At 40.5% G+C, this 135,659-nt stretch overlaps 8 protein-coding genes across 8 annotated transcripts; 3 read left to right on the forward strand and 5 right to left on the reverse strand.

Annotated features, from left to right (window-relative positions):
• Positions 1–3,492: 3,492 nt before the first annotated feature.
• Positions 3,493–16,052, forward strand: pnp5b (purine nucleoside phosphorylase 5b; the record flags this gene model as incomplete). Its single annotated transcript, XM_083888919.1, has 6 exons — positions 3,493–3,509; positions 11,768–11,937; positions 12,064–12,167; positions 13,555–13,730; positions 14,869–15,059; positions 15,838–16,052. The coding sequence occupies 6 exons, from the start codon at positions 3,493–3,495 to the stop codon at positions 16,050–16,052; spliced, it is 873 nt and encodes a 290-aa protein (XP_083745045.1).
• A 23,972-nt stretch (positions 16,053–40,024) lies between these two features.
• LOC310926733 (uncharacterized protein) lies at positions 40,025–42,138 on the reverse strand (the record flags this gene model as incomplete). The annotated part of the gene is made up of 2 exons (XM_083888920.1): positions 40,025–41,007; positions 41,865–42,138. 2 exons carry the CDS (start codon positions 42,136–42,138, stop codon positions 40,025–40,027), a joined length of 1,257 nt encoding a protein of 418 aa, XP_083745046.1.
• A 1,298-nt stretch (positions 42,139–43,436) lies between these two features.
• Positions 43,437–51,542, reverse strand: LOC310926734 (uncharacterized protein; the record flags this gene model as incomplete). Its single annotated transcript, XM_083888921.1, is given in 14 exon segments — positions 43,437–43,478; positions 43,481–44,636; positions 45,817–46,373; positions 46,469–46,644; positions 47,277–47,972; positions 48,544–48,615; positions 48,727–48,827; positions 48,974–49,145; positions 49,245–49,363; positions 49,464–49,571; positions 49,927–50,009; positions 50,169–50,313; positions 50,431–50,542; positions 51,455–51,542. Coding segments are annotated over 14 exon segments (3,627 nt in total).
• A 3,185-nt stretch (positions 51,543–54,727) lies between these two features.
• LOC310926735 (uncharacterized protein) lies at positions 54,728–57,780 on the forward strand (the record flags this gene model as incomplete). The annotated part of the gene is made up of 4 exons (XM_083888922.1): positions 54,728–54,947; positions 56,009–56,130; positions 56,486–56,594; positions 56,840–57,780. The coding sequence occupies 4 exons, from the start codon at positions 54,728–54,730 to the stop codon at positions 57,778–57,780; spliced, it is 1,392 nt and encodes a 463-aa protein (XP_083745048.1).
• Positions 57,781–59,283: 1,503 nt separating this feature from the next.
• Positions 59,284–87,882, reverse strand: tesk2 (testis associated actin remodelling kinase 2). The gene is made up of 13 exons (XM_083890266.1): positions 87,515–87,882; positions 84,645–84,980; positions 83,732–83,851; positions 78,581–78,702; positions 76,403–76,451; positions 71,857–72,003; positions 70,790–70,872; positions 69,217–69,301; positions 68,575–68,658; positions 67,841–67,927; positions 65,037–65,175; positions 63,066–63,620; positions 59,284–62,134 (listed from the first exon to the last, which is right to left on the reverse strand). Exons 2-13 carry the CDS (start codon positions 84,765–84,767, stop codon positions 61,821–61,823), a joined length of 1,908 nt encoding a protein of 635 aa, XP_083746392.1. The 5' UTR covers positions 84,768–84,980; positions 87,515–87,882; the 3' UTR covers positions 59,284–61,820.
• A 1,233-nt stretch (positions 87,883–89,115) lies between these two features.
• Positions 89,116–90,958, forward strand: LOC310926736 (uncharacterized protein; the record flags this gene model as incomplete). Its single annotated transcript, XM_083888923.1, has 2 exons — positions 89,116–89,419; positions 89,754–90,958. 2 exons carry the CDS (start codon positions 89,116–89,118, stop codon positions 90,686–90,688), a joined length of 1,239 nt encoding a protein of 412 aa, XP_083745049.1. The 3' UTR covers positions 90,689–90,958.
• Positions 90,959–93,134: 2,176 nt separating this feature from the next.
• Positions 93,135–105,358, reverse strand: nectin4b (nectin cell adhesion molecule 4b; the record flags this gene model as incomplete). Its single annotated transcript, XM_083888924.1, has 11 exons — positions 93,135–93,419; positions 93,513–93,713; positions 94,574–94,633; positions 94,926–95,001; positions 95,109–95,274; positions 95,454–95,605; positions 99,097–99,214; positions 102,151–102,429; positions 104,261–104,428; positions 104,805–105,005; positions 105,355–105,358. 11 exons carry the CDS (start codon positions 105,356–105,358, stop codon positions 93,135–93,137), a joined length of 1,710 nt encoding a protein of 569 aa, XP_083745050.1.
• A 14,431-nt stretch (positions 105,359–119,789) lies between these two features.
• LOC310927796 (vang-like protein 2) lies at positions 119,790–124,723 on the reverse strand (the record flags this gene model as incomplete). The annotated part of the gene is made up of 7 exons (XM_083890192.1): positions 124,479–124,723; positions 123,301–123,418; positions 121,928–122,535; positions 121,110–121,243; positions 120,859–120,994; positions 120,501–120,744; positions 119,790–120,050 (listed from the first exon to the last, which is right to left on the reverse strand). Exons 1-7 carry the CDS (start codon positions 124,547–124,549, stop codon positions 119,790–119,792), a joined length of 1,572 nt encoding a protein of 523 aa, XP_083746318.1. The 5' UTR covers positions 124,550–124,723.
• Positions 124,724–135,659: the final 10,936 nt, after the last annotated feature.

Below are 135,659 nucleotides of genomic sequence, written 5' to 3' on the forward strand. Positions count from 1 at the left end.
AAGTGAGGACCGGCCAAAATGTCCTCACTTCGTTAAAATGACCTCACTTTGTTGGTTAAAAACTCTCACTGGTCCTCAGTATGCCGCAAGTACAAGAACACACGCTCTATAGTGTTTGTGTCCTTCGTCTTTAAAACTTTTCTTTTCTCCTGGTGCCACATGTAAAAACGTCACTATGACACACCACTGTACCTACACTGTGAACTTGCATCATACAAACACAAAACTAGGAACTACTGAAGCAGGTTATGACTTAAATGACTGAGAACCAAGTAGGAAAAAGGGCTTAATTAACACTTTTTTGGTGCATAAATTATTTAACGTCAACACTAAAGCACATCCCAGTTATTTTATTATTGTCTTCCATTTTCACAGACATCATGGGGATGAAAATGTGATCACTTTTGAATTATTCGTGGTTACTTTTTCTGCGTCTACTGCTTTCGACCCCTGCAAAGATTTACACACGACGCTGTGCGAGAGAATCGGCCGCTCTGAAAATGAAATCGTGTGAACAGTGACCGCACATTTTTATTTTTACTAACAACCGCCTCGGCTTCAGTGCGTCTTTAACCGTTTAAGGTACTACTCAACCATTTGGTCGACCACACTTTAAGTCACTATATCTCATTGAAAAATGCATCAAGCTGAACTCACTAACACTTAATGTGGCTTTATGAATTATGCAAACCAGGTTTATTATGAACAGACGTCTCAACCGTTTGGTAGAGGCCTGTATCTGAAATACTGTAGGGTCCAATTAAAAATTATATATATATTGATTGTCTTTATTGTTATCATAAGTAAATAAAATAAAATAATAAAAAATGCTTTTTTCTTAGTGCGTACCTTAAAGGGTTAAGCGGCCTGACGTCGCCACGTGAGGAAGTGAATCCTGTGAAGCTCTACAGGTGTATGGCTTTACATTTAGTACATTTATAATACAACATATTCATATAAATGTGATCTTTTATGAGTTACTGTTAGGTGTGCGGTGTTTTTAATCAGTGAAATATAGTCATTGCCAGTAAATGATCAGCTGAAATACAGATCATACTGCAGACTCAGTCCTACAATAAGCACATTTCCTTTCCCATTATGCACAAACTTACCTGAGCAAGACACGCCACGCTCTTTCAGTTCCTACTCGACACAAAATGCTGTTCATGCAATTAATTTTCTGTCTTTTTTTTATTATTATTATTTGCACGTGCGTCTGTGGAGTTTCGTTAATTGCTTACCTTTTTTGTGCAAACTAATTGACGGTTTGAGAGAGAGGAGCCTCAGCGTCTCGTCCACACGTTCGCCTTGTTGTCGTGCACATGCTCACGGGAACCAGGTGTGTGGTTGTGATTCTGCAGCAGGAAGAAGGTCAACAGCCGGCGCTCCCTGGACATTAAGGAGAATTATTAGTACAGTCATTGGCTCGCCGGGTCTCTGATTCTGACCCAGAGCTTGGCCTCGCTGCTCGCAAATTCTCCCCTTAGAGACAGGACTTGGCTTTATAAGAGGCATCCCTCTCTCTCTCTCACTTTTACTCTTTCCCTCCATGTCCCTCTCTCTCTCTCTCTCTCTCGCTCTCTCTCCCTTTCTTTCTTTCTTCCTTTCTTTCCCTCGCTCCTGAATTCCTGTCGTGTCCTGCTCACGACTGTGTAATTGCTGTAATAACTGATTGCGACTCCCTCCTCTCTCTCAATTCACTATCAGGAACAAATACAAACGATCAAAAAACTTATTTTTATATATATAAATATATATATATATATATATATATATATATATATATATATATATATATAAAAATTGAAGTCTTTAACGGAGCCCATTCTCATTCATGTTGATGTTTACGAGCCACATTTTGTTGTTGTGTGACCAGAAAAAGTGATTAACTCAAGCACACACACACATGCATGGGGGGCCCCTCACATGCACATTTCTCAACAAGTGCACCAACAAACCACCCCCTGCAGCACACACACACACACACACACACACACACACACACATACTCTTTTCGGGGGGACCACAGAGATCTCTATTCATAGCGCCTGTGCACACCATTTGCTGTGTCCAAGAGCGTCTGTACAGAGCGTCCTGTTAAGCTCAAACACATGAAGGGGCACATCCGTGAGGTGAATGGCTCCCCTTCTTCTGCCTCAGGAAAGGGTGACAAAGCATTATTTAATTGAGAAAAAGGGCAAGGTGGTTGGAGCCGCTCTGAGGACCAATGTGCAGAAGAGTCCCTGGTGGAAAAGATCAGAAAAGTACAAATTCAGGATATTTGGAGGGTACACACTGTTATACTTTTGATTCCTTATATTTCGTAGAGCTTCATCTAGTGTCTATTTTCTTAATCGAGTAGTCGTTTGGTCCGTAAAATGTCAGAAAACGTTAAAAAATGTTGATCAGTGTTGGAAATGACCTGGAAATGACGATGTTCTCGAATGTCCTCGAGCAAAGAAACAAAGAAAATATTCACATTTAAGAAGCTAAAACAATCAGAAATATTATTTTAATCATAAAAAAAGCTTCAAGCTAAATAGCTGACAATTAATTTCGTAAGCGATTAATAATCGAGCAATTGTTTCAGTTTCTCTATATTTCTGTTATTTGTTTCCGTAAGCAGAGGTGCAAAGTAATTAAATACATTTACTCGTGTTACTGTAATTGAGCAGGGTTTTTTGTTTTTGTTTTGTTTTCTGTGTATTTGTACTTTTTAAAAGTAATTTTTAAAATGTGTAATAAGTATTGGGTAAAAAATAAGGTGAGCTTGCGCTAGTTAAGGTCCCAGAGTGAGTGACATTTGTGACCTTTGACCCATTTTCACTGATTGACTGACTCATTTTAGACAAGCTACTTTTTTACTTTAACTTGAGCACATTCTTTAGAACAGTACTTTTACTTGTACTTAAGTAAAAATGTTATCGGAATAGAGGTACTTTTACTTGAGTAGAATATTTCAGTCACTCTGTCCACCTCTGTCCGTGTGACGCATTACCACCAGATTTGTGTCAGAGTGCAAGTCAGATTAATCATTGCTTACATTCATTGATTTGAGTATTTTGTGTGTGTGATGAAGGGGCCGTTCCTGTTTATTCAGGCAGTTACAAATGTGTTTGTACTACTTGATAATGCAAATTGGCTAGTTAGAGTACTTTCATCCTCCAGTTGAGAAGGTGGCCGTAATGCTCCCACAAGCCATTTGCAAATACACTCTTAGAAATAAGGGTTCCAAAAGGGTTCTTCTACAAGGGCTGAGGTTCTACCTGGAACCATTTGCTTCTGAAAAACCCTTTCCCGAAGAAATGTTTTTTCAAGGGTTCTTGTTAACACTGATGGTACCAGTAAGAACCATTTTGATCCAGAGAACCCTTTAAAACTCCATTCCTGAATAAGGGTTTTTTCTGAAGCAAATGGTTCCAGGTAGAACCGCAGCCCTTGTAGAAGAACACTTTTGGAACCCTTATTTCTAAGAGTGTAGTGATTACCGACATGTCGCCAAAGAGCAGGTGAGACACAGGAAATAGCGGGAATATCAAATCACTGATGCCAACGTCACCTCCTCCACGAGCCACGTTTGTCGCCCACGTTTGTTTACCCTTCGCACCGTCGCTCTTATCGACTCTCTCGCGAGAGTTTGATGCGTTGGCTCGTCTGACGCAGTCGAGCTTTAGATGTCACTCGTTCTCTCACACTGGGCCTTTAATTTGTCCCCTTCTGTAGTTCTCGCGCGGTGGGGATTGTAACTAAATTCGGTAAAGTGCTGTTCCTGCATGCACACTTTTAGGATAAGTGTTTGAGTCAAAACACCGGACTGTAGCGTGTGACTTACGAATGATGCCTCACCACACGACATCTGAACACTTTGGAGTGACTTGCATAAAGCTGTTTACCACTTCCTCCTCTCTGCTCAAGTGTGTGCGTGTGTGCGTGTGTGCGTGTGTGCATGCGTGCGTGCGTGTGTGTGGTGGGGTTCACTCAGTGCTCTTGGCTCATGGTAATGGTGGTCTTACCTCCGTTGCATTCATCCCTCCCTTTCTTAGCAGCCTTTTTTATTTCGCTCTCCATGCTCCATGTCCTGCATATTTATTTGTGTGTTTTTTCACTTCCTGCGCTGCACACACACACACACACACACAAAGAGAGAGAGAGAGAACAGGTCACAGAGAGTTTAGGTTTCTGCGGTGATTTTTAAATCACTAGAAATTAGGTTCTATAATCTCTCCCTCTGCATTCATTGTTTTCTGCATTGGGCATCTAATGAACTGGGCCGCTCACCAGTCTCTCACAACACACTACAATGACATCATTACATAATCTGAGCGATTATGTGATGACACAGTTAATTCTGGAGTGTGTGTTGTACTTTGAGTCAGAGCAACTGAAGAAGAAAAAAAAGACACAAATGACATAAATGTCACTATTTCAACAAGTTTATAAACTGAGTTAAATCTACAACCAAATAAAAAAGTGAGATATTTCACTTTGATTTTTGATTATATTTTTGATCTTCGCAACATCAGATGTGCTTGAACCCCAGTGAAAACCTATGAATAATAGTCCTAAAAATGAGAAAAACTAGATAATCACACGGATCAGTCCAAGTCGGGTCTCAAATCCTGAAAATCTGGACTTAACTCTGGTGTAAATGTAAATACACGAGGAACCAACCAGATGCCAATGTTCTCCTGAATGCCAAGGAACGAGGAGAAACAGCCAATTTAGCCATTTAGCCAGCAGGTGGCAGCAGACAACAGATGATAAAGGTGTGTGTGTGTGTGTCCCAGAAACTCTCAGGACTCTCAGCTCTTCTTTGTGACGGTGACTGACCTGAAAAGAAAACACATGGATTTGATTTAGATCAGTGATCAAAGATCATGTTTTTATTACTCTGCAGGTGTGAGATGTTGTCCATAAACAGAAGCACTCTGTTGACTTGCCAGCAGCTGACTCATCACTGCATTAAGGTCACTTAAAAAATCAGGAAATTCCAACTCAGCGACATCTCACTTCATCTGCAAACCTGCTGGTGGCAGCACATGGAAAAGACATGAAAAGTTCACTAAGTGCAATGATGTTCCAGTGTGGACCTAAAAAAAACAGAAACAACAAAACATAGACGTACAGTACAGTCAGGAGATCAGGTGGTGCAACAAACAAAGAGATGACCCACTTTGTTTCCTCCATTAGGTTTGGATTACCGTTAGCGGATACTGTATTTAATACAGTTCAAACACGACGTACACTCGCCTACAAGAACACAAAGAAAACAGATACACACAAACACATAGGGGAAAATATTCAATGTGTAATTTGTGAGAAAACTAAAACATCCTAATCAATAAAGCTCCACTCAAATAAACAATATACAGTGGTAGTATTGTTTGATTTCACATGCAGACATTTATGAAGTTGATGATGTTTTGTGAAAGAGGAGCAGATTTCCTTATATTATATATTTCACTTTATTAACCCTTTAAGGTACACACCAAGAAAAATGTATTTATTTATGATAACAATAACGACAATCAATATTTCTTTTATTATTAGACCCTACAGTATTTCAGATACAGGCCTCTACCAAACGGTTGAGACGTCTGTTCATAATAAACCTGGTTTGCATAATTCATAAAGTACAACATTCAGAACAAGTCACATTTAGTGTTAGTGAGTTCAGCTTGATGCATTTTTCAATGACATATAGTGACTTAAAGTGTGGTCGACCAAATGGTTGAGTAGTACCTTAAAGGGTTAAGGAGAGAAATGTACAATATGTCGGATTAAATGGGGATAAAAAATGTTTTTTATGATATTTTTATTGGATCTTGCAGGCTTTTGCATGCTTTAAGAGCTGCAATTACTAGTTTGCAGAAGGTGTACGCTAATCTCCTTTGTCTATATGCATTAGTAAAGTCCTGCCTCGAGTGAGAGCGGCAGGTTTTTTTGGCCCGTGGCGACTGTGACGACTGTGAGAATTCAAATTGGCTGTTATCTAACACTGAGTAACCAGAACACTGACTGCACTGTGCTACTGACACTGCAGGTATTAAACACACACACACACACGCTCATATACAGTATCTCCATGCACACAGGAATCCGTACATGTCTGTGCATTCACCTCTCCATGAATGTTTCTCTCTACGTCTTGATCTGTTATAGTGTGAATGAACCCTGTGACCTCTCATCAAGTACGATGTTCATGAATTCCAGTAAAAGATTCAGATTTCACTGTAATTCACTGTGAACATAAACGCACTACAAGTCCAGATATTCACCACTGTTCCATGAGCACTTTCTTAAATTCACCATCAAACCCATTGTGACTTTTCCACAAGTACAGAATACCCTAACCCAGGTGAGCGTTGTGTTTCGACGTCAACATTTCTGGAATTATTTAGTTAAACTAGGCAAACCTGTCGCCAGGAGGATGAGGTGGAGGAGCATTGTGTGAACTCATATGACAGTGGTTTGAATGGAGCTGATTTTTTTTTATACTTAAAATGGATGCACAACAGCTTTGGGATTTTCATTCACAACCGTCTGTAATGTTTATAGAGAGGAAAGAGAAACCATCCAGTGAGCAGCAGATCTCTGAGTCAAAATGTCTTGTTGATGACAGAGATCAGAGGAGAATGGTTCGAAATGACGAGAAATAATAACCACTTCTATCTATCTATCTATCTATCTATCTATCTATCTATCTATCTATCTATCTATCTATCTATCTATCTATCTATCTATCTATCTATCTATCTATCTATCTATCTACTAACAACCGACCTTCCACTCTTCAGACCTACCCACCTTCTGATCTAACTACCTACCTACCTACCACCAACTGACTTAACTACCTACTTATCTAACTACCTATCTACTAGTGACTGACCTACCTACCTATCTACTACCAGCCTAGCTACCAATCTACTACTGACCGACCAAGCTACCTACCTACCTATCTACCAGCCTACCTACCAACCAACCAACCAACCTACTACCTACCTACCTACTGACCAACCGACTGACCAACATACCTATCTACCAACCAACCTACCAACCTACCACCAGCCTAGTTACCAACCAACCAACCTACCTACCTACCTGCCTATCTATTACTGGCATAGCTACCGACTACCGTCCAACCTACCAACTTATCCAATTACCAACCAGCTGTCTGTCCATTTATCTAAACAAATGTAGCCAATATATATATATACATACATACATATACACATAGATATACATATACATATACATATATATACATTCATGTATATATATATATATATATATATATATATATATATATATATATATATATATATATATATATATACATATATATATATATATATATATATATATATATATATATATATATATATGTATATATATATATATATATATATATATATGTGTGTGTGTATGTATATACATATATATATGTGTGTGATTTCAAAACAAAACACAAAACACAGTTCCTCGTGGACTAACATATGATGCCACTGGTCTTGTGTCGGAAGATTGCATCAGCACCCGGCTCAGCACAACCACGGTGAGGACGTGATGGTGTGTGTGTGTGTGCTGATGCCTTCAGGTGCTGTCGGAAATTCTACCACTGACACTCGCATGCGGTCGCTTATAATATAATTTAGTGCACCATGGAAATAAAAAATAAATATTTCATATATATATATATATATATATATATATATATATACACACACACACACAAACCTAACTACTGTAGCTGCTGTCAACCTACCCACTACCGACCAACTTGTTTATTTGTTTTGTTTTTATACTTTCTACAATTATACTATTGTTTTATTGTATTGTTTGTTTTTAGGTATATCCGGTCTTATGTTTCTACAATGTATTGTGTAATGTAATGTTTTATCTCTGATGTACAGTTTTATAAATAATTTTGGATTTGACTCATTGAATTCAATTGGATTTAATTAAATGTATATTCATAAATGATTAATAATCAATAAATTGGATTTCAAATCGTAAAAAATCCATATATATACATTTATTTATTCATTTATTTGAATGTCCCTTAATTTGTCATAAATTCTGTGCACACGTTCATTCAGGTCTTATTTTGGTGGAAGCTCGTGAACACATCATGGGTTCAACGTAATCCAACACGCCTACGCTTCAACCAATCAGCGCCTGGAAAGGCGTGTGACGCACACGAAGAGGCGGGGCCAGTGTTTTTATAGGCGGGGCGTGGCTGTGGGGTTTTTAAAGTGGTTTCTCCACCGGGGGGAAAAATCCGCATTACCGCTCTCACACTCATTTTTCCACGGGACATCCTGCGAACTGTGACAGTCTCATCATGCTCTACTCACCCGAGGTCGTGTCTGGGTGAGTTTCAAGTACAATTCTTCTTTTTTTTCATGATGTTATTGTGACAATGGAGGTATAAAACCCCCACATATGATCTGTAATTTCAATATAAAAGAACAGATGCGTTATTCATTCACTCGCCGGTTTACAGCCATCGCTGAGGAAGTTGCGCGTTAATGTGACTACACGTTTAAAAAATAAAGAAGTATATACGCGTTTATAACACGTTTTTTTTGTTGACATGTTTAAAGCCGCGTTGACGTGTGGATGCTGCGTGTTCGAGACGATGCGGCGGATGTGTTTAAAACAAAAAAAAACACGTCAATAATGTTTAGCAGTTAATGTCGATTATAAGGCGGTAAAAGCCGCGAAACATCAAGCCGCTCGTGGGATGGAAAAAACCCGCTTGGCAGCATGTGCGCCCCGCTGTCTCGTCACGTCCACACGTCCACACGTCAGCCCCCACCCACCGTCAAGTTCTCCGCACAAGAGGAAAAAGGCGCATATTGACGGTCACCGTGAACGCAACATCCTGGAGTGATGTTATTATGAGTCAGCGCGAGACTCACCGTCAGAGGTGGGAATAAATAAATGAATGAATGAATGAATGGATGATTATGTTGGAGCAAGTTACTGAGTGACAAATAAACAAGTTTGCAAACATTGAATCAAGGTGTTTCTTCGTCCAGTGAAGCCAAACACAAATAAAAATATGATAAATAGGCAAAAGCAGAGTCAAAGCAGCAGGTCAGATATGGCTGATATCACCAAATGATTTTTGTTTTTGAGTTTATGTGGGACAGGAAAAAAAAGTTAAAAACCACTATAAATGCAGCCAGTGATGGCCCAAGACTTTATTACTTATAGTTGATATTTGCACCAAACCAGTGTCAGTCTTGTTTGTTTTTAACCTTAGAGAGCAGTGAAATATTTCGTATTAAAAGTGAACCACTAAGTGTGAGGCCGGCTCACTTACTGTATGTCAGGCATAAATACTGACAGACCAAAACAGTTGATATAACACAATATTATCAAGGGATGTGAATCTTTGGGTGGCTCACGATTCAATTTAAAATTTATTCTCGATTCAAAAATTGATACAACGCATAGTGTGTTGAGGCAAATTATGGCATCAAAACAATACTGTTTGTATAAGATAAAGTGATGTGATCACACAAAAGCAAACTTAAGACAAAAGTTAACATTTATTAATTCAAAACAAATAAAAACTTACTTACTGAACAAGAAAATAACTTGCATAAATAAAAGCTTAGGCTTAGCTGCCTTTTTCTCCCAGAAGTTACAACAATAAACTGTACACAAATAACACAAACTGGTGTTTTGTGTGGTTTTTCAAAATAGAAACTTTAATTTTTTTGTTATTTTTTTTTTCATAAATCGATTTTTGAAGTTTATGAATCGACTCAGAATCGTGGATGATTAGAATCGCGATTCCTATGTGAATCAATTTTTTTTCCCCCACCCCTAATATTATCTCTCTTTGTGATTGTTATTATTATTATTATTATTATTATTATTATTATTATTATTATTATTATTATTATTATTAATATATATATATATGTTCATAGCCATTTCTCGGAGGTAAAGCAATGATGTAGAGGAGGATTCATGCATATTTTATTTAGCTTAATTCAGTATTTCTTAGGGCTGGGCAATATATCAATATATAAAATATATGTCGATATATTTTCAAATGGGATATGGAATTAGATCATATCACATATATCGATATAGTTCCTTACGGAGCTTTGATTTCAAAAAAGGTACTCGGGTTGTTTTACAGTGTACATTTTATTATCATGAACCAGGTGAAGAAACCTGTTTTTTATTTACTCACTTGATTTTCCTGTTCAACCGTTCACTGAAATAGCCTTTAGCCTTCATATTTGGCTTAGACTTTGACTGATCATCGTATATTGATATTCAGCCTAAATTTATCGGGATATGACTTTTGGTCCATATCACCCATATAGCCCTAGTATTTCTATTTAAAATACAATTCCCACCCTAAGCCATGGACTAATACCGTGTTCCCACTGCTCAAAACAACAATAATCCCAAGTTTAAGTGGGTTTTTCTACAATTGGGAATGTATTTAATCAGCTTTCACTCCAAAGTCAAACGCACGTGTCGGCATCCGTGGGAATGTAAGACACGTGACTCATTTCTTCTTCAACGCAGTGCTCAATATCATTGATTTTTTATTTAGATTTGTATTAGGTGAACGGTCATTAATCAGCCACTATCATTTTAAATTATTTGTATCTGAGGCTAAAGGGAAACGGAGGGTGAGACGACATTAAAGTGTGAAGTTTAGTGAGCGAGTCGGTACACGTAGAGAAATGCTTGTTGTTTGTTGTTTGTGGTGAAATAGCACATCAAGGTCTCACGCTTCATGTCATAAAGCCAACAAAAACTCCCCCATGTGACACACACTCGCACATTATACACACTGCACACTACTAGTATTACTATTATTATTACAGACAGGAAATTCCCACCGCGCGTCATTCTTTTCGATCGACCAGATATTTGTGGTTACTCGCTGCTTGTTCTTGGATACAAGGAGGGGAAATGAAGAAGTTGTGTTTTTAAAATTGTCAGTCTTGCTTGGAAAAGTTCTAAAATTTAAAATCAATTGAAATAAACCCTTAGAGCCGTCATACAAGCGAGAGTGTGCAAACTTGTGCGAGGTAAGAATCTGTAAGATGAGTTAATTATCGCATATCAACTGATTGAAAACTTTATTATACACTACCGTTCAAAAGTTTGGGCTCACCTATACAATTTGTGCGTGTTTCCCAATAAAAGTCACACTTTTATTCATCAAAAGAGTTGCAAAATGAATAGAAAATATAGTCAAGACATTGATGAGATTAGAAATAATGATTTTTATTCAAAATAATAATTTTGCGCTTTCTTCATAGAACCAGCAAAAGTATTTTCAGCTGTGCTAACATCATTGCACAAGGGTTTTCTAATCATCCAATAGCCTTCTTAGCGATTAGCAAACACAATGTGCCATTAGAACACTGGTAATGGGCCTCTTTACACCTATGTACATATTCCATTACAAACCAGAAGTTTGCAGCTAGAATAGTCGTTTACCACATTAACAATGTATAGTGTATTTCTGATTTATTTAATGTTATATTCATTGAAAAAAAAGTGCTTTTCCTTCAAAAGTATGGACATTTCTAAGTGACCCCAAACTTTTGAAGGGTAGAATATAGCGATAATGTTTTAGTCATATCGCCCAGCCCAAATTTCAAAAAGTATATCCTGCAGTTGAATAATAAATTAAGTAACAGTAAGTAAGATGAACTGACTCCCAGCCTCCGATCCAGGCCTTGTTTTTAAAAATTCTTTGTTTTTCTGACTCTCTCAGTGACAGTTATGACGAGTGTCGCGGCGCAGCCGATTGGCTGCTCTCCAACACGCAAGTCCGGCCGACTGTGGGAATTGTGTGCGGATCAGGTCTGGGAGGATTGGCTGAGATACTCAAGGACCCAGAGATCTTCAAGTACAGTCAAATTCCCAACTTCCCACAAAGCACAGGTACGTGCAGCCCTGAGTTCTCACAGTTGTTAATCCGTGTGTGTGTGTGTGTGTGCATGCTTTTGAGTTGTAGTTAACTGCACTGAGTGTCTATTAACAATGAGTGTGTGTGTGTGTGGGTTACAGTGCATGGTCATGCCGGCCAGCTGGTGTTTGGAACACTGAAAGGGAAGCCGTGTGTTTGCATGCAGGGCAGGTTCCACCTGTACGAGGGCTACCCCATCCAGAAGGTAAGTGTTTGAGAGCTGCATCAGTGGGTAACACCGAGGCCATAGCCACGTGCACAGTTATGTTGACTGTCTGTTAGCAACATAAACTCGAAAAGTCGCGGATGGCTTTGGATGACATTTTCAGGAAATGTCCACACTGGGACCAGGAACAAGTGATTAAATTTTGGGCATGATCCGTAGACGCTATCACTGCTTTTATCGCTATTTTGTGCGGGGCTGAGCTGCCTTAGCGGTCTGTGCTCTCCGAGTGCTTTTCTAGTTCTGGAATGCACCTGTAGGCATATAAAAAGTCATACATTCTGCTTCAGATAAGCCCGTCTTTCACACAATTTTCACGCATTTTAAAGGTGCATTATGTAATAAATCTAAAGCAACTAAAATCCTCCGAATATGTCACAGAGACTCAGGAATAATGTTCATATAACAAACTGAACTCGCCAACAACAACAGTACAGAACAAAAACAAAATGGAGACCACTTGAAACACCACAACTCGACTATCAGCCGTGCACAGAACGCTCACTCGATCGCTTCCTTCAGATTCACCTCGTCAACAGGCTCAAATCACAAATACTTGTTCTTAATTATCTCTAGTATTACTTGTTGAAACAGCAGCAGACAGCTGCAGGGTAGACAGTCAACTTCCTGCCTATACCTGCATGTGCATGGCCAGCTAATGGCACTTTTCCACTGTACAGTTCTAGCACGATTAGGCTCGTCTGGTACCTGGCGTGGTTCTAAAGCGAGCTGAGGCGATTACTAAAATGTGACGTCAACAGACTAACGGCCACTGATTGGTCAGAGAGTGTCGTCACTGGAAGAGTCACGAGTGCGACGTCCGACACGGGAATCAAACCAAACAATGGCGAAACTGTAGATTGACATTTAGCAACACATTCAGCCGATGTGTGTTCGAATAAATTGATGTTTTAAATTGACTGATTCTAATGATTCAGTACAGCAAAAAGAACCAGTTTGTAGAGCTGCAACTAACGATTAATCGATTAATCGTTTGGTCCATAAATGATTCAGTTGTAATGATTTCTTTGTTATGTGGAGCAAAGAAACGAAGACAATATTAAAGACACATTTAAGAAGCTAAAACAATCAGAAATCTTGTTTTAATCATGAAAAAAGCTTCAAACCGATTAATCGATTATCAAAATAGTTGACGATTAATTTAGTAATCGATTAATCCATTGATCGACTAATTGTTTCAGCACTACTAGTTTGTGTGTTTGTGTTGCGTATAAAAATCACGTCACGTCAGCCATGGTGCGACAACCCCACACACGTTGAAATGGTCTTATAGTGATTTTTGGTATTTGGTAAAATTTGGTATTCTTAAATGAAAATGCTAAATTGAACGCACCTGGCTCTCTCACAGATCACGCTGCCCATGCGCGTCTTCAAGCTGTTGGGCGTGGAGACGATGATCATGACCAACGCGGCCGGAGGCCTCAACCAGGACTACAAGGTGGGAGACGTCATGATCATCAAAGACCACATCAACATGCCGGGCTTCGCTGGATCCAACCCACTGGTCGGACCGAACGATGAGAGGTGGGTGGCAAGAGACGCATGATGGGCCGATATTTAAAATAAAACATTGACAGATTTTTCTTTTTACAAAGCAACACTATGTAACTTTGACGGAAAAGCACTTGTTTTTTCAAATGAGTATAAATTAAATTAATCAGAAATACACTCTATATATTGTTAATGTGGTAAACGACTATTCTAGCTGCAAACGTCTGGGTTTTAATGGAATACGTACTTAGGTGTATAGAGGCCTATTTCCAGTGTTCTAATGGTGCATTGTGTTTGCTAAACGCGTTAGAAGGCTATTGGATGATTAGAAAACCCTTGTGCGATGATGTTAGCACAGCTGAAAACAGTTTTGCTGGCTCAAAAAATCATTATTTCTAATCTTGTCAATGTCTTGACTATGTTTTCTATTATTTTGCAACTCTTTTGATGAATAAAAGTGTGACCTTTAATGGAAAACACAAAAAAATTGTATAGGTGACCCCAAACTTTTGAACGGTAGTGTACATCGGAGTCACGACTGGGTTGAACCAACTAGGAAGCAGACGACTGCATTAGCGTTTCCAAATGTCTGTTTTTCGGCCTGTTCTTCTCCCTCTCTAGGGGAGAATCATATTTGATTTGGAAGAGATTTTTTACATATTTTAGTGTCCAATTAACAATGAGCAGTCTGGATAGGTCAAGTACCCTTTCCGCTTAGCTTCGAGCTGCCAAAACCAGTGTGAACGACTGCGTAAAAGTAGCAGATGAGACGCATATTAAGACTTGGTAGTAGCTTAAGCTTCTCAGCGTTCCCTACCCAACTCACCAAACTTTAATACTACAATGACAGAGGTTCAAGTCGGCTTCAGTTGGCTTCACTGTGCATTGGCTCTGTGGTGCAAATCTGTGCCTCCCCCACCGTGCAGCAGTGAAATATGTGCATTTTTTTTTTTGCCGTCTCCTGCACCAAATTCTGGCCTTGAATCATCTGATGCTGGTGCCCCCGTTGTTCCTTGAGGAGAGAAACTTGTGCCTCATCCCAGAGAAAAGTAATGTTTATATAGCATAAAATGTTGGGTGGGGGGGGGGGCTCAGTCTTAAGTTCCTTTGTGGATTCTTACCGCTGTCTGAAGTTAAATCCTCAATATCCTCCTCCTCTTCCTCCCTTCAGGTTTGGCCTTCGCTTCCCCTGCATGTCCGACGCCTATGACCGCGAGCTGCGGCAGATGGCGCACGACGTGGCGGAGGAGCTGCACTTTGGCGACTTCGTGCGCGAGGGCGTGTACGTCGTCCTCGGAGGCCCCTCCTTCGAAACCATCGCCGAGTGCCGCATGCTGAACACGCTGGGCGCCGACGCTGTTGGTGAGTTTTTTTTAAATGAACACAGTGATTGCGAGAGAGCGGATGGTGATGTAACTCTTAGGTGTCGTCATCCTTGGGCTGCACCTTTCCCGCTAAAATATTACATTAACACAGTGTTGCATAACACCGGGTAAAAAGACATAATAACGTAACTTTGGACTTTTTTTTTTTTTTTACATTGAAATACTGTTAACTCTTGACTCTTCATTGAAATACTTGAGTAATACTGGAGGACATAACGAGAACTTATTTTGGAATTTGATATATGTATGTGTGAATATGTATATATGTGTGTGTGTATATATGTATACACATATATTTATATATACATATATAAATATGTGTGTATACGTGTGTAAATGTGTGTATATATATACACACATGTATATGTGTATATATATATATACATATGTGTATATATACACATATATAAACATACACATATGTATGTATATATACAAATATGTATGTATATATATACATATATATGTATATATATACATATATATGTGTATATATATATACACATATATATGTATATATATACACATATACATATGTTTATATATGTATATACATATACATATGTATATATGCATATATAAACATATACATATCTATACATATATACACATATGTCTATATCTTCACACATATATATATATATATATATATATACATCTACACACATATATACATATATACACATATACATATACATATATATAAAAAACTCCTTGAATCTCGTGAGACTCACCGTCTCTCTCTCCGTCCTCAGGGATGAGCACGGTCCACGAGGTGATCGTCGCCCGCCACGCCGGCATGCGCTGCTTTGCCCTGTCGCTCATCAGCAACCGAGCCGTGATGGACTACGACAGCCAGGAGAGGGCCAACCACGAGGAGGTGCTGGAGACGGGCAGGCTGAGAGCCAAGCAGCTGGAGAAGCTGGTGTCCACCATGGTGGCTCGGCTGGAGCACGACAACAACAACTGAGACCTAGAAGACTTGTTTTAAAGTGTTTGTTTTGAAAGCAAAAAAGAAAAAAAGTTACTGTAGTAAACTGCTAGTTTCTTAGCAAAAACGTATATATTTTTTAGTGTTGTAGTGACACTAACTAAGACCAGGGCGGACACCAGTGCACTATATTTATATATATTTAATATTGGCCGGGCGGTGTTTTTACACATCAGCAACAAAATCGACTTTTATTTATTGCACTGTGATATCAACGTATAAGTCACCACAAAGAGTTCACTCAAGAAGTAGAACACTGCAATAGGATTTCAATTTCAACAAATCCAACTAACACGTCTTTAAATACTACAACTGGTCCACTTTTTTTTCCCAAACATTCCTTCTTTTTTTTTTGATTTACAGGCGGATGACTCACTCAAGCGCTTAAATATGACCAAATTCCTGCTGTGACATTGGGTTTACGGTGCTATTATTGTCAGAGTAATGCCTAACTTGACTCACGTTTGTCTTAATAATGTCAGATATTTATTCTTGCGTTTCTCTTACACTCCCTGGACCTGTTAACACGAGCGGTGTTTTCAATATTTTTGACCCAACGTGAGATTGTGAGCAAAGAAAAAAAGGTGTAAAATATTATTGAATATTTAACTAAATCTATTTAAATTTTTGTTTTTGTGATATTATGTCAAGTGTTTGATGGACATAGATGGAAAAAGGGATGATTGTGCTGTGTGGGATATATATATATATTTACCAAAAGTGGAGATTTGATTCAAATCTGACACACAAGGGTTTTTTGGGGGGGGCTTCTTGTGCTTATTAGAGGTATAAAAAAAAACTACTTTTACAATAAAGAAGACTCAAAATTGAAAACAGTGTTGTCTTTGTGTGTCCTGTAGCGATGTAGCGAGGTCTGATGGGGGCTTAAAACAAAAGTGGAAGATAAAATTACCCATGATGCTTTGCGAATTCACCGAGCCGGCCGATTTTTTTCCAACAAAGATGGCGGCCACATCTGCAGAGGAAAAATATTTGTTTTAAGTATATTTTTTCGCAAATAAGCATGTGACAATGTCTAAATGTGCTGGAATATGTTGGATTGAAATACATCAAAAGGACCGTTGTGCTTTGAGCACTATTGTCAGAAAATGACTGACGATTTATGAAAACAGCTAGCTAACTAGCTAACTAGCTTGCTCCACCGGTAGAATTGTCAACATGTAACGTAGTAGGTTAGCACATTCGTTACGCTTGCTACGCTAACTTGCATAAAGTGGTGTCCCAATTCCATAGGGAAGCCACTTCCCTCAACAAGGGGAATTTTATGGTGGAGGGCACTCCAAACCAAGTGGAAATTTTAACTTTAGGTTTTTCGCTAATGGCCATGGGGTCTGTAAAGTCGCTAACGGAAACGACACACAATGGTTTCTGTCATATCTGTCATGTAAACACTACCGGGTCACTAAGAAATGTCCTTATTTTGGAAGGAAAAGCACTTTTTTTCAATGAATATAACATTAAATGAGTCAGAAATACACTCTATAAATTGTTAATGTGGTAAACGACTATTCTAGCTGCAAATGTCTGGGTTTTAATGGAATATGTACAAAGGTGTATAGAGGCCTATTTCCAGTGTTCTAATGGTACATTGTGTTTGCTAAACGCGTTAGAAGGCTATTGGATGATTAGAAAACCCTTGTGCAATGATGTTAGCACAGCTGAGAACTGTTTTGCTGGTTCTAAAAATCATTATTTCTAATCTTGTCAATGTCTTGACTATATTTTCTATTCATTTTGCAACTCTTGCAAAAAATGAAGAATAAAAGTGTGACCTTTAATGGAAAACACAAAAAAATTGTATAGGTGACCCCAAACTTTTGAACGGTAGTGTACATCGAAGTCACGACTGGGTTGAACCAACTAGGAAGCAGACGACTGCATTAGCGTTTCCAAATGTCTGTTTTTCGGCCTGTTCTTCTCCCTCTCTAGGGGAGAATCATATTTGATTTGGAAGAGATTTTTTACATATTTTAGTGTCCAATTAACAATGAGCAGTCTGGATAGGTCAAGTACCCTTTCCGCTTAGCTTCGAGCTGCCAAAACCAGTGTGAACGACTGCGTAAAAGTAGCAGATGAGACGCATATTAAGACTTGGTAGTAGCTTAAGCTTCTCAGCGTTCCCTACCCAACTCACCAAACTTTAATACTACAGTGACAGAGGTTCAAGTCTGCTTCATTTGGCTTCACTGTGCATTGGCTCTGTGGTGCAAATCTGTGCCTCCCCCACCGTGCAGCAGTGAAATATGTGCGACTTTTCATGGAAAACACACAAAAAAGTGTATAGGTGACCCCAAACTTTCATGAAACGATGACATCTTTTTATGGCCTAAGTGTTAAATACAGCGATGGTCACACATATGCAAGTCTGAATTGATTCTTGCAAGAATCTTTTGCATTAAATTGACATTCTGATTGATCTTGGGTTACATTTTGCTTCCAACTCTTGTGCTGCTGTATCTCATTTTGGATGAGATAAGTGTTTTGAAAGTATTTTAGTTCAAGTACAGACAAAAGCGTGGCCAGAAACACGCCCTTCCTCAGCTACGCCAATAGAAACATGGTGTGTATGAAAATATCCCACAGTCATAGTGACGACATGACCCGGAGTTATTAGTCTACACGTTTGCTCTCGTGAGGTACATGCAAATGTTATTTGTCAACAAATTTGTCAGATGACAGTGAGAGCTGCAGGTTTTGCCTGCGGCAGCGACAGCCTTGAGAATTTATAGCAGATGTTGTGTAACACATTCAGGTTTTTTTTTTTAACCTAGTGAGAAGGGAGTGGAATCTGAACAGAGTAGGGCTTTGCAGAAAGTGAATAAAATAATGTGAATGGATTTATCCACAGAGCAGACGACTGTTTCGACGTAAACACACATTAACTGGTGTAATGTAAGGTACCTGCAAAAGAACATCAACATCACAGCACTGAATACTGTTTTGTATTTATGAATGAGTGTAAATCAGCAGTGAAGGCAGAAAAAAAAAAAAACATTGTCCTACGAGCTTCGCTTCTCTATATTCTCTATAGCGCAACAATACAGTCCTGCTTCCTATAGAGGCTTAAACAGAGAGGGCAGAAAACAGAACCGAGCAGGCCAACCTTAGGCGACCTTACGACCTCTAGTGGCAGCAACGGCCGGGACATTCGACAAAAGATGACATCGCGTGGTGAATTTGACCTCTGTATTTAACAGCACACCAGCAGTGAAGCAGTTGGATACCTTGCTCAGGTGCACGCCAGCTGTTTACACGTTCCAGGATTTGAACCGGTGATCCTCTAGTTACGAGCCTATGGCGTGTTCTGCCACTTCAAAGTTCTTAAAGTAGACATAATTATACCCTATTTCTACAAGTGAACCTAGTTCCCTGGTGTCCTAATGAACATGTCTGTGACATGCTTTGGTCAAAATACCTTAAGGATGAAGCACCACAGCAGTTCAATCACTCTGCCAAAACAGCCCTGTTCAGAACACTCGCTTTTGAGCGCCTGTATCTTTAAATATGCAAATGAGACACAGGAAACTACGTCAGCGTCACTGAGGCTAACGGCAGCTAACAGCAGTTAACATTTGGAAAAGCCATCATTTGCCGCCGACTCTAGCCGGCACATTGCCGTCATATATAAAATGTAAATCCTCTGAGGCTGGAAGTTTGTGTAGAACTCTGTGCTGCACTGTGCAGACAAGAATAGAACACTTTGCGGACTTCCGCTCTTCAGGATACTATTGCCCTCGCCTGAACTCTTGCGTTTTTTAGGGACAAAGCGGAGCTCGGGGAGACAACAATTCCAGGAATGTCTCATTGTGACGTAGCAATGAGTGCGGAAGTCAACATGGCGTGTTTTATCTCCTGTACTTAGACTGAGGAGGACCACAGTATGCCGATACGAGTCCCATACCAGGTCAAAGGGCTCACTGAGAAGGTACTCATCCTGCTGCTCTGTGGCTGCCCACGGCTCCTAGTAGAGGATCATGGGTAAATGCAGCGAAATAATTTCCTTGAGGGATTAATAAAGTATAAGAAAAGAAAATCACTGGACCAGATATTGGACAGATTGAACATGTGTACTAAACAAGTGGCCTTGGGTTTGTTTCGCAGTGCTATTTTCAATCCACACCTGTTCACACACACTGCTGTTTGGGTGATTTACTCAGTGATTCCCAGGCCTTCTGCACATTTGATGTCAACTTCACAGAAGAAGGAATGTAAACACAGGTAACACATGCTGTCGTTCCTCTGGGAAACAGAACGCCGTCGTGACGGTTGACGTTTTCTTCTCTGTTTGTCCTTCTCTCTATCAGCAGCTTATCCTTCCTCTACTCCCCATCTGTTCCTACTTCCTGACACTAAATATACCCACTTGCCCCCTTCCTCCTTCGCCTCCTTCTACAAAAACGGAGAATAATAATAAAAACATTCCATGACGCCAGAGATCACTGTTCCTGTCCATACAAGGTTGTGAGAATTTTATGAGCTCATGAACGCTTCCAGGTTACACTGATTCACTGCGGCGGAAGGACCGAATGACGGGTTCCTCTTCTGGATTAGATTTACCGCTAGACTCGCACGTAGATCTTTAAACCGTCTATTTTTAGGATATTAGATAGAGGGAGCGTGTTTGCATTTGCTTCAGCTGAAGTCTCCGTGTGTCCACGGTTCTCAACAATAGAGCTCATAAACACTGAAATGATGTATGATGGTATTTATGTACCAGGCCTGCATCGAGGCAGTGGCATGGGTTGGGAACTGCAAACAAATCATCACATTGTATCTACACTCTTAGGAATAAAAGAACCATATAAGGTTCTTCGGCTTGTCCTCATAGGAGAACCCTTTTTGGCTCCAGGTAGAACCTTTTTATAAAGGGTCCACCAAGAATCCTTTTAAACCCCTTTATTCAGGAAAGGGGTTTTAAAGGGTTCTCTGGATCAAAATGGTTATACTGGAACCATTAGTGTTACCAAGAACCCTTGAAAAACCCTTTCTTCAGGAAAGGGCAAATGGTTCCACGTAGAACCTCAGCCCTTGTAGAAGGACCCTTTTGGAACCCTTATTTCTAAGAGTGTACAATTTAAAAAAAAACTGACATAAATAGTTTTATGTGTCACTTTGTGCACCGATCACTCCTCTGCACCAAAGTCCATACAAAAAATGAGTGACTTTTAGAGCTCGATGAATCGATTATTAATCTACTTAAAACTATTTTGATAATCGATTAATAGGTTTGAAGCTTTTTTCATGATTAAAACAAGATTTCTGATTGGACAGACATTGGGGAACAAACTCCTGTAAAGAAATGTGAGATTGAGTATGTGTGTGTGGAACTCTGGACGCAGAACCTCGTAATGCATGCAAGAAACCACAGGCATGCACTGGATGTGCGTGCAGAAATAAAGAAGCGGTTCGATCCTTACAGTACAACTACATTTTCCCTGTCTATCCCTTTATACTTTCACTTAAACTGTATGAACAATTCAGTTTAACTAATCAAGAACAACCAAAAGAAGAAGAAACCTCAGTGAACAACGTTATGCAACACGTGCGCACGTCACAGAACACCTGGTGCGTGTAAATGCATGTCAGTCAACTTTAAAGGACACACAGACACAGTGTTTATACTGTTCTTCTTCTAACGTGTCCCAACTGTTTCAACATCAAACTAATGTTGATGTCACAAAAACATAAGCCGCGCAAAAAATGTCACACACTGCAAATATTGTAAAAATGTGCAGGAGCGACAGCCGGAGGGCTCGACAAGGTTTGGTTAAGAAAATGAGTGGATGTAGAACTTTTAAAAGGTTGTGGTTCCTGTTTAATGGAGCCACACAGAGACGTGTGTGTGTGTGTGTGTGTGTGTGTGTGTGTGTGTGTGTGTGTGTGTGTGTGTGTGTGTGTGTGTGTGTGTGTGTGTGTGTGTGTGTGTGTGTGTGTGACCATTTCCTCTTTGCACCGTCATGACTCAAGAGTCACACTGCCCTCTGGTGGACAAAATCTGCAGGAGTGAAACAACAGCCACATAGAAAATGCCATAAATATCAGATCATTTAAAAAGATAATAATAATAATAATAATAATAACACAATAAGACTCCACTTATGTGAGGTTTCAACAGAGCATAAATGTTGAGTACATGTATGTACTACTGCTGTATCGCGATTAGGGCTGAATTTCGGAATACATACGTTATTGTGATAATTTTGACAGGAATTGCGTTATCGTTATTCTCATTTTGAAAAAAAAACACATTTAAAACGGTGATTGTGTGATATTTGTGCAGATCTGCGAGAACTAAAGTCTGTAGAACAAGACGTGCACAGATCCAGACAGTAATTCGGCTAAAATTAAATTTTCGCTTTAACAAATATTGCAATTTCAGTAAAATCTTGATGAATTATTCAGCCCTAATTGTGACTGAGGTAAATGATCCACCTCTATGTACATCTAAGTCTATCACAGATAAATAACAATAACAAAAATAATGATAATAATAATGGTTTTAACATGTTTTTTTTAATATAAATCATTACAAAGAGCAAAAGGATTTTGGGGCGGGAGAATTTAAATAGGAAAATTAAACTTAAGACAGGCAATAATATTAACATGACACCACAAAAAAAAAACCTGAGAGATACTTTAAAAAATAATGCGACTGTAAAGAGGAACTGCGACGACAACGACGAGCATCCCTGTGCTTGTAGTTTCAACGCGGATATGAAATAATGCTTGTTTCCACATGAGAAGATTCAACGTCCGCAGGAACGTAAAAGGATTATTAGCTTTGGAAGCATGATCTTAAAAGACGGGGGTGTGGGGCGGGAATCTGTCGGCTTAGGCTGTGGATTCTTTAACATATTTGGTACATATTTGATATGAATCGAGGCAGAATTAACTCAGTCTAGGAGTGACAGGTCTTTGTTTCCATGTGAGCTTTACACATCTGTAATAAATATTGAGAAAACACAGTTTGCACTTTTGCCTTTGCAGTAAGAAGACCTGGGTTTGCATGTTCTCCACGTGTGTGCGTGAGTTTTCTCCGGTTTCATCCCACAGTCTAAAAACATGCAGATTTGTGGATCAGAACTAGAATTAGCTATTTAAATGCGAATATTTTCTTGGTTTCTTTGCGCCACGTAACAAAGGAATCATTAAAAACTGAATCATTTTGGTTTGTGGACAAAACAAGACATTCAACACAAGAACATCGTCATTTCCAGGTTTGACGAACACCGATCGACGTTTTTTAACGTTTTATGGACCAAACGATTAATCGAGAAAATAATGGACAGATTAATCGATTTCGGGAAATAATCGTTAGTTGCAGCTCTAGCTAAAAAAGACATTTGTAATCGTCTTTTTTTTTTACCAAAACAAGAACGGATTGTTAAGGTTTGTGCTACAGTTTGCATGCGCTGTCGATGCATACGTAGAGTCTGTGCGGATGATGAAATGTAGACCTGTGCACGCACACGTGCATGTGCATTTGGGTACAAGACATCATTGTGAGCAGAAGATGGAGAAAATGTCTGATTCTTGATTAAGTTTTAAGGGGAAAAACAACAAACGTGTTGCAGACGTGCGTGAACTTGATTTAAAGGGTCATTTAAGTTTCATATTCATTTAAAAACAAAAAAAAAGATTAAATATTAAAATCCATCCAGATGGACTTTGCATAGTAAAATATGCATTAAAACTGAAAGTCACACGGATCAAAGAACGTCGCTGTTCATTGGATTTTCATTGGAGTGTCACCTGAGCGACTCAGCTGTAGGTGTGAATGATTCTGTGCCGTTTCAAATGGTGCATCAGGATGAAGGTCTTGCCGCACTGCGCGCAGCTGTACGGACGCTCGCCGCTGTGCGTGCGCTGGTGAACCCTCAGGCTGCTCTGCTGCGTGAACCTCTTGCCGCACTGGCCGCAGCCGTACGGCTTCTCGCCCGTGTGCGTGCGGTGGTGTATGCTGAGGTGCGACGAACACTGGAAGCTCTTCCCGCACACCGTGCACCAGAACGCCCGCTTCCTCTTGTGGCTCTGTTGGTGCAGCTTGAACTGATGCAGGCGGCCGAACGTCTTCCCGCACTGCAGGCAGACGTAGCCGCGCGCCGTGCCGTGGAACGCTTTGTGAGCGTGGAAGCCGCCCGGCGTGAAGGTATTGTGCGAGTGAGTTCTGTCCCCTGCTGTGTTATCCCTCTCCTGGTGCTCTTCCGGCTGCCTCAGGTGTGCCGAATGTGGGTACATCTGCTCCTTGGGCCTGTCCTGCTGCGAAAGGTCACCCTGAGGTCGGCCCTGAAAACCGGACGACTGCGGCGCGTCCTTCTGAAACTCGCTGCTGTAGATCCCGTTACACGTCCTCTCCGGGACACTAGTGGACTTACTAGAAGCCACATTGTTGTCCGAGTGCTCTGGGAACGTGGTGGAGTATTCCTCCACCATGCTAGAAAAGTCAGGAAAACCCGTGTCAATGTCGTTACCTTCGATTATGGACGACCACAGTTGATTCTCTCGTTCCTCCATGGAAAACTCGGCGGCGAGTTGCTTCCCCGCGCTGTGCTGACATCCGTCCTGACTGAACCCGGAGCGGTTCTCCTCTTTCTCAGTCTTGATGGTGAAATGAAGGCCACTCACATCTCCCGTATGTTGAGCGGAGTTATACATGTCGCCAAACTCTGCGGTTTTTAGCCTCACGACCTCTGCATGAGCTAACTGACAGTCGTCCTCCAGGTGCTGGCTTCCTGGAGCATTAGCCGGATGAGGGTACTGCACAGAACCACCTACAGGCGGCAGGAGTCGGGGGTGAATTCAGAAAAAGCAGTGTCATTATTATTATCATTATTATTTAGAGCTTAGAAGAATTTATTCTGCATTAAACTTACCGATGGGTCCAGTAGCCTCGCTGATCCATAGCGGTTCATCTGGACTCTCTTCTTTAATCGTAAAAGAAACCGCTGTGTTTTCAATCTCTGGAAACTGTACATTGAGAGGTTTGAATGTGAAAGATTTTAATTTCTGGACACAGCAGAGCAAGACAAGCTGTGAACGGCACACAATCGACAACAAAAATGTTGAATGTCTGTTGTTTAATCTGCTAAATGTTATTCTGTGTTCAATAATACGATCCAGTGTTAATAGAAAATGATTGGAGACAATTACAGAAAATGATAGAATAGAATAGAGTCCAGCACAAAAAGTGAATAAACGCCTGTTCCGAACAGTAAAGTAAACAGTGAAGATGACTTCAGGACAAAGACCACAGGACATTCTGTCAGGAAAAAGGTCATTTAGGACATTTCTGGATTGAGATTATTCTTCTGCTGGTGTGAAGACACATCATCTCAATCACAAATCCCTCATTTCAACACATTGCCTGGAGAAATAACAATAATAATAATAATAATAATAATAATAATAATAATAATAATAAACCTTTAGAATAAATTATAACAACAGCTAGTTTGTGCTTGACCAGCATCTTTAAGGCAGGGGTCTCAAACTCAAATGACCTGGGGGCCAATGTGCATCTATCACACATATACTATATGTAATACTATTTATGATGAAAAATGTATGTATTAATATCAAAAACAGACATTGATTTTAAAATTACATTAATAATAATGTGGACAACTGTATTTAAAATTCATACCAGGAGCCATTTCGGCCACTGCCATTCATGGCTCGGGCCCTAACGACTGTATTTATATGTTGTATATTATACATTTAATAATGGGATAATTATGTTATACAAACTCCAATGTTCACACAAACATATATTATATGCTATCACCTCGCTGCCTCAGCTACACACTGTGTTTAAAAGACGGTGAGGTCGTGGGCCATGTTTTCATGATAACATGATATTAAGTGGGGGGGGCCGCATGTAATCGATTGGGGGGCTGCATGTGGCCCCCGGGCCGCCAGTTTGAGACCCCTGCTTTAAGGGCTTTCAGTTACAGTGCAGTGTGATGGTTTGGCCCTTAGGGCCCTTAGGACAATCGCTCACATGTCCAGCTCTGATTCAGGTACAACACATACATGTACATGTTACACAATCATGTTATATTTTGAGCTTCTTTGAATGAATGAAAATGACACAAACCTTAATATTCCCTGTGGAATGTGGACAGTTGGTTCCTACTTCGGTTCCTCTGTCCATGTAGTTTTCTGAATAAATAAAAATAAATACATATGAAGACAAATGTAGTGTGATGTTATTATAGAGAAGGATTTCAACACACGAGGATAACATTACATGGCATTTAAACAGCGGTGGTGTTCTATTAAACATGATTGGAGGGTTTATTGTTTTGCTACTTTAATGAAACGTAAAGTGAACTCGTTCATTATGACGCTAATGAGGTGATGATGATGATGATGATGATGATGATGTGCTTGTGTTTGTGTGTGCGTGTTCTTACCAAAGCCGCGCTGCAGCTGCGCATTTTTGCTCTCCATCGTCAACAGTTTCCTCTTCAGCATCTCGATCTCGCTCTGCTTTCTGTTTATGTCCAGATGCAGAAACGCACATTTGTCATCGACTAGTTTGGAGATCTCTGCCACCGCAGCCTTCACCAGGACCTCCATTATTGACGACAACTGCGTTTGGAAGGGGACGCACGTCGCCATGTTCATGAATGATGACTAATGTGTGACGGGAAACGTGGAATAGCGAAGGCTCCTTCCCCGCTGGGGTTTTGTTTTAAGTGCAAAAAGAGCAGACGCACTAGAGAATGTAACATCTGTGTTTTCAGCTAAGGCTAACAGGAACCTTTCTTCCGTGTGGCGGAGGGATCTACCGTAAGTACGGAAGTAGAGGCGCAGTGGAAACACAGAGCGGTCTGAGGTTACTTTTACTTGTACAGAGACATGTACAGTCTTAAAGTGTCAGGCTTGAGAATTTAAGGTTTCATTTATTTTCATTTCATTTAATATCCTACGTTCAGAACACAATCTCAAACTCGTGGCTCTAGGGCCAAATGTGGTCCTCCACAGCCCCTAACCCTACATTTTTTTGCCCTAACCCTAAATGTATGCGGGCTTAAAACAAAGTAGAATATGAAATTACCCATGATGCTTTGCGAATTCAGCGAGCCGGCAGATTTTTTTTCAACAAAGATGGCGGCCACATCTGCATAGGAACAATTTTGTTTGCAATATATTTTCGTAAATAAGCACGTTACAATATAGAAATGTGTTGGAATATGTTGGTTTGATATATATCCAGAGGACCGTTGAGCTTTAAACACAAATGTCAGAATATAACTGACGATTTAAGAAAGCAGCTAGCTAACTAGCTAGCTAGCGGCTATGTGCCGAGTGCTTGCAAAACAAACACAGCCAACGCAACAGGCAACACGACAGCTGGATTTTTTTTTTTTTTTCAAATTTCCCTTGTTTTCATAAATTATTTTATCCAATCCCTATCTTCTTCTTCTTCATGTGAGACTAGTAGGCCAGCACCATAGCGCCCTCTATGGACGGGCTGCCACTGGACGTTATATGAGCTACTTCTGTACAGGTTGTACTTTTATTTTTGACATTTTTCCAAAACCAGCCCTCGTGAACAGTTCTTTTCTCCCATAAACATTTTTTAAAAATTCACTCAACACAGACTGAACATCCACATGAGGGTTGCTGGTGCCAATCCCAGCTGACATAATAGGGTGAAAGGCGGGGTACAACCAGGACAGGACAAACTCACCTACCCATAAGTACACGTATAAGTGCTTTAAATTATTTTTGAGAAGTCATCTTATCTGTACGGTCTTGCATCACCTTGTTTCTACGGAAGCCCAAAGGGACAAACCAGCCCAGAGTGTGCATTTCATGTTGTGAAGTCCTCCATTTGTTTTGTAGTTTTAAATCTCACCTGTAGGTGTCACTAATTCTTCCTCTGTCCAGAGGAACCATCAATTCCAGAGTGAAAAAGACTTCTAAAGGGGGGGGGGATGCAAAAAGAGACGATTAAAGAAGTAGCACAATGAGTATAACTAAAAGTAAGCAGTTACAAAAAATAAAAACAAATAAACTCTAGCAAACCCACCCTAAAAACTAATTAAATCTAACTCATTTTAAAAACAAAGTCAACCCTAATTAATAACTAAAACTAATGAAATTATAACCTTGTAAACCACACATTTAACAATCACACATTTGTTTACACTCAAAAAATAAATAACTTAAGTACACAACTCCACAATATAATCAGTTTTGAATTTATTTTAAAAAATGCAGAAAGACAAAGAAATGTTGTGCGACACCTACGACAATATCCCTCTTCGCAGTCTGTCCATCCACCTAATCAAAGTAAATTGAAGGGGGGGGGGAAGCATATATAAATTAAGATAAAATAATGATTTGATGTTTTGAAAAGAAATAACAAGAGTCAATAACTCTGTTATCAGTGGCACGATTAGGGAGTTAATTCCCGAGGGTAAAAAATGTAGGCACATGGAGTGTTTTGCGTAACTCTGTGAGCCGCTGACAGGCGCACGGCAGACGGATTAGCACGAGTATTTAGTCTGTCCAACGTTTTTCTTTTCAGTGACCTCTTCACGACGAACCTGAACAGCTGCTTCAAAAACATGGAAAATGGCTTTTCCCACACACACACTTTTCTTTTCCTTATTTGACAGTAATCGTTCTTGACCAATGACATGCTACGCAAAAATAACTACATAACATAGCATAAAATGAGCTTTTACAGGCATAGTTCAGTTTTTTTTTTTTTGAAGGAAAAACAGAGTCACTTCTCTGCACCAAAGCCCATAGAGAAAATCAGTGATTTTATATCGAGGCAGTCAGTAGTTGTTACCAAATGTGTTCTTTTGTGGCTTTGGTGTTTGAGTTCATTTGTTCAAATGATCAAAATGACACAAACTTACAAAAAAGAGGCAGCAGTAGAACAGCAGCACCCGTTTCCCTGCAAACTAAAAATACCATTTTCTCAATGGGATTTGGTGCAGGAGAGTGAGCAAGTTTAGCAAGTAGATATCAAGATTAGTATTAGGCGAGCCATTTGTCATGTGGTTGAATTTGTTTGCGATAGTTCGTTCACACATTAAAAACCAAACTATCCCTTTAAACTCCTTGGCTTTCATTCTCGAAAATCTCGGCAACTTGTACAAATTTTGGTGAACACTAATTTAAAGGTCCCATATTATGCAAAATCAACTTTTTAATCATTTAAATACTTATATTTGGGACTCTGGAGGCCCCACCAGTCGGCAAAGAGTGAAAAAAAAAGATGACTCAGTCATGTTTTTGTGGTCCTCCTCAGTCTAAGTACAGGACATAAAACACGCGATGTTGACTTCCACGCTCACTGGGACGTCACAATGCGCTAAATTCCTGGAATTGTTGTCTCGCGGAGCTCCGCTTTGTCCGTAAAACACTTGTGCGTGTTTTGCGGTGAGGGCAATGGCATCTGAAAACCGGAAGTCTGCAGTGTTCTATTCTTAAGAGGCTCCACAGTGCAGCACAGAGTTCTACACAAACTTCCAGCCTCAGAGGATTTATCTGTCCAGTGGATACATGTTATATATGACGGCAATGTGCCTGCTAGAGCCTGCAAATGATCACTTTTCCAAACGCTAACTGCTGTTAGCTCCCAGTAGCCTCTGTGGCTGATGTCATTTCCTGTCCCTTAAGTTTCCTTTTACTTTGGCAGAGTGATTGAACTGCTGTGGTGCTTCATCCTTAAGGTGTTTTGACCAAAGCATGTCACAGACATGTTCACGAGAAACAGGCTATAATATGGGACCTTTAAATTTGGATCCTGTGCTAAAGTTACGACGACGTACGAGCAGCTCTGAAGGCGACAGCAATTCAGGGTTCTTTGTCGTACATGAACGGGTTTTATTTGGCGCCACTCAAAATAAAAGGGTCACCGTCGATTTTCTATTTAAATATCTGAATACTACAACTTAAAAATACTGTAATAGTGTGTACTTTTACTGCACCGCCCTCAGAATAAAGCCATTTTACAAAACAGGGCAGTGGATATGAATCCCCCAAAAAAACATTGGCGTTTAAACGCCTTGATTACAGTCAGGTCAATACGTCAAATGTCTTTTGTACCGATTCAGCCAAATGTCATGATATTAACTCAGGTTTTGAAACATCATCGTCTTTCAATGCATATAAATCAAAGTCTCAGCTCCCTTATTAGTGGCCGAGTGGTCAAGGAAAAGAAAAACCTTCAGCGAACGAAAACGAGTCAGCGTGTGCTCTGTGTGAAATACCTTCAATAACAGTCTTCATCAATAATAATAATAATAATAATAATAATGTACTTTTTGCATTAAATCAAACATTTTGGTCTTCTCATAGTAGTTACAGATTCATTCTCAATGAGAAATTTCCTCTTCCTCAATCGTCACATATACTGTACTTCACACACACACACTGGTGCAGTGACATTAGATTCAGATGGAGCGAGAGATAAAGGGGATTCAAATTATTATTATTTTTGTTATTTTCAGTTCATTTTTCTTTAACAATATTTCAGATTTTTCTCTAAGTACCAAAAGCACTGATTGGTTTAGGCCCATAACACATTGCTGACCTGCTGACTCACTATATGAACCATTTAGACCACGAAGGTCATGTGGGTCAGGTTCAGTTTTTATGCCTCAAGGAGTGCAGAAAAATCTAAATAATTTTTTTTTAAATATGTATCATCACCTCAGCCGCGAATGCAAATTTTAGTTTCTTTTTCTGCCCTTTTTCTTTTATTTAAATGTTTGTGTCAGGTGGTACACGTGCCAGTTTGAGAACCTAGGCTACAACCATTACGTTAAACTCAAGTCAAGGGAACGCAGCGACCAGTTCTAACCAGTTATTACGGCCTCTCAGACGTCCAGTGAGCACAAACACGGTGTTTCCTGTCCCTGCAACAATGTCTTTTCTTTCCTTTTTTCTTGAACAGATGAGTGTGAAAAAAGCAGGTCAAAAGTAGCAGCATTGACATCTTATGTGAAATAAAAACCAACATTCACTGATACAGACACCAATGTTAATCTGGGCAGTGAACTGAAAAGTAGAGGTAGACTTGATTAATCAGGGGCGATTTTAATGATCAGCGAGAGACGATTCACTGAATTCTCGGGCCGATAATTATTTACATAAATCTTCAATCCAAACGTTTATTTTTAACTAATTTAATAATAATTGATGTTTCAGTTTTGATTCCCACCCCTCATATTTGACAAAAAAAAAGATATTTTTATTTCCCGTTTCCTGTATTTAATAGTTAGTTCATACGTTAATTTGAAAATATAAAGCTTTATATACAAAATATATATATATATATATATATATATATATAGAGAGAGAGAGAGAGAAGTCAACCAATTCTGTGTATCATGTATAAAGTAGCTAAGATTGAAACGGATGAGGGGAAATGTTGACCAAAACAATTATCAATAAAATAAAAAATTGGCATCATAAATGGATTTCTAAAGTTAAGTATTAGGCACACAAAACCCCGCATCTGTCGACCTCTACTAAAATAAATGTTTTTTTTTTTAATTGAGTAAGTAGCTGAACAAGAGGCTACAAAGGCTTGTTATGATAAACGATTGTCTTTAGGGATGATAATGATTAACCACTAATCAGATAACTACCCTTAACCAATTTATTTAGTTAATTAATTCATTAAAATCGTTTTTTTCCTTTCTTTGTTTGTAATTTCTCGGGGCCTTGACATGGCTGTGTAATTAAGACTTTGACCAGCAGAGGGAGCACATCAACCGCAGCACTAAGATACAGGAAACAAAGGTGTAGGTGAGAGGACGCGCCTTAACTTGTACCTTGTGTGTATAGTAAAAGATGATTTTGTGTTCGTATCACAAAAGAGAAAAAAATATCGGTATCTGTATCAGCTGTCGGCCAAATACTTATTTTACGCACTGATGTGGGTCCATCGTGCTGCGATTCAGCTTCAACTTCAGCTTTGCTCAGTGATATTTTGACACTGATGCCGCTGAAATAAACTGAAACTGTCAAAGCTTTGCCCACAACCTGAGCAAATAAAGCAATTATGTCTGGCGGCGTCACCACCACCACCACCACCACCGCAGCCGTCCTCGTGGTTTCCTGGCGCGGCGGCCACGTTGAAGTCAAACGCGGCACCCTCTCGGTCATGGCCGACCGCGCCGTAGTCGCCCGCCACCGCTTCCCGCGCGACGTGTTGATCCTGGAACTCGGAGGCGAGAGTCACGTCTGTGCTTCTTTGCATCGCCATCGCCTGATACTGACCGCCGTGCATCATGTCCTCCTTTTCCTCGTCGTCGTCGTCCAGGTAAGGCGCGTCCTTGTCCGGTGACATGCACGGGTATCCCTGCTGCTCGCCGGCCGCCGCGGGACTGAGGTGATACTTGACGTCGTGCGAAAGGACCCGGACAGTTCGTACCATGGCGTCGCCGCTCTCACCTTCCATCCCCGACGTCCACAGCTCTCTTTGGTCTGCCGCTGCTGTGCCGTTGTCCAGACGTGCCTGACTTAGGGCGGGGAAATCCTCCCCGTTTGGCTCCACCTTCACCATGACCGATTGTCCGCCAGGTCCCTCCCTGCCCGGTAACTGTTCCTCAAAAGCCGCCAGGTCAGACTTTGGTTCGGCCAGGTTGTCCAGCGGGTGATTGTCGGGAAGCGTAAACATCAGGTGATGAGGCTCCAGCACGTCTGCAGTTTCCCCTTCGCAAAGACAAAGAAACGGCAATGGTTAAGAACTCTGAGAAGTAGTGACACTTAATCCCTACATGTGGGCTGAAGCCCCCTGGTGGGCCATGTGGATACTGCAGGTAATTTTCGTAAAATTCGCTGTACGAAAAATTATTCTTTTTACTTATCAAGCTCTACTTCAAGCTTTTTAGAAAACATTTCTAAAACAGCTGAACAGATACAGATATAATCAATACCACTGACAAATGTTGTGTTTTTAATTCCTACGACAAAACTACCTTCCAGACATTGGGGATGGTTTGGTCCATTTTAGAGGCATGAACTCACTCGACAAAGTCAGACAAATCAAGACGTTAACTTTGGGTTGGTCATTGGATCACGTGTGATGTTTTGGTAGCACTTTATCAACCACACGACACGAGATAACTCTTACCATTTCTGTGTGTCCTCATGTGGCCCTTGAGGCTACTTTTCTGATTGAAGCACCTCCCGCAGATGTGGCAGCCGTACGGTTTCTCCCCGGTGTGAATCCTCAAATGTCTCTCGAGGTGGCCGGCGCGCTCGAAGATCTTGCCGCAGTACGAGCAGACGAAGCTTTTCTTTGGTTTGAACATCTGAGAAGGCCTGCCTCGCCTCGGCTGGGCGTGACTCAGCGAGGCCTCCGCCATGCCGTGTAGACCCGCCTCGCTCGGTAGCAGAAGCGTGTCCAGGGATCCGTAGAGGGTTTGCGAGATCATGCTGTTACCGAGCTCTCCGTACGGTTTCCCCGGGAACGAGAAGGTGCTGCAAGAGGCCTCGGCTGGCGGCGGTGGGAGCAACTGACCTATCCCAGGGAAGGACGTCATGTTCTGGGCCGAGCTGCTGAGATATTCTATGCCGCTCATCTCCGCGTTGTTTTGTCCTTGTAGTCTGGGCATCCACTGCTGGCTGTCTCTCTCGAACGCTGGAAAGTTCTCACTCAGGTTGTCCACTCCGCCTTCCCTCGTGTGCTCGCTTACGCCATGGAACGGCGCTTGTGTTATTTTCTGCTCCACAGGCTCAGATTTGACCTGCACAGGTGTTGGGAGAACGTCCTCGGCCTTGGGAAGGCTGTTCTCAGCACCGGCATGGCTCTCTTCCTCAGGCTGATCGGCACAAAGGTTCAGCTCAGGGATCCGTTTCACCTCAACTTCCTGCACCTCGATCGGCCTGGGCTCAATGCCTGTTAGATAGATAGATAGATAGATAGATAGATAGATAGATAGATAGATAGATAGATAGATAGATAGATAGATAGATAGATAGATAGATAGATAGATAGATAGATAGATAGATAGATAGATAGATAGATAGATAGATAGATAGATAGATAGATAGATAGATAGATAGATAGATAGATAGATAGATACTTTATTCATCTCACAGAGAAATTCACAGTTCAGCAGCTCCAGAATATGTTACAAGATAGAAACATAAGAGGCATGCAATTATATGTACAGTCTAAATATAAACTGAAACATATGTTTAAAAAGAAAAAAGATATAAAAAATATAAAGACGTTAAAAAGAATGAGATGGTTCTGTTCTGTTATTAAGTAGAGAAAAGTCATCACATGTTATTACCAGCCACGTTCAAGACTAAAGATGCTGCCCATCACCATGTTGACATAGTTGTTCATATATGTACGATATCAGGAAATCATGTGAAGATGTTCCTGGCGGTGACGATATCACTCCATGGTCTTACACTACCGTTCAAAAGTTTGGGGTCACTTAGAAATGTCCTTATTTTTGAAGAAAAAGCTCCTTTTTTTCAATTAATATACCATTAAATTAATCACAAATACACTCTATGCATTGTTAATGCGGTAAACGACTATTCTAGCTTAATTAGAAAACCCTTGAAAACCCTTGTGCAATGATGTTAGCACAGCTGAAAACAGTTTTGCTGGTTCTTTGACGAAAGCAAAGTTTGAAGGTATAATAAATATCATTATTTCTAATCATGTCAATGTCTTGACTATATTTTCTATTCATTTTGCAACTCTTTTGATGAATAAAAGTGTGACTTTTAATGGAAAACACAAAAAGAATTGTATAGGTGACCCCAAATTCAGACTGTCAGTGACTTTTTGAAAGTCTAGACAGCAAAAATTAGATAAATATAGTTACTTATTATAATAATTAACGTATTGTTCCTCAGTGGATATCGACTCGTGCCACAAACGCCTACGTTGTTACCAAAGCATACTGTCCAGATCGGTTAGTTATGTCTGGAAACGCGAATGAGATTTGATTACGGTCAGTTAACGGTGCAGACAGTCTGCCTGAAAAGATCTGATTTGAGAAAAAAAAACAAATTGAATTTGCCTGCAGAAAGAGAGAGAGAGAGAGAGAGAGAGACTGTTGTACTGAGCAGGTCTATGGACACGTTCCAAAAGAATTGCAAAATGAATAGAAAATATAGTCAAGACATTGACGAGATTAGAAATAATGATTTTTAGAGACAGCAAATCTGTTCTCAGCTGTGCTAACATCATTGCACAAGGGTTTTCAAGGGTTTTCTAATCATCCAATAGCCTTCTAACGCCATTAGCAAACACAATGTTTGCAGCTAGAATATTCGTTTACCACATTAACAATGTATAGAGTGCATTTCTGATTCATTTAATGTTATAGTCATTGAAAAAAGTGCTTTTCCTTCAAAAATAAGGACATTTCTAAGTGAGCCCCAACGTTTGAACGGTTGCGTGAGTTAATGATTGCGTGTCTAAGAGTCCAAGGTTTTCACTTACTTCTTCTGTGGATCTTCATGTGCTCCTTGAGGCTGCATTTCTGATTGAAGCGCCTGCCACAGATCTCGCATCGATACGGCTTCTCGCCAGTGTGAATCCTCTTGTGTCTCTCGAGGTGTCCGGCGCGCTCGAAACATTTGCCACAGTAGGGACAGATGAAGCCCTTCTTGAACATCAGCCTCTTCACCGTCCGCCGCCGCACCGTGTTGTACAAGTTGCGATACTGACTGTAGCCCAGCAAGCCTCGGCTGAACGGGCTGGGCTGAAACCCACCGGAGCTGCTGCTGCAGGGCACAGCCAGACCGGCGTCCAGGGAGGATTCGGGGAGACACGACAGGGAGTTCTGCCTTAACTTTAAATAATCCGAGTCGTGACGTCCTGCCTCGTTTTGATTCGTTGGCTTCCAGGGGCCACTGTTCCCCTCAAACACAGCCAACTCTTCTCCCAGCTGATCTGCTTGCCCTCTGACGTCTTTACCGCCCTGACCCACGTGTTCAGGTTTAACCTTGACCTCAGATATGGACAGACTGCCGACGTCCTTTTCAGAATGCACATTTTCAAGCGAGGTCCTCTCGTCACCAGAGCCACTCTGACCACCTGTGGGAAGACGAGGACAATGCTGTAGATCAGGGGTTTCTCGGAGGGCCACATCAGCATAATGGTTACCCTAAAACAGCCAGATGTAACTGTCATACAGAATAAATGTAACTAAATGTAACCAAATATAATGTAAAATAAAAGTTACTACTCCGTAACATATTGCTAAATAACTTTCTGTATTTATTACTTATTCAAGTTACAAATATGATGCATAATAGATGTAACCTGGTCCGCGATGGTGATGCCGACACTTTGCGGGTAACGCAATCGCCATGCATTGTGGGAAATGTAGTTTATGGTCAACGCGCGCCTTAAAGCAGCATATACCTATTTTAACACAGATTTTTAAGACCAATTAACCACTCGCGGGCCACATAAAATGACGTGGCGGGCCACATCTGGCCCCCGGGCCTTGAGTTTGACACGTGTGCTGTAGATTGACATGCCAACTTTGTGAGTTTATTCATGTAAACATGTGCATTACATGTTAAAAAATTTGATTTTAGTCGGACTAAGACAATAATTTGGTTTTCTTAATGTCATGGAAACACGTCATGTAGTCCGACTAAAATCAAGCTAGTCTTAGTCGGACTAACATATCTGGATAATGCGATTCATAGTCTGATTATTCCTGCCACAGCACGGTCCAACTCACATCTATCTCGCTGTTAAAGGTCAACAGGAAACTCGTTCAATACGCACTAGCTTATAGCGACATACAGCGCCACCTACAGAGCCTTTTCTCCACTGCATATATATATGAAACTGTGTATGCAAACATACGTACCGATTGTCTATGTAGGAAGATAAAACACTACGTTTGGCTTGTAACGACGACGGCGTCTCCTGCGCTTGACATTATGATCGCATTAGGTTACTTAATGGTGTCAGACTTGAACAAATTTGAGCTAGCGTACAAATCTGTCCATACAAACACTGCCATGACCTGATCTGTCACGTGATTGGCCGACAAGGCTCCGCGGTCATAGCTGCTTTTGACAGCACTTAAATGAGGGCTTGGGTGTTTTCAAGAAATGTATGGTGTGTGGACTGGATTATTTGTAAGTCTGGGGTAAGAAAACCTGTTTTTAAAATACTAATCAGGCTAGTTTACTAGCCTGACTAGTATTTTAAAAACTAGGAAAGAAGTATAAACAGACTTAATAACTGTTAGTTAGCTTTAAAGTAAAGTAAAAATACAAAAGATCCTCACTTAAAGCTAATAAACCAATTGGGGGGGGTGCACTTGTTTTCCCTTGAGCCCCTGAAAAATCAGTGCACGCCACTGTAAAACATCTTTAAGTGCCTGAAACTTTGCGTGTGTTCGAGTCCATGTTAAGCCCAGGTTAAAACAGTCCACAGTGTGTGGTCAAGTGAGTGTTTGTGGTGTGTTTCTAAGTCCAGGGCCATCTTACCCTCCCCCCCGCGGCTGTCAGGTCGCAGGGTCACTCCTCCTCCTCCTCCCCCTCTGTCCTGAGCAGCTCTCAGCTCCGTGTGAAGGAGCTCGATGTTGCTCTTCAGCTTCTTTATCTCGCTTTCCCGTTGGCACATCTCCAGCCGCAGCACCACCATGCCATCCTCCACGACTTTGGAGATCTCCGCCACCGCCGCTTTGGACAGGGCATCGATGATGGAGGCGACCTGAGCCCGCAGAGCAACGCTGCTCAGCATCGCTGTGGAGCGGCCAACTTAACAGGAGGGGGGAAGACGCAAGTTTAAAGACCCGGACACGTGACACGAGCGCCGGACGCGAGGCCGCGACGCTGCCGAACCCCTTCGCCGAACCGAAGTCACAGGTGGAGGCGCAGACTGCCGTTAAAGCAGCTCCGAGCGGCTGCTGTTAGTCGCCGTTAGCTGTTTTCATCAACTAATGAGTACAAAGCGCAGGGTCTCGTTAACGGAAGTGATGACATGGATACCGTAAAGGCCAGTCAAAGCGCGCAACGGGATTTCAGTAAAGAGTAAAAGTAGAGTACATTCACCAGCATCGCAACAACAACTTAGTTGGGTCCAAATAAGACATTTTTTACATTTTCACATTTATATATATAATATATATATTATTTTATTTTTAAATCAGGCCCAATAGCAACAACATTACCCCCAAAGTTACGCCATTACACTGTTGAACTTGTACACAATCGAGTTTACTTCAGGAAAAGTTGACCAAATTCAACTTTTCTTTACAAAATAATAATAATAAAAAAAAATAATAATTTTACTAATTTATTCATAGAATTTACAATTAAATTAATGACAAGTGAGGACACAAGTTAACAAATGCAAATAATGATTGAAATAATACAAGCATAGTGCACGTTTTATGATTTTGAGTTCAGGCACCAACAAAATGGCCATTTATATATAAATATAAATATAAATATAGTTATACATATCCATACATATATACACACATATTATACGTATATATATATACACATGTTTGTATATACATATATACTTACTCCAGTTTTGCTTATTCCATCGGCTGACCCACTCTTGATCCACACCAGTAATGATAACAATAATTGTGGTACAGAATTGTACCACATCCTGGCTGACTGACCCAGGGGAGGTAAAGGAAGCAGCACATCCAGGTGCTCACAGTAATCGCAGATATCTTGGAGAAGACCAGGAAAAGACCACCACCACCACCACACATGCCACAAGCACCAGGGGAGGAACAGCCATCTGCTGGCTGCTGCTGACCCACCAGCTGGGGAGGGGAGGGGTGTTGTGGTAATGGATTGAAACACCTTGAGAAGAAGTCTGATGACATCAGTTCTTTATCTTGAAATAGATAAGTTCTGCTTCATTTGACAGAAGCCAGGCTACCGTTTACTCAACTAAAAATAAAAAAGTACAATGCAACTTGTTTTCTTTTTTTGGAGCAAATTTATCAAAGCAAAGTGAAGATTGACCAGAGCCAGGACTCTGTGTGTATGTTTTTGTATTTGCTTAACTCTTTTTCTTAAATTCTAAGGACCCAAAAACAACTTATTGATAAATAGAGAAAATGAACGTTTGTGAAAGTACTCGTCAGTTGCAGCCAAACAACATAAATGCATAGGTTCCTGCACTTGCGTCCAGCCCTGACACACTTCGATCATCACGACTGCACCCACCTGCTTTGTCTCTAGAGCTGAAACAATTAATCGATTACTAAATTTATTTGGTTAAATTTGGTCAATTTCGATAATCGATTTGAAGATTTTCATGATTAAAACAAGATTTCTGACTGTTTTAGCTCTTTTCTTTGCTCCACATAACAAATAAATCATTCAAACTGAATCATTTGGTTTGTGGACAAAAACAAGACATTCGACAACATCAACATTTCCAGGTTTGACAAACACTGATCGTCATTTTATAACATTTTATGGACCAAACGATTAATCTATTAAGAAAATAATCGTTACTTGCACCTATATTTGTCTCAAAATCAAATAAGTTGGTAAAAGTGTCTCTTACAGGACACTCCACTGGCCTACAATGTGACCAGCGGATACATGGCTGTGACGTGTAAGGCAGCGAGGGTCTGAAACCATTAAAGAACAACATATAACCCTAACGCTCCCTTTCTTCTTCTTTTTTTATTAGCATCCACCGGGTAAAGTATTCAGACTGTATAAAAGAACGAGGTGTGGCCACAGTGTTTCTGGTTTAACAGCCCCGTGGAGCTCTTTTGACGTGTGTGTGTGTACACAGTGTTTATAACGAGTATTAAGCCAACAACCACCTACCAAGATCGGCTGCCAAAACAAACTGCAGGGAAGGTCATATGCACGACAACTCTCCAAGCACACTGGCAAGAAAAAATATATATATATATGTACTGTATAATTGAGGCAGAAAGTCTTGAGAGTGTCACTGAGCGCTACCTTCCTTGCAGGTGAATATCTTGATGCATTCGGAGGTTAGAGAGCACCGTGAAGCTCTTTCCACACTGCCCACAGCTGTACGGCTTCAGGCCGCTGTGGAAGCGTTCGTGCCTCATGCAGTTGTCCTGCCTGGAGAACATCTTGCCGCAGATTTTGCAGCTAAAAGGCCGCTCTCCCGTGTGCACGCTCTGGTGCGACTTCAGCCGTGTCTTCTGGGTGAAAGACTTGCCGCACTCGAGGCACCTGAAGGGTTTGAAGGTTTGGTGAGTTGCCTTGTGCTCCTCCAGCTGAGACAAGCGAGGGAAACTCTTGTTGCAGAAAGAGCAGGTGAAGAGCTTCTGATTTGCCCTCCACACATTTATGAGGCGCTTCACGCGCAGGTTGCTCATGCTGTGGACGTGACCGTGAGTGTCCGCGCTGGGCCTCTGCACATGAGGCAGGTTTGGCGACAGCCTGGCCTGTTGGGGAGCAGGCTGCAGATAGCTGTTCTCACTGACTACAGGGTGTGGCATGTGGCTCAATGGTTCATCGTGAAAAGACCCTGAAGAAGAACTTCCCATGCAGCTTGGCTGAACGTCTTCCTCTACTTTTATCGGCACGCTGAACGAATCGTCTGCACCTTCCTCTGCTGCTGCAGCAGGTGCAGAGTTATAGGAGTATTGTGCATCTCCGTGAGTGGAAAACTGCTCACTGTAGGACGGGAACATCTGCATGTGCTGCTGCTGCTGCTGCACTGCTGCTGCCGAGCTTTTCTCAAACATGCCACAAGAAGCCGGAGGCCAGATCGGCTCGGCTCGCTCCGCCGCATCAAAGCAAACATTCGCCGCTGCAGTGGCGGCGTCGTTTGTCGTTTCCTGGACTGTTAGTTTCTCCGCCAGTTCGTGTTTCACCGTGAGCCTCATGCCATCGTCGTCTTCAGAGTCCTCAGGCTGTAGTCGCGAGTACCTGGCACACCTCGTCGGCGCCTCTTCTTTTGCATCTGTAAATACAAGTCAATTAAAATTAAATTTCAAGTTAACAAAAGAAGAACACAATTATTAACTCCCAACGGTACAGCCCAACGGCTATTTACTTGCCTGGTTCACTGGATGAGATTCAAGACATGGTGATATTCATTTATTATTCCATCACACAGCAACGTTCTACTTTTAATATTTGCTTTTAAGATCATGACTCCAATTTGTCTAATACCCAAATCTGCCTAATCCCCAAATCCACACGTCCATGGCTGGGCTTTTCAGAGATAAAAAAAGGAACACTGTGTACAGTCTAAACACCAATATTCTCATATACCTGCATACACACACATTTTTCAGAATTACACACTTTGTCTTAAAATTGAACAATTATTTGAACTAACATTCAGTTCCTTAGGCCTGTTTTAAAATGACACTGACACAAAAAAAAAAAAACCTGTAAAAATATGTATTATACAAAAAGGTGCCATGTATTAACATTGATATATGTATAGGTATTTTTGTTTTATTGCTACTGAATAAAGTTATAATGCAATATATAGTGTTACTAAATAATTGCCCACTCTTAACTGTGCATGTAATTAATCTAAAGCTTTTTAAAATGGGGTTTAATGCAGCCCTGTTTCCAAATGTCAACACAGTAAGAGCCTGAAGTTAATCAATAATTTAGATTGTACTAATCAGTCTAATAGTCTAAACTGGATTGAAATAATTTAAGTTAATATTAAGCCGATTCTAAGAGAAGAAAACAGCAATTTTGTGACACTCTTTACTTTTGTCTTACGACTTAAGCCATGACGCATAGAAGTGATTGAGTCGTGAATGAGCGTCTTTTTGAATGAAGCCTGGTGTGACAGACCTTTGGAGGAGCACTGCGTCCCCACAGTGATCTGCTCCTGCTTCTCTTCCGCAGCTCGTCTCTCCGCTTCTCCCTGCTGAGCTTGACACAGTTCGACCTCCATCATCTTCAAACTTCTTTGCAGCTCCTGGATCTCGTTGTCCTTCCGACACATCTCCAGGCGCAGGACCACAGTCCCCTCCTCCACCAGCTTCGTTATTTCGGCCACCGCAGCTTTGGCGAGCACGTCCATGATGACAGCGACCTGAGAGCCGAACGCGGAGGGGAACGACATCCTGCCGAGTTCAAGTCGTGGTCCCGGGGGAGCTGAATTCACGCTGCGTTCAGCGGCTGGAGCTTCTGAGGTGAAGCGAGAAATGTTTTCCAGCTATTTGTTTTAATGTTTTTCTTCTTCTTCTTCTTCTGCTTCTTCTCCGTCGCTCTGAGCACAGTTTAGCAGTTTACCGCCTCCTACCGGTGATACACGAGAATAGCGCCTTGATGTCAATACAAACACACAAGGGTTACTTAGAATTAAATAGCACCTTATGTACTATATTATGCTTCCAGAAAATGATTTAATTTAATGAAGAGAGATATTTAAAGGGCAAGGATTTAGAAAAAGATATTTAAATATGTTTTCTTTTACTTTTTAAAGAGCTTCATAGAGAAGAGAGAGTTCGTCCCAAATCTAGTAACAGCCTTCAGTGTATGTTTTTACTCGTCGCCAATCAAAATTGGTTTATTTTTATTGATTATTTTAATTTACATCTTTACCTTTATCAGTGCATGGACACGGATGCAATGAATAAAGCTAAAGAATAAGGCTGTGATAAAGGCCAAGTGTATACGATTTACGGTGCAAATACTGGCAGAAATATAATGTACTTCCTATTTTGTATAAGTGTATAATAAGCCTTTTAAATGTACTTTAAATACACTTAGGATTGGGGAAGGTGATTGGATCCTATTCCCATAAATTTAACATTTAAAATTAGTTAAAAAAAACAAACAAAAAAACACTAGCTTGGAAACATCACTTTATTCACATAATTCAAAAATGCCCACATTATATTTCTCTAAAAATGAAACCATCCCTGCTTTTTTTAACCATCCAACCACATACATCCTTTATACAAATACTGTGAAAACACATATATATATATATATATACATATACTAATACTGTATATACACATATAGTGCAAACAGAAATAAGATATGAGGTGGCTTTTTTAAAATCTGTATTATCCAATGGTGGGATGTTTTGTGTGTTTTTGTGGGACATTTACCTTAATCCAACCTTTGCTTCAAGTTTTATTGAAAAAAACCAGTTATCACAGCTGCATCTCAACCCTCGCTCCTCGCCACAGTCTTGACAGTCAATAAAGATAAAAAATAAAAATATGTGGCTGAAAAGAACACTTCAGCATCTCAAAGTTTCATCGACACAACTATTGTTGTGATTTAAAGTGAAATAATAATCTGATACAATAAAGAGAGAGAGTAAAAATTCAGTCTCCTTCTATATGTGACGTGCAGGAACGGAGTTTGTACACGGTAATCGGTTTAAGTCAACAAACGGACTACACGTCACCTGCCCACTCTCTCTGCCTCTCCTTCTCCTTCTCGGACTCCCTCTCCTTGCCTCGCCTCAGGGTTGCTATAGCGACGGCCTCGTCGAAACACATGCTGAGGGGACTGTTTCTGCTCGTGTCCCTCGTGGCGCCTTCGTCCCTCGTCTCCCTCCTCCGCTCCCTCTCGGCCCCTCCTCCATCTCTCCCCCCGTGATCTGCTGCGTCGCAAACTTTTTCCTGCTCTGCCAGGACGACGGCTGGGATTTCTCTGCTTCCTCTGTCTCTTTGCTGCTGCTGCTGCTGCTGCTGCTGCTGCTGATGATGATGATGCTGCTGCCGCAGGCTCAGAGCAGTAAGTTTGCAGTGCTGAGGCTTCGGTGGAACGATCGGCACAGCTTTCACCTGGTAGATCTTCGGGTGTTTGGAGATCACCAGCTTCCTCCCCACGCCTCCTCTCTCCTCGCACTTCACTTTCACAACCTCTGGCTCTTTTTGCTGTTTAAACCTCTCATCACATCTGTCCTCCTCATCCTGTCGTTCCTTTCTAACCACATCGCTGTGACACTGTGCCTCGTCGTTCCCTTGAATTGCTTCTTTAGGTTCTCTCGTCTCGGGTAAACACGTCTCATTTTCTTTGAAGTCTTGTTGCATCTCTGGTTCTGGTTGCTCCTCTGCCTCTACTCTAACTTCTCTCTCGTTTGTCCCACCTCCTTCAAGTGAATCATCCAGTCTCCGTTCATCCCCCCCTCCAGCGACAGCCTCCCTCTGACCGAGCTCGCTTTCTTCATCCTCTATCACCTCACACACAACGTCCTCAAGTTGCTCCCAAATTCCGCCGCCACAAGCAGCTTCCTGCATCTTTTCTTCACCTTTCTCCTCAGCCGTTCCTCCCTGTCCTCCTAAAGCAGGACGTTCGATCAGATTCTCATCACTTTCTTGACAAATCATGTCTGCGCACACACTTGTATCCTCCCCGTCGTCATTGTGTCCCTCTGTCGTTTCCTCTCCATCACACTGAAGTCCGCTGGACTCCTCTTCCTCGTGATCATGAGCAGGAGGACCACCATCATCCACATTCTCCTCCTCCTCCTCCTCGTCAAACTCAATAATCTGTAATTCGTCACTGCTCGGCAGTGGAAACTCGACACAGCAGTGTGTTTGTGGAGTTGGAGGCTTCTCTCCGTCTGTTTGTCCCTCATCGTCCTCTGTTGCTGTGCTGGAAATGGATGACAAATAGAAACATTTGACTTTTAACAGCGAAAGGATTCCGAAGATGTCATGAAGGTAAGCAGACATACAGTTAAAGGTGCAATATGCAATAAATCTAAAGCAACTGTCCATAAAATCCTCCTAATATGTCACAGAGACTCAGGAATAATGTTCATATGACAAACTGAACTCACCAACAACAACAGTACAGCCAAAATATTTGCATTAAAAAAAACTTTGCGGACCACAAATCATATTTATGTTTTGAAATCATGTTTTGGCTTGTGGCGCCACCTACCACCGTCTACCAATCATTGCAGTCAGTAGAGTCTCAGCTGCCGAGCAACCACGGGTGGCCAGTTACGTCTGAGCTAAAATGGCGGCGAAAACGAAACCTAAAAGACCTCGGTATTTTGAATTTGAGTGCAGTAACTGTTTTTGGCCACATTCTTACATATGGCGCCTTCAATTATAATATATTTTCTTTAGTGGCTGAATTCGAGGATTCTATCAGTCCCTGTTTACACGCACAGTTTAATTGACCTCATAGTCCGACTAAGAACGGCAAAAGGACAACTTGCCGAGTCCCAGTATACATGCGGAGGAGAAGATCAACTTATTGGCCGTGTACGTCTTACTCTGCCTCCGTAGGTGGCGCTATGTCTCTCTATAAGTGTCTGCAAATTGAATCAGTTTCCTGTTGACCTTTTAGGTCACAGAAAAACAAAAAGTGCACGGCAAGATGGATGGTGCTGTGGTTCTGAATGCTTCGTACCTGCTGTACATGTTATTGGTGATACAAACTAAATGGAGCATGACTCTTGTGCTTATACCTGCAGGAATAATCAGACTATGAATCACATTATCCAGGTATGTTAGTCCGACTAAGGCATCTATATGTTGTTTCCTTCTGCTTCAGAGTCAAAGGCGGGAGGAAAAGTTGGTGGAAGTCCGGTCTGACTCAGCATATACATGCAGGAGTAATCGGACTATGAATTGCATTATCCATGTATGTTAGTCTGACTAAGACTAGCTCGATTTGAGTCGGACACAAGCGCACACAGAAGGTAAGTATTATCCCTTTAAATTTAGCTAAATTAGTAGTTTTAAATAAAATTCATATTTTCTAAAAGCATCAGCCCAGATAAGACATGAAATGTAGCTTCTGTGCTGAATGTGGCCGATACCTTGCGTCTAAATGTTCCTCCGGTTCATCTTGTTGCTCATTGTGTGCATTTTCCTCTTCCTTCTTCACGACCTTTTCCTCCTCCAGTCCGTCCTCATATTTTCCCCCTTGTGTCTGATCTCCATTAGTTTGTCCCGTCGTCTCCTCGCTGTGCTTGGTTTCTTCGATCGTGGAACCGTTTCGCGAATCGTTTTCCAGTTCAAACCGACTCAGATCGTTGAAAAAGAAATCAGCGGGAAGGCTTTTCATAAACATGCTCTCGTCTTCTGTGCTGCCATAATCATCATCATCATCATCGTCATCAATACTGTCGTCCCGCAGATCCTCCTCTTCAGAGGAAGACTCCTCCGGTCCGTGGACAGGTGAGGTCATGTAAGGCAAGCTGAGGGATTTAGTGTGTCTGCTGTGGAGGTCGAGGCTGAGCGGCCTGTGTGGCTTTAACTCGGCGTGTGGTTGATGTGTCTGTAGATCCGCAGGATGCTGAGGATCCTGACCGTGCACCATGACTTCATACTCGTCATCCGAGTGTCCAGGGGGTTCCACGGAGAACTCGTGCACCTGAGGAGGAACAGAAGACAGACAGAGGATGGAATAAATAAAAGAGTTGTGTTAATGTACAAAGCTGAGCCTGGAACAGCTGGAGCAACACAAACCTGGTAGGAGCTGCTGCAGTCCATATGGTCCAGGAATTCAAAGCTGTCCTGAACGTAGCCAAACAGCTCCTGGTCTTCGTCCCCCACCTCAGTGGAGTTGGGGAAATCAGGAGCATCAGTGTCTTCAGGCTGAGTGTCAGCTGGCACAGGATCATCTTCTTCCATCCCTTTCATGTCTGTGAATGAACGTCATGAACAAACCAAACAAGTTTTCATTCAGTAATTGTTGCAGGACAGTGACCAAAAAGTAGTGCTGGGCACGTTAACGGCGGTAAACGGTGTCAACGTTAACATACGACGCGTGTGACATTGTTCAAATGAGTCACTAAAGTAACGCTTAACTTTAAAAACAGAGGCACATATGCAGTACCACAGATACACTGGTTCTTTGTAGCGCTGCTCTTTTTTCGTTTAATAAACAGACCACTCCAGTTCGACTGACGGCGCGCTAACGGAGCTGGTAAACGGTGCCTGGACTCCGGTGTCGCGGCACGTAAACATGATGTCAAGCGCGTCTTTTTCCGGTCAGTCGTCATGGAAACGCGTCATGCGTTAACGTGCGCTAACCTAGTGCCCAGCACTAGTTCAAATCAATCTTTGTTACTTTCAGGGCGAGAGCGAAATCACCCACGGTTTGGGCCCGAACTGAAGTTACTCACTAGAGCTTTAAGTGCAGCGTGGGGATAACTACAGTTCAAACTTTTGAATATCTGCACCAGCTTTTATTTCCAGTTTGGACAAAAAAATGCTTATGAGTTAATATAAAGTTTCAATCTTATTAATTCAAGTATGAACCAGGTGAATTTACCCATGTAGTCACTGCTGCAATCATCATCCTGGTAAATATTTGCAGCAGCTTCATCTTTTGTGTTGGAGTTGTTCCTTTTGGCTTGTTGCTCTCTGGACACACCTGCACCTGCAGCCAGCTCCAGCTTCCATCTATCATCTTTTCTCACCTCCTCCTCGTCTTCCTTCTCCTTCTCCGCCTTTGCTCCTTCACCCTTTTCCTCACCTACCACGTCCACATTTGCCTCCTCCTCCCTAACCTTCCCTCCTCCCTTTACCTTTATTTCCGTCTCTCTGCTTTCTTTCCCCTCCACCTTCCCTTCTACCTCCTTGTCCCCTCCGTCTTTATCCCTGCCACGGTGGATGACTCTGTCACTTCCACCCCCTTGCAGCACTCCTAAAGCCAGGTTAGAGGTGATGTGTAGTGGCACAGTAACCATGGTGGGCCCCGTGATGTGCATGGCTGCTCGTCGCCCCGTTTTGGTGGAGAGTCCCGGGGATCTGGACTGGACGGCCTCGCTGCCTACGACCCCTAAACCCTCAGGGTCCAGAGCGGTGTATGTGCCCTGGGTCCCTCCTGTTACTAACCCTGTGCCCCTGCGATACGTCACAGCATATTCACTGCGCCCTAATCCCACTTCTGAGCCTGCCTGTGGGGAGGGGGCGATGAGGGGGGACGTTTTGGTGGGGGGCGGGAGCTGTGAAGGAGTCCTGGAGCCTGGAATTTAAAAGACAGAATTGTGAGTTTTACAAAACAAAACAGACATTTTTCCTCTCTTGTTTTGCTATAGATTGGGTTGACATTTTATATATAATTTTAACCAATGAATCATTCCTAGGTATGTTTTCTCAAAATGTACATTTAAATATGAACATTTGGCATTATATTCTTAATTTTGTGTACCTGCACAAGGGTTTTCTAATCATCCAATAGCCTTCTAATGCGATTAGCAAACACAATGTACCATTAGAACACTGGAAATAGGCCTCTATACACCTATGTACATATTCCATTAAAAACCAGATGTTTGCACTTGTAGTGTATTTCTGATTCATTTCATGTTATATTCATTGGAAAAAAGTGACCCCAAACTTTTGAACAGTAGTGTATAAGTCTTTTTAGTATTTCTGCTCAGATTGAGGCACTGTAGATTAGATGTTAATCTCACTTTTTGCACACCTGAGTAAGAATTACTCAATAAAAACTGCAGATTAGTCACCTCAGTGGTGTCAATTTTTGGGTTATGTATGTTTGGGTTAAGGTGTGATTTGTGTGAGAGGAGCAGCACCTTCATGTGGATATGGCTGCGTGCTGAGGGAGTCCATGCTCCGTGCCGGTCTCAGAGCAGACCTGTCTTTCTCTGAAACAATAACATAAAATATATTTTTTGAAAAAAGCAATGGCCAATAAAATGAACACTAGTAGAGGATTCTGGTCAATAAATACAATACTAAAGAAGAAGATTTTGTACCTTTAGTCGTTGAGTTTTTGTGTCTTCTTCGTGGGTCATGAAATCGTCCTCCGATGTTGAATATGGACATCCACTTCCTGCCTTTGAGAGATCCTTTCCTCCTGAGGTGAACAAGTCACAGAGAACCTGAGAAAACTGTTTTATAACTCCGCTGATGTCATATCAGCCTGCTTTACCACGGTCACATGACACGTGCATTAGTCCTTAACTATTATCATGAACATTCTATCTACTACGATCTACTTACTTGTCTGTGCCTTCAATAATTGCATGGTAGGGTCTTATGGGCAGAGGTCCATCCCCTGGACTGATGTTTCCAAAGTTGACAGGATGAGAGGGAACGGGCTTGAAAAATGCTTCGTCCCGATTGGGTGCAGTGGTTGGGGAGGGGAGGGACTTCCTCCTCTCGCTGGATACACCTGATTATGGAAGAGGAAGGGGTTTCAGGGTTAGGATTAGATTCAGGTTTAGGCACTTGGTTGTGTGTGAATGTGTGTGTGTGTGTGTGTGTGTCTGACCTTGTTCAGGAAACAGCTGAGGGACGTGTGTGAGTATGAACTCCACCACGATGGACTGAACTCTGACCTCCATGAAGGCTGCCGTACCATTAAACCCGGTCGCCTCGATGTCCTTTGACCTTTACATACACGTTAATAGACTTTTTAGTGACTTATAACTAAAATACACAGCAGAAAGAATGTTAATAGACAGAAAGATGAAGAAAAACATTAGCTCACCTGAGCAGATTGGGGGCCCAGACTATGGCCAGGTTCCTGGAGTGCATGTTGGTTTCTGAGGAATATGAAGCCATTCTGACGAGATGACGCATCAGAAACTCCAGAGTCCTGAAGGGAAGACGGTTTAAGAGATTTAAAGGTCCAGTACGTAATGTTAAAGTGAATTGACATCACGTTCATCTGACAGAAATGAAATATAAAACAATCGTATAATCTTATGAATGTTTGTTTTTCATTAGCCAGAAGGAGCCTTTCATATTTATATCAGGATCTGGATCAGCTCTACAGAGGTGGCCATTTTGGCATGTTTTGAGGTTTGATGCTAACTGAAGGCTACATACGTTAGTGTATGTGCTTCACAGGCTCATGAAAAGCAAAATGGCTTTTAATCTATGTCTTTCATATATGATGCAGGTGCATCACAGTCACAGCTGCAGCACAGTCACAGCTGCAGCACAAATACCTGTAATGTAGCGTTGGCAGCTCCTTCAGGACATCTCTGATCTTCACCAGCCTCTCCTCCTCTAGCTGGAGGGCGACAGCCTCCTGTGACACAGACAATATTTTATTCCAGCACAATTTAAATATACAGCAGATATAGTAGGCAGCTGTAAACAACACATCCATACATGTTCAGTGGGAAAATGGAGCTTTAAAAAAACAAATTTAATACAAGATGGAGCCACGAATGGCTCTGCTACTCACAGCAAACTTGTCGTACAGCTGGTATGTGAGCAGAGGGTTGGGCAGTTCTCTGAAATAAGCTTTACACAGAGAGCTGACACAGTGGATGTCCTGCAGGTACACATCCTTGTTCAGGTCTGGGTTCCCGTCTCCCTCAAACTCACCCCTGGTTGTAGGCGAATCAGAAAAATAACGAAAACGAAAGCGAATAAACAGCTGAATATAACATAGAGTTTGGAGTGTTCATTTACACACACGGGTTCAAAGACATACGAACAAACACAAAACTTGCCTTAGTTTCTGTATGTTGGACGACACTCCAGACAACCTGTAGATTCCATCCACGATGCCATGATGCTCCAAAAATTCACTGCAGCATCGCAACACCTGAGGGACTGTGACACAAATCAGATAGATAGATAGATAGATAGATAGATAGATAGATAGATAGATAGATAGATAGATAGATAGATAGATAGATAGATAGATAGATAGATAGATAATAGCTTGCTAGCTAGCTAAAGATTATAGCTGTTTAACTAGCTTAATAGATAGCCTGCTTGCTCACTCGTTAAAATTATAGCCTTCTAGCTAGCTAAATAGATAGCTTGCTTGCTAGCTAGCTAGCTAAAATGTAGACATTTCGTTAAAAAGAGGGGGGAAACTGTTCAGTAGCATGAGCTTAAAATGAAAAGACAATATTCCAACATGACATTGCGGTTAAGATATTCACAATATTTTACAAAATTTCTCAGTAAAGGTGCTTGTTTTGATATTGAATAATATAGCTCACTATAAAAACATAATTTCTGATGCCGAATGAATCTATTATATCAAAAAATTACATAAAGAAGAATGCGCACAACTGTCATTAAAACACCAAACAAACATATGTGTGTGTGTGTAGTTTATGTTGAATGTAGTGCATTTAATAATGGGATAATTACAACCGAATGTCTCATTATTACTGTTATAAAAACATATATATCATATTCTGTCTATAATCTATGCTATCACCTCGGCCACACTCGCTGAAGAAGGTGAAGTCATGAGTCGTGTTTACATTATAACATGATATTCAGTGGTCCACATGTGGTTTGACGCCTTTGAATCAGTTTAAGATTTACTTGATCAAATATTCACAAAACCACTGAAAGTAACACTTTATCGTTAAACAAAGAAAATGCATATCTATAAAGCCACTATTACAATTCAGATGTCATGTTGAGAGTGCATTGTCATTTATATGCACAACATAGTGTTTATTGTAGATCTGTTATTTTGTGTGATGGAGGCCGTTTACTTACTCTCTTGGGAGGAGGCGTTCAGGTGCTCCAGCAGATCACATCCAAACACCTTCTCTTTGTTGCCCCCTTTTCTCCGGACTCTCCGCATCGCTTCCTGTTTGCTGTTTCCACCTCACATTCAGACCGGCTCGACGACCTGGACTTTCTTTCACTCTGACTTTCTGGCTGATGAGTTGACCGACTCTGCTAACATGACAGTGACTCTGTAGAGGTTGTGCTCATTTCAACAGATTTGACCGTTCTCCAACTGCTGCTGCTGCTGCTGCTGCTGCTCCAGTTTCCTTGACTTCAGTGCATGTTGTTGGCTGCTTCCGAGTTTGTACGTTAACGTATAAAGGACATGTTTGGGTTTTTTATTTCTCTTCCACCCTGCAAAAGCAGAAATAACAAACAGGTTTTTGCTGTGCTGCAGAACAACCTCATTCAAAAAGAAACAAAAAAACAAATGGCACCGAGTGCTCCGTCAGTGGCTCTCCACTTCCCCCCTGATCACCTCAATTTATGTTTTCGAATAAAAGGCCACACCCTTGCCTCCATACTTCTCCTATTCAGTGAAATGAGGCTGTAAATGTCTCCGTCCAGTCAGTCACATCATAACTTCTCTCTCTCTGAGCTGTTTGACCCTCCGTAAACATCCATTCTCAGCTGTGACCTGAGGACTGACTTTGTTTTCCGGGCCCAGTCCGTCTGCCTTGCCTTGCCTTGCCTGTCATGGCCAATGTGGCCCTTCTTTCACTGCAGCGGAAGTTGAAGCCTGAGCATACAAACTCATACATGCATTCAAACTCACTCCACCATCCCCCCCTCCATCTTCCTGCCACCTGCCACTGTTCCCCTTTCCTCCAGCATCCCTCGCTACTCTTTCGCCTTCAGAGGAGTACTTTTCGAGGGGTAAAAAGTTGAGTAAAGACACAAGTTAGGAGGCAAATGCAAGCGCGTTCCTACCTTCTCTCTGCATCGGCACGCAAGAAGCAGCACAAAATGATGACGCAAGAAACCACCAAACTTCCCCTGTCAACTTCCTGAGTGTCTATCCTTTTCTTGTGCTTTCTCTTCGTATGTGGCTTGCAGTTTCTCCGCCTCTGCTCAGTCAGTCAGTCAGTGCAGAGAAACTGGTTCAGTGTATCTGTGCATTCAGTCTATTTCCCTTTATCTGCTGCGATTGTGTCAAGGCAGGTCAAGCTCCGTAAAGGTCAGTTCAACTGAAGCCTAAAGACAAAATGTGCCCATAAACTAAGGAACCATGTGGAGTACTCAGTGAGTACTGCACTCTTAGAAATAAAATAAAATAAAGTGCTAAGCAGAACCATATAAGGTTCTTCGGCTTTTCCTCATAGGAGAACCCTTTTGCAGGGTTCCACCAAGAACCCTTTTAAAACCCTTTATTCAGGAAAGGGGTTTTAAAGGGTTCTCTGGATCAAAATGGTTCTTACTGGAACCATTAGTGTTACCAAGAACCCTTGAAAACCGCTTTCTTTGGGAAAGGGTTTTTCAAAAGCAAATGGTTCCAGGTAGAACCTCAGCCCTGGTAGAAGGACACTTTTGGAACCCTTATTTCTAAGAGTGTATGAAGGCACCAGAACCTCGAAGCGCCCTCACAGAAAACCACAAAGTACAACAAAGACTCACAAAATACAACATATGACAGTTGCAGCCACAAATCATCACAGTGTGCTGTGCTACGTTTACGTTCTTTGTAGGTAGACTCTACTGAAACGTTGGTCATGTTATTTAATCTTTCTGTAGCTATTGGGAATTTTGTATAGCAGCCATTTTGACCACTTGTCCACACTATGATTAACTTTAATTTTAGATATGATTTTGACACATTTGCATCACAAATATGTTATTATTTGGAAGTATACATCATCCATATGAAAAACAAGAGCTTTTACTTTGAAATTCTGTGAAACCTGAATACCTTTATTGCATGCGTGTAACCATTGCGTGTTGAAATTTACAAAGATAATAATTAGGACAATGACAACCTCCTTGAATTCAATGGTCAAAAAGAGAAAGAGTTGGGAGATGAGTGATCAAATTAAAAATGACCTGGGGGCCAATAAGCATCTAATCTGGTCAAGAGAAGGAAAAAACCAAGTGTTCAGTAACAGGTGGTCAATATGTATGAGCTTAAAATGATAACACAAAGTAAAAGTGCTTGGAAAAAGGTATACGTCACAGAGAAATACATATCTAAGTCTGTTTGACCCCTCTGCGTTTGGTGGTAGAAGGGTAGTGTGGGGATAAGTTGGGCCCCCAAGGTCCCTTTTTCATGGAGCCCTCAGAGATGCTTGAAACACCCCTGGAAATCTCAACATAAAGAAAGGAAGACTCAGTGATAATGAATTTTCACATTGACCATCAGAGAATATAACTCGATGATAACATTACCTGGCGTTTCACACACTACACCTACAACAGAGTGCGGAATTGAAAATATCACAAGTTTTGGAACATTCTATGTTCATTTATTCTGTTTAAAGGGTGATTTCACTGCATTCTACAGTAAATAAGTCTGATTTAACACTCAGGCAGAACTACAATGAGTAAAATTTAAATATATTTTTAACTTAAAGTACATTCATAAGTACAGACCAAGGGTGTTGCAACTTTATGTGGTTACAGTTTACTTTCTCTTAGTATATGTGGGTTACATCTTTGTGAGTTCCTGGTTCTTAATATAGACAGTGTGTAAATTTTTCAACTTTAACATGTATTTGAATTCTAACTGAACATATGTTTCTAGTGCAGATGTCACATGATTTCACACTCATTTCAGAAAACTTGGCACTACTTTTTATAGGCGCGAACGGTGCGCAAATGGCATTATAATTACGGTAATGACGTGTCACCGGGGCGTTTACTGATGTAAACTTGTTTTATGTTACTGTGCGGCCCAGAGCGGCGGAAACAACGCAGCACCAACAACCAGATTGTTAATATATATATGTTTTTAATAACATTTAAATGTCATGTCGCGGATGATTATGGGATATTTTGATAAGAATCGAAAATGAGGTGCGTGTAAATCGTGAGTTGGTGACACCGCCCGTACGGAGAGCGGCTTTGGACACAACGAGCAGCCCTCGCTCAGTCCGTTCCCTCCGCGGAAGAAATTCACGACACACAACAAACAAGTAAATCGTTTACTCGGTGACAACGACAAACAAACACGGCGTCGTGACAGCGTGACCGTTCGCCCCGACAGTGAGCTACACGGGACGGGCGAACGCGTTAATCTGCGTCTGTGGACGGTGGAGGCGAAACAAGATGGAGAACTGCAGCTTCCAGAGCCAGCTGCTGTCCGTCATGGAGGTCCTGGCCAAGGCGGCGGTGGCGGAGATAAACCGGCGCGTGGACGACAGCTGCGCGGTGCTGCGTGTGGAGCTGAGCCAGAGTCAGAGGGACATCGAGCTGCTCAAGAGCAAGTGTGAGACGATGGAGGCAGAACTGAGGAGGAGCAGGGTGAAGAGGGCCCGGAGGAGCAGAGGTGAGCTGGGGGGGCGGGGCGGGGCGATTCGCAATATTATTGAAATGCTTTGAATATATTATTTTATTATTAAGAACTTAACATCAGACGCTTTGTTGATACTCAACCCTCGGGGTCTCAAACTCAAATGACCTCGGGGTCACGGAGGGTCTAGTTTGGTCAGTAGGGGATATCAAAATAACAATATTTATGATGATATCCCACTCAATTTCAAAATAAAAGTGTTTGTTTTTACAAGGAACCATAAATGGTTAACATACAAATGTATTTTCATGATCCAAAATGACACGTATGTATGTATATATGTATATACATATATGTATGTGTATGTATATATACACGTATATATGTACATATATATACATTAGAGCTGAAACGATTAATCAATGAATCGATTATTAATCGATTACTAAATTAATCGCCAACCATTTTGTTAATCGATAATCGGTTTGAAGCTTTTTTCATGATTAAAACAAGATTTCTGATTTGTTTCAGCTTCTTAAATGTGAATATTTTCTTGGTTTCTTTGCTCCACGTAAACAAAGAAATCATTAAAACTGAATCATTTTGGTTTGTGAACAAAACAAAGACGTTCGAGAACATCATTTCCAGCTTTGACAAACACTGATCGACGTCTCTTAACATCACCTGACATTTTCTGGACCAAACGATTCATCGATTAATAGAGAAAATAATCGACTACGAAAATAATCGTTAGTTGCAGCTCTGATACATGAATATATGTATATATACATACAGAATTAACTCATTATCACTTGATATTAAGTGGCGGGCTGCATGAATTGTTAATAACTTTTGTAAATTTATGCAGATTTTTGCACATAAAGCCTGTCAAATCTGACCTGATTTTAAAAACATGGGAGACTTTGTAAAAGGCCGCCATCTTCATTTAGTAGCTGTTGTGTGCGTGCGCAATATTTTGTGCCGAGAAGTGCAAAAAAAACTGTGGATGAAGTCAACTTGGCTTGTATTGATTAATCTAATTATTGAATAATGTATAAGACACGGTTTCATGTGAATATGATGTTGTTCCTCCTCAGGGGTCGATCCTCCAGCAGCTCAGAGGTTTCCTCTTTTAGTCAAAGTAGTTTTGAACAAAGAGAGACAGAGCACAGACTGGGACAGACACATGCAGACTGAGGATCCAGATCAACCACAGCAGGTATCAACACTGCTTTGTCTCTTCACCCCACAGAGTGGGAGCGAAGTATTGTTTTTAGTCCGTCTGTTTTGTGCTTCCACACTTGCACTTGCCAATATGACCAACAGTGGCCGCCACAGGCTTGTTTCATGCTGTTTCACAATAATACGTTGATATCATACAGTCAATAAAATGTCTTTAACGTGCTTGTTTTATCTGAGAGAGTTTGAGACATATGAAATCTCTGCTTTTCTATAATTGATTTGTAAAACAGTGAGACATTTTGTTGTAACCCATTTTCTAACTACTACTAACTCATAGGTGTGTGTGTGAGTGTGCACTGTGTCATGTATTAATGTTGAGCCTGGTGTTACAGTGTGCAGACGTGGTGGAGCCCACAATTGAGGATGAGCACCTACAGATCAAAGAAGAGTGTGCAGAGGATGATGTGTGGAGGAAGAACTCTGAGAACAAACTGAGTGATTGTGAGTGAGAACCAACACACACACACACACACACACTGAAGAAGGTAAAACTGCAGGGAGATATTGACGGTTAGTGACAAAACCCCGATTTAAACACATCATAGTTGTGCCAGAGAGCCTCTGACATAAATCTAATGCAACAATTAAGCAGAACCATCCATTCATTGTCTAGAATCCAATTCAATCCCCCTGTAACCCCTCATACAGTCACTTTTATCATGTGTGTTTTCTTTGCTGTTTTTCAGTAGCTCCGTGTTTCAAAGCGTCACCTTCTGCCCAGGCTGCTAACTTCATGGACTGTTACTCCGGACCCGAAGAGCCAGCAGACCCAGACTCTCTGGTTTCCCTGACGGCCCTCTCCAACAACAGTCTGCCTGAGCAGCCGCCGAACACAAACCAAAACGAGACCGAACTCGTAGTGAAACACGAGCGAGAGGAAGAGCCCGACGAGAACGCAGCGCCGACAGAGTCGGGTCAAAGGTCTGCGACGGGGGAAGGTGACGATCAGTTGTGGTTGTCCAGTCTGTGCAGAGACGACGGCGATCCGAGCTTCATCTACGACGGGCAGCAGTTTGAGCAGAGTCCCGCTGGGTTCACACCTCAAAGTGGACTGCGTTTAGACAATACGACAAAACCACATTCTGTGTTGGTGAACTCGACCCAAGTGAAAAGACGAGCTAGAACGTTTGGATGTAAGCGACCGCACGCAGATGGAGAGCTCACCGCTTTGTCTCAGCTCAACGCCACAGAACAAAGCTCCATTCCTGAACAGTCGCAGCATCACTACGACAGAGACTTTGCTCCTCCCGCGAGGAACCGGAACGAGGACCTGATGGCGCCAAACCCTCCTGCGCCCTCCTCGCTCTGCGGGCACGGCCGCAGCGGGTTCAGCTTTGTGAGACGCATGAGGGCACCGTGGAGGTCCGGCATCGGCGAGAAGAGGTTCAGCTGCACGTACTGCGACAAAAGCTTCATGCGCTTCAGTCAGCTCAAAGAGCACCTGAGGAGCCACACGGGGGAGAAGCCCTTCAGCTGCCTGCAGTGCGGCCGCAGCTTCACGAAGCAGTGCAACCTCATCAGACACGCGGTGGTCCACAGTGGGGAGAAACCCTACGAGTGCTCGCTGTGCGGGAAGTGCTTCACCCAGCGCTCCAGCCTCAAGTCCCATCAGAAAACAGCACACTGACTTTTGACTTGAAGAAACATTCCGTGTTTCTTCGCTTAGACTCTCGCAGGTGCTAGGAATATGTTGATAAGAGTTTTTAAATGTAATTTATATTGTTGTTTATGGTGTTTTTCAGACCTTGAAATGGTTTGGAATAGATCCGGACCGATATTGTTTATTTGGAACTGGTATCGAAAATACATTTTGGGGGATTTTTGGGAAATTTTGATGCCTCCTGAATGCCTCACTTGTGAGACCTGCTGGAAAGACTCTCAGCTGGTCTGGGAACAGCTGGACGAAGTGGTCAGGGAGAGGGAAGTCTGGGCTTCTCTGCTCAAGCTGCTGCCCCCTGTGACCCGACTTGGATAAGCGGTAGAAGACAGATGGATAGACGGACATTGGCAGATATAAATAAGCACATATAAACTCTGTTTTACTGTGTGTATTCTTGTTTCCTAGTGAGTGTGGATGAAGGACACAGATGTCTTTACCCGGTACTAAAGATTTTACATCGTCAGTAAAAAAAATACAAAATAAAAGCATTGCATCTTTTCTTTTAATTTTAGATGAATATTTAAAGAGATGACGATGTCACCATTTATTTTCAAGCATTATACTTTTAAGAAATCTCCACAGTCATGTATTGCAGATGCTGCCCAGAGTAATTAATGTAGAGCGCACTCTGCTGGACACAGTGAGTGATGACACTATTCCTAAATCACTGTCTTTTTCTGTATCTTGGCCAAGACTCACAAGTATTGACATCAGTACAGAGATCAGCAAAAGGTTGACTAAAATATATATATGTATATATATATATGCTTGTAATATTTTACAGAATACTCATACATTTATTCTCTACTGCTTTATCTTCCACATCCCAGTCAATCACAGGCTGATAAGTGGACCAAAGGTTGACAAATATACAGAGACAAACGACCGTCCACTGTCACACTGACACCTACAGTCACTTCAGAGTGTCCAGTTAACTGTTGCCTGTTTTTGAAATTGTGGGAAGAAAACCCCAAAGTCAGCTCTTACTCAAGAGAGAAAGGCTGACCTATGCCATGCTAGATTTAAGTTTGACATCAAAATCTTCATTACATGGGTCTTGCTATGTTAAACTACTTGAATAAAGACATGTTAATTGTATTAAGTATTATAGAATATTGGAGTTAAAAAACAATTCCATGAAAGTGTGATAAAACAGGCACATTTGACATATTTTCTCTTAAATTTGCCGTCAAAAGAAATGAAAACCATCTCAGTGAAGATTACAATTGTGTTTAAAAATGTCAAAGGTCTAAAACTGATGAGTGCACCTTACCTGAAATCAGAAACAAACCATCTGGGAACTTTCATCTGGATGTAAAGTTCCGGATCATCACCAATCATCCACATGAAGACTCAAGTCTCAGAACTTACCAAACAAACCTGAAAGCAAAAAGCAAAAACTGGACGTTTTATCTCGGTTGAAGTCATCTTTAAGAAAAGAACACAAGAGGACAAACACAGGAGTAAAAATTCAGGGAAGCTTTGTTATTTGTTATTCAGTCGGCAAAAACATCTCAACACATATTCCACGAGGCAGGTAACCAACTTTTCTTTTTTTTTTTTCACAATTGTACAAAGGTAAGACATTAAAAAACATTTCTCTTAAATATCAAATTCGATCTTTCATCCTGTAGAACACTGAGATAAATGATACATTTGTTGCATAGAGAGGAAGTGACACGTTAAGTTCCTGTCGTAGGCTGAGATCGTAACGAAAAGGGATCGACAAGAGAGGAAATTAATTTCATATCACAGTCGCTAGTACAGTGGACACATTCAGACCAACAATGACGATGTTTGGTGTGGTTTTGATTTAAAAGGACAAGTGATTTTCGACGTTAAGCCTCAACCGTGACACAAAAATCTCACCTCTTCCACATCTGTGAAGCACAGGAAGTCACAAAAACAGTGACGATCGAACAGGAAGTCTTGACACTCATTTCATTTTTTGTTTTTACATAATCAGCCAACAGAAAGTAGGGAAATTAGTAATGACACAAATTTAAACGACAACCGGATAAGAGAGTGTTCACAGTCTCAGAGTCACGTTTAAGGTCCAGGTGGAAAGTTGAGGTGAAATTATTTTAATTTGGCAGAAATTATAAGTGTATAATCACCTGATTGCACAACTTGTTATGTTATCTTAAAATCAGGTCAGCCATTTCAGATCACTGTGTGCTTACCGGAAAAATATACTACCGTTCAAAAGTTTGGGCTCACTTAGAAATGTCCTTATTTTTGAAAGAAAAGCTGCAAACGTCTGGTTTTTAATGTAATATGTACATAGGTGTATAGAGGCCCATTTCCAGTGTTCTAATGGTACATTTTGTTTGCTAATCGTGTTAGAAGGCTATTGAATGATTAGAAAACACTTGAAAACCCTGGTGCAAGTACAGCTAAAAACAGTTTTGCTGGTTCTAAAAATCATTATTTCTAATCTTGTCAATGTCTTGACTATATTTTCTATTCATTTTGCAACTCTTTTGATGAATAAATGTGTGAAAAAAATTGTATAGGTGACCCCAAACTTTTGAACGGTAGTGTATGCCATAAAGGAAATACATGAAATGTACTAACAATGTGTGACAGAACAAAACATTTTCAGATGACTGAATGTGTATCGTTGGAATTAGTGGAATTATTAGTTCACAAGATATTCTTAAAAATCTTACACTCTTAAATTGACTGGCCTCATTTTAACCAAATGTGTAAGGCAGGTCATGTGATGATGCGCACACTGTAGTGACATCACCTGAGCACAAGAAACATGTGAAAACAAGGAGATTGTGACAATAATTTTCAGTCAGTCATTCACAAGATATTGATATAATCTGCAGAACAGCGGCTCACTGTGGCCAAAAGTGGGCATTACAACATGGCAGCGCCGAAGCTTCTTCTTACCTCATTCAGATTTAACAAGTACATTCTCAGGGGTGTACGGAGTGTTAAGTGATAGGAGGCTTTATGAGGCACACAGTGTGTCCGTGTTTGTTTGTGTCATTTAATGGTCGCAAAAGGAAGAGGAAAGTCAAACTAAATGACAGCTAATGTTCGCCATCATAAACAAAACAAAATAAGAATAAATAAAATCAAGCCAATTAAGACTACAGCGGTTAAATCCCTCACTTTATGAATTCAATGTTTCATCTGTAACAAGGAAAGTTTCAAGAGTTACTCAGCCGTTATCGACTTATTTTGGCATTATAGTGTATTTAATTTAATTTCATTCACAATGAATTATAGATGAATAGAGCTGGGAGATGGAACATGCTGGTGGGAAATACTGCTACTGCTGTATTTTGCGCTTCGATCAACTCAGTTACGACCAAAACAAATGGTCCACTGTGTCATCGAGTATTTACCAAACTTAGTCCTTAAAAAAGCCCATATGGCAAATAAATGTGTTGATTAGATTCACTAAATACAGCCTAACTTGTAGGGTTTTTAGATTATGATTTCTTTAAAGTCACTGTTGTAGCTCAGCAGGCTTGTTTGTTTGTTTGTGATTTAGTTCAGAGAGTTAAATATTTTAACACATTTTATCAAGACTTCTGCACCGTCGGGCCCACATTTCTAAGAAATCATCTTTGTGATTCAGTTTTAGCATTAGACCAACAAAACATAAAAGAAATGTATCAAAACACAACACAACAGGGATCATGACCCTTCTTATAGACAAGATGCCTAATATACAAAACTTTTTAAGGATAAAACAATCTACATCACTCCACAGTAGTAAATATAAACAACCTTTTAACAAAAATAATCTCTATTCTGAGTGTCTGCTGTGGTGATAAAAGCTTCTATGCGAGTCTTTCACACCTGAGCCCTCGAAAAACATAACGTGATCACGTTCACTTGAGGGATCAAATCAAGTACTTTCCATTTTCTTTTTTTTATGGTCCATTCTTTCAAAATGTTTGAAATGTGTCCAGGCCGTCCATAAAACCTTGTCCACGTCCTCACAGTGAAGAGTCAGAACTACCACACTGTCCCCACCAAAACCTTTACATTAGACCAGTGTCCTTCTTTGTCCCTGTTCCATGTTCCTCCTCTTCCTCCCGGCTGCAGGAGCAGTCCATCGCCTCCCCACTGTCTCTCACGCTGCTGGGGGTCATTAGAGTCCAGCTCTCCCCAGACAAGTCCTCCTTCTTACCTTGTACCTCTTCATCCTCCTCTCCTCCTCCTCCTCCTCCTCCTCCTCTCTGCCTGCAGTAAGGTGGGATCTCAACCACAATGTATTTCTTTGCCCAGCCACTGACCAACGGTTTCTGCTGCACCTCATTTCCAGTCTGACCGACGTCAGACCTGGAGTTCATCACTGAGGCGGGAACAATAGGAGACAGAGGAAATTATAAAAAAAAATAAGAAAGAAAAGGTTGAAATTTAGGTACAATGTGACCCGCGTTAGAACAAGAGCCTTTCTACACAGTGTTTGCATGTTCTCCCCGTATGTGTCAAAAAACATGCTGATTTGGGGGTTTGGCAAACTGGAATTTAAATTTGATGTTTAAAGCTCCCATAGAGTGGTCCTATCGCACATATATGGGAGTTATGGAGGTCTACTTACATACATTAACATGTTTTTATGGTCAAAAACCTCCTAGTTGCTGCAAACGAGCCGATAGAAATCTCTCCTTACTGAAGCTCTCTTCAGCCACGCTGTTTCAGACTGAAATCTCACCTGAATAAGACGGACTGTGTTGTGATTGGCCAGCCAACGAGAGCTTTCCCAATTGTCTTGTGATTGAACCTGGAAGTGACTTAATTAGCACGTCAGCTCTCAGAAGCGCAGCTCCCCCTCTGGAACGGTGGATGCACTGCTACTCATTATCAAAACATTGTTTTAACATTGTTTAAAAAGGGCTTTGTCATGACTCCCCGCCACAGTCCCTTTTATGACTTTGACTCGGAGTCGGACCCAGAGTCAGAAGACACTGTCGCAAGTGAAACACCTCCACAACGGACGTTCTTCTTCTTCTGTGGTGCCCGGACTAGTGCCTGGAGCAGGAGGCGGGATCCTTGCGTCACGATTCCAGGCTTTTTCAGAGCGCTGACAGAGCCCGAGATTACAATAAAACCCAGCGTTCTCAGCAGTGGCTGAACTGTTAGTAATGGCGCAGATACACACAAAAAAACAGCGTTAAGTGGAACTTCCACTCTATGGGAGCTTTAAAACTTTCTGAAAGTGTAAATTCCACAAATAAACATAAAACTCTTTCAATGTAAATGTCTATAATCGGCCACCTCACCTGGCAGTGTCGTGGACACCTGGTTGGAGTTACAGGTCGGTGCACCATTGTTGGAGCTAATGGCAGCAGCAGCAGCAGTAGTAGTAGTAGTAGTAGGGTTAAAGACCTCGCAGCGGGGCAGTTGAGGAGACACTGGTAAGGAGTGGCACTGTCTTCCTGGCAGCTGTTGCCAGTAGAAAGACGCCTCCTGTGGAGCTCCCGCGGCGCCATGAGCAGATGGCTGTTTGCTGAACGCACTCCCCGGTGGAGAGTGGAGGTCAAACACCAACGAGAAGACGGACTTGCTGGGCACGTCGTAAAACTTGATCTTGCCCCCGCACAGGTCCTCTCGGGCGGTGAACGGGTTGATCTTGTGGGCTTTGTAGGCTCGCTGAGTGTCGGGGGGGTCGTAGTACGGGTCCTGGATGTTGACTTTTCTCATGTGTTTGCAGGAGAAGAAGTCTGATTGGCTGCGGCTGAGCCAGATGTTTCGCCGGGGACGGGGAGATTTTGGTGGGATCTTGTCGTCCGGGAGACCAAGAGGGTTAATTCGCTTGAAGCCTTGGATTTTCTCACCTTGCACAGAAAAAGACAAAGATTTCAACAGTTGCTTCACTTTTAAAAACAAAATAAGACAGATACACACCACCTCCTCCTCCTCACCCCAGCCCTCTTTTCAAACAAGAATGAACAATTTTGGCTCTCATCATTCCCACTTCGAAAAAGAGTTTCAGATATATGACAGAGCCTAGCATTAAAAACAAGATATAAGCTGTAAGTCTAGAGTTTATCATTAGATATCTTAAGAAACATCACTGTGAGATAAATATTTTTCTGTTTTCACAACGTAAAAATCTAATGTCACCACTAGGTGTCAATACAGGCTTAATCCTGCATACCGTTCAAAGCTACAAGTTCCTTAAATCACTATTATTCTTTTCATGAATAGCATAAGAGGACATTATTAATAACAGAGTCTAATTGTAAGTACACATGTTGTAGTAATAATAATGATAATAATATTCAGCAATACGTGAAATGTTGGACTTGACATTAGGAAACTCAGTTTCCAGTGACTGTTTACACTCTTTAGAAGAGAGTTTGTTTGTTCAAAAAGGCACACAAACAGCCAAAGGATCTGGGGGTTGAGGAAGTTCATCACATGATAATCCTAAACCTAACCCAGCACGTTTTTCCACAAAACAGCAGCAACACGACCAATACTTCTCATCAGGCTCAGACTGTGTTTTCATGTTCTGTTAGCGTCATCATGATCCAGGTGAAACAAACCACAACATTTATCATGAGGTTGAATCACCCCTGCATCCTGTGACCCCCCCCCCCCCCATGCCCATGCTCTTCTTCTCCATGCTGCCTTGTCCTGAGGAGAAAGAGCCGTTTGGCTCGTCTAAACAAATGCATGCAGACATGCAGGCGTCTGAACACTGGACCAAATTAGAAGTGAACCTGGGCCTACATGGATCAAGTATCTTAAAATAGGACTGTTTATCTCAGTTGTGTTTTCGTCTTCAAGGCGAGATTAAGTTTATATCATCAGCCAACAGTGATTCTGGGCCAGCACTTCTGTTCTTTTTAGTGTGCGATTCAGACACTTAGATAATTGATAGGACATATTTTCTGTTATTAACTTAACAAAGGTAGAAAAAAATAGGTTGGGACATTATTCTCCTTGGGGGAGAGCATATTGTCAACACTGAGAGTAACTGGAGAGGAAAGCGATTCTGTCAAACTAAACACTGACTGGACAACAAGTGAAATACTGACTAGTTCAAGCTGTGCCTGCATGTAGAGGTAAAGGGAGGTGAAAAGCTGGGGAAGCCATGAGCGCTGCAGGCTTCTGCTGCCAGTCCCCTTCATAACACTTTCCATTTACAGGAATCTACGTCTTGTAAACAACAGAGGTGGACTTTTACTGACTGTAAAACTACAGCCGAAACGGCAGATCAGCGTGATTTAGTGCAGCTCCGATACCTTTAGCTATGGTCTTCTTGTCATTGTCCCCGCTGAGTGGGACGCACTCGTGCTCCATCTCTTCGACTTTAAGGTGTGCGAGGGTTTCCTCCAGGTACATGACGATTTCTGGGAAGGACGGACGTAGTTTGGGATCCATCTGCGGAAAACAATAATAATAATGATAATAAGATATTAAAAATGAATGATATAGTAATGTAGAGTAGAATGACAGAAGTAACAATAATAATTTAATTTATACAGCACTTTTTTCCATTTAAAACAATTCTACATGCAACATCTAAACATTAATAGTACTACTGTAAGTAGGAAAACACGTAAAACTATATCCGCTCGAAATTAGAAAAAAAAAAAAAAAGGACTTTCACAGAATTATTTTAAAGCTGCAGTGCAAAACTTTTGTTTATTTTGTGTTTAATATGATATTATTCTGCCTGTGTATGGTCTTTGTGAACAGAAACAATGCTAAATCAGCATTGTGTGAACTCATTTGACAATAGTTTGAATGTAACATGACGTGTTTCAAATGTACACGTCGAGAAAAAGAGCAATAAACCTCTGAGATGACAAACCGTGCTGTGATTTACAGTTTTTTTCATGATGAAAGCAATAATATGTGGATTCTAGATATTTGTTTTGAAAAAAATGTGTCCTAAATCATGAGAACACTCAGCTGTTTGGCCTAAGATTCTGGAGAGAAACTAACTTTTTGAAATATTTAGAAAATTAAATTAAAATTTGGGGTCTCTGGTGAAAGACTTAGATGGAAGCTGTGAAAGACAAGCATGAGAAAAGCAACAAGAGACAAGATTGAGAAGGGATGGAATCTCCAGAAACTTTAATGCGCTCATCCTCTGTGCTTTGTTACATTAGGAAAAAAATAAATCACAATTCTAGTTTGCAGATAGTGAAGGAATGATGTAAATATAGCTTAATGGATAAAGCTTGTGCAAAATACATACTCACTAATGGTTCAACATGCTTAATATTCCTCCACAGGTCATTAGCTAATCACTTTCACAACAAATGAATGTATGAACATTGTGAAAAGCTGAGTTGGCCAAGTAACCGATCCAGCTGTTGGAGAATAGAGGCTGACCTCCTGGATAGTCTGCTAAATCAGATTATTCATATAATGAGATTGTACCTCCTCTTTTTCTAAGCAACAGAATTAAAGGTGCTTAAGAAATAAAATAAAATCAGAGAAAAAAACAAGGCAGTTCAACGCGATTCATTCTAATAATAAGCAAAGAGTATCATCACTTCTGATTTGACTAAAACTGTTAAAGAGAGAGGTTGGCATGGTGCAGTGATTCCAGTTTTCCAGCTTTATCCCAAAGTCCAAAGGCAAGATCGGGCTGAAGTTAATGGGAAAATCTTAAACTGCCTATGGGTGAGAATTAAAGCGCAGATCAGATCACAATTTTTTGGTCAAACCTGCCATGCTGAGTTTGTATTACCCTGTCAGTGACACGCAACTGTTACTATGGTTACTGCTTGTTTACAGACATGTGCAGTATCAGACTTGGGTCATATTTTCTACAGATGAATGTGAGCACCCATACAGATTGAGTCCATGCAGACCAAATGTGCTTTTTCCAGCCCAGCTGGTGGCATGCTTTTTTGGAGGGGGTCAAAACTGACAACAAAGAAGACAGTAACCATTGAAACATGCTTTAGGACATACAAGGAGTTCCACTGATACAGTAACCATACATGTACAACTGAGCATTCATAGAATACAAGAACATATAAAAAGGGGTAAACTGGACACACTAATATTGACTGTAGGTGTGAGTGTGACCCTCATATGGAGGATAAAGTGGTAGAGGATGGATGGATAAAAAGGAAGAGATTGCACAACTGGAATGGAACGAGAGATGGAGAACATGTGCATGGAACGATAGACTGATGCACACCCTTGTTTTTGTACAGTAAAAATGGAACAACGGAACATATACACCGTTCAAATACACTCTATACATTGTTAATGTGGTAAATTACTATTCTAGCTGCAAACTGTCTGTTTTTAATGGAATATGTACATAGGTGTATAGAGGCCCATTTCCAGCGTTCTAATGGTACATTGTGTTTGCTAATCGTGGTAGAAGGCTATTGGATGATTAGAAAACCCTTGAAAACCCTTGTGCAATGATGTTAGCACAGCTGAAAACGGAATTATTTTGAATAAAAATAATTATTTCTAAACTTGTCAATGTTTTGCAACTCTTTTGATGAATAAAAGTGTGACTTCTAATGGAAAACACCAAAAAATTGTATAGATGACCCAAAACTTTTGAACGGTAGTGCACATGAAAGGTCATCATCCCCATTGTCCCGTTGATTAGACACTCTAAATTGACCCCAGCCATGAGGAGGCCACATCCAGTGTACTCCTAGTGCTGGTCCCAAGCCCAGATAAATGAGAAGGTTGCGTCAGGAAGGGCATCTGGCATAAAAATAAATCCCTGCCAAATCCAACGTGCAGATCACTGTAAAAAATCAAGTGATCTGCTGTGGTAAGCCCTAAAATAATACCATACAAGCTCTCCGGCTGGCACAGCTTGCACAACCAAACCCAACAAGAACTGGACCCACATATAGTTTCAGTGAAAATATGAGTGTTGAAGGTTAGTTATTTCAGTAACAGGCTGGCAACCTTACAACCAGGAATACGGTGCCTGCACACCTGAGCAGTGTCAGCTGGGATTCGCTGCGACTCTCAGAGGATAAGCGGTATAGATAATGAATAAATGAATTCATCAAACAGGGTGACATTCAGTACAGGAGAGTGGCGGACTCACATTGCAGCAGTTGAAAGCCAGCTGGAGGAAGTCAGGTGGACAGTCTCCAACCATGTGCTGGAACGTGTGGTAGTCCAAGCCAAAGTTCTGCTCAGAAGGGAGAGAGAGTTTAAATCGTTATAAAGTTCAACAGGAAATTCTCATTCACCACTCAGGACAGAGCTCCATCAGAATTTAGACACTGTGTTTTTTAAGCTTCATATTTAATAACTAATCCCTCTGACATGATCCCGCTCACTGCCATGTGGACCAATAACCACAGACTCAATTCTGAGCTTGGATTTGCTCCTAAGCCTGGTTAAAGGCACAATCCACACAACAATGCAGGAGGATGATCCTAGCCAACAGTTATCATGCTTTTGAATTGACACTTTGGTCTCTATGGCAGGCATTGGATGCCTCATATTCATTTATGCAGACCAAACATTTCCCACAACATATTTGTTGTTGGCTGGCAGTGAGCTGAGTTAAAGATAATCTACAATTAACTAAATATAACTTATTTTGAGCTATCACTTCCCCATGAAATACCTAATGTCTGCCTCACACAGATAAGAGATAAAGATACAGACGGGAGATAAGGTACACTGAGTATTTCAGCTCAGTGTGAGACATGAGAATGTTTCTCAGATTAACAGCTAGTGAGAGATCCAAAGCAAACAAATGCATGGTTGTATTAAAAAACAGTTTTACACGGTGACACAGGGTAACAGTGAGGTGAGATGAGCAGTCACCTCTGTGCGGGGTAGAAAGTCTGGGTCTGCCTGGACTCTGGCGATGATCTCACACACGACTATTCCATAAGAGAAGACATCAGCCTGAAAACAGAGAGACAAATTAATTGACATACACACATATAAACAAACGTGAATTAACGTTAACTTAAAAGTTTTCATTCATCCAGGTCATAGTCATATTCAGGATTGGGCTGGAGGCAAATGGACTTAGTCTAGTTAAATTGAAGACCATGACGATCTATTTGGATTCTAAGTTTAAAATAATGATGAACAGTCTGTTTTTGATTGGTTTTTCTTTTTGGAAAGTTTTTACTTGTTGCTAAACTGTCTTTATTTTCTCATCTGTAATACAATATTCCAGTTTCCAAACTTTCATAAAGATAATTTTATGTTTGGAGTCTTTATGGATCCAGTTGTCTCAGAGGTTTAAAGTTTAAACCAATACTGCTGAGCCTCTTTTTGATTCATTCTCCTTTTTTTACAGTATAGACAGGGAAAGTGATCTTTTCACCAAGTGCTGAATAAAACAGCCAATAGGAGTCTCCACTCTCTCTCAACGGTCTTGGCGGTCATTGGCCATTGGCCTGTAAGGGCTCAGACCCCCCACCCCCCACCACCACCACAAGGCTGGAAACTTACCTTCTCATTGTATGGCTCATTCCTGAGCACCTCTGGAGCCATCCAGAAAGGAGAACCAACAACGGAGAGCTTCTCCCGTTCAGCACTGAACACAACAAACACACACACACACATACATAAGGGACATTTAAGCCAGGTCACATCAAACCCTAAATGAGGAAGTCATCTGTGCCAGAGTATTCATAATATTGACCTCACCCCCCAACACTACTGGTTGATATAAAACCACTCGGCACAGTGTGTGTCTCTCGCTTGAAGGAAGGTCAACGCACACTCAGCATCAATTTGTGTGTAAATATGTTGAGCTGGCGAGAAGTTGTTTTGAAATAATCCTCTGACCTGACCCTGTCCATGTTGTGTGTTGATGAAAAATGTAGAGCAGTAGGAGAAAAAAAGGCTTTAGATGACCTCCCTGTTACTTAACTCTTAAAAACTTAAAAACAATCTATTTGTGCCCATTTCAAGCCTTTTTAATGTCAAGAGGAAGAAAAAAAATACAAAACAAAACAACAATGTAAACAAACAAATACATAAAACGAAGCCAACTTTCCCCACAAAATATCCCTCTTGCTCCGTGTTTACCCTATAGTTAACATGTAATTGCAGTTTTGAGTTGTACCGAGCCAAAAATGACGCAGTCTCTTGTTGAAATTTTGTTTTTCAAAAGAAATCCGTTCCCTCTAATCCAATCAGTTCTGCAGCTTTTAGCCGTGTTTGGATGTAGATTGGGTGACACTGGATCAGAGCGTGAATATATACAGTAAGAGGTGACCTTCAAAACGTCTGACTTACGAGAAAAATAAACTGATATGTATGTTCTGTGCAGTTTTCTACTGTAGCATAATCTGTGCACTTATGAAAACAATACAATGTAATGTAAATTATGCCATAAACACAAGTTTATAAATAACCCTACACCACCAGAAACAGGCAAACACAGAGATCACATGCCAAAATAAACATTCTGACCTGAAATTTCAAATCTACGCATCCAACAAACATATGTGTAGAGTATGTGAGTCATCATTTAGCACGTGTTGATTTGTTTTATGGGGAGAATAATGAAGCACAATGAAGTGTGGTAATAACAACAATAATTTGTTACGAGGAGGGAGCAGAAAAAAAACTACAAAACAACTACACGACTCCACACCACATCCCTGCATAATTAACTTATTATTGCAAAAATAAATAACACACAACTCTGCGGTTGCAAAACAAGCAGACAAAGAACATCCTCAGCTTTTACTCTTGAGTCATGTGTTGTCCGTTTTTTCAGTATTCACTCTCCACTCAGCTCTGACTTCATGAGACAAATATCTGGGGCTTTAATATCTGTGACGTGCATGACTCCGTTCATCGACCACTTACTAACAGTGCGTGTGTTGTTCTGTGATTGGCAGGTAGTGCAGGGTAATGTAGAAAATGGCTGCCCACGAGGGCAGCTGTGATTTAACCATAAAAAAACAGAGAGCCAAAAGAGGCTAAAACACAGTGAGTTGCCTCTCTATCTGGATTACAACTAGGGCTGTGTATGTTTATGTAGAGCAGCAATCAATGCAAGACTTCTTACACAGTTGTGGGGATCTTTTCTGCCAGGCCAAAGTCTCCGACCACTGCTGTGTAGCTGTTGTCGTCACATTTGATCAGGCAGTTCTGTGAATACAGAAAAACAAACAAACAAACATTACCTTTAATTGGACATAACATATATTAGCTAAGGAAGTTGCAACGCTTGAGTATTTAAAAAAACCTAAACAAACATGTTGTGGTTTAATATCTGTCAAACTTCCACTTCCTAGTTAAACTTGAATTTAAGTGTTCAACGTTAATCGACTGTACATCGCCGTTCCCTGTACAAACACAGAATACAGGAACCAACAGCAAACACTGGTGTGTATTTCTACAAAGTCTGGACTCTTCCTCTTCACACTGCATTACCTCTATCTTCCGTTACCCTTGCTTCAGTTTTAGCCGTACTGATACATCACGTGTACTACTGACATGGTATGTACAAAGTTACATAACACTAACATTTGGCAGCTAAAAGTTGAATGTGATATGCAAGATATATACAATATCAGTCTTGGTGACATACTTATGATACATGAATCCAGTCCAGTGCAAACATTTCTATACATTTCTTGTATTTATTTGAGTCCTGGAACTCAGGAAGTCTCCCCCATCTTGAGTCATTTAAGCTAGTACAGATATGAGTCTTAAGCTTAAATTATTTTTGAGGAACTTATCTTGCAAAGCTGTGACAACATTATTCAACCCGGTGAACACCTCGTTTACTTTTTTCCAATGAAAGATTTGAAGAAAACTTGTGTTTCCTTGTGAAGATAAGCACCTATAACGTCGTGTGGGTTTACAGTAGAGTACATACTGTCCCCGTTTTCCCCCTGCTTGCTCCATGCCAACATGGCTCTGGGTCAAGTCGGAAAAGTAGAAGCCTCCTGGTACAGATGATCGCATCTGACAGCAGTGACACGGTGTGCTTTGCAGAGAGGTTAGCAGGTGAAGGACAACAAGTGTGTCAAGACACTGCAAATCTATAACACCATTAGAAGTCAAACACTACCGTTCAAAAGTTTGGAGTCACTTAGAAATGTCCTTATTTCTGAATCAGTCGCTCACCTTGGAGGTGAGGTCTCGGTGGAATACACCTTTAGAGTGCAGGTAGGCCAGACCGCAGGCGATCTCGTAGGCCATTTTCACCCTGGTGGGCCAACTCAGGTGTATGTTGCTGTCAAGAAGCTGCTCCAGGTTTCCACCATTGATGTACTGCAGACAGAGGAAGATTGACATTTAAACGAACATGTGAAAACACAATACACTAATTATTATAATTATTATTATTCATTACACTTCTAGAGCCCTTTTCTCGACACCCAAAGCGCTTTACAAATTTGCCATTATTAATTACACATTCTCACTGGTGGTGGTAAGCTATGTGTAGCCACAGCTGCTCTGGAGCAGACTGACGGAAGCGTGGCTGCCAATGTGCGCCAAACGGCCCCCCTGACCACCACAATCATACATCCATCGCATGTTTTTGCGAACTAATGTATTATGGGAAAAAAATGCTGAGACCTGTAGCACAAGAACTTGACAAACATTGAAGGGTCAGACAGTATTCAAAATGTAAACCATGGACAATTTAACACAGCAAAATGATCAAACTCTGTATATTGTAGCAGTTAACTGGAGATGCATCGGATTAAACTTGAAATGTTTAATCTCATTTAGAGCTAAAACTCTTAGTGCTGCCCCCTGAAGAGTGGGCAGCCAGATGGACAAATCAGATCAATGTCCAGGGTTCTTCACTGTACCTGTCCACTTTGATCCAGAAGAACTAATCTGACTTTGCTGTGTTGCGTGCATGCAGGCACACAGACACACTAATCCCAATCCCATGTCACACATCACGGACAACAGTAGTATAACTAGAGTTTGTTTGACCAACAGGCACAGAATTAGGCCAAAATGGGAATGTGAGAGGAGGACGTCACTCTTTTTCTTCTTCATCCTCCAAAGAAAGAGGTTATAACATTTAATCCCTATCTATTGCATTCCATTTTGCTAAATTAAAAACGTAAAAATGTTTGCCTTTGTCAGTATTAGTCTCAAAATGCAACTTCTTACAGTGTTTAATTTGCGGCTGATTAGTCCGTTAAACAGTTGATTGAACAGATTTCCTGAACACAATCTAAGCCACATATGCCATTTTCTTTGTTTTATGAAAATGCACTAGTAAATGTAGCAATAAATGGAACCTCTATAATAGCTTAGCTCTGTAATATCAGTTTTTAACCATGCATACACTAATCAAGTGTTCGAAGTCAATTATTCATAACAGAAAATGGTTTATCGCTATTATTTGGTAAGCTTACAAAAGCTTGAAGACTCCAAGATGAAGCAATGTTTTTGATTCAAAAAAGCTATTTTGTAACTCTGCATGTGTCGTACATGAAATCCATCCCGTTAAACAGGCAGAGTCTAGAGTCTGTTACCTTTAAATGTTCTATTGCACACACACTTGTGTATTCATGATGTCTGAGGATTACAGCATTTGTCCAACAAATTCCTCAGTAGCTACAGAGGTCAACATCTGTTCTCTGCTCAGTGGGGTTTAGGGAAAATATGGACACAACTAAACTTGAGAAAATTCTAACTCTTTTTCGTCCTTTATCATGTTATTTAAGATCAAGATGGAGCTGCTTTTACTCACACACTGACTACGAAGCACATACAGCATGTGCTGGTGCAAAATGCACATTGTTTTAGTCTTTACGGGAAGCATGTACCTGCCATGTCAACTTAAAAGTAACTGAATACTCCCCCCACATTTGGGAGGGGGGGACCTTCTTGTTTAGAGATGGCATTTCTTCTGCAATCTGCCTTATCCTACTCTTGGAGGTACTGACATAATGCAGTGATTACTTGACATAGCACATGTTTAAACCATAGCAGCACCTCACCATGATTGTGTATAATGCGGGGGGCCGAGGAAATGAAAAACATACGGTTGTTGTAATGTGGACATGGCTCCGCATCACCGTCTGTGTTTCAGGTTAAAAACCTAAAAAGACTCAAAACAAAAGGATCTTTGTTTGCTGCCGAGAGCAGCTTCAAACGGCAGGAAGATCCGAACATGGCTCATGACTCACTATTAGCACATTATGATTGCGGCAGCACTAAATTGATATTTGGCAGAAAAAGAACATCTCTGCTTCCTAACTCTTACGTAGAGAATACACAAGCTTCAGTATTTTCATAACAACACTTCCAATGAGGCTAAAACAAATGAGTCATGTGGTCATTGACTTATGCAACTGCTATCAACATAACGATACTAAATTATACAACTTTTGCATCTTTGGGCAGCTCTGTAAATGACATTAAAACACAAAATTAAAAAGATTTATTTTGCTTATTGTATTGTATTTTACTTATGCGATGCCCATCCTAAATAAATTAATAATAAACTACATCAACCGAATTCTATGTATGTCTATGTAATATTTCTGTTTACAGTATAGAACATTTAAAGTGGCTTAGGCTGATAATAAATAATAATCAGTAATTATTTAAACCAATCGGTCACAATATTTAAACTCATATCGTAATAGTATGAGTGCAGTAAATATGTCCTGTAAAATAATATAACATATTACAAAAAATACACCAGTTCTGTACTTTGCATTAAAATAGAATACAGTTCATGATGTTTCTTGGCATTATGTTCCGAAATAGTGGCAGAATAGGTCATAAGTTTTGTTTTTTTTGTGCAGGATTTGAACTTATGCGTGTATCTGCATGTCTGTGTGTTTGTGTGTGTGTGTGTGTGTGTGTGTGTGTGTGTGTGTGTGTGTGTGTGTGTGTGTGTGTGTGTGTGTGTGTGTTTGTGCGTGTGTGTGTGTGTGTGTGTGTGTGTGTGTGTGTGTGTGTGTGTGTCTCAGCAAAAGAGAGAGTAAGTTTCTTAAAGGTAGCTCGCGGGCAAGCAATAACTTCACTCTCCGTTTCCTCTGAGCACGGCCTCATGTCGGGGGTCAGGTAACAAAACAGCAAGGGCCTGGTACCAGGGTCAGAGCATTCACTTTAGGTCCTGACACGACACAACAGGATCTGTTTACCCCGCAGCATGAAAACAAGACTAACCGCAGCGTGCTCACCTATGTATATTTATGTGTGTGTGTCGCACAATATGCGCTGTGTGTGTGTGTGTGTGTGTGTGTGTGTGTGTGTGTGTGTGTGTGTGTGTGTGTGCATTTCTAGAGCGGTCTTCTCTTCTGAAACTGCAGACTTGGTGTTTGTCTTTGTTGGCAGAGCTACAATAAGCACATTGACTGTGCAGTGTAATCGTGTACACATGTGTGTGCCGTGAAGGATCTCAACTGTGTTTAACAGAGTACTCTTTCTTCTAAGGGGGATGAATTGTGTGTTATGTGTTTTCCAATGAAAGTCCGTTTACAGACGTGCATTTTAAGACACCGGCTGAACCTTTGCAGTGTATAGTATGTAGGTCTGTCATGAATGCATGTTTTTGTGTAGGATGTGTGAATGCATAAAGAGAATAATAATAATGTTATAAAAATGACTCTCTGTGGTAGAGGATATCAGCTTATTTGTATGTAATTTCTGAATAAACAAAGCAGTTTAGTTTTTAAAATACCTATTTCTAGCCCATAGTGACCTTCTTATTTTACATATTGTTTCCCGAGCAGTTAAAAAGTAGAAAACTAGCATTGGAGGCAAGAAGATGCTTAAAGCATTTACTTATATTGTTTTACCCATCCATGCATGTGTGCTGCTCAAAGAAAATGATACTGTACACTTACTTTTTAGGTTTCTAACAAATATGACCTACAATCATAATAATAATAATAATGTCAAACAAATGGATATGTATATATGTTTGTGCTAAAAAAAATAATGAATAGTTTATTATTTTTACCATACCAGGTCCAGGATCATAAATTGGAATTACGCAAAATCGAAATTGATAAAATTCAAACAATAACCAACCCAAATGAAAAGCTGAATAACAAATCAGATAAGTGTTTTTTTTTATGTTTTTGGTGATCAGTTAATTCTGAATAACATTAAATTCAGCCTACTGTTCCTTTCATTTCTCTGTGACTGAGGCCTGACCTTCTTTGCATAGTGTGCAAGTGGCATTTTAGCAAATGCTTGTAAAGCATTTCCATCCATAACTTATTAATGACTATCACAAACCAGTTACTTCTCCATGTCTCCCCAACCCACAATGACACAAAAACAAATACACAGTTACACATACGCAGGATAAATATAGACTGTGTGCAAGTAGAAAGCATTGCTCACTGAAACCCTAATGGTGCATTGCTGTCACATTAAGCACCTCTGGGGAATTTTATTAACCGCCTATATCAAATTCTCCATTCCTCGGTCTCCCTCACACAGACATACGCAGCCTAAGTGTTATTGTGCAAACACACAACATCACTCAGTTTTGGTTTCGCACAATTACAGAGTGGCGTGTGCAAACGTGTTGTGTTTAAAGATGATGCGATGTTTCACCCGAAAATAGCAGGAACCACCTTTCATCATCAGCAGAAACACTGTGTTCTCACATGTCATTGTGAGAAGCTTTAATGTCAAATTGTGTGTGTGTGTGCGTGTGTGTGTGTGTGAGATGTACCTCCGTCAGAGCGTGAAGCTGGCCCTCGTGGACACACACTCCCTTGAACCTACAGGAGCACAAAAGATATGCAAAATGAAGGAGTTGTTAAACGCGACAGGACATTTGTTAGATTTACATAAAAAAGGATTACATCAGCACATGAAGGCGGCCACACAGACAGGTCTTTGAAATTAAGAGAAACCACTTGACACACAGTATGTACAGTATTTTCTCTGGACTCAATCGCCTGTTCTATAGAGTAATTTAAACTCAAACAGTGTAGAAACATCATAATAAAACTCTTTTATGGCCTTCTCTGCTGGAAGCAAACAGGGAGGGGATGAAGAAAATTTTCGAGAGGAAAAACCTTAAAAATTCCTCTGAGCAAGACCAGACACGTGATTAATGCGAGACTGTCAGTAAACAGGAGGATAATGGCAGTTTTCCCACCCCACTCCTTCCACCTTGCCTATGGATTTCAACAGTCTTTTTAGAAATGAGGAAACATGCTTTGTTTTCCCTACAAGTACATTTAGTTTTTTGTTGTCTCCTTCAACCAAAAGGAATATGATGTTTGTGTGTGTGCACAGAGAGACATATAAACCAACTTCATACACAAGCAGCACTGACACCCTCATAATTCTCGAGGCAATGAAAAGGTCAACTTTATGGGTCCGTGTTGGATTTTAGCTAACAATGAACCCCTCAGTGCCTGCTTGTTAACACACAGACAGACGCACAATCCTCGAGGCGTGCTCAACAAAGATGGCATTGTAAAACATACTGCGCATGTGTGTGTGTGTGTTAGGTATTTATGCATGTATGTGCATGTTCAAAAGAAAACACTCAATCTCATGAACAGAAAGTGGGGTTTTTTTACAGAGAGAAAAACACGAACGATTCGATAGAGCAGAGAAATTCATCCCATAAAGCCACGAGAGAACAAAGCAGGTTTTCATTTAGGTTTGAATGTGAAAAAAAAGAAAATCTGGTCTCAGGTGCTTCTCACTGAATGTATACTTAAGATCTCAGTGATCTTTTGGGTTCATATTACACAAGCATATTAAAGTGTGACAAGGTGATGGTACTGTTTGAACCTACACTGACAGTGTGAGACAAACGTTTAGAGAGAGAGAGAGACCAGATATGTTCTTTGCATGAACTGGACGAAGCGCTGCTCTCAAGACTGAAACCTGTCCGCACTGCTCATGCATGTTTGCAATAAATTGACTAAATACAAAATTCCTCTACTGCACGAACATCGGTTTGAACAAATATCAGAATCACTGCGCGGTGGGTATCGTGATGAAATAGGCTATATGGTCTTTATGCAGCATTTAATCTCACCTCTAATTAACAGCTTGCCTTGATGGCTGTTAAGTATGGTCATGTACGTGCAGACATGTTCCATCTGTTGCTTAAGAAAAGCTATTAAGGATGCTATTAAACAAGAGTATCTGAATTGAAATAATAAAAGTGATTTTACATCAATATGGCTATATTATTGCAAGCATTAGTATTAAGATGAAACTATGTGATTAATCGCGTAACTATTACATTATTTTTATTTGTTTGACAGCCCAAAAAAATACAAATAATGATGTCAACTTGTTCCCTTGTGACAGAGAGAGTTCTCCTTGCTTCCTAGCCACTGGGCATCTACTCCAGCCCTAACGGGAGCTGGTAGTCTTGAAAATCCATTGTTAATAGGCTGTGTGTTTGACACAGTTTCTCACCAAACCCAGAGGAAACAGGTCACAACCACAGACTCAAGTGAGAGAAGAGGTAAAAGCAGTGAGATCATTGCGAGAGAATAAATCTAACACATATTAAAGGCCGAACCAAGTGTTCCAGGAAATTACTAATATGTAACGTCACAAATGCGAATTACTCGTTATTACAAGAAGTTCCAGAGTGACCTTAAACCTTAAAATAAGCCCATTGTGAGTTTAAGATAGTGATCTTTTTCTGACTTATTCTTAGCATATGATTAATAAACCATTATGCCAGTGGATACACAAACACAACCTTGTAGATTTGACTGTTAACAATTAGAAATAGGGCTATTTGGGTTATACAAAGTAGCTCATGTTATACCTGATAATGCAATAATTAATAAGAACACCTAAGTCAAGCTAGTGCCTGGTGGTTTTTATAATAACCCCCTTTGAACAAAGCAATAATTCAGTTACCAACCTGAGCACATTTGGATGTGAAAGCCGGTTCATGAGTTGAACCTCTTTCAGCATGTTGGCTCTGTTGCTACTGAGCTTGTTCATCTTCAGAGCCATGACTTGGTCTGACACGCGATGATGGACCTGTAAAGCACACAAACAACGAGGGCACATTTCAACATGCTGTAAATACTGTCCAATACAACTGAACAATGGTCAACTGCAATGTCTGAAGTGTACTTAAAGAAACTATATTTAACTGGATACAAAGACTTCTCAGCTTGTGTAAAAACAGATAAGTCATTGAGAAGATTAAAAACACAGTTTTGCTCTGATGGTTACGAGCAATAAAACATGTGACTCAAGCATAAAGGAGAAGAATAGGAGGACGGAATAAAAAAGAGAAGTGAAAAATTAGGTCAGTCATAGCTGACCATCCATGATATTTAATGTGTCAGTCCATAACTGCACAATCAATGTTGTGTTATTGTGCACTGAGATGTCGGTTTGACACTGATGGCAGCAGAATCACCATCCATCATCGCCCATACACCCATTAGTCCATCCATTGATCGGTATCCCTTCGTCTGTACATTGATTATACATGTGTCTGTCCCTTTCACAGTCCCTTTCAAAAGTCGGAGGACTACTGTCCATTCCCCTCTACACAGCACATGCTGTTATGTGATCGGGAGCTTTTGCAGTTGCTTTGAGCTCACACTACATTAGCGACCAGCGACAGAGATCACATGCTACACGATCCTGCACCAGGAGGCGCCACTGACTGGTGATACCAGGCCTATTTTAGCCCCATTCTATGTCTCAAGACAGTCTTCTCTGATATAAATCAGTGTTGGTCTCATGCTGTGGTGTGATCACACAGAATGGAAAGCAATTGTTGGGTTTTTTTTTACATCAAGTTATCCGTGTCATTCGTATTCATTCACATTAATAAACCACAACCTGTGAATACTCACCTAGTGGCTAATGCTAAAGCTAACTCTGTTCATAGTGACATATTTTCAGAAGTTACCTGGTATTTCACTAACTTGCTCACTTTCTGCTCTGCTCTATCCTTCATTGCTTAGTCTTACTCACTCAGACGGCTCAGAGGGGACCGTGTCTTCTTTGCCTTTGACACTTTCTAAGTTGTCGATGTTATTTTTGATTTATTTATTTTATTTGATCTGTTTTAATGGTGGTTTCTATCCACATTTGTATCCATGTTTTTACGTCTTTTAATTTATTTTAGTTGATTTAGACGTATTTTCCCACCTCATGTGAGCTTCCATGCCTTTCATTTATTGTGTCTTATTAATTATTATGTACAGCACTTTGGTCCACTGTGGTTGTTTTGTGGTTGTGCTTTACAAATAAAGTTGATTGGATTGGATTAACAGGGATTCGCTCAATTTGCACCGCCAGCCAAGACTTGACATGAAACTCTCCTGGCATCTTCCCAGAGATGGGGTGAGCATATCTTTGGGTGTTTCAGCCACTATTCCCTCTTCCTGGACTCTGATTGGCTCTGGTGACTGGATTCATCGCCGACTTGGAGCAAATTTCCAGTTGAAGGTTCCAGTCAAGCCGAACATAAATCCCTGAGATTATAAAAAAGTGTCTTAAAGGTACTGGGTAGGTAAAGGGTGGCAAATAACCCTGAAATATACTAGATAATACCAATTTGAGTAGGAACAAGCTGTAATATTTGTTAAGGGGTGAACTGAAATTCAAAGATTTTACAGTTTTCAAAGGAGCTGTTAGAGCTCAATCTCTGTATTGGGGCTTTTTTTTCATTATTATTATATTATAAAAACCAAGAGCCCAACATGGATTTTTTCTTAATGCACCCACCACCTCTATAAAAATAGAAAGGTGACCTTCTCACTTGGGGTTTCAGAGAGGCCACAACTCAAAACAAAACTATCAAGTATTTGAGTTCCCCTGCACATACTCATGCAAATAGGAAATATAAACCTGCAAACCACAGTAAGTAGCGCAAGCTGCTGCGACTCATCTACCGTCCTACACTTGTTTAGTCACTTCCTGACAGATGAAAAGATCATTTAGATTATGATGCAGTTCTTTTCCAGTCCTTAAAAAGAGTAAATTAATGTACACTTACAATGATTTCCAAAACTTTTAAACGCTTACACACATTAGGACCTGAGAGAAGGTCATTAACCTTTAGCACGGTGAGTCTATTCACACATGACCAGCAGCTTCAAACAATGAATCCTTCAGAATGCTGACTGTCACATCAGTATGAGAATTTATGGTCTCAGTTATACAACATGATCACTATATAACATACATACATATATGGTTTCAATGCTGTAAATGTGCAATAGTGATATGCCTAGTTATGGAAAGCAAGAACATGACTGTGCCATTTGAGGAAAAAAAAACATGACAGATGATTCTAATGTTAGAGAATAATCCTTCTATGGGAATATGGTAGCCTGTCAATCATATCAACTATAACAGAGGGAAGCTTTTCATCATGTGCTAACAATGGAGAGCCATTGTTCACATGACCATCTCCCATCATCACAGCCACAGCACAGTGGTGACACAGTGGAGGGTAATATTACTTACAGCAGCAAAGAGAATTGACAGCTGGGACTAGTCAGTATGGGGTACATAGGAGGTATTGATGAAAATCAGTAAGATATGTTGCCATGGGGCAGAAGTGGTATATTCATTTATCAACAATAACTACAGTATACATTGTATGATGTTTATAAAGGATGGTGGAGTGTGTCTTTTTCATTTAGGGGGACTCCAGTGCCTCTGCATCTCATACATACAGACACAAAAATCTCTGTGTTCAAGTTCAAAGGAAGGGGCCTGGCTGCGAGAGCCGACAGTCTCCACCACAGGACAGCAGAAACAACAGATGGCCACTCCCCTGAAGGCCTCCTCCCCCACATCCGTCTATCCTCCTCCAACCCCCTATTTCTGAGTCTTCACATCCCCCCATTCGGTTTATTCCTGATCCCCCTCTTTCTCCTCCTCCTCACACAGTGTCCTCAAGCAAACCATCATCCCCAAATCACACTCCACATCTCTTTCGCATCTTACTCACGTGTTCCCCTATCCACCCCTGCAGAATCACCTATGTCATTTCACCTCTGCACTTTTATAGAAATCATACCCAAACTCTAAAAAAAACCTTTTCTCAGAACTCCACTCCAGCCCGTGTCTGCCACCATCCCTTATACTCAATTACCTCCGAAAGCCTCCACTTAAACCCCCATATTTATCCCTTTCAACCATCAGAAGCTTTTTTTCTCTCCTCCTTCACCTCTTTCATGCCTTTGAACCTCACTGTGCTCTTCATCACTATGCCGCTTTCTCCTCTGCGCTACAGGAGAGCGAGATGAATCGCGGTTAAGTGGCAGCATTCATGTAGGACGCTGGAAATGTCGAATAGATTCCACTTTGAATAAACACTGAGAATGAGCTTTTATGTGATCATTTGCTCATATTTTAGCCTGCAGACGAGACATACAGAACAACTTACAACCTTTGTGTGGTTTTCCTGCTTTGGTAAATAGTGTATAACATACTTAAGTGTTTTGTCTAATGTAGTACATGTGGATATCAATAACTGAAACCGCAGGTTACTTTTTATGGTCTGTAGTTCTCTTTTGCAGTGGATGACGAATCTCCACAGTGGGGTGCTTTTCAGAAAATAAATGTGAACTTAAAAATGCCTTCATTTGCTTCCAACACAGAGCCTTCAGATCTTCCAAACCAAATGCAAAACACCCAAAAGTAGCCAATGCATCAACATTACATCAATAAGGCCAAAAGTTACAGGCACAATAGAGAATGAAAGTCACTCCAGTTCATGAATCCAATGCGAAGGTCATATTCAACTTCCAAAATACACAGAGTGACGTGAAAAATAGAAAGACATACAAAATATAATGCGATGGAGCCCAGTTTGATGTCATTTAAAATCCTCTAGGCCATTATTTTCAAAATACCACATGTCCTTAATCCACAATTTCATTCTGTTTTCTAAAGATCCAGTGTGTACAATTAATGATGGTGAGAATGTAGATAGTAACAAACGCTTCCTTTGCCCAAAGCGTCACAAATCTTCAGTGGCCTTCACATAGCAGAGATGTTGTTCTTCTGTGTTTAAACATATTTGTGCAAAACACAGCCTCTCCGTAAAGCAAGGTCTTCGCCTAAAGTACATAAAAAGACTTCTTCTAAGGCTATGAAAACCAAACAAATGTTTGAAAATGTGTACAATACAAGTGCATGTATGGGTAGTACATTGAATTTCTGCCAATAAACCCTCCTTAATGTTAAACACTGGCTCTTTAACCCTTAAACAACAGGTCAGCCCTGCGTGTACACACTGGTGTTAATCGTTCAAAGCTCAACTTGTCCTCCTATCACAACAAGTTACACCAAAACCACTTAAAAATGATTAGTCTATTAGTCAGTGTCATTTATTTAGCAAAAGAGCAGCCTAATTCCTTACTGAAGGGGTTGGCCATACAACCACTCAGTTACAACGAGCCATGTACTGATTCCACGCTGTCATGATGCCCTTGATAATATCACCAATGAGAAAATGTAATTTCTTTGCTGGCTGATGTTGATAAAGAGGGAGTAATCAGGCAAAACTACTCTAATGGTGCCAAATGCACTTGTGTGAGTGAGTCCCATTCACATGCCTGTAGGGGGAGGGGACTGAGTAACAGGGTGAACAACCCCGTACTTAATTCATGTCTTTGAACCAGCTGAAACTAACGACCTAAAAATGTCCAGGAGTGAAGACCAAGATCACTCGGAAATGTTCACTCTTTGACAAATTGAGCAAATCAACGTAACGAGTCAAATCAAATGTAAAAAGACTTTGGGGGGTTAGCGTATTCACTATACGTGTATCAGAGGCATGATCAACAAGTTCGTGCTTATCCTGAACCAGACATAAAATGCATTCAACAAAAGCATGAATTCTGTCACGTACAAGGGAAAAAGATATAAATCCTTAAGTCAGATGGGTACACGTCTAGACACATTAAAACAGGCAGAAGAAGAAGTCAAACAAGATAAGAAGGCAAACAGACTGAAGAAGCAAAAGGAACGAGGAAAAAAATATCTTCAGGGTCCATAAAAAGGAAAGTAATAACTGCTCTCCACCCACCTTAAAGACATCAGAGAAGAATCCAGAGCCAATCCACTCACAGGTGAAGTCATCAAGGCGTGTCAGACGGGAGAAGGCACTAATGAGGGCTCTGTAGGATGATGGCCACACCCTGCCCACCTGACAAAGATATGCACAGACTGGTAAAAACACGCCACAGTGCATGCTCAAGGACCACTGCTATAATTTGCTTGTTTGTGCAGCAAAATAAGATAGAGACAGACAGATAGTGTTGCATGTAAGTGGGACAAAGTCTAAAAGGACTCAACAATAGATATAAAGACTGATTTGTACCAGCGTACATTTTTTCCCCAGTCTTGACAGACAGAAATAAGCACATACTTAACAACACAGATAAGTCGGGGACAACACATTAAATAAGAGACGGATTACTTGTTTTTGTGTTTGGCAACCCAGCAAAGCACTCAACCCTTCAAATCCTACCATCCTATCATTATTTGTTCAACCATTAGTGTTCATTAGCGCTGCTGCCCCTTCATTTTGTAATTTGCACAGCACAGACACAGATGGGGGAACTGTGAAATGGTTGATGGAGAAACTTGGACGACATAGCCACAAACCCATAATCCAATCTCGAATAATCTAACACTCTCTCGTCTTAAATTTAATCACAATTTTCTTATGTATGCAAAATGACTTAACATTGTGCTTCAACTGAGCAAAATCAAACGTGGGGGTCAATCAATGAGTTCAGTAGTACTCAATAGTGTATTTATGGGTTTAGGATTCATGGCACACCACAACATCTGCCTGTTGTACTTGATCAGATTGTTTTTACTGTCATTACAGTGACACTGATGGATCTTGCTAAACTTGTAAACCATGTATGATGTAACGTATGTTCTGCATCAGCGAATAAATGTATATTATGTGTTAAAAAATAAAGACTGACCTGTGGTGTCGGGCCCATGCCCACCTCGCACACCCCTACCCCTCCGACAGTATCCCTGTCCTCATTGAGGCGTTCAGGTCTTGTAGGGAACCCGGCAATGGAATTTCTTTTATTCCGATCCATGGCGATGTGAAAGATGGCGATACCAGTGAGGGTGATATGAGCCTTCGTCTGTAATGTACCCACATGACAAGAGGACTAGACAGTTTTAATGGTGCCAATCGTTCCACGACAGCACTTTTGACCAGACTGGGTCAAAGACGTTTCCCACCACGAGTCCACCAGGATGAGTGAGACTTCACATATTTGACAAATGTGTGGTAAATCCTTGGAGACCTAAGAAAAATGATGAAAAAATGTTTCATTAGTTTGAGATTAAGATGTGAAAAGTCAATTAATATTCATGTCACACACATATGCAGTAGGAGAAAGGTTTAGGTATTTTGAAGCAGCTGTGACAGAAGACCGGCTCTTGCATTAGGATGGATGAGACAAACCATTATTGCTCAACAGACCCAAATATAATGGCTGTAATAGGGGCCGATTGTCCAAATATGGGAGATTAGCCAAAGAATTGCTCAGGTCCCGGACCTTTCTGCCATCCAAAACAAAATCAGCAGGGTACAAAGGGGAACAGGAAAGGAAGTCTGTGGTTAGAGCTCTTTATACTTGTAAACAATGTGGCTTTCATATCTAACTTTTAGGAGTGCTTGAGGCTACAGGGATTTTTTTCTGGACTGATGAAACATGTCTGGTTATAGATATATCTTGCAAATTGTGACAGAAGGCAGAAAAAGTAGATACAAATAAATTGAAAAACACATTCCTTGTCCCTCTGCTGAAAATCCCCCATCAATTTAAAACAAAATTGATTAACAGCCAATGAAGAACAGCCTGTGTATTTAATTAAGTAAGTACCCTCTAGGTAATGGATGATGCAGAATGAGTGAAGAGAGATGACCTTTGACAAAGCTGGTGGTAAAGACAAGCGCATCCATCATTTATTTTGACTCAGACTTCACAGTACTGCTTTTAATGCGACAACGCGTGCCATCGTTTTCACTGAGAGTAATATAATTCAGTGTGGACATTATTAGAGAATGTACATGTAGGACATGGGGAAGTGTGGCTAAAAGTAAGAGGTTGATATAAAACAGGTACATTTTAATTCAAATTTAAGAGAAACAAAAGCCCATAAGTTTGGATCCTAAAAACAGCACTGGGATGACACAGCCAGATTCTGATTTGGTCTGTTAGTATTACATCATAGACAGTAGACCCTTTGCAAGTTACTGAGATACATCCTTAAAAGGCTTTTCTTTCTCCTATTTCTTCTTTCTCTCCAATGGCACTTCATTTTCTGCCTCGCTGATATACTGGTACTACAAAAGTTTAGGTTAATGTCCTAAAACAATACAAGTCATGAGTGCCAGGCTGAGAAAGAACTGAGACACATTTCATCAACGTATTTATTTGGCATGTGGGGAGTCAATAATAGGCCAGTAAGTAAAATTGGCCATTGATTCAACTATGCAAGCGCCTGTTCCCATACACCCACATCAGTGTCCAGAGCAGCAGCTGATGCAGACTAAACATAAACTTCCTACACTAAAATGTCAGCCATGCAAATGATCTTAAGGAACTTCATTATTCTAGAAAGCTGCAGTGGGTGAGTCAAAAGTTAACCAGTGTTCATTTGGAATGATACTTCCAGTCTAAACCAGTGTACTAACCACCAAAAAGAATTTTTACACCCACTTCTGCTGTAAACACGAAAAATAGACACCATTCACCATGATTCACTGACAACAAGCAGCCCAATTACAAGGATAAAGGATAAAAACGTTAGCCACACTATAAAATTAATTGAAACCACTGAAAAAAAAAATATATATATATCACATAGTACACTACAGTTATATGTATATATTTTCTGAGGCAAATGATTAGAAGAAAAAATATGAGGGCAAGCCACCAGCGTTTCTATATTTATTTCCTAACTATACCGTGTTGCCTACATGTCCAAAAGGCATGTACTTAACACACCACACTAAAGAGACTACACATGGAAAAGGGTGAAATTTTAAAAGGCGGTCTTTTTTTTTTTTTTTTCTGGTCTTTAAAATGTGGCCTGTTGCTACTCCAAAACAGATGGGACATCTCCAGAGCAGCTTCAGGCCAAATGTTTTACCAGCAGATCGGGGGCTTCACTCTCCAGCTGTGTCCCAGTCGATTACAGACTAATAGAAAATGTCAACAATAAATCAAAAACTTAAGTGATGTTATAATGATAGGCTGAGCAAGTTTGGGAGCGCCTTTTGATGTGCAATAGCATTCAATGGAGTGTAAATGTGTTTGAGGGGCAATCACTTGGTTGTGTGTGTGTTTGAATGAAGGAAAATGAACAACCCATAACTATTTAGATATTATTTTAACGTCTTGTAAACACACTGTATATGACTCCATCTATTCATTATTTCTGCATGCAAAGTTATTACATAATCATGGTTCTCCTATAAGCCCAATCTCTGTCAAGTATTTGAGCAAGGTCACATTCAATAAAAATGAATAGCCTCTTATCTGATCATCTCAACCTGATAAACGGCCATGATATGCGAGCCTTTGCATACCTGTCATTCTTCAAGGGTTTAAGTAATGAACAAGTACATGGTGCGGACACCGTTGGGAAAAAAAATACCCATTATCTGATATATTATATGCCATGGACAATGCTGGACAATGCTGCTCTGTGATAGTCACAAGTAATAAAAAAGTGTATGAATAATTAGTACATTATACAGGTATTAAACACAATAACAAAAAACACTTAAGTGATAAAAGTTAACTCTTGGTTAAAGTTTTGAACCTACCTGCTTTCGTTTCAAAGCGACGTGTGCAAAAACAACAGTTGGTTCCCATGCTTGTGTCAGAAAGTATTTATCGCAAACCAGAGAGGTTAACCACTGAGCGACAAAGTTTGCAACGCGGCTAGCTCCGCGACTAGCCGAGAGGCTAGTTTGTCAACAAACTCGACCCAAGCCAAGAGCTAACGGCGACAGACATTAGCATGAGACTCACTCTACTACAACTAACACACACAAGAAGAAGTTTTCAGTGGCGACGGAGGAAAAGTACGCGTTCCCATAGTGTTGAATTCTGACAGAAAAGTCGTCCGTGTTCGCATAGAAGAGCTCCCCTCTGTGTTTCGTAGTGCCAGGGATATTATTTCTGACGGTTGTTGGTGTTTGACAGCACCGTCGTCGTTTCGCTCCCACTGCCCTCTTCAACCGACCCCGCCCACGTTTGATCGAAGGGTCAGAGAGCCAATAAGAGTACGCCTCTCTGGGTGCGCGTGAACTGAACTGTTGACTTTTACAAAATAAAATATATTTCCAAAGAGAAAAGAAAAGTTATTTAAAAACTTCTTTATTGTGGATTTAAGTTGCAAACTTGAATGTGGAATTGTGGATTTCGTTGGAAAGATGACTTAAATGGATAAAAGCATTGTGAGATTTATGAATGACTAAAATAGGCTACAGTGACAGATTTGTAGGAATTATTGGTCTATATGTGATACATAGGCATGTGATTTCAATGCAATGTATACATCTAATATAATTCAATACTGTTTATATTTTAAAACAGATGCACATTCTTTGAAAATTAAAGTCACTTACCAGTGACAATCTGCTGACACACAGATAACGGTGTAATTCCTCAAAAAGGAGTACTCACATAGAACAACAGCACCATCTAGTGGAAAAAAATAGGCAGCACTCATCACAATCAAGAGTTGGTATTTTACCTTTCCACATTCAATAATTTTAAAATAAAATATGCTTACTTACTTTAGACAGTAATATCTAAACCAAATATAGCAACAACAAAAAAACAACAACACATGTTTCTCAGACTTGGTGAATTTCGTTCCTTGTATTTTTTTTTCAGTCAATCAATATTTGAGCAGCATAATTCACAAAATAAAGAACTGATTAGATGATGATTTTTCTGAGGATGTAGTTTATGTAGGCCCAAGAAATAAATTATTTATTTTGGGTGGTGATATGAACTCAAATCACATTCAGGATTAAACAAAGCAAATATGAACATTTCAACAAGCTCTAAACCAAAATGTTATCTTTAATGCTAAAATATATTTATGATTATTGTCATCCATGAAATAAAAGAAAAGTAGTAAAGCAAATTATTAACTCAAGTCTCGCATTGACTAATTTTGTCCTGTTGCTCACACCGTATGTCCACCGTCAACGTGTGACCACGCCCCGTTTCCGGTTGCTATTGTATTACACTTCCATGTTTTTCTCCTTTAACAACAACGCTAATGTGGAAACTCCACCGTGGAAACGGTGACTTCTGAGTGATTTTCGCTGACGCGCTGTGTCAGTTGTGCGTGTGCTCACGTCGCCACAGGCAGCAGAGGCACGGAACCGCTGCTGCTGGGGGGGTAAACATGGCCAGCTGTGTGGCTTTTCAGAGCAAGTTAACCTCTATCATGGAGACGCTAGCTAAAGCCGCAGTGTTGGAGATCAGCAGAGTGTGGGAGGACGGCTTCGCCCTCTTCCAGGCCGAGCTCCGCCGCAGACAGAGCGAGATCGAGGCCCTGAACAAAAAGTTGATGCTGATGGAAAACGAGCGGCTGACTGTTCTGCCTCAGACTCAAACTACAAACCTTCCCACATCATCATCATCATCATCGTCGTCATCTTCTTCGAAGAGGGAGCATCACAACAAACTACTGCCGCCTACTGGTGATGGTAAATATGACCGCTAAATTGCAAACAAATAAAGAGCAGTTAGTGTTATTTCTCACCATTTCCAACACTCAAAAGCAGCATAAACATCCATTAAGTCACAAAAAACACACACACTAGATAGATAGATAGATAGATAGATAGATAGATAGATAGATAGATAGATAGATAGATAGATAGATAGATAGATAGATAGATAGATAGATAGATTTACATAATATGATGTTTTTGTTGTTTTGATATTGAATAAACAGTAGTACTGCCCTGTATTTTAAGGGATCTATGTCAAGATAAATAAAGTTTTTAACTGGATATCTGCTTATTGCTGTTATTTCAGGACTCCTCATAGATTCAGTTCAGACATTGTGTTCTGATGCAAGTGTCAGAGAGAAGGTGGACATCCCAGCAAACCACACACCACCACAACCACCACAACCACCTGCTGCTGCTCAGATAGAAGAGAAGCAGTGTGAGCAGCTCAGGTCTGACCATTGCATTAGGGACGACACAGACGATGAAGACTTAATAGTCAAACTTGAAGACGAGGACGACGTCCAAATCGTGGAGCAAATGGAAGACTCTGATAGTAGTGGTAACGATGGAGCTGGTCACCATGAGATGGACACTAACCAGCAACCTGCTGGGGACCTGGAAGAAAGAGAGGGCCAGCAGTGGACGTCCGTCTTAGTGGGGGACAGCGACACTAACGACACCTCGGACTGCCTTTTTGAACCAAAGCAGCTGTCACAAAGTCTGGACTCGGAAATCCTGCTCATTCAAAATGCCTTGGACATTTATGACAGCTCGGCAGAGACGGCATATTCCGACAGATTCACGAGAGACAGTGGACAAGGTGCATCGAGCAAATCGATGCCTTCTTTGACTTTCACCCAGGGTCAGCCAAGTCAAGCAATAAATCCTTTAGAAGCAATAAATCTCCCAGAGAGAGGACTGTCCATCAGATTCCTCTCGGAGAAACAAGCACAGACTAAAAACATGTCTGCTTTTAACTCGGACAGCAGATTATTCCTCTTGAACGACCCCGAGTTTCATAAAGCTATGGCGAGTCACCGCATCAAGGAGAAGTGGTTCATCTGCCCGTTCTGCGGGAAGAGCTTCGATCGCGTCAGCCATCTGGAGATACATGAGCGGATTCACACGGGAGAGAAACCGTACACGTGCGAAGTTTGCGGCAAGTGTTTTTCTCAGAGGAGCAACCTTCGCACTCACCAGCGGACTCACAGAGAAATGATGTCCCAAAATGTAGCCTGACTTCACAGAGTCATCTGCGTGGCATTAATGTGCAACAAAAATGCTCTTTTTAGGTAGCTGACTGACTATTATTGTGCAATCTCTTTCTTTTTAAACTGTACCGCTGTTATACCTAGGATTGGGCGGAATGATTTAGTTTTTTTTTTACTTTGCAGATCCAGAGATTCTTTTAAAAACAAGCAGGGGGCACCCAGCTCCAGTTTTCATAACCTAAAGTTCCAATGTGTAGGATTCAGTCAAATCTAGTGGAAGCAATTTAATAACTTTACAGAGGAGGCAGATTTGTGTTACCTGTAGTCTGCATCCTCACCACTAGATGTCATGAAACCCACACATTGAGTGTTTAAGACTGTCCAGTTTTATGGGGAAATATGAACGAAAATAAATATATTTATATTAACGGTGAATTAATTGATTACCTTTTGTGTTCATTGATTTCACTGATTTACATTTAAATGAAATTAAGAAAACACTCAGATTTTTTATGTGTAGCCGTGTTGGCAGCAGCAGAAGGTTAACTTGCAGCCACATGAATGTGATGAATGTGTCACTCCAGTCAAGTGGTTATTATGCCACTTTAATCTGGTCTAGGCAGCCTACATATTCACACCACTGGTCCTCAGAGGGCTACGATAAGATCTGCCCCACTTTACACATTTGCTTTGTTTACCACATGTGAGCATTAGTGCAGGAACAGTGAGCCTCTATCTCCTGGGAACTGAACCCAGACGAGTAACAAGTGGCTGTGTCGTGCAAAACGTTTCAAATGCAACAGTACACCAACATTGCACATAGATGAAATGTGAACTAGAGGCCACTCACTGTCCCACATTGTTAATACACTCCACTATCTCGCAAATAACTTTTGGACCAACATTTTTTTTTCAAAAAAATTGCCACATTTTGGACGACATAGTATATTATGACGTTTTGCTCAAATTTTGGACGACATAGTATAGTACGACGTTTTACTCTTATACTGTTTAGTAAATACTAAACAGTATATAATATGACGTTTTTGTAAAATTTTGGATGACATAGTATATTATGTTTTTGTCAAATTTTGGACGTTTTTGTCCAAACCAGTTTTTTACTTTTTGCATAAAAGGTAACGATTACTTTCGAGTATTTGTGGTGACAACTAGAATATTTTATTGATGACCTCAATTAATGTCAACTTCTCGACAGACAGAAAACACTTCACACACATATTATATATTGATTGATTTAGCTTTTATGTTGATATCGAACAAAATTAATATATTGGGATAATAAAAGTAAATGCATCTTCACCTGGCCCTGATTATTCAGAATGAACTCTCACAGGATTACATCGCTTCATAAACCTGAGTTGCTCTGGTAATACTGTGGAAACTATTTATGTGGTGATATTATCTTCTCATAAAAGAATATATTTACATTTTTAAACCTGACATCACACTGTTACATGATATCTGCGAGAAACTCATTTAACGTCCACATTTAAGGCCACTTCTATCTTAAGCACACATCAAATGAATGCCAGTGTTCTTCATGGCGTGTTTGGAGATGTAGGTCTTCTTCTTCTTCTGTATCCTCTGGATGTTCACAGCTTTTTTTGGCGTAGTTTAGCATAAAGACTCGAATCCAACCACCAAAGATTCTACAGCGCCATGGGCCCAAGTCGCCAACCTCTGCAAGAAAGCACGTTTCCTGACTCGTGTCCTTTATCTCGATGATTTCCCTTTTTTTTTTTTTAAATCGATGAGGATGTGAAGCGTAGATGTGCGATGCCCTTTAACCTCACATGAGGTGAAACAAATGTAATAGTCCCTTTAAACAAATGACCTTGTTATTTTATGCGCTGTACTTTTAGGAATAAACATTTACATATCAGGGTTTTTTTTTTTTTTCATAGAAAACACAATATGATATTCAACAACTTGCAGAGATGTGATGTGTTCACAGTTCCTCTTTTCTTACAGATAATGTATATAATTACAATTAATAAGCATGGAGTACCTCTGTTTTGCTTCCTCGTGTACTGTGTGTATATATACACACACACACACACACACACTTGTCGTCCACATGTGCATCCAAACTGAAAATGTCACCGTTCTGAGTCCAGTTGAGCGGGACTTTAAAATGTAAACATGGCGCCCTCTCAATGGCAGCGGAGGACGCACCTATACAGTAAACACTGTGTAACAGGAACCTTGATCCCTTGTATTTTCAAGGAGGCGACGAGTTTTCATTTAAAGTAAACAAAATAAAAAAATGCTGCATCTTCCGGTGATAATAAGGATCAAAATCTTCCACGTTAGTTTCCGATGGATGTATCGATCTTTACTGCAAGTCATTCACCTCATTTCCATCAGTGCATAGATCTAAGAAAGAACATATAATAATATAAAAGAAGCCGTCTCTGACTCCCTGTTCACATGTAGCGGATGAGAGTCGTGGTCTAGATCATCTGTGTTCTAGGATGCAGCAGAATGGCATTAGGGTGTGGCCGGGGTCTAAGGACTCCATTACTGTAGTAGAAGTGATTATTGAGCGCCTCCGAGATATCGAAGGAGCTGCTGCCTCCGTCGTCTTCGTGTCCTTCCTCCACCGACGGGACGGCGCCCCAGTCCTGCTCGTGTGGGGAATCTCCCTCTCTGAGGTGGCCAAGGTCTGGTTCTCTGGGTCCCACACCGTCCTCCTGCTGGACCTTCAGGGGAAGCAGGGACGAAGGAAGACCAGAGTCCTGTGAGACACAGCGAGAAATCATGACTTCATTAGAGAAACGGCGACACGGAGGGGAAAAAAAATCTCCTGAAAACGACAACAAAAGACGTACCAGAGACATGTTGCTGCTCTTCAGGTACGACTCCACCCTCCTCCTGCGCTCCTCCTTCTCCCCGTCCATCTCCGTCTCTCTCAGGCTCTCTCTGCCGTCGTGCCAGACGACTGGACGTCCCAGCTCGTCCACCTCCACGTCACCAGGAGGACTCCACTTCCCACCCAGAGTGGACTGGCTGCCTTTGTAGATGGGTCGCTCCTGCAGGTGGGGAGGTGACACAGAGACAACCGTCTGTTGACTTAAAGGACTCTGACAAACACTGTGCATATATCTATCAACATATATGATTTTACATTGTATCTGTCTGATATCCGTTCCAGTGGTTTTGACAAGCATAGGACCAATAATGACTGATACTGATTCCCATCACTAATAAATGATAATAAACAAAAAGTCATTTCAAGATACTTTTTTGTTTTTTTTTGAATAAAGTCTCCTCACTGTCAAAGTGCATCAGGGCAAATGGATCATTTCCTCAATTTCAAAAATGTATGAAAATTATTTCTTTATAGGTTTGCAAATATTTTCTATGGATCCTTGTTCAGGGTGATGGTGACTATTGGTATAGAAATTTTCAAGTCATTTCAAGATACTTTTTGTTTTTTTTGAATAAAGTCAGCTCACTGTCATAGTGCATCAGGGCAAATTGATAATTTCCTCAATTTCAAAAATTCATTAAAATTATTCCTTAAGAGGTTTGCAAATATTTCCAATGGATCCTTATTAAGGGCAATGCTGACAATTATTATACAACATTTCAAGTCAAGATACTTTTTATTTTATTTTATTTTTTTTAAAAGCCACCTCACTTGTCAAAGTAAGGAAACGCACGACTGTGATGCACCAGCAGAGTGCTTTAGCACATCCTGCTGGTGATACACAGGTACTGCACTTCTGAAAACCTGACCTGATTTGGCCTGGCTGAAAAAAAAAAATAAAATTCTGCAAATGTATTTGGCGACCAAAAATAAACCCCTTAAGAGTCCAAACTAAAGGTGCTGACCCAGTAGATAATTTACGTGATCTGCTCTCAAAAACAGACATGATCATCAACTCACCAGAGACATTTGGCTGTTTTTCATTCTGCTGTCGACTCTCAGCAGAGTGTAATCTTCAGACTGGAGGGAGAAAGTAAAAGAAAGTTTGCGTGTGAATATGAACGATTATGTATATATAACCTGGATAAAATGAATGTACTGTGGACTACGAGTGTACCAAAGCCATTAAAGCAGCAGCAGCAGCCTGTAATTATCATCATCATCATCAGCCTCTACGGCAGACATGACTCCACCCTGACTCCACCCGGCCACAGCGCGGGTGGAGTCAACCTGGTTTCTCTACACCCTTATTGTTCTCAGTGAGATAGAGTGTGTGTGTGTTCGTGTGCGTGTGTGTGTGTGTGTGTGTTACCTGCACTCTGGGGTCTGTGCTAACAGAGTTGAGTCTCCTGAAGGAGGCCTGTCTGGAGAGGGTGTCGATTTCTTGCCTGGGGGGTAAAAACAACATATTTGAGGAGAACTTAAATAAGAGTTCACGCAAGAAACATTTACAGTACGAGGATTTCATGGCTTTTAAGAGGGAAAACATGCTGACGTTTTCCGGCTGAGCTCCTTCTCGAGCCTCTTGTTTCTGTGGCGATGGTGGCGGTTGACCAGCAGGACGGCGATGACCAGGATCATGACCAGAGCTACGGCCGCGGCGCCGATGGCGATCAGCAGCAGGTTGTCGTCAAAAAAGTTTTGGATTTGTTTAGATTTCCCTGAAAGAAAAACAAGACGGAGGATGAAATGTAGACACACACAAGCACCAAACATGGAGTTATCGCTTTTCTTTATGCCTCTCATTCATCACCAGAGGGCAGCAAATGTGCACACCATCTCTCAACTCTACACGTGCACAGTTTCTGCTTCTAAAATAGCAACAAAACTTCTCGCTTACCTGCGACCATCAGCGTATACTCTGCTTTCCCTAATCCCACGCTGTTCTTGGCCACACACTCGAAGACCCCGGTGTCATTCAGGCGCAGGGGCCGTCCAAAGATGAGCTTCTCTCCAACCACAGACACTCCATCTGGCAGAGCTCCTCCTCCCCTGTGGAGCAATCACAGGGATAACGTTGTTGTGATTGATCTGCAGATGAGTGAAACCTGTGACTGTGACTCACTGTCGCAGAAACAAAAAGGCTCTGACTCATTCTGGTCAGCGATGAATCAAAGGAATTCCGACAACAACAACAACTGCTTCACCACGACGGCAACTATGAAATGATTGATTGATAAGTAATCGACGGATAAACGAGTCACAAGGAATCAAAACAGTTTTCTCTCCGATTTCAGCCAATGTTCTGCTTTGTTTGCTCCACTATCTTTGGTTTAAAGACAAGCCAAGACATTGAAGTTATTTCGAGATTGAGGGAAAACAACAACCCAATAGACATTCTACAACATTTGATAGACCAAACATTTAGAGCTGCTCCATTACTCGTTTGGTCCAAGAGAAACAAGAAAAAGGTTGAGTACAGATTTTAAAAGACTACGCAAAATGAGGAATGAGGAACAGGAGATTTGATGGCAAATTGTAAGATTATTTAAATGCATTGGAAAGTTGGGCTGTAACTAATGATTCTTTTCATAATCGACTTATCTTTTGATTATTTTCTCGATTGATTGAGTAATGGTTTGGTCCATAAACCAAAATTAATCAGTATTAATAATTTGTTTGATATTATCACATTTAAGAAGCTCAAATATCAGAAAAGAAAGGTGTCTATTAATCGATTACTAAATAAATTGATTAATAATCGAGTAATTGTTTTGGCCCCATTGGAAAGTTAAGATTAGACTCTAAAGACTTTAATTTATTTTGTTTTATATGTTGTCGTTGTTTGGCTTTCGTCCCAGGATAAGACATTGATTTGACCTGTTTTTATTGTACAACTTGTATTTAAGTCTTGTGTTTCTATATATTGTTGTACAGTACCTCGTTTCATTTAATGTTTTTGTTAAAGCACTTTATAATAAATAAAGTTGGATTGGATTAGTTTCCATAAAACAACTGTGAAGGAAAGCAGTAAAATGTAGTTAGTTAGGTCAATAGTTATAGTCTATTGGGATTATAAACCTCCATGTTTGTACAAAGAGTAAATCATCTTCTCTTAATCCATACATGAACTGCACATTTAAATAAACCAGCACTACAAAAGGGTAAGTATTAGTTCATATATCGGCTATGAAATAATACGGATAAAAAGTTTTTTCAGTGTTATATTAGTAAGATTATATATAAAAGTACTAATCAATACATTGAGAAAACAACAAAAAGGATTAGTAGCTGTAAACTGGTCTCTCCAGTGTCACCACACCAGTGTGCATGCACCTGAACCAAAACCAGCTGCAGCTGATTGATCTGCATATAAATAAGTAAGTGGCAGGTTTTGGGGGATTTAAGCAGGTCCAGCTCTGGAGTGTCACACTGAGCAGCTGAAGATAATGCAGAGCCAGTTTTGTGATCAGGTCCACAGAGAGGGGTCATGTTGCCCCTGGTTTCGCAGCTATTTATCTGCTGCTTTACCCCGAGAAACAGGAGCCAGCTCACATTTCTTTTATGAGAACCGCTCCTTCCTCCTCTGACCGACCTTTTATATACTTCAGAGTCACAGGTGGAGATTTTTCAGCCGACACACGGTAGATGGTTGAAAACAATACAGACCAAAGTAAGCGATCCGTGTTCAGCAGTCAAACAAAGATCCAAACCTCTTTCAGACAGAGCGAAGACGTGGCCTTTTAACGGCGTTTAAAAGCTGACATTTCAGTTTTCCGGGCTCCATCAACCTTCAACTGCCTGTAGCTTCATGTTTGACTGAAAGGTATGAAGAGTGGTTTCGATCTCCTCGACTCACGCTTGGCAAGATAGCGAGTTAATGCATTTCTGAAAATGTCACACAACTGCCTCAATTTTTAGTACTTTAAACACATTAAACATGTTCTTTTGCAGCATAAAATTAAAATGGTTTGGTTGTTTTAGGTAGCTTTAGAACACTGGTTCTCAAAGTGCGGCCCGTGAGCCAATGGCGGCCCGCAGAAACAATTCTGGCGGCCCACAATGAATTACAGTTGATAGTTTTAATCCAGGAGCTACTAAGCTTGTTAAATGTTTATTGGACATTACTGGATACAGATCAATAAGTGTAAACTGTAGAACTGCAATCTGGTCACTAAAATTATTACTATTTAATAAAATAAATACATTATTATTATTAACAGGATTTCTTTCTTTTTTTTTTCCTTTGGCGGCCCTCAGTCCAATGTTGGATTCCTAAATTGGCCCTCAGGTATCAAAACTTTGAGAAACTTTAGAATACGCTTTTTAAATGTACTTCTATCATTTCTTCTAAATGTACTATCACCAACATTAAAATTATTGCTGTTATTGTTAGTGGCGGAAAAAGATGTGACATCCGGGCACCGTTTATCAGTTAGCTCCGTTAGCGCCGGTTAGCTTGCCTACAGTCGAACTGGAGGGGTCCGTTTATTAAACGAAAAGAGCAGCGCTACAAATAACCAGCGTACCTGTGTGCTGCAATCTACACAGTAAGTTTAGAGTTACTTTTTAGCGAGACTCATTTTAAAAAATCGGGGGTCACGTTAACATGACGTCACGCGCGTCTTTTTCTGGTCATTCGTGATTGAAACGCGTCATGAGTTAATGCACTAGTTAAAGTGGGGTAAATGTATTCCTAATAACACACTGGTATAGTGAAATCAGATTAAGATGGACCACAAGAGGAAGCTTGCGTACCACTGGTGGTACACGTACCCCAGTTTGAGAACCGTGGTTTTAAGACAAGCCGTTACCCACATGTTTCCAGTCTCACATTTCAGAACTACACGGACTTGAAAGCAGCAAAAAAGTGATCATTCAAATGCCTTAAAAAAAAGAAAAAGGCAGTGCACATCCGCACGTTTCCACAAATGGATGCGCCAAAGCGTCTGTGACACTGAAACTCTTAATCCTGAATAATCTGAATATTTCACGATTGTCTCACTCAGCAGCATAGAGCATTTGATCAGTGTGTGCACAGTCGGCGTTGTAATGGCTGGTACAGTGTCTCTAATTAAAGTGCAGACCCTGTGTTTTACCAGGCATTAGAGTGATATTTAAGGCATGGCACTATGATTAAGAGCTTGTGCGTGCGTCTCCAGCTCTTCCTCGCACAGATCGCACCCTCCCTCGTGTGAAAATGCCTCTTTCTGCCTCTTTGTAACGGCGGATTGAGCAACGCGACACCGCTGCTTTTATTCTGGGCTGAATTGAGCCAGAAGAGAGGAAGGCGCCCTCCTTTAGATTCAAGCACACGTCTTTGTTATCCGCGAAACTCAGCGTCTACGCGTAAAGGCGTTGTTAGCCGCGGCTTATGTATGTTTTCGGTCACATTCCAGTGCCGTGTAAAGAGCAATTAAGCAGCACGGGGGGTAGTATTACAGCGAGGACGAATTGATGTGTAATTGTCTCGCTGGAAGCCAGACTCGGTTATAAACCGTAGTGTGTATCATGTGCATCATCAACGGGAACGATGACGGTACCATGTCCAGGTGACGTTGTGAGGTTTGGGGTGTCCTCCGCCGTCACACGCCAGCTCAGCGTTCTCAAAACCCTCGTACCAGTTTTCTGACGCAGCGGAGATGGAGGTGTCTGGAGGATCTGAGACAGAAACACAGGAGCGACACACATTTAGAGCTCAAACATTTAATCGTTTTTTCATGATTAAAATAAGATTCTGATTGTTTTAGCTTCTTAAATGTGAATGTTGTACATATGTGGTTTGTGGACAAAACAAGACATTCGAGAACATCGTCATTTCCAGGTCTAACAAACACCGATCAACATCATTTTCTGGACCAATCGATTAATCGAGAAAATAATCAATAGTTGCAGCTCTACACATCAATCAGACTGAGCTTTGTCTTAAAATCTTAAATTCTGTTTTCACTTTGTCACGATGGGAGAATGTGCCAAGATGTTAACATTTAATGGTTTTAAACCTGTAAACCTTATTATTACATTTATAAACTAATTGTGTTCGTTTTTGTTTGGTAGAACACCTCCAGGTACCTCCTACCACTTTTTATATTAAAAAATGTATTTATGATTGTTCATTGATCATGTTCAACTTGATTAAATTAAATTAAATAAATACATTTTAACATATTTTAACATCAGAAAGCCAACACACAGACAGATTATGATGAATATAGAATGTTTTCTTATCTGGGATTAATTCTGTGGCAAGAATGGAATCCGTGCACAAACAAAAATCCTTAAATTACACTTCTATCATCAATTCTATACTCTCTATATCTTTTCACTATTATTTTAAGTCAAATACACACTATAGTCTATATCATGTTATGAACATCAGGAATATGATGTTGTGTAACTTAAGAACAATTAAGAAAACAGTCAAACAAAGGTCCAGGGTGTAAGAATTAGTGACACCTAGTGGTGAGACTGTAAATTTTAACAAAAGGAGGACTCCTCTGTGTGTTCTTTATTTGTAGTGCTGGGCACTAGGTTAACCCATGTTAACGCAAGTTAGCACATGATGCGTTTCCATGACGACTGACCAGAAAAAGACGTGTGTCACGTCATGTTCACGTGACACGACACCGGAGTCCAGCCACTGTTTACCAGTTAGCTCCATACATCCATGGTTAGCTCCGTTAGCTCCTTTTAGCACGGTTAGCACGCCTACAGTCGAACTGGAGCGGTCTGTTTATTAAACGAAAAGAGCAGCTCTACAAATAACCAGCGTACCTGTGTTACTGCGTGTGCCTCTGTTTTTAAAGTTTGGCGTTACTTTAGAGACTCATTTTAACAATCGGGAGTCACGTAAACATGACGTCACGCGCGTCTTTTTCCGTTCAGTCGTCATGGAAACGTGGAAACGCGTAATGCTTTGACGCGCCCAGCACTATTTATTTGTATAGTAAAGTTTCTGCTATAAATGCTAACTTAATGTGTCAACTTAAATATCTACATTTGCGCTGGTGTATGAATTATTGTATTGAAAGACAACGATAAATCACAGATATATGATATATGATATATGACCCCAGCCCTAATCAAAAGCACTTGCTTTTCTAATTAAACATGTCTAACATCGTTATTTATCCTTGAAACAAAAACACCACACCAAATTCCCTGTGGGCAAATATCTACTTGGCAAGAAACTAGATTCTGGTTAGTTGTTTTTTAACGGAATCGGTTTCTTTCCAATTGATTTTATCAACCGATACAGGAAACAAGTGAAATTCACAGAGATAATTTCAAAATAAAAGGCCTTGTAACCAAAATAATAATGGCGGTAGTCGCGGACACATTTTTTGTCCAGCAGATTCACGGACAAAGAGCATTTGTTTGGCGTGTGAGGGGAGTGAAGGTTACACGGCTTCACTTACACACAAGGACGGACACATTAGTCAAAGCCTTTCCTGTCAATAACATCTCACGTTTAGTCGACACTCGTTTACTTTCACAGACGCAGCAGCGTTTGGCCGTGGAAACATCCCTGTACCCAGAGGGAACATACAGTCAACATGCACATACATGTCCTCACTTCTTATTTAATACCAATATTCTGAACTGGTTTTCAGCAGGTGGCATAAACACACCTTTATTTATAAATTTCAGCTGTGGCCCGTAACAATAATTAAAGTACAATTAAAGCATTTGTGTTCAGGACATTTGTTAATGCACATTACGTCCTCACCGACACACCTACTAGAAACACATCAAGTCATTAGGCGAGAGTTGCATGAGAGTCAGATGACGTCCCAGCTGCAAATTAAAGAGGGAATCAACATAATCACCTAAAAGAGGTAACATTTAAATTCACAAATACACAAAAACAAATAACAATGCAGAACATGATAATATATATATTAAGATACACTATCAATGTCAAGCTGACATTTCTGCTGCTGCTGCACACAGAACTGGAAGAAACTCAACTACGGGTAGTAATTATCGTGCTTAAATGTGTACTTACTCAACACTAGGGTGGCAACTAACAATTAACGCGTAATTAATTCATCCGTCCTGTATTTTCTCTATTACACAGGTCCTTGTTCGGTCCATAAAACCAACATTATTATTCAGTTCTAATGATTTCCTTGTCAAGCGGAGCGAAAGGAAAGCTGAATGTAATATATTATAGACATGTCAAGAAGCTGAACAATGAGGAAGCTCGTTTATAGAGCAGATTTATTTATTTTTTTTCTACTTTATGTTCTCTAGGCCGGCCCCCTCTTGACCACAATAGATGAGCAATGGCCCGCAGTTCATTTGAGTTTGAGAGCCCTGGTCTACGGATTATGCCCAAAATTTAATCACTTGTTCCTGGTCCCATTGCAGACATTTCCTGAAAATTTCATCCAAATCCGTATGTGACTTTTCGAGTTATGTTGGTCACTAACAGACAGACAAACTCCGGCGAAAACATACACCTCCTTGGCAGAAGTCAATAACACCAACCCAATGATGTAGCATAGGATTAGGACACATCTTAACAGGCACGATTATGCACCTGCATGAAACTGTACCATCTATCTTTAAACCCAATCATCATCAGTACTCACACTGAACCACCAGGCGGTTTGAGATCCTGTGCGGCCCCTCCAGACTCGGATGCCACACCAAGCAGTCCAGCTTCTTCCCGTTCATGCCGCGCAGCGGATGCAGGGAGTAGTAGGTGGAGACCGAGCCGCCCTCGCTGGTGCGGTTCTGCGTCTGGCCCGTCAGGTCCGTGTCCCAGGAGAGACGGGGGAGCGGGCGACCCACCGCTCGACAGGAGGCGGCCACGCGGAACGACTGACCCTCCACCAGGACGACGGGATCCAGGGTGGAGATGGGCAACGCTGACAGAGAACAGAGAGGGAGCACGGTGAGCTTTTTATGCACAGTATGCATTTACTGCATCTTACTAGAGCTGCAAATAACGATTCTTTTCGTACTCGAGTAATGGTTTGGGCCATAAAATGTCAGAACATGTTCAAAAAATGTTGATCAGTGTTTGTCAAACCTAGAAATGACGATGTTCTCGAATGTCTTGTTTTGTCCACAAACCAAAATGATTAAGTTTTTAATGATATCTTGGTTATGTGGAGCAAAGAAACGAAGAAAATATTCACATTTAAGAAGCTGAAACAATCAGAAATCTTGTTTTAATCATGAAAAAAGCTTCAAACCGATTAATTGAGCAATCGATTAAACGATTAGTTGTTTCAGCTCGACATCTTACGCACTCATTTTAACCACAAAATGGCAAGAAAATGTCCTGTAAGTTAAGTGCTTTTGCCCATTTTTCCCAGAATAACTTTCAATATCTGGCAGTTATTTACAATTTACTGCATGTTAAAATTGTGTATTAACAATTTAATTTTAGTTTTCTTGAGAAAAACATTGTAGTTGGACATGAATGCCAGATTTTAGTGTTAAATTTGAAATTTCAACAGTTTAAAACACATTTAAAATAACATTTGTTGTGAGTTTTTGTCTCAACGTACACAAACAGGCAGTTTTGCCAACTCTCTCCTCTCTGGCGACGCTGATGATTCGCCGGCTTCCTGCGACAGCGCGAGCGAAATTACCGTAATAACTACGCGTTGGCTTTGACGTGCAACTTCTCAGCTTTCAGAAAGAGTTTTCTGAATTTTTCCGATAACACAAACCGTCGCGTAATTACAGTAATGCAAACTTAACCGGTGTTAAAGGGTTAAAGAGTGAGCAAAAAAGTTTCTTTTAGTGACTTGAAAACAAGCAACATATACAGCATTTACAATAATAATAATAGTGTTGGTAACACTTAAGGAACACATATTCACCATTAACTAGGTGCTTACTAACATATATAAGTCGCATACTAGCCCTTTATTAGTAATCATTAAGCACGAATTAACACCTTATTCTACCTCTATTATGACATGAATTAAGATAAGGTGTTAATACGTGCTTAATATTTACTAATAAAGGGCTAGTACGCTACTTATACACACCTGTTAGTAAGCACCTGAATAAGTGTAACCATAATGTTTTTACCAAAGTTCTCAAAGATGCTATAGAATACAATTGAAAATGCACAATAATACAGAGAAATATAACATAAAGCATTTATGGTGTAGAAGAGAAGGTGCAAATGCAAAATGTGTCCAAAATCAGAAGCATTACGGTAATGACTTGAATGAAAACACACCACGGAAGTGATTTGTTTCTAATGAAAACAGCGAGTCTGTTTTGAAAAAGCGTCCAAATGTCAGAGCGGTGATCATTTCGCACAAATACATTTCTGTTTTCTCAGTCACCAACAGGTTTGACGCGGTTGTGATTCACGCCCTGCTCACGACTCCGTCTATTGTTGTGTCAACTCAGCGGCTCGCTGTAGTCCTTCCACTGAGCGTTTATGACGGGGATTATTAAAAACAGGCAGTTAAAATTAGCAACAACAGCCATTAATTAGGATTAAGGCAGACAAAGAAGAACTGAGATTTAAAAAAGCAGAAATCCCAAAATGAATGACATCGCGCTGCTGCTGCTGCCGTCGCCGACAGGCTTTGATTGACAGGCGAAGTCTGGGAAAGGCTCCCTCGCTCTTGTATGAGGAGGATAATTGTTTAAATGTCATAACAGAAGCTGGGAGATTAAGAGAAGAAGAAGAAGAAGAGAAGAGGAAAGAAAGACGAGGAGACTTACTCCAGACAGTGAGGGTGATGTGTCTGTCGAAGTTTCCGTAGGGGTAGGTGGAGATGTGGCAGGTGTAGCTGCCCTCGTCCGACGTCTCCGTGCTGGAGATGAGCAGCGCCGAGTTCTCTGTGGGGCTGATGCCGTCGAACCTCACGCGACCGGAGTAACGGCCGAATCCTGACAACAGATTCACATGGTCAAAGTGAATGTTTTTACAATTTCGAGCATTGTTTGATTTCTGTTTTTGTGTACGTGATAGTAAGCTAAATTAAACGAATCCAATCCAAAGTAAGTAAACACAAGCTTCTAGCTAGCACATAGTAATTTGTCTTTTTTTTTGTTTGTTTTGGGTGCGCACGCCGCGTTTCCATGACGACTGACCGGAAAAAGACGCATGCAGTCAATGTCTTGACTATATTTTCTATTCATTTTGATCAATAAAAGTGTTCAAGTGCTCAAAGGGTTCAAAGCAATGATGAATCAGGTGGTGACTTGGCTCATGTGAATGAATGCTGGCGCCACACATCGTGCAGTATCTGTCGTTAGCCGTTACCCGTGTGGCCGTCCACAAAGTGGGCCGTGATGATCTGCTCCTTGGCGCCACCTGCGAGCTCCTTGTACCAGGTGACCTGCACCACCTTCTCGCCCTCCTTGGCCACGTAGCGACAGGGAAGCCTGGTCTGACTCTCCGCCAGGGAGCGCATCGAGGTGCGAGGCCGCAGGGGCTCCACAAAGTCACTCTGCACACACGTCACTGGAGGAGGAAATGTCAAGGAGGAAAGATGTTGTCTGGTTATTTTTGTTACATTTCAACGGTGAAACACAAACAGTTTATTCACAATGCAGTGCATCTTTTAATTGTTCAGTGACTAGGGATAGGACGATGGGATAATATGTACCGATATTGGTCCGATACGGTCATTTTAGAGCATTTATGTTTTATGTTTATGAGTCATTTCAAAGACATGATTCTCCAATTTTGTTGTAATAAACAGCCCAAACATGCATAGTGAAGCATGCGATATATATGATTTTAGGATTGTATCGGATTTTTTATTTTATTATTTTTATCGGATTTTGATTGGACCGACAATGACTGATACCCATCCCTACATCAGTGACTTGGCTCTTTGGATGATCTCTATTGTCCTTGTGACAATGAGACATTGCACAACGGAATTAAAAATGTGCACATTTTCCGGTGCAAACATTTACAAAATATAGACGAATGTAAGAAAATAAAGTAAACTAACTGAGAAAGACAGTGACACACACACATACTGCAAATGTATGACTGCTGACTGTCTGTACATCATCATTTCCAGGTTTGGGAAATATACTGTATATCGACTTTTTCGCACATTATATGGATCATACAAGTACGGATGTATCGACTTGATTATCGATTGTTATTTTTACTATGAAGGTTTGTCTGTATGGCTGTCTGTAACCTTGTGTGTCACATTTTAAATATGCTTTTTCTTATATCGTATATACAGTCCGCAGACAAACACGCTGTAAGCTCTCAGTCACACCTGCAGAGTCAGACGCCAGGTCAACAAACCTGCTCCAGTGTTGACAAGCAGACATAGAGAGAACATAAAGAAAAGGCAAAGGGGTTGGAGTGAACGGGTGATCTTCAAGCCGTGTGGGCGACAGCGCTAAAAAACACCTGGACAATAGAGTTTTGATTGGAGCTAAGTCTCCCTTTATAAGCAGAGAGTCTGAGAAAAAAATAATAATCTGTGACTCTGGAGAAGTTGTTGATCCACTGCTGCCTGCAAATGTGTTCATTTTGTGACCCAAGTGACATGAACTTAGCAAACGAGGCAGCAGTAGACCAACAGTTCTACGTGTTTGGGAGAATGAGTGGTTTATAAACTGTTTTTTCCATGTTTTCAATCAGTAAGTTTCCATGCAGATAAAGAAGAAGAAGTAAGGGGTGTGGTCAAAAACGGTTACTACACTCAAATTCAATATACCAAGGTCTTTTAAGGTTTCGTTTTCTCCGCCATTGTAGCTCAGATGTTACTGGCAACCCGTGGTTGCTCGGCAGCTGAGACACTACTGACTGCAATGATTGGTAGGTGGCGCCACATGCCAAAACATGATTTCAAAATATATACATGATTTGCAGTCTGCAAAAGATTTTTTTTTTAATGCGAACATTTTGGCTGTACTGTTGTTGTTGGTGAGTTCAATTTGTTATATGAACATTATTCCTGAGTCTCTGCGACATATTAGGAGGATTTTATAGCCAGTTGCTTTAGATTGATTACGTAATGCATCTTTAATAAACAAAATGTGAGTGTGCCTCCCATACACTAGGTGGCGATACTCCAATGCCTATTAAACAAAAGACCAAATCAACTTTAGCTGGCGACTAGTGGTTAGCATGTTGCGCATCATTCTGCATCTTAATTTAAAAATATTTATTCCAAGGCTAGGTTTATTTGACCTGGTGCACTATCAAGTATAGTTTATTGTACCAATTATGTTTTATATTTATCATTTGATAACGTTTAGCGTGCAGCTTGAGCTACTTGTTATTAAGTTATTTGATATTTGCTACATACATGTATTTACATTATAATGCTTTACATCTTTTAAGCATGTAGTTCTGTGTTTTGGTGCAGTTTTAATGTGTCTGGCCATGTATATAATATGTTATTATTATCATGTTCATATAAAAGCCCAACAAGGGACAAGAGTTGCAAACTAGCAATTGCGATAAACCATATTTGCAATATTGGAACTATGTTAACTGTACTGTCCCTGTTTAAATTAAATTATTTTCTATTAAGCTGACTTAAGTGTGCTTTTTTCGTGTGTAGCAGCTTCTTCTATTATTTCCGGGTGAAAACCAGAGGGCAGGAACTGTGTGCAAAGCCCCTGGGCCAGTTTGTGTTCACTCAAACGTGTACAAGGATTAGTAATTTAACTCTCAATCCATTATCTGGGTGTGTTGTGCTGCATTCCGTTTACATGGGAACTCGGAAGTCTGAACTGGGAGTGACATCAGTTCACCGCATTTTTGTTTTATTTTCTACACACTGTCAAAATGATATTGTACAGTAGAGTACAATTCTGATTGTACCACCGGAGGAAGCTCGCGTACCACTTGTGGTACTAGTACTACAGTTTGAGAACCTGCCTCCTTTCACTCGCCTCACAAGTTTGATAAAGAAGTCATTAAAAGTGACAAATAATTGTGGTTTGTGGACAAAACAAGACATTTGAGAACATCATAACTGAACATAACTTCCAGGTTTGGGTAACACCGATCAACATTTTAAGGACCAAACAAGAACTCTAGTCACCAAGAAAATGATCACGAGTTGCAGCCATAATAGCACGATACGGTAGTAGTTCTTTCAAGTGCTTTATCTGTACGGAAATATTCTTGACAGTGGTTTTGTGTTGTATTTAAGATTGTTATGTTTCAAGCTCCCATAGAGTGGTCCTATCGCGTATATTTGTGAGTTATGGAGGTCTACTTGCATACATTAACTTGTTTTTATGGTCAAAAACCTCCTAGCTGCTGCAAATGTTTCAGACTGAAATCTCACCCCCAGAAGACAGAACTGTGTTGTGATTGGCCAGCCAACGAGAGCTTTCTCAAATGTCTTGTGATTGGCCAATACCTGGAAGTGACGTAATTAGCATGTCAGCTCTCCGAAGCGCAGCTCCCCCCTCTGGAGCGGTGGATGCACTGCTACTCATTATCAAAACATTGGTTTAACAATGTTTAAAAATGTCACGACTCCCCGCCACAGTTCCTTTAACGGCAACGGATGTTCATCATCTTCTAAGGTTCAATGTACGCAACCGGATGTGCCCGGAGCAGGAGGATCCACTGTTCAGGAGACTGGATCCTTACGTCACGATTCCAGGCTTTTTCAGACACACACCAAAAAACAGCCTAAAGTGTAACTTTGCGGTCTATGGGAGCTTTAACTATAAGAGTTTTCCTTAAAATGTATGAGGTTATCCCCGTGTCCCAATATGTCGCAATATGTTTTGAGCAAAGTATCGTATAGCTAGATTCTTGACAGTTCTGTGCCAAACACGTGAATGAAACGTTGAGTTTGTAGAAAAGTTTAAAGGTGACTTTTTTCCACAGACAGTGACTCTCTGTAGACTCACATCGGTGAGGTGTTTCACCGTGCGACGAATGACGAACAATGCCGTCTGCTGTGCGTGTGTGAGTGAGTGTGTGAGAGACACTGACGGAAATGTGAGTGAAAAGGGTGTGCAAAGAGCACATCAACAACACAAACAGGAAAAACCAAACATTTGCCCTTTGATTTCTCAAGCAAACACTTCCATTGGTTTTTTTGGTTACTGATTTATGAGCTGCATTAATGATTACAGAGAGAAGGTAGATAGACGTCGAGAGTCAAACTCCCACAGACAGAATCCCACGCACTCGGCGCAAGGACCCGTCGATGAAAGTGTGACAGGACATTTGTCTTTTTTTGCACGAAACAGAAAAGCTTCAGTCTAAGAAACAAAGGGCTACAGTGTTGGTGACCTGATTGTGAGGTGGAGAAAACAGAGAGGGGAAAGTAAAGGCTGGTTTGGATGTGAAGGGAAGGAAAAGTGAAGAGAGAAGTCTTATATAAAAGTACACTATTAAAGGAGTATTAAAGTATGAGCATGCTACCTGAAAATGACTTTGTTAGAAGTTACTTTGCCCTTACAACACAGAGCATTTTGGCTGCTTTTTTCCTTTACTATGTTAAACATACAGTATATACAGAGGCTATAAGAGTGTGCAATATAGTGTCTTATATACTTTTTTTCAGCACAACCTATAGGCAATCTGATGAAAAATATATTTCATTATTACCAACTATATAAACACACCTGAATAAAGTAACCAACATTTTTTTAAATCCAATTGAATGTGGGAGATTTGGAACAAAAAGAAAATAAAAACGTTAGAATTTTGAGACACAATTATTCCTAATTTATAGCACTACTAAAAACGCACTATAAAATGAATAAATAACTCAAATAACTTTGACTCGACAGGGAGGGGAAAATGCATTTTTTAAAGCCTGAATATGTGACCTATAAACAACACACACCCCCAGGATGTCCATATAAGGAGTTGTGTATTATTATTACCACAGCAATTTACTATGGGTGCACCTGTGGCACAGATACATGCTGCGTGAGCACTAAGGGTTAAAGATCCCATATTATACACTATTTCTACAAGTTAACCTAGTCCCCTGGTGTCCTAATGAACATGCTTTGGTCAAAACACCTTAAGGATAGAGCCCCATAGCAGTTCAATCACCCTGCCAAAACAGCCCTGTTCACAACGCTCGGTTTAGTATCTCTTTTTTTTTTTTAAAGTAAAACGAAAAGTGAAAATTTGCAGGCTCTAGCAGGCACATTGCCATCATATGTAACATGTATCCACTGGACAGATAAATACTCTGAGGCTGGAAGTTTGTGTAGAACTCTGTGCTGCACTGTGCAGCCAAGAATAGAACTTTTCGGACGCCGTTGCCCTCGCCTGCACTCTCGCGTGTTTTACGGACAAAGCGGAGCTCCGCGAGACAACAATTCCAGGAATTTAGCGTCTTGTGTCGTCCCAATGAGTGCGGAACTCAACATCGCGTGTTTTATCTCCTGTACTTAGACTGAGGAGGACCACAAAAACATGTGACACGAGTCAACTTTTTTTCACACTTTACCGACTGGTAGGACGTCCAGAGTCCCAAGTATTAAAATGATTAAAAAGTAGATTTTGCATAATATGGGACCTTAAAGTATACGACATTTACTGAACTTAAGTATCAAAAGTAATTTTGAGTTAGGATTGTAGCTCAGTGGTAGGGTGTGTCGTCTGTCAACTGGAAAGTTGTGGGTTCAATTCCTGGCTTTGCTAGTCTATATGCGTCCTTCAGCACGACACTTAACCCCATGTTGCAGCAGCGCGTGAATGGGTGAAAACTATAGTGTTCAGCAGCTCATCAAGACTAGAAAGCTCTGTATAAATACAGACCATAATGCCAACTCTTCTTCTTCTGATTGTATTTGTGTGCAGTAACAAAGTATTTTGTACTCTTGTTACATCACAACACTTGAAGTAAAGAGTTAAACACACAGTCTGTACACGAGTTCACTTGAATGTCACAAGGCTGCTATTCAAGCTTTTCCAGTTCACTCCTGTTGGCAGTAACTTTATCAACAGCTCTGGCGGCTGCAGGTAAAAAATAATAATTATGATTATTATCACTCGCTCTTTTAATTGCAGCTGCACAACATTTTCACAAAGTACAACCTCCACTTTCAGGAGGGAGAAAGCAGCAGAAATTCAACCACAACGGACAGAATAAATCACAGATCGGGCAACGAGTTCTGATTCACGTTTACAAGAAGAAGACAGAATGTGACGGAGCGACATTCTGTCACGCTGCTTCTTTCACTACTCACCGTCTGCCCTGAGACAAGCAGATCGACTAATAGGTCAGAAGTATGTGGACACTCACAGATACGGACACCAAGGTGTGCTCAGTGTGAACGTTTCATTTCCCGCGTATCTGCTGCTACGACGACTGCAGACACTCGTCCTCATTCACATCCACATTCATGAAAATGTCTCCCGCTTATTCTCAGGAGAATTAGTGAGGTCTGACTCAACATCTGTGTTCCAAAGCATGTGCTAAAGACCTGAGAAGGATCCATGATAGAAGAGAATAGTCTTCCAGTGGAGTAACTATGGCTTTATATGCAGGTTTTTGTGCAGGGATATTGAAATTAAAAAGGGACTTTGCTGCAAAGTTGGCCTCATTACTGTGTATGGAAAATAAAAGTGGGAAATGCAGTTTCACTTTGACATCGAATCATTCAGTGATTCACAGTAATCGAACAGGAAATCTGAAATTCCACAAAGAGAAGTCATCAACACACTGTGTGAAGTGTATGTGTTCATAACTGATTCATCTGTAGATTATTATCACGATTAATCCAGTGCTTATCCGTAAAATGCCAGAAAATGTTGACAAATGTCGATCTGTGTTTTCCCATACCTGGAAATGATGATGTTCTCACATGTCTGGTTTTGTCCACAAATCAAATAATTATTCAGTTTTAAGGATCGGTTTGTCGAAATGGGAAAATATTCACATTTAAGAAGCTGAAAAAACAAAGAAACTAGAAAATGTTCACATTTAAGAAGCTGAAAAATCAAAGAAACTGGAAAATATTTCCATTTAAGAAGCTCAAAAAATCACAGGAACTTGAAAAATGTTCATTTAAGAAGCTGAAAAATCACAGGAACTCGAAAAAATTTTCATTTAAGAACCGGAAAAATCTAAGAAACAGAAAAATATTCACATTTAAGAAGCTGAAAAAACAAAGAACCTAGAAAATGTTCACATTTAAGCTGAATAATCAAAGAATCTAGAAAATATTTCCATATAAGAAGGTGAAAAATGACACAAAGTCGAAAAAATATTCATTTAAGAAGCTGAAAAATCAAAGAATCTAGAAAATATTTCCATTAAGAAGGTGAAAAATCACAGAAAGTCGAAAAAAAATTCATTTATGAAATTGAAAAATCAAAGAAACTCGAAAATATTTCCATTTAAGAAGCTGAAAAAACAAAGAACCTAGAAAATGTTCACATTAAAGAAGCTGAAAAATCAAAGCATCTAGAAAATATTTCAATTTAAGAAGGTGAAAAATCACAGAAAGTCGAAAAAATGTTCATTTAACAAGCTGAAAAATCAAAGAAACAGGAAAATATTCACATTTAAGAAGGTGAAAAATGTGAAAGTTTGTTTCAATTATTTAAAAAATAAAACCTCTAAACGCAAATAATAAATTATTAAAAAAAACTTCGTAATCGAATAGTAATCACTTAATCGGACACTACAGCGTTTAAAGCGACAAAAGACAATATATATGTTAGCAAAAGTACAAGTTTTCACTCACTAAATTAATTTACGAGTCACTTTGAACGCAGCAGTTTTAATGAACAGTGAACTCACCATATAGAAAAAGCAGAGTGAGACACTTCGTCCTCTGTCCAACTGTCAACTCCATCTTCTCTGCTGGAAAGAAAACTTCAGTCTCCTTCTTTTAATCCTTCTTTTAAAAAAGTATTAATAATAAAGCGTCATGATTAAAGTGTGGAGACGGAGAGTTCAGAGGAAAATCAGCAGGTGCGACAGGTGTTTTTCTCTCTCTCTTCACCTCACGTGGAAATAAAGTTTGGACAAAGTTTGGCGCCACTTGTCCTTTACGGAGACAACAGTCCACAGAGTCCACGGCGGCAGCAGAGACTACAGAGAAAAACAAAGTGTGGATTTTAGTCCGAGAAAAAGAAAAACACCAGCGCCTGGAAAACCAAACACACACGCGAGCTTCTGTCACGCACTGAGAGGAAAGACGGAGCAAAAACACCTGAGGAAATACGGAGGAAGCACCTGTACACACTGGCCCCGCCCACTTTGTCCACAACTGTTGCTGCGTTCATGGAACGATGAATAACGTCAGAGATGACAGTGTTAGATAGATAGATAGATAGATAGATAGATAGATAGATAGATAGATAGATAGATAGATAGATAGATAGATAGATAGATAGATAGATAGATAGATAGATAGATACTTTTATTTTGAAATTCTGTGAAATAAAGCCAATATCATGACAGAAAACAAATGTTTATTATTTAACTAAACAGATGACCCCTGTCATACATCATGGATTTAAAATTAATAATAAATATATCATAACTATAATGAATGCACGATTAAACTTCACAAGGACATTTAACAGTGTTTTCATTCAAACCAGATGATGCTTCATTTCACATATTTTCGATACTATAAAGAGCAGAAAATCAACAAATCGACTATTTTGTGGCCCATAAGATTTGTTTTTGTTGTTTTGTTAGATTTAATCATGAAAAGATTGTAAATTCAATGAGATCTTTTACTGCATATTAGACGTAAATTTTGTCTCAGTGCTGATAAAACAGTTCCATTTCTCATGGTCAGACCACATTCCTCCCTTTTTAAAAATCACAACTCAGAAATAAACTACACCTTCTCAAATGTACACGCTTGACAATTCCCCAGGTGGACCTGAACGCAGCACGAATTGGTGTGTATTTCGAGTTTCACCATCACTAATGAGACTGTTTCTCTCTGACAGACAGACAGAGGCTGCTGTTGTTTCAGTTGTTCAACTGCTGATTCACGACGACGACGACGGCCTCCAGCAAAAGACTCAGACATCAACAACAGAAAGAGAATACATCTGCATACACATCCTGAAACACAAAAACCTGTTCTTTTATTCTGTGTAAAGAGTTTGAGTTTTATCATTCAGATATAGTGTGTGTGTGTATGTGTGCCAAATTGAAAGCTCTATAAAACAGTATGAAGGCACACAAAGGTCAAAAAGGTCAGAAGGTAGTTCTTTTTTGGCCTTGTTGCAAGGGAGGGGAGTGAATATAACTTGTTTTATTCATGTACTATTCATATCATAACAACATAGACATATGTGTTACCCCTTAGTGCTCATATGGTAAATTGCAGTGGGAATAATACTACTATAAACTCTTATATGGACATACTAGAGGTGCGTGAGTTTATCAGTCACATCTTCGGGCTTTACAAAATGCATCTTTTGGATTGTTGAGTCAAAGTTATGATTAGTGATAATTGTGCAAAAGTCACAAAATAGTCAGTTTTTCATCTATTTTTGTTCAACGAACCAAGCAAACTTTGAAATGTGGGGAGTTTTCCAAATTTCAATAATTCAATCCGATTTTAAAAATGTTTAAATCGTATTTTCCGATTTCCTATAGGTCATAAGACACACTATATTGCACATTCTAATAGCTTCTGTAGCTATATGTTTTAACATGGTTATAGAAAAAAATGCCTGAGTTCTCAGGGTTAATAAATACTGCTTTTACCAGCCGTCATATACTAGCGTCATACTAACGCAGTTTTTTTTTGTGGGCACTGTATGTTGCAACAGTTTCTGTGTTTCTTGCTTCTACGTAAAAAAGAGCCTGAGGGGAAACGGTGTACAGACTTGTGTGAATCTGTTTCAGACACATTTAACAGTTGTGTAATCAATGTTTTTTTTGTCACTGCTGCTGCTGCTGCTTTATATCTCTGCTATAAATTAACATTTTTGAAGATATAAAAACTCACCAACTATCGTTTTGTCTCTGGTGAAGTTAAGTGGATTTAGGAAATTAAAACCAATTCAAATTGCACTAGATTATTTCATAAGATATGGGTTATATGGGAGTTATATGGGACAGAGAGAGGAAAAACGAGGTCTCTGTGTTAATCTCATGAACCCGAAAATCAAATAAATTCTTCCTTAAGGCACAGCAAGTTTATTTATGTAGCACATTTCAACAACAGGGCATTTCAAAGTGGGTTTTCAATCAAAAAATAAGGAGAAAAACAGCAGCGGCGGCAGCAATTAAGCATTTAATGACTTATTAAAATGTTATTATAATAATAGTATAAAAAAATATAATAATACACATTTAAAGGACATAATAAACAGAATAAAAACATTTAAAAAGAGAGGGAAAAGGAAGAAGGGAGGACAAGGGAAATTAAAAGAGACTAACAGTTGTAGTTTTCTATCTAGCAAGCTATCCCCCGTTTTAGCTAGCAAGCTGTCATTTTAGCTAGCTAGCTATCATTTTAGCAAGCAAGCTGTCATTTTATCTATCTATCTATCTATCTATCTATCTATCTATCTATCTATCTATCTATCTATCTATCTATCTATCTATCTATCTATCTGATGCATGTAGCAGCTGGCAATGAGTAATGTTTTTTTGTGTTTGCTTTTTAAAAAGCATAATAATTACATGCAGTTGTGGACGTAAAGGTAAAGATAATAACGTCTGTTCTTTCACAAGATCTGAGGGGAACTTACACAGCGCTAAAAGAACAGCAAAGAAAAAAAGGGAACATGAACGGAGACAAAGATGAACTTCTGTTTTCTTTGTGACTTGAGTACGAACCACTCTTATCACATTATAACACTTCAATTAAAATAGTGGTTTAAGCATATTGTAGAAGTTTAAGTTGTACGTTTGACATGAGAGGAAAGAATCATATTTATATTATAATAATAATAAGGTGAGGAAACAACTAAAGTTACAGTATGAAGTTTTTAAAAGACGCGTCTGCGATCACACGATGTACTTTTTGTCCATTCTGATGGTCTCGTAGGTGTCGTTAGTGGGAGCGTACAAACCCTGGACAACACAACACAACACAAAAAATAAACGCACACAAAGGGAAACACATTTTAAAATATGTGAAATGTTGAAATTTAAACAAATTTAAATTTTCTTCTTTTTTTTTTATTTCAGTGGAATGCATAGAGGAGTAAATCTCACCGTGTAGACTCCCTCACTGGGCATTTTCTGTAGGAGGGAAACAGGTCACGGTTATTACATGTGTAAATATTTGATCACATTTTGACAGGACACTTGAAATCAGGTATATATATATATATATATATATATGAAAGATCAAACAACAGAATCAAGTGAAATTCTATTTCTGATCCATTCCACGTAAAAGTCTCAGTTTTCAGAGTCACTTTTCATGTATGAAACAGGAAGTAGGATGTGACACATTAGTGTGACAGAATTTTTTTTTTGTTTCGTGTGAACATGGTGGAAACTGTGTGTGTGTGTGTGTGTGTGTGTGTGTGTGTGTGTGTGTGTGTTCTTGTATGAGTATCTTTGTAAGGATAAAAAAACCTTATATGCCTTAAAAAGTGAGGATATATTTGGGAACGTGAGGTCATTTTGACATCCCTAAAAATGCCTTTTTTTTCCCCCAGGGTTAAGACCTGGTTTTAGGCACTTATTTGTGATGGTTAAGGTTAGGGTAAGGGGTTAGGAAATGTATTATGTCTTTGAGGGTCCTCACTATGAATGCTATGCAAGTGTGTGTGTGTGTGTGTGTGTGTGTGTACGGGAAAGACTACCCCCGTATGTTTCTATCAGCATGAAAGCATGAAATGAGCTTCATCTCCATTATTATTACTAAAAAATAAAACTTTACCTCAGGCTGTTTAGCAGGATTGCTGCTTCTTTGAGGGCCCTTTCAAAATAAAATTAAAAATGCAATTAGAATAAATTAGTTAAGTATAAAAAAACACTTTATACCAAACATTTTTCATAAAAATTAGACTTTTGTGGCAAAACATCGCATATTAATGTACTTGTGCGGAGTTAATTTGACTCGACGAGATAGTTGTACACTGTGTTCGTCTCACCCTCAGTCTGCAGTACAAGATGGTGAGGATGATGCCGTAGAGGATGAGCATCCCATCCAGAATAAAACAGATGTTCATGATTCTGTTGGTTTCTGCTCACAGTAAAAAAAACAACAACAAAAAAATAAACATCATCACCTCCTCAGATGTTTCATACACACAAGCTGAGCTGAACACCGTCGTCTCCAGCTCAGGTGCCGACTGCTCTGATCTTACCAGGACGGTGCGACAGAGAAGATGGAGAACTCAGGTTCCGTTGCTCCTTTTTCAGCCGATCACAGAGATTTTCGTCAAAAAGAAGAAGAAAAAAAAACAACCAACAAACTCTTTGAAGTGAAGCTCAGTCAACAGCGAGCAGGAAGTCCGCGGCTTCTCTGTCCGTTCTGAAGCTGCGAAAACCACAACGCCTCCAACGCTGCCAACCTCTCTTCACTCGAGTTCCTCTTGTGACAAAAAAAAAACCTCTTTCTCTGCACAACTTAAAGGAAGATCATCTGTGGCCGGAGGTTTCAAAAAAATAGTCCGAGTGTGTTGTCACTTCCTTCACACAGAAAGAGAATAAAAATTAAGAGTCACTGACAAGACTTTTAAGGAATAAATGGTTTAATAGTGGAAAACAAAAAGGGAGAGAAAAGCCTAACACACTATACAAGCTAGTGTTACCATGAAGACAAATCTACAAAACATTTTTTACAAGCCACTTGTTTTTCAAAAAACATTCAAAATTGCATCGTCTTAACTTAGGCACCGTAGAAATGATAGAAAACAAGTTATTATTAATATTATTATTATTAAAAAAAATGCTTTGGAGCCTGAAATAACTCTAGCATGCATTCAAAATAAAATAAAATCTGCATTTTTTTTTAAAATCACTCTGGTCAGACTTTGGACATTTTTTTTAAAAACCACATTTTCAAAGAAAAGCTGAAAAAAAAAAAAGAGTTGGGTCATATTGGAGCTGGTAGATGAAAACCACGAGTTTATCTGTGACATTAGTGCAGATGTGGACAGATGCTGCTGCTGCTGCTCCACATCTGGAGAGGGTGAGAGGCTGAGATAGAGAGCATAGAGAGAGCAGGCGGAGCGTTCACTGAGCTCGTTTCAGCTCGTGGCACAAGGTGAGAGGCGGCGACGAGTTATAATCACACGTCTGCAGTTTGTAGAAATGCATTAAACCATAATCATCAAAAAATAAACAGCTCATAGTTTAACTACAGCTGCCTGTTTTTGTTCCTTTATGTACAACGTTAAAAAAAGAGGTCTGGATTAGGCTATATACATACATACATACATACATATACACATATATACATACATATACGTATATATACATACACGTATACATACATATACATACATATACGTATACGTATACATACATATACGTATACATACATACACGTATACATACATACACGTATACATACATACACGTATACGTACATACACGTATACGTACATACACGTATACGTACATACACGTATACGTACATACACGTATATATATGTACACATATGTACACATATATGTACATGTGTCTATATATATATAGACACATGTACATGTGTGCATATACATATATACATGTATGCATATGTATATATACATACATGTACACAACAGTTCACAAAGTTAGTCTTTTTCCATCTTTTGACGGTCGAAACATTTGAGGCAGCGCTCTTCTCCTTTTCAAACAAAAATCATTATTTCTAATCTTGTCAATGTCTTGACTATATTTTCTATTCGTTTTGCAACTCTTTTGATAAATAAAAGTGTGACTTTTAACGGAAAACACAAAAAATTGTATTGGTGAACCCAAACTTTTTAATGGTAGTGTAGGTTGAATAATACTCAAAGATATTGAGTTCACGACTGTTGTTGTGCACCAAAAGTGAAAACTGACTTTAACATCCGTTTGTCCTGCTTGTGAAACAAGGTGAAACATTAAAACAGTCATGTGTGGGTTATGTTCATTTGCTCTGACTCACTGCTGCAGGATCACAGTCGTATTCACGTCACACAGACAGCTGCATAAATAGCACACAGGTGGTTTCACTTCACTCAGCTTTTATAAAAGCTATATTGAAGGCAAACATCAGGTCCAGGGAGGATTTCATCTAAATTTTAAACCGCAGGGGGCACAATATTTGTTAACGCCAAAACGTGTATCAAAATATAATTTTAGATGCTACTGAGGCCACCATTTTGGATCACCATGCTTTTACATAATAGACAAACTAAACATCTTTTGGGTTTTGAAGCCGACTAAAGGATGCATAGATTATCTTAAACACTTGAGAAGAAAAAGGATGTTCAGCTGCAACATGCAACGTCACCAATAAATGTTGTTCAACATACTCTAGCTTTAACGTGCAGGAGACATGATCGGACTTGTGATTACTGGCCATGTATTTCTGCTTTTCAGATGCAGGTTTGCACATTAATACCAGGTGTTTTTTCAGATTCCATGTTACAGTGTAGAGTGAAACTAAAGCTGCACATTTAGACGACCATGAACAATCAAGAGTCCAGAGAGTAGGAATGTCTCTTCCATCTTTTTTTTTTCCTTTTACATATTTTCACACAGGAACGCGGCGTGTTAATTCAACCCACATGATGCTACATTCAGGAATATATATATATATATATATATATATATATATATATAAAAAAAGTCACACATTTGAATGTAAAAAAAAAAAAAAAAAAAAAAAAAAAAAAAAAGAGTCCTCCTCATTTCAAATGAAAAATACCCTCAGGGAAGGAGAAGGCAGTGGTAGACCAGCGTTAGTCAGAGCTGAGCTTCTGTCACTCTGTTCAAAAACACACAGATGTGACGTATTCCCCCTCCTCAGCACACGGAGTAAAGTAGTCCAGTGGTTACGGCAAAAGAGAGACAAAAAGTCCCCCCCTTTAAAAAAACGCTGTTTCTTTTTTTTCTCCTTTTTGTAAAGACATAACAACACAGAAAAACAAAAAGTCAAGGCATCCGTGTATTTCCAGGCTTCAGACAATCATCGAGCTGATCCCAGTTTTGACATCTGTGTATCTGTGATGATCAGAAAACAGGAGTTTTTTTTCTTTTTTGCCACAGAGGCTGGACCGATTGGACGTGAAAGGAGCACAGGGCTTCCACGTGTCCTGCACATCAGTGATCCGGGCAAGGCCGAGCTCGGGAAAAAGGAGCGGACAGAAAAAACAGGGGGAGGGTACGCAGTGCTTTCAAGGATCGACCCTCACACCGAGGTCTCCGACTGCAGCCTCATGACAAACTTGTGGCTCTTTGGGTCGATGAACTCCTCCCCGAGGCGCAGGAAGGGCAGAGGCGTCACCGTGACAACCAGGGAGAAGTCCAAGCGCCGCAGGGAGAAAATCAGACCCTGGCGCAGAGCTGAGGTCACGGGCTCCTCACTCACCAGAGTCCACTGGCGCCCTCTGCCATTCTGCTGCTGGTACTGCATGGTGGGACCAGGAGAGAGGTAACGCTCCAAGAAAGCCTGTCAGGGAGAAGCAGAGAGGTTAATTATCATTATTAATAAAATAAACTACCGTTCAAAAGTTTGGGGTCACTTAGAAATGTTCTTATTTTTGAAGGAAAAGCACTTTTTTTCAATGAATATAACATTAAATGAATCAGAAATACACTCTTTACATTGTTAATTTGGTAAACGACTATTGCTATTATGCTACTATGCTACTATTGCTAATATTGCTGCAAACATCTGGTTTTTAATGGAATATGTACATAGGTGGCCCATTTCCAGCAACCATCTATCCAGCGTTCTAATGGTACATTGTGTTTGCTAATCGTGTTAGAAGGCTATTGGATGATTAGAAAACCCTTGTGCAATTATGTTAGCACAGCTGAAAACAGTTTTCCTGGTCTCAGGTACATTGTAAACTACTAAATATGAAGTCGGGTAAATGAAGGGTCGTCTAACTCTCACCTTGGGCGTCATGTTGTGCGTGATGCAGAACTGCAGGTGCGTCAGGATGCTCTCCATGCTGTGGAACGCCTGCTGACGAGTGGTCCTCAGGTATTTCTGCATGGCCCGGGCCATCGGAGCGAAGATGGCTTGCGCTGCCTCCCGCGGGTCCATGACCTCTCGCGGGTGTTTCGGGGACGAGGCGACCTCGTCTTCATGGAGACGCTTGATGTGAGTGAAGGCCTCTTCTACTGCCACAACCAACCTGACGAAACCAAACAAAAACACAGATTGTTGGAGATTGCAGGACTGTGGTCACGTCACGTTGCGGTGTCCTTTCAGGATTAGGGTTAGAGGTTAGAATCCCTGCTGATCTCACCTGGCCTTGCGTTTGCGGACCCTGCGATCCATCTCTGCCTCTTCATAATAAAACTCATTGTGGGAGTTGTCTCTCCTCCTGGCAGCAGCTGCGATCATGGCCCGGGACTGACCCGTCGAGTTGTTGGTGGTGTTTTCTACAAGACAACGCAGTGAATGAGTGGATGAAGCTGAAGCTCACGAGAGCAGAACACTGCTCACAGTAAGGTAGAAGAAGAGGGAGAAGTTTCAGTTAAATGAAGCAGCGTTTACCGTCCAGGGAGTAAACCTTGAAGCCAGTCATCTTCTTGGACAGGATGGATTTGGGCAGGTTGAGCAACGCCGGGTTGTAAACGGGGAAGTCGCTGTAATAACGGTCCAACACCCAGACAGCTGCCCGCTGGATACTGAAAACACAAGTCACGGACACAGTAAGTCATGGTCAAACAGCAGCTGCTGACTGGACCAGGACAAACTGGTCCATGTCAATGCAAGAGCACAAAACAGGAAATGGCTTTATCCTCTGCTTAATTCACTTCCTGTTTCTAAAAAGCGATTTCATGTAGCAGTTATTATTCACACTAATAATATATAGAGTTTGTAATCGTTCAGTTTTCCTAAGCTTATTTTTCATTTAGTAAGAAGCAAAACTTCAAAGTAGATGAATGGAAGCTTGTTTACGATTAATCTGGACATTTTAAAACAGTGTTGGACAAAATGTCCAAATCAGAAAAATAACCTTCAAATGCACTTTCTTAATTTTCCTTTCTTTCATGTTAACATATATACAATATATAAATAAGATAAAGGCGAGTGCCGTTAGCTGCTTTAGCTCCTTTAGTGCCGTTAGCATGCATTCAGTCGAGCTGGAGCGGTCTGTTTTTAAAGTTTAGCTTCACTTTAAGCGACTCAATTTAACAATCAGTCAGTCGTCATGGAAACGTGTCACGCGTTAACATGTGTTAACGTTGACGCTGTAACATGCCCAGCACTAACTCATATTAAAGTGTTTGGGAAGCATAATTGGGCGTTTTTATTTTATTAAGTAACAAATACTATGATGCACCAGTTTCCAGGACGGTCTCACTAACCTGAGGTGGCCAACGCTGTAGAACTTGCTGACTCCATCTGTGCTCCGCACCACCTTCAGGCAAAAGGCGGGCTGCAGGTGTCGGACCTCGAGCAGAACCAGAGCCAGATACTGGATGAAGAGCAGGGCGTCCACCAGCGAGGCGGCGTACTCCACAATCCCCCGGTAGTCCCTCTCCCTGGGCTCCAGCACCCGCACGCCATAGAAGAGCCAGTACGATGCCACGAACAGGAACACCAGCACCATCAGCAGGCAGCGGAACACAAAGAAGCGCGGCAGCGTCGCGCGAGGAGGGCGGAGGAAAAGCGCCCAGGAGGAGATGAGCAACACGAGGAGCTTGAAAGCCAGAGACACGTAGAGGCCTTCGCAGGGCGTGCCGCAGGGCTCGAGGGCGTCGCGCCACAACACCTGCGGGAGGATGAGGAAGGCTAAAGGTGTGACGAGTGCGAAGAAGCTCAGGCAGCCTCCCAGTGCCGGGCCAACAAAACGCTTGCACTGCAGTGGAGCCGTCTCCTCCAGCTCTTTGGAGACACGCGTCAGGTCTTCGTTTGAGATGCTGTGCTCCGAGGTGCCGGTGACGACGGTGGTCGTCTCTCCCCAGTTGTCATCCTGTCGGGTCATTCATAAACAAATGATTTGCACTATTTTCACTCTCTAAAATACTGTTCATGTTAAAATGCAATAAATCAAAAACAAAATCTGAAGCTTTTACCACAGTAAATTTGGGTCACGATAAAAATAATCCACCTGAACCACCTCAAACTGAAATTGTGCGTCACTACTTTTTTGATAATCTAATATTCACAATCATTCTTGCATCAAGGCAAGAAAAGATGGGAAGCAGATTGAGAGGAAATTATTTCAACAAGAGAGAAACAAAAAAAAACTTTCCACTGGAACAAACTTTTGACAAAAACAGATCAGAAATATTAAAATATTTGCTAACCCAAATATCTGACCCCCAACACCAGAAAAGCTTTCACAAAGTTATGATAAGAATAAACATCTCAGGCAGTAGGTTGGTTGAACTTAAATTAAACAAATTCTTCTTGACTATTTAATGAAACATGCTTCTTATATTTGATGTCTTAAGACTCATTGATACAAATGCTCCCATTCCACAACTGATGGGACAGTAGCTTTTACACTCTAGTTGTAGTTGGAATGGCCAATGAATGGGTTTCACTGGGGGATGTAATCTCTATAAATGACGATAACTGAACAAGTTAACAAAGTTGGTTCTTTCAATTTCAGAAAGAACAAACCCCTAACAACCTCCTTCACTTCCAGAAACCCTAGACGTCTGCACTGTTGGTCATTGGCGTAAAAGTCAGTGACATATAAATGTGGCTTTAAAGTGACAGTGATACTGACCCTCTCCTCTCCACGGGTCGACTCTGCATCAAGTAGCGGCTCCCCGGGAGTCTGGATGGTCACAGATTTATCGGCACGACTGCTGCCGTCTCGACTCTTAGAGCGATGCCTCCGATCCCTGTTCACACAAACATACACAGAGAGGGTTATTATCTTTGTGTTTTTGGTGATTGATATCCCTTCCTGTGTTCCTGCCAGCTAAAATCACTGTTTTTTTCTCTGCAGACATTGGTGCAGGAGAGTGACTGGTTTACAATCCATGGACATAGAATATGATCAGGTGAACCTTTTGTTAAAAGGCAAAAATCAGTTTTTTCTTCTGTCCCTGTTGATGGCCATGTTATCAATGAGGGTGAGAGTCCAGTCGTCCACAGAAGCATTAGTGTTGATTGTGTGTCAATACCTCTCATTATCAATATTCATTTTAATATAAATGTGTAGTCCTTGTTCTTTACACCCGACATTTCCCTTTAATGCAAAAATCTGAAATGAACAATTTCTAGCAATACAGGGTTGTATATCAATTCCCAGTATGGTCGATATTATGTCAAGGAAACTGGACTAAAAATGATGTAAGCATGGACAAAATAAAAACATGTGGCTCAGATGATGCCGATTTGAACAACTCTGGGTAGATTTTAGACAACTTCGATTTGGAAAACGTTTGGAAAAATGTTGAGTGCCTGTCTCTTTAAATGCAAATGAGACACAGGAAACTATGTCAGCATCACTGAGGCTCCGGCAGCTAACAGCAGTTAGCACTTGGAAAAGACATAATTTGCCGACTCTAGCTGGCACATTGCCGTCATATATACAATGTAAATCCTCTGAGGCTGGAAGTTTGTGTTGAACTCTGTGCTGCATACTATTGCCCTCACCTGCACTCTCGCGTTTTTTTAGAGACAAAGTGGAGCTCTGCGAAACAACAATTCCAGGAATATCTCATTGCGACGTAACAATGAGTGCGGAAGTCAACATTGCGTGTTTTATCTCCTGTACTTAGACTGAGGAGGACCACAAAAACATGACTGAGTCATGTTTTTCACACTTTACCTACTCATAGGGCCTCCAGAATCCCAAATATAAGTATTAAAATGATTAAAAAGTTGATTTTGCATAATACGTCCCCTTGAACAAGTTTACTGTTTATTTATAAGTGTGTGGCTGTTGCGACCCACCTGTGCTTGCGAGAGCTTCGGGAGTGGGAGGACTTGTATGAGTAGCCCGAGTACTGCGACTCGTTGTCCATGTCTCGGGTCGGCGGCGAGCGGGCTTTGCGAGCCCCGCCTCCTCCTCCTCCCGCCGTGCCGCACTGCTCGCCGACTCCTCCCAGCTGGCTCTTGCGCTCGGAAATGGACTTGGTGGTGAGGGCCAAGGGCAGCTTGAGCAGGTCAACCTTGCTCCTGAGGGAATCTATCTTGGAGGCCGATGAGGAGGGAGCAGGAGAAGGGAGGCGGGAGACCAGGGGAGGCTATGGAGAGGAGGAAGAGGAGGAAGAGGGGTGGGAGAGGATGGCGGGTGGGAGACTCGCAGCAGGGGGAGAGCTGAGGTGGCCGTGATCTGGAAGAGGTGGAGAGAAAGGGCTTGTTAATGAATTTACATCAGTAATTTTTATCTACATGCATGCAACACACTCTTATGAACTACTTTTCAGTTTACAGTTAAGCCAGCAGCCTTCATTAAAAAACCAAAAACAAAGAGAAGGCTTCATATCTATATTTTATCTAAAAAGTCGATCTTAGTGAGCTTTCTGCTTTGCATTTCCTTAAAGCTATCACACCAGTCCATCTGACTTGGAACACTGAAATATCCCCAGGGGCTAATCTGAACTCAGCATAACTTCCTTTTCATATTACGCTTCCTGGTCTTGATAAAAATCTACATCATTTAAAATCACCGCCTTCATCATACCAGGCTTTCAAACAGCACATTGTAATGGGTTAAAGTAAGATTGTTGTTGTTGTTTTTTTTAAAGAAGTAACACAAAACGTGAGCATTGTATATCAAGAGAGCAACTTACATACACTCAATGGCCATTATAAAAACTTGAAGAGATATTTTTCCATCGTGCTGCGTGATTTAGACACACAATAAAACTGTTCAAATCACTATATGCTGACAATTACTATGATCAATATCAGATAATTACAGAAGATTTTCAAATTATGATTATATTTTAGACCTTTAATGAGACGCAAAAACATGATATCAATATATGGTGTGTTGACATTTTGTCATAATTATTACAACAGTAGTCGTGTGTCTTTCAGTTTGTCAAATCAAACATTTAAGGGTGTATTTTTGGTAGAAATTATTAGACAGTGGTGTTGATTTAGGCGATTAAGGAAGTGTATTGATGTCAATATCAACACACTTCCTGTGGTAAACTGTGCAGTGTTGGTAGCGATTTTATAGCCCAGCCACATGTCACCTTCAAATATTATGACTTATTGATTGATGAAACAATCATCGCAAATACAGCTGATATAAGTTCTGTCCATTTAGCCACCTAAAGCTCAATGTGCAAGGAAATATAGACATAAATACATGCACTACTCACAAAATGTTAGGGATGTTTGGCTTTTGGATTCAATTTCAGCATGCACCTAAAATGCACTATAAACTTTACTGGTGAACTTAAGTTAACCTTCTCGTAACTGTTGAATGCACATGTCCAATTGTTGTTTCAGTACTTATTGAATAAAATGCTGTTCTCTAACAAGGTGATTAACTGCAAAAATCAACTGTCTGATGTAGTGGTACCACGAAAAGTTCTGGTTCAATGACAATTAGTATTCAAACAGTCCTCTTCATCGTGATGTTCAAGATTTTTGTTGTGGTATTGCCTCCACTGTTAGCTTTAGAAATGACCACTGCATCCTTCTACTTCAATTCCCTGCTTTCATGGTAGAATATCACTGTAGCATGAACCCTTTTATAGGGATGTTCTTGTCCAACTTTTTGTGAATAGTGTATAAGGGACAGTAATATTGTCGTACTAATTGTTCAATTGAAAGAAACCCTCAGGATTAGAATCATCTGTCAGGTCAGTCCATCAGTCAGTCAGGTCTTCATATCAGTCAGTGCCATTGCCCAAAATATTAGTTAGAATAACCCAGTGTATGTGGTTGTAGTGGACCTCTAACCCTGTGATCTATCCACCATGAGTCACTAACACACATGAACCCACTGAACTGAGACTTCAGTTCCTGCTCCACGTTCTTCTATCAAATCTTCCCAGGTCTCGTCTCGAGGTTAATCATCATCACACGACTATATCTCCTCTCACTGAGGACCGAGACGCTGCCGCCGATGGCTTCGAGACAATGTCGGCCATATTGGATTACTGTGTTTTCACAAAACTTGTTTGCCCTCTCCCTCCCTCTCGCCGTCTCACATTCTCTTCTGCACTCCCCCCGTCCCCCGGGAAACGGGGCCTCTCCGCTGCCATGGCGATGAAAGAGGGTGTTCAGCTGGAGGGGGGGGATTGGAGGTTGACAGTTGCCGTAGAAACCTGACCTCACGTCGCCCTCTGCCACTGTGTTCTCCACATTGCCGAAAAAATTGCCAAAATAAAAGTGCTGGCATGACGGATGTTGGACTGTCGTATGCTGGTTACTTGACAAAGAGGGGGGTGTGGCTCGCTGTCAGTGAGAAATGATAGGGGGGCGGGTGACGGCTACCATCACTAACTTTACAGGCTCTTAGTGTAACCTAATGTGGCTTTTATGCTCCAGCCCATCCATTGTACTTAAAAACCACTTCCCCTCAAGGTAAATAGTGTACAACAGCCAAGTGGTCTGCGGGATTCCTCTAAATTTTGATTTTAAATCAAACAGGAAGCCCCCCTGATCCAGGACCGAGATGCACTAACTTTTACCAGACCAAAGACGTTTTTTAACAGCCCTGCAGCCATGTGTAAAATCTCCACAACATGTTAATTCCAAACCGCAACCCTCCAACGACTAGCAGCCACTTCCTGGTGTGTCATCGTAACTTATTTCTCTTTGGTAATGGTAAAGAAATGAGTAACGTATGTCAGCAGCAGCATGCTGAAAAATAGACGGGAACATCATGTTTAAAACTGTAGTGCATATGTTTTAAATTTAAACAAGTGTCTGTTACATTCAAAACAAATGAGTTCACACAATGCTTATTAAACGTTCTGCTGTACAGTTTTCTGTAACCATACGAGAATGTGTCAGTTGTAAAATATTTTGAAGATCATTCCATTTATCTATCTATCTATCTATCTATCTATCTATCTATCTATCTATCTATCTATCTATCTATCTATCTATCTATCTATCTATCTATCTATCTATCTATAGTTCGATATAGATACATATGTTTTTATATACAATGTAAAAATGAATCTGCATCACGTTTTTGAACTGTAACATTTTGCATTCATGGCTGCCTATGACAAAACTAAATGTTTATATTTGTACATGACACAGCTTCTTATAAATCATAAAACATTTCCAGTGAATTCTCACCAATTCTCATAAATGCCCATTCATTCCCATGGAAAGTTTTCAATTTGGAATATTTCCAAAATTCACAAACTAAAGTTCCCTACGCAGCCCTAGTGACTGTGCAGAAATGCATGAATTCCGCTGAAAAAAGCTCAATACAACACGTCAAGACTCAAACTCAGTGCTTCTTGGACGCGTTGGAGCATTTAAGGAGCACATAGTTCATTCAGATTCACATGAAGGAGCAGATTTAAGTGACTTTTTTCCCCCCAACAAAACAGACCAGACAATGGTTCCCAGACAAATCACATACTTTTGACTGAATCTAAACAGTGTTTTTATCTCGTGGTTGTGAAAGTATGGGTGGAACTCACCCATGCAGACAGAGAAACACCGGCAAAAATAATAATCTTAAGTCATCATCGGCCTTAATGTTTAGTCTGCCACCTTCAAAAAAATAATCATTAAGCAATCACAATAACACTGAACAGGACAGGACAGGATGACTCATTTCGGCAGCCTGTGCTTTTTTAATATCTTACTCGACTTCCCTGTGACACTGGATGTCTTTACAGACACAATCATGTAGGCAATCTCATTAGCCGTAGCAGCCACAGTAAAAGCCATGCAGGGAACACATGCAAAGGCCTTAGAGAGCAATTAACTGGTCCAAGAATAGAAAGTTTAAATCCCAGCTCGTGACGACCGAAGGTGCAAGCAAATATTTTCGACTTAAGGAAATAGTCGAGCCATGCGTGTAACAGTTAGGAGGGTTTGTACTGATGTAAAATAAAATTAACTTAAATTTTGTAGCCTTTTATGATGTGTTTTCACTGAGTTTGGTTTGTATTATTGTGCATTTCCATTATAAATAGTCCCGAAATAACCGGCCCCCCATTTTCAGTACCCTTCCCTTGGGGTACCAGGGTAATGGAACACTATAGTACAGGTGGAGCATTTGATTTTGGTGCACCGGTACAACCTCACGCTACATTTCTCGCTGACATGGCAATCTCAGTCAAATGCAAGCCTAACCTGGACATGGAAACATGGCTTTTACGTACTTTAGGTTACGGCCTTGCTTAATGAAGGCTGCCATCTTGTGCCAGACAAACAAAACAGAGATTAGGGTTAGTAGACATAAATGGTCCGCTCTACTCGGCATGTCTTTTTCCCATTACTTCAGTACCTCCTAAACATGAGCCGGGTCGTCATAGCATGGATGCGCGAAACGGCCGTGACTTTGATTCACAGTATACACAAAGACACAAACTCGTGATGGGCAAAGCAGTTGTTTTCTGTGTACTGAATCATTAGAATTGGTAAATTAAAAAGATTAACCGAGTACTTCCAGCATGACTGGAGCGCAAACGGGTTGTGATTCTTTCGACAGTGCCGTCGCTAAATACACCCGACTCCTCTGTTAAATGGAGATTTCATACATTTTCTTTCAAAATGTTGTTTTTAAGTCTTTAATTCCTGTATCAGACATCACAGCCATGACTCTTCCAGAGACGACACAGCCTGTTGACATTTCGGCTCAGCTAGCTTGGAACATCGCCAGAGCAGGTACTAAAAAAAAGTACCAGGTACTATCCCTAATAGAAAAGCAAAAAAAAAAGTCAACTCAAGCTGAGTAATGCTAGAAGTGTATAATGGAACAGTGCCAGATTAAAACTCCATCATATACGTGATGAAAGACTTGGGAATGGAAATATAAACCGACCTCCGGACAAAGCAGGATGAGTAACATTAGCGTCACACACATTGTTCGCGACGACAATAAAATCCATATAGTTAAGTGGAAGCCGTGATGCGATGGTATAAAAATTCAGCCACAGCTATTAAATGACAGATAATGAATGAGTATCTGCTGTACATAAAAACGGGCCATTTTAAGTAGTTTGGCGGTGGTTTTAGTGAATGCTGTGGTTGCATTGCAATTTGCATGATTGTTGAACTGGACTCTTCGCATGTTCAGACTAAAAGGCTGACATTAGCATTGACCTTTCAGTTAGATGAAGGTGTATGACTGTCCTGTTACTCACATAATGAGAAACATATGCGAGTACCGTAAGTAGAAAAGTTAAAGTTAAAAGAATGACCAAGGCAACGTCAACATAAACTAACATTTTCAGCTCCATAGTGATAAACATAATTTAGTTTTGGCTGAGCTTCTCTCTAAATGTAACCGTTGCTATTATATTGATTATTAAATCTATCAATTGGGGCCAATGATCGATCTGACAACGCTTATTTTCTAAAATAAATATATATAAATATTAGTTAGCTGCAGCCCCAACTACAAGTACATTCAGGTTTCTCAAAGTGTCGGTTATGCCACAGATTCTGTCTAAACCTACGGCTTAACCCGTAGTAATGGAAAACGAAACACAACAACAGCGCCTAACACCTGTGCACTGTGGCTCCACCCTGACCCTTACACTTTTAATAAAAGCCTGTTGACCTGGCCGTCTCCGTCAGCCTGTTAAGTGTGAATATCGCAAAAACACTTGATCTAAAAGGTGTGGTCCTATGGTGAGATGGGTAAGGTTTCCTATTCATCCCAGTGTCCTATGGCCTACTTAATGAACCACATCAGCACTCCTCTCTCGAGCCTTCACGTTGCTTCAGTCGGCAGCTCTAGTCCCAGCCTCCAGTGTGCAGCTCTATCTGAGCAGACATGAAAGCTAAAGCCTCTTCTGAAGGAAGAAAAAAAAAAACATAATCCGTTGTTGTTCTCAGGTATTCATAATCTTCTCCACTGAACCCACAGGTTCATTTCTTTCCTCCCTATTGTTCCTGGGATGCCATTGTTAACCAAACAGTAGAGTGATTCTTCTGGGGTTATTTCAGGAGGATCGGGAAGAAGAAGAAAAAACCCCACATGTACACACACAGCTCACTGATTTCGTACAGCACTGCTTCAAATTAAAGTCTGACCCTTGTTCACTTATGTCTTCTTGACTGAGCCCAACAACAGGCAACAACAGCGCAGTAATCTGTGCATGTGTGTGGTCTGGGATTAAACAGTAAGGATGTTGGACTTCAGGCCTACTGGTGCCACGGCTGGACACTTTTATGGCCTGAGCCAAAGGGGAGTGTAAAACCAATTCACTTTAGCCGAGAAACAGAGCGCAAAGGGTCTTTTATATATATATATATATATATATATATATATATATATATATATATATATATATATATATATATATATATATATATATATATATATATATATATATATATATATATATATATATATACATATATATATATATATATATATATATATATATATATATATATATATATATATACACATATGAAACTACTACAAAATCACAAGACCAAAGTCCTAGATCACAACCACACCAAGCGATCAAACTTCAACAACCAAAATCTATTAAAAAATGAAACTTGCTTTATTTTCAATATATTTTCTGGGAGATGCAAAAATTCATTTAATCAATTTATATAGTCTAAATATGATCTAACTTAGTTTAAAGAAGGTTGTTAATTGATAATATCGCTACAGCTATAGTCACTTCATGAACCATGAGTAGAAATTTGAGCTTCAGTAATTTAATTTTAACGATCTATGTGATAACAACACTCTTTTTTTTCTGATATTTCCTAATACATTTCTGTAAATGTATTATTTGTTAAACTGTTAAAGCTCCCATGAAACGAAAAGTACTAATTAATGCTGTTTTTTGGTGTGCATCTGCGCAATTACCTCGTTTATGAAGCCCTAAAGTTTGGAAACAAACAGTTCAGCCATTGCTGAGAACGCTGGGTTGTATTGTAATCTCGGGCTCAGCGAGATCTCTGAAAAAACATGTTCTCGTTACGTAAACGGCAGTTCTCCTGAACAGCAGATCCTCCTGCTCTGGGCACTAGTCCGGGCACATCCGGTTGCGTACAACAACAGAAGAAGAAGAACGTCCGACTCTGGGTCAAAGGCGTAAAATGGACTGCGGCGGGGAGTCGTGATGAAGCTATTTCTAAACATTGTTAAAACAATGTTTTGATAATGAGTAGCAGTGCATCCACCGTTCCAGAGGGGGAGCTGCGCTTCTGAGAGCTGGTGTGCTAATTACGTCACTTCCGGGTATTGGCCAATCACAACACAGTTGAGAAAGCTCTCGTTGACTGGCCAATCACAACACAGTTCTGTCTTCTGGGGTGAGAGGAGAGCTTCAGTAAGGAGAGAATTATATCGGCTCATTTACAGCAAGTAGGAGGTTTTTGACCATAAAAACAAGTTAATGTATGCAAGTAGACCCCCATTACTCACATATATGTGCGATAGACCCACTCTATGGAGCTTTAATAAAGAAACAAAAAAGTATTTTTGCTAAAATACGAAAGCAAAACTAGTAATACTATGATACTAACATATTTTCAATTTGTATAAATAACTAATTAACACAAAATGCAGGACTATTCTTGTACTGCCCTCCACTTCTTCCACCACTCTTCTGTTTCAAAGCTTGTGATTTTCTTCATGGGAAACGTATGCTGCATTAATATGCATCCCCTGCCCCTGATCTGAAATAGAGAGCACTCTGTAATTAAATCCAAAATGTTGTAACCAAACAAAGTTAATCTGGAATTCTGTAGCAAAACAAGCCCCTCCAGTCACAGGAGACTTTGAAACAAGCAGATGTAGGATTTTACAGCCTCCACTAAGCCAAGAGCGGGGAAGACGAAATCAAGCTGTCATCAAACATTTCGAGCCGGTGGCACTGAAACAGCAGCTGTCACCGTGGAAAAGCAATGTGGGCCATCTTTGAGATGACCAGCTCCATTCAACAACAGCCTTCTGAGACCTGATATACCAACTGTGAAAATAAGCGTGCAAACGCCCAGCCTCCAGCAGGGGAGCAGGCTCATCGGAGTACCAGGGCCACACACACACATCAGTTAAAACCAGCAAAAACAAGACAACTGTTACCGTCGGCCTACAAATGGCCAGCAAACCAGAGCAGGTGTGCGTGTTTGTGCACAAACCTAACAGGGTGTGGTGTAATCAACAGGCCCGAATTCACCGAGGCCCCTGCGTTCAGTTTGTTTTCTTATCCAAACACAGGAAGTGGCCCAATGAGCTCAGATTAGACTGATGTGGATCAGATAAAAGACCCATTAGGTTTTTGTTGTTTCAAGGCCAAAGAAAACTGCTTGACTATCAGATATTAGGGTAACAGGGCTGGAACTATTCCAGGGGAACGCCATTTATGACAATATTTGAAAAATACAAAATGGAACATTGTTGAATTATGGCTGTATAGTAGTGCATCTATTATCACAAACCGGCAGCAATGTTAACTTCACGTTTGTGTATGCATCGTTACCCTCACAATAAATCTAATAACCCTTCCCCGTTCTTAAGCCTTGCCCAATTTGGAACCACTGCTACAACATGTTAGCCATTTTGCCTCGCCATTTGACAGTCGTTTTCCAACAGAAACCTTTGTGAACTCCTCCCACTTCCGCAAAACACCATACAGAAGATATGCATTTTTAGCGCGTGTGGGGAGTGAGTTCAATGTTTGAAATCCTTCGGTTAGATGTGCACAAACACAAGCTTAATAATTAGTTATTTACTTGCTACTCGACCTCCATTTCACTTGGTGTCCTGAATCTCGTCGTACGTTGTTTAAAAAGCTAATTTGGCGTTCAGCTATGACCGATGTTAGATAAATTGTGAATGATATGATTTTGTGTATACCGATTCATTTTCTTGAAAACAATCATGTAGCCTTTAAAATCACAAAATTGATCCAAATGTCCTTTGGAAGTTGACATCAAACATACCATGTACACTATTCAAAACAAAGGTTTTACACTTAATAAAACAAATAATAATAATATAATAGGTATTATTTTTGGCTATACATAAACTTTCTGACTAATCAACAAAGCATTGCTCTTATGATACCAGGTCAATACAAATCATTTATTTTATCTCTTTTTATTTCTAAACAGTCTCAGAGGCACACGACACAAGCAAACTGCTCTTTTCATTGGGAACCATCTTCAGCAGAACAGAAGAGTGTGGGAATGTCCTGTTAAAAATAGACCGTACAGTAGATCTTAATCCACCTTTCACACTTGTACAAATCCACTGATGTTGTCGTTTCACCAGAACCAAATCATTTGTTCCGCTTTATCACTAACTGACACATGCCAAATAGTTGTATTCATTCGAGAATTGATGATTAATATCATCTTAATTGTCTGTCGTAAATGTCTTGCCATTTTAGCTACAGACCTAAAGATTAATAGAGATTTAAAGCCCATCTGAGCAGGGTGTATGTTTACTAACACAAACATTAGCAGATGTATTTAAAAGCATAAAACACTTCATATTGACTTCCAGTCCATAGTGAAACAGTTACCATTTCCCAGGTCAATAAATACTGTATATGAATGCATTTATAAATTGTGCAAACACAGATATAATACACATAGTAGTTATCACTGATAAACACGATTTCCACCCAGATGTTTACAACCACAACTGATTTGATTCCTTCGAGCAGAAATTAATCTATATTGTCTTTCTATTTGACCAAAAAATTATATCTATATATATACTCAGATTTGGGAGATGTTTCTGAGACCGTTTCCTTCAAATTTAATTCAAGAGCTAAAATGAAGGTTTAATTATCAGATATTTTCCCACAATTAGAGCTGCAACGAACGATTATTTTCGTAATCGATTAATCTGTCGATTATTTTCTCGATTAATCGATGAATCGTTTGGTCCATAAAATGTCAGAAAATGTTAAAAACGTTGATCAGTGTTTGTCAAAGCTGGGAATTATGATGTTCTCGAACGTCTTGTTTGTTCACAAACCAAAATGATTCCATTTTACTGATTTCCTTGTTATGTGGAGCAAAGAAACCAAGAAAATATTCACATTTAAGAAGGTAAAACAATCAGAAATCTTGTTTTAATAATGAAAAAAGCTTCAAACCGATTATCTATTATCAAAATAGTTGGCGATTAATTTAGTAATGATTAATAATCGATTCAGCTCTACGCACCATAATCACATTACTCATAAAGCTTAATTTTTTTTATATCGCCTTATTTCAACATTATAATTGTCGTAACTTTCTTTGCCACATTTACCAGTTCTGATCAAGCGTTTTACTCTGTCAATATTTATCGCGATAATTTCTAATATCGAGCGTTTTGAACGATTTAAACGTGCTACCTGTTCCTCTCCACATGACCCAGGTCTAACCAAACTTTAACTTGCAGATAATGTATTGAAATAATGTTGATATCTACTGATTTGAACAGTTTCACTGTGCCAACTGTTTTTAAAAACACATCACCCACAAGTGATTTTCACTGTTGCTCTTCGGTTCCGTGGCAACCGTGTAAAAACCGTGGTGAATACACATTACACTCTGCGCTACGGAAACAACGATAAAGACATAAGACGCATCAATAATACAACTATAGCAGCTCCACATGCACAAAAGGCGAGCAAAGGGCCAACTTCAGTGCGACGAGGGCGAATATAAAGAGTTGTACGACCCACAAAAACAGAGAGAAGGAGGGTGTTGTGGAAAAGGCAGGACAATGGGAGACTCCCAGGCCCCACTGGTCGAGTCCTGGTGCCAAATTATCCCAAAGCTCGCTCCCCTTTTCCCCTGCATTTCCTTTTCCAAACGGGACTCAATGAATGGACTCACTTCAGACCTTCACCCGAGGAGACGCTTCAAAACCGTCGGCCCTGGATTCAAAGTGGACGGCGCTGCCTTTCCCTTCCACATGCATCTTCCCCTCCGACTCCTCATTCCAAGTAAATTAAAATAAAACAAAACACCTCTATTAACTCAACGACCCTCCTCCGCCGG

The sequence above is a fragment of the Microchirus variegatus genome, assembly GCF_963457635.1.
Source record: "Microchirus variegatus genome assembly, chromosome: 5".
Lineage (NCBI taxonomy): Eukaryota > Metazoa > Chordata > Actinopteri > Pleuronectiformes > Soleidae > Microchirus > Microchirus variegatus.

What these genes read in the sequence shown, in the direction of transcription:
- tesk2 (XM_083890266.1), bottom strand. Translation starts at nt 84,767, where the DNA reads ATGGATCGGAATAAAAGAAATTCCATTGCCGGGTTCCCTACAAGACCT. An exon ending in ACCGAGACCTCACCTCCAAG is followed by an intron (nt 70,873 to 71,856) that starts GTGAGCGACTGA and finishes CTGTATTCACAG; the next exon opens with AACTGCCTGATCAAATGTGA. An exon ending in GAAAAGATCCCCACAACTGT is followed by an intron (nt 69,302 to 70,789) that starts GTAAGAAGTCTT and finishes TGTTGTGTTCAG; the next exon opens with TGCTGAACGGGAGAAGCTCT.